This window comes from Silene latifolia, chromosome Y (genome assembly GCF_048544455.1).
Source record: "Silene latifolia isolate original U9 population chromosome Y, ASM4854445v1, whole genome shotgun sequence".
Classification (NCBI taxonomy): domain Eukaryota; kingdom Viridiplantae; phylum Streptophyta; class Magnoliopsida; order Caryophyllales; family Caryophyllaceae; genus Silene; species Silene latifolia.
The window spans coordinates 150,465,111-150,609,289 of NC_133538.1; the positions used below are offsets into that span (position 1 = coordinate 150,465,111).

Below are 144,179 nucleotides of genomic sequence, written 5' to 3' on the forward strand. Positions count from 1 at the left end.
TGCTAAGGAATATCACTCGATCGAGAGCCTTAAGTGCTCGATCGAGCAACAATCCTTGACGGGCTGGGCTTTTAAGCTTTATTTTCCGCAATTAGGTTAATAAATCCTATTTTCTTATAAATAGAAAAGTTAGGACGACATTTTTGCTCTCTCTTCTCTTCTCCTTTTATCATCTAACACTTTGTCACTGCTACTTTTGCTACTGTTCCTTTAATTTCCGGATTATTTTAGTAATTCTTTCTTCCCTTTTCTCTCTTTAATTTAATGTTTACTGTTCTTTCTTCTTCTTTATTTCTTGTTCTTCTTTATTCCATGTCTAGCTAAATTCCGTAGTATGTTAGGATTAGGGAAGCCGTGGTAGCGATGTTTTAATTGACTTATATACATTAGTCTTGCGATAGGAATTGTATTAGGCAATTTAATTGTTATCCGGTCGAATGAATGCATGCAGGAGACCATAAATTTAGTTAACCCCGACCTAGATCGAAAGATTGGAAGGGAAGGCTTGCTTAATTACAATAGGGTATTGCAGTGAGGGCGAAAGTTAAGCTGTTTACGCTCTAGGGCGGTTTAAGGACCGAAAGGTGACGACCATAGCTCTTCTTATCAATAGTCTAATCGCCTTAGTATTCCCGATAGTATAAGATCTGATAGCTGCCACGGTAAACCGACTCCTAACATACTTCCTTTCTCTTATTTTTAATTTCCTTTATTCCCTTCTCTTGCCTCTAGTTTCAGTAGTTTAGTTAGTTCACAATCAATTCAACCCCCATTTCTGTGACACCCTAACAGACCGAATTAAACAGATAGATAGCAACTTAGCCTCCCTGTGGAGATCGACCCTACTTACCGCTGACTTCTGTTAGTAGTAACTTAGGTATTTATTTTTGGTACAAAACGACAGTATCACCATGCACAATTGGCACCTACCAAATTGACAAAGCTTTATGCGATTTAGGTGCTAGTGTGAGTGTAATACCTTACTCTATTTGTGTTAAGCTTAATATGGGAGTCTTAAAATGCACTAGTGTCACATTGCAAATGGCGGACCGTTCTATAAAACACCCTTTGGGAGTTTTGGAGGATGTTCCCGTTAAAGTTGGTAAGTTTTTCATTCCGGTTAATTTTATTGTTCTTGATATGGCCGAGGATGCCCAAATCCCAATCATTTTGGGAAGACCATTTTTACACACCGCGGGTGCGTTAATTAATGTCAAGAACGGTAAAATTACATTGGAAGTGGGTGACGATAAGGTCACATATAATTTGAATAGTGCCATGAAGAGTCCAATGATAGAAGAGTCTTATTATTCTATTGACATTCTGGATGTTGTTGACATCGTTATATAAGACTCTACACCTCGATCTTTATCTAAAGATCCCTTGGAAGCACTCTTGCTTTTAGAATCATTTGCAGGTGATGATGAGATTTGAAATAAGGAGATTGATGCTTTGGAGCAAGAATTGGATGGAGAGGAGCTATCATTGGAAGAGAGCTCACATTTTATAGGCTTGGTTGCTACACCTCAAGATCTTTAGGTATAAAAACCCGAGCTTAAGCCCCTTCCTTCCAATTTGAGGTATGCTTTTCTAGATGATAAGGAGATGTGTCCGGTAATCGTTAGTGCTAAATTAGATGAGAGTCAATTGGCTAAATTGCTTCATGTCTTAAGGTCTCACAAGAAAGCCATTGGTTATAAACTTGATGATTTAAAAGGCATAAGTCCCGAATTTTGCATGCACCGAATTAATCTTGAGGAAGATCATAAACCATGTGTCCAAGGTCAAAGACGTCTAAATCCTAACATGCAAGAAGTGGTCAAAAGGGAAGTGCTTAAATTGTTAGATGCGGGAATTATCTATGTAATTTCTGATTCTAAATGGGTGAGTCCGGTCCAAGTGGTTCCTAAGAAAGGAGGAACCACCGTAGTCAAAAATGATAAAAATGAGCTAATTCCAACTAGAATTGTGACGGGTTGGAGAATGTGCATTGACTATAGGAGGCTAAATCTAGCCACCAAGAAAGACCACTACCCATTACCTTTTATTGACCAAATGTTGGAAAGGTTGGCATGCCACAATTATTTTTGCTACCTAGATGGTTATTCCGGGTTCTTTCAAATACTCATTCACCCGGATGACCAAGAGAAGACCACGTTTACATGTCCCTATGGTACATTTGCCAACCGTAGAATGCCTTTTGGTTTTTGTAATGCCCCCGCCATTTTCCAACGTTGCATGATAAGCATCTTTTTCGACTACATTGAGTCTATCATGGAGGTGTTTATGGATGATTTTAGTGTCTATAGTTCTTATTTTGATGCTTGTTTGACTAACTTGTCCAAAGTTTTGAAGCGTTGTGAAGAGGTTGATTTGGTGTTGAATTGGGAAAAGTGCCACTTCATGGTAAATGAAGGAGTGGTGCTTGGTCATATAGTTTCGGAAAGATAGAAATTGAAGTGGACCATGCTAAGGTCCAAGTTATTGAGCAACTACCCCCACCGGTAAATGTGAAGAGTATAAGGAGTTTCTTAGGCCATGTGGGTTTCTACCGCCGTTTTGTTAAAGATTTTTCTAACATTGCCAAACCCCTTACGGAGCTTCTTTTAAAAGATGTTCCCTTTGTGTTTACTAACGATTATCTTGAGTCTTTTAATAGGATCAAGAAGGCTTTGATTTTCGCACCTATCATCCAATCACCGGATTGGAACTTGCCATTCGAGCTCATGTGTGATGCAAGTGACTATGCGGTAGGTGTCGTGCTAGGACAAAGAAAGGATAAGGTTCTCCATGCTATCTACTACGCTAACAAAACCTTGGATGCGGCTCAAATTAACTATGCCACAACGGAGAAAGAGCTACTTGCCATTGTCTATGCCTTAGAAAAATTCCGCTCTTACTTGATCGGTTCCAAAGTCATTGTTCATACCGATCATGTCGTATTAAAGCATCTCCTAGCCAAACAAGAAGCTAAGCCAAGGTTGATAAGATGGATCTTTCTCTTGCAAGAATTTGATCTTGAGATTAAAGACAAGAAGGGGGCCAAAAATGTTGTTGCCGATCACCTATCCCGTTTGAAGTTCAATGATGGAGGTATTGAGTTACCTATCGATGATTCCTTCGCTGACGACGTTGTAATGATGTTGGAAGCCAATACTCCTTGGTATGGCGACATAGCCAACTACCTAGTTGGAAGAGAGTTGCCACCAAACCTTTCATACCAACAAAGGAAGAAGTTCTTGCATGATGCAAAGTTCTTCCTATGGGATGATCCACATTTGTTCAAACATTGCTCCGATGGGCTATTCTGGAGACGTATCCTATATTGGGATGTGAAAGGGGTGCTAGAAGGATGTCATTATTCTCCTTATGGTGGTCATCATGGACCATCCAAGACCGTTGCAAAGGTGTTGCAATCCGGCTTCTATTGGCCAACTATGTTCCAAGATGCTAAGAATTTCGTGATGGCTTATGATGCTTGCCAAAGGACGGGCTCCATATCAAGGAGGCACGAGATGCCTCTAAATGGTATCTTGGAAGTAGAGGTGTTCGATGTTTGGGGCATAGATTATCAAGGACCGTTTCCTTCCTCAAAAGGGAATCGGTATATTTTGGTTGTCGTTGATTATGTCTCTAAATGGGTAGAGGCAATTGCTACTCCTACCAATGATGCTCACACCGTGATTAACTTGTTCAAGAAGATCATTTTCCCAAGGTTCGGTGTTCCAAGAGCAATCATTAGTGATCGTGGTACTCATTTCGGTGAGAAACAACTTGATGTTTTGTTGGAAAAGTATGGAGTCTATCATAGAAGAGGCTTGGCTTCCCACCCATAAACTAGTGGCCAAGTGGAGGTTTCCAACCGTGAGATCAAGTCCATACTTGAAAAATTTGTTGCCAAATCACGAAAGGATTGGAGTATGAAGCTCGATGACGCCTTATGGGCCTACCGTACCGCGTTTAAGACACCTATTGGTACCTCACCATTTAGGTTGGTCTATGGAAAGGCGTGCCATCTTCCCGTTGAGATGGAGCAAAAGGCTTTTTGGGCAATTAAGGAGCTTAACATGGACCCGAAATTGAGTGGAGAGAAGCGGTTATTGCAACTCAATGAACTTGATGAATTTCGTTTGCAAGCTTATGAGAGCTCCCGTCTCTATAAGGAGAAAACAAAAAGATGGCATGACAAGAAGATCTTGAACAAGGAATTTCAAATTGGTGATAAGGTCTTGCTATTCAATTCCCGTTACAAGCTATTTCCGGGAAAGTTACGATCACGGTGGACCGGTCCATATACCGTCACAAATGTCAACAAGTTCGGTTCCGTTGAAGTGATGACCACCAAGGGCAAAAAATTCAAAGAAAACGATCATCGTTTGAAGCTCTACCATGAGAATGTGATCGTTGGTGTGATAGAGAAAATGACCGTTCAACCTCTACCAATGAAAGCTTAAACCGACTCAAGCTCTTTTGTCGTGCGGGACGTTAAACCAGCGCTTCTTGGGAGGCAGCCCAAGCTTTTATTGCTTTTATTTATTTTTATTTTTAATTTTCTGCAATTTATTGTTTTTCGTAGATTAGTAATAAAATACTCGACTTGACGATGTTTCTTTTTGTGATTTTTAAGTGAAAATGAAGAAACGACAATTTGGAGTGAATTTGACACGCTTCCCCATGCAAGAACCCCGTTCAGGGACGTGGTTTTCGAAAAAAAAAATTCACTTCCGTATGCAAGCAAGTCAATACGGGAAGAGGCAGTCAACCCTGATCGGGGTTGGGGGCCCCGATCGGGGTCGTGGTTCTGTGACTTTTGTGGTGCTATTTGACGGGTAAGTAAAAAAAAATAAAAATTTTCTCTCACTCACAAACCCGACGGTACCTTGTTCTCCTCTATCTCCATTATTTTCTTCACTACTTCACATAAAATCACAAGGAAACATTAATTTCTTCATTGATTTAAAATATTCATTCACCCATTAACATCAATTGGTAAGTTTCCTTCTCTTTTCTCTTTTCATTCATCCATTTCAATCAATTAATTGGATTATGCAAACCCTAACTCAATTTGGAGGAATTCGATTTTGTGCTTTTTAGTGCTAGAAATTGATTGTAGAATGCCTATTACATGTTTGTCGTGTGAATTAGTTCACTAATTCATACTATTATGCCTATTAGGATGAATTTTGGTTTGCCTTAAGATGAATTTTTGTCTTCAATTTCAGAAAAATGGCACCAAGAAGACCTCCTACCCAAGGTGCTTCTAAGAGAAGGAGAGGTGAGGCAAAATCCTCCCATGCTGCGGAGAATGTGCAAATGGAAGAAGTCCCGGAGTGGCAAGACCCGGATTTTTCGGGTGTGATCTTCAATTCACAAGCTCATTACAACAATTGGGTCATCTTTGTAACACCCCAAGTTATTGAGAGTAAGGTTGTCCTACATCGGGGAATAATTGTAACTCCCCAAGTTATTGAGAGTAAGGTTGTACCACATCGAGGAATTGAGAAGGTTGTGATATGTTTATAAGGGATTCCACCCACCACTTAGTAACAAGGCCTTGTGCTTTTGGGCTTAAGTGAGGACAAGTAATGGGCCCAAAGGTACATATCCCTTCTTATTGGGTGTGTTACGACTGTGGTGGGTGGGGTTGTTATAAACATATCACAACCTCCTCAATTCCCTGATGTGGGACAACCTTACTCTCAATAACTTGGGGTGTTACAATGGTATCCGAGCGACCCTGCGACCGTGTGGAGAGCCCGTGGTCGGGAGTACCCGATCACACACCTAGCGGGGGAGGATTCTGGGCTTGGCTGCGGTCAAGTTGGAGGCACAACGAGGACGTTGTGTTCTTTAAGTGGGGGAGATTGTAACATCCCAAGTTATTGAGAGTAATGTTGTCCCACATCGGGGAATTGAAGAGGTTGTGATATGTTTATAAGGGATTCCACCCACCACTTAGTAATAAGGCCTTGTGCTTTTGGGCTTAAGTAAGGACAAGTAATGGGCCCAAAGGTACATATCCCATCTTATTGGGTTGTGCTACGACTGTGGTGGGTGGGGTTGTTATAATCTTGAAGAGCAAAGGTATGAAACCCACAAAATTTATCAACCAAGCTTCTTTAAACAACATTGGAATTGAGAAAAATGTGAAAGATTTGTTTAAAAATCTTGGTATGAAGCATTGCCGCTATCTTTCAATTGCCTCACAAGGACTTACCCATCGAATCACCCGATGATTATAACCCCATTTTGACATGGAATGCAATCTCTTACTTGCCTTTTCCGGGCTGGGATCATAACCCTCATCAATTTATTCATTATCCCGACATAAGGATTTGGTAAAGGTTTATGGGATGGACCTTTTTTGGGAGAAATGAACCTCACTCGGTGAGCAAGATTGAGATAGAAATTTTGGGTGCTTTTTTGAATGTTAATGGTGATGAGAAATGGGGAATCAATATCCCCTACCATTTTGCGGTCCACTTGACCAAACAATATAATGTCAAGAATAGTTGTATTGTCTTAGGAGGTTTGGTCACTAAGATTGCACACCACTTATGTAGGTTTAACCAAGAGAATACCAATTTGAGACCATTGCTTGAGTCTAGGGAAAAGGGAATTGGGCTTGATTATGAATATTTTTTTTCTTGTAATTGGTTTAGGGATGCTTACCCTAACATGGTTTGGAAAATAGGTAGGCAAGACTCCATTCATCTACCCGAAGGAAAGAAAGAAATTAAGGCTTTTGTTCACACTAAGCCTCATCGTGGAAGTGACCCCTTTACTAGACCTACCTACCATTTAGACCTAAGAGGTGAGCCGCCTACCACGGTTGAGAGGCGTGCGGGAGGTCAACCCTCTCAAGCACGTCACTCCACCTCTAGCATTGAGTCACCATCTAGCATAGAAATGATGAATATGATGCGGGAAATGAACTTAGGTGTAAATTAAATTCGTGATGACCAACGACTTGCATTACATCCTATTTATGATCATTTTGCTAGGCAAGGAGTTGTCCAACCCAAGGGGCCACACCCTTCATTCTATACTTATCCTCCGGGTGGATTTCCTCCTCCTTCCCCTATTCCCCCTCCCCCTCCTAACAATGATGCAGGTACATTTGCTACATATGAACCCGGTCCGGATTTTTGTGGCCTGGTTTGGATTATGGTGTTGAGGCATTATATGGAGGATATGGTGGCTATGGTGGGTATGGTGGGATTAGTAGCTATGGTGATGGTCTTGGTAGTGGCTAAGATATTGGTGAGTATGTCACTCCTCTTCAAGAGGATGATTCAATTGGAAGTGGCCACCAAGGTGAATCAAGTGGTAGTGGTAAGAAGAAGAAGAAGAAAGGGAGGAAGGGGTTTAATTTTTGGCCCTTTTCTTAGTTGATTGATGAAGAAATTCCCCGAATTTATGCTAGCTTGGGGGGGGGGGGGGGCGCTAGTAAGTTGAGTAAGTTTTTAATTGCTTTGCATATTAGTTTAGATCTTGCAACCCATTAAACATAACCTCTAGTCCTTCTTATTTTGTGCTTTGAGCCATTTTTATGGTTTGATTGGGTAATTTGAATAGTTGGCACATTGAGGACAATGTGATGTTTAGCTTGGGGAGGGATTGCATTTGCATATAGTGTAGTTTGCATGTAGTGTAGAAAATTTGAAAATTTTTGAGAGAAATTTTTGCTTTGTGCTTGATTGTAGCCTAATTTCCTCTTTGCTTATCCTAATAATGGCTTGTTGCTAATGATTTATGCTTTCATGATGGGATATTAGCTACATGGGGATGTCTTGACATAGTAGGTGGGAGATGGAGAATGAACCGAATAGGCTTGATCTTGACTTGTGGCAAGCTACAAAATGGTAAGGTAGAGCCTCTTTTTGACCGATGCATCCATATCCGGTCTCTCTTAGGTGAGTGTAGGTGTCTCCTTATAATGTGTGTTTCATCAAAACGCACAAGTATGGTTCTCATGTCATTTCTTGGTAAGCATGTGTTCATTTGTTATAGTATTTTGGAGCCATTCACATGATATTTTAGCCTTTTTGACCCCTTCACAAAATTTATCCCTAGCTACATCATTGAAATTGCCTACCCTTGTTGAGCTAGTAGCTTAGTTGGACAGTGTTTGGGTGCTCATTGGGATATGGTTTATTGTTTGAAGTCATGTGAACTTGGTCTTAATGCTCAAAAAGAAAAAAAATGAAAAAAGTTGAAAAATGAGAATGAAAAAAAGGGAGAAAAAAATGAAGAAAAGAAAAAATGAATGAATGAGAAAAAGCATGAAAAAAAAAAGTATGCATTGAAAAGAAAAGAAGAAGAAAAGATGTGAGAAATTCTCAAGCATTATTCATTTTACTTTGGAGAATTTTCTAATGGTTTGAATTGCAAAATTGGGTTAGAATTGGGATTGAGCATCCTTGCATTTTGGTAGTTGCTAGCTTGACTTAGCTCCACATTACCATAACTCTTTTGTTCCCCTTCTTACCCATGTTTATTTGTCTTCTTCCTACCCATTTGGCTTCTTTATCATGCTTACATTTGATTATCTTTGCTTGCTAGTTTTGACATGTTTACTATATTAGATTGCGGGCACATTGTTATAAGTTGAGGATAGTTGAGTGTTCATTCACAAAATTGTCCTATTCACATATAAAAAGTTTGAGTGTCCCGTGAGAGTCCATAGGTCAAAAGATCATGCAAGAGCTTAAAGGTTCATTCAAAGTTTTCTCTGCTACGCCGTCGTGTAAATCTCATCCATATTTTGCTTTATTCCTTGCCCATGTTGTTTCGGGTTTTTAAATCATTATGCTTATCTTGTTTGGGATATTGCAATTGATGGGATTTGGTCTCTTGCTTGAAGACAAGCAGGGATTTAGCTTGGGGGAGTTCGATAAGTGCATATTTTATACATTTTAACCCCCTATATTATCTTGATTTTACATGTCTTTAGCACTTATCTTAAGTGTTTTATAGCTAATATTTGCATTTCTAGTTGTTTTGGATATATGTTTTGACATATTTTGTAGGAAACAAGCTTTTTGGAGCTAAAATACTACAAGGATGCTAGAAATTGCAAGCTAAGTGGAAAGAAGACCAAATGGACTAAGAATTGAATGTTGCATGGACTTTGTTACTTCAAGTTGAATGGGTTTGTTTGCATGAGGAAAATGTTGGATCAAAATAAAAATGCAAGAGAAGTCAACAATCAAAGTCAAGCCCAAATGTTCAAGTCCAAATCAAAGAGGAAAGAATAGGATTTCAAGCTACCTAGGATGCCAAGAGATAGGTCTTAAACCGCGTGATTAATCGCTAATTAATCACCCATATAGGATACTCTTGCTAATTAAGATGAGATTTAATGGAAACGGTAGAGAAACACACGACCCCGATCGGGGCTGCATGCATCATGAAAGCTTACGTTTCTTTCACCTCTCCTATAAATAGAAGAGGTATTCCAAGGTTTAGGGCATCTCATTTTCACGTCTAAGTTTACTTACAATAGCCTCAAGCATTATATTTTCTCTCATTAGTTTTCTCATTTTAATTTACAAGTTGTTAAGCATTCCATTAGTTAATCTTTCAACATTTGTACTACAAACTATTGTTCAAGCATTTGATATTCGAGCATTTGGTTATTGTTATTTGTTCTTCCATATAAGTTCTCTTCCATTAAGGTATTTCTAATTCTAAGTTTGCAATTTCACATTACTAATTTAGTTACCACATAATTTATAATTGAGTACTTCATTTTACATTAACATTATTCATTTTACATGTTATATCATCTAATCCATATAAATCATACAACCATGTTTAGCATTTCTTATAATTTAGTTTGCAATTTACATTTTAGTATGAGTAGCTAAATTTCCTAGTCTAAAGGCTAGGGGAGCCATGCAAAATCAAATATATAACATGTTTAAATAGGTTGATAATAATATTGTTCAATTGTTTCCATCACATGTACGCATTGTTACGTTTAATCTTTGGTTATCGGCCGTAACCGTAGATTAAGTTTGTTCATTCGTTCTAAAGTCGAGAGGTACAGAATTGAATTAGACTAAGCATGTGTGGTAGGACGTCCTAGTCATGGACGAGAGTTTCTCTAGGACTAAGCATGTATGGGAGATTTGGGAATGAATGAAATATACGCCTTTGTGTTAAGGTAATAATGTAATATGCGTTGCAGTAATTTCTAAAAAGCAATATATGAGGCAGATGGTGAGGTGAGTTACTAACTTGGTTGATGGGAGTCTTAGGGTTTTAGACCATGTGTTTGTGGGTAATGCAGTAGTAAGTTGTGGTATGTGGGACTGCGGAAACCCGATTTGAGTGAATGTATCATAGCCCCAAAAATTAATATTACTAATTATAGAATAAAGCATTTTTATATCATAAGACGGTCCATTTTTGTAAAAAAATTATCCATTTATTACTACTAATTACTGAGTTGTCTTTTTAGATAATGGGATCGTCTCACAGTATTAGACCGTCTAACACAATAATTACTCAGTTAGCATAATGACCTAATGTTATAAAGGGTTTATTAAGTATTATAGACCGTTTACGTATAATGTATACAAACTTAAAGATACAAACCAAGTGGTGTTAGTCCAGTGGTAGTCGGGTTAAACCTTGAAACTTGCAGAAATGCAGGAGTTGAGAGGTTCCGGGTTCGACTACCAGCTGGGGCGATGATCACTTGACCACTGCAGCTCCCGAAGGGGTGGCTTACGTGGTTCATGTGATGGTGCAGGAATGTATGAGCCCGGGGGGATTCAACCCCCTCGTCAATAAAAAAAAAAAAAAATTAACAATTTTAAATTAGATGGGATAAATACAATGAACATTCAATAAATTAATGTATCAAAGAAATATTAATACTCCCTCCTATTCACTATTTTCTTCCCTATTTCCTTAAACAGATTATTCAGGTTTTCTTCCCCTTTCTTATTTTGGAAACTTTTACTCTTATTTTATTCATTTCTCTCTCATATATATTATCAAACCCACCCAACTTTTACTCTTATTTTATTCATCCCCCTCTCTTATCACCAAACCTCACCTAACTCACAATTCCTTATTTAATTCCTAATTATTCATTCTTCTCTCCAATTCACAAACCCCATCATCTTCCTTTATTCATTCTTTAATCATCTCCTAAAATCTTGTGCACACATCAAAGGGGAAGAAAACCCAGAATAGGAGGGAGTGGGATCTTTGAGATAGTTATTTAGTTGGACGATATGGGCTTAGTTTGGCTTAGTTAAAAGATATATATCCGTCTTAACCTTAAGACGGTAAATAGCATACCACTTGTACACATAAGCCAACAATAAAATGCATTAAAATTATCAAAAGCTTTGTTTCATCTATGTAAGTGAGGTGTTATTTGACCCCTTTATTTTAATTAGTATTCCAAAATTTAGTTTTATATTCTGATTTCAATATTTTTTAATTTAGCCGAACATTTTTTAAAAACAAGTTTAATAAGCAAACCCGTGCAATTATGCACGGGTTTAAAACTTGTAGTTATTTATTTCCTTTTATGAGTGTATTAGTTAATAGTTTATCTATTTCTATTTTTGGCATATTTGTGTGGTTCTCTCATGCGCAAGTGGGAGATGGTTGATTTGTATGGTCTAAAAGCATTCTCATATATTTCCTTAATCTTCGTAGCAAAAGGAATAAATAACTATTAATCGGGATTCGGACGAAGGGGTATTTAGAATAGTAAATGGAAAAAAAAAGTAACGTAAAATAAAACAAAAAGAAGAAAAAAAATGAGGAAGGGAATGACGCAAGTGAAGAGGTAGGATGCGTGAGTCACATAAATGAGTTAACGGCGTTGAGCAAAGGGTCCGACTCGAGCTTATGAGTAATTTTTTGAGCTTTTTTATAATTAATTTTTTTTATGTTTAAGTGAGTGAGTTCAGAAATTTTACGGTATAGCTCGCCTTCTTTAATACAAAACTTGAAAACTTTATTGTATAACTCGGGTTCTAGAGCATACAACTTGATACAACTGATTGTAAAATCTATTAACTGCCTCCCACTCCCACTCCCACTCCCACTCCCACTCCCAAATCCCAATCCCACCTTAAATTCCAGAATTTGACATAATAAAAAAGAAAAAAGGAAAAAGAAATGCAGGGGGCGTTGAAATGTTGAATGTTTTGGTGTAGGTGTGTAGTCTGGAGAACCACCCACTCTTACCTACCCCCTCTTCTCCTTCCTAACGCCCGTGTCACACCAACCCACTCTTACCTACCCCTCTTCTCCTTCCTAACGCCAGTGTCACAACCACCCCCCCCTCCCCTCCTCTATTGAATTCCCTTTTCCTATATGTTTTGGTAATCTAAATGTAACACTCTCCCTTATAAATACATAATAACGTAACCTCATTCTTACCAATCAAACCAACAACCACCATTTTCATATTATTCATATTCACACATGATGGATCTCCTTCTCCTGCAGAAGGCTCTCTTCGCAATCTTCTTTGCTATTATTCTAGCCATTACTCTTTCTAAATTCCGTGGTAAGAAGCTCAAGCTCCCCCCCGGTCCTTTACCTGTTCCCATTTTCGGTAATTGGCTTCAGGTTGGGGATGATCTCAACCACCGTAACCTTACCGATCTCGCTAAGAGGTTCGGTGACATCCTTATGCTTAGGATGGGTCAGAGGAACCTTGTTGTTGTATCCTCCCCTGACTTAGCCAAGGAGGTGCTTCACACTCAGGGTGTTGAGTTCGGTTCCAGGACCAGGAACGTTGTTTTCGACATCTTCACTGGTAAGGGTCAGGATATGGTTTTCACTGTCTATGGTGAGCATTGGAGGAAGATGAGGAGGATTATGACTGTTCCCTTCTTTACCAACAAGGTTGTTCAGCAGTATCGTGGTAGTTGGGAGGAGGAGGCTGCCAGTGTCGTTGCGGATGTTAAGAACATGCCGGAATCATCCACCACTGGCATCGTCCTCCGAAAACGTCTCCAGCTCATGATGTACAACAACATGTACCGCATCATGTTCGACCGTCGCTTTGAAAGCCAGGATGATCCGCTTTTTAACAAACTCAAGGCTCTTAATGGTGAGAGAAGCCGATTGGCTCAGAGCTTTGAGTATAACTACGGCGATTTCATCCCAATTCTTCGCCCGTTTCTCAGGGGTTATCTCAATATTTGTAGACAGGTTAAGGACACCCGTTTGAAGCTGTTTAAGGACTACTTTGTCGACGAGCGCAAGTATGGTTCTTTCCTGTTTTTTTCCTCATACGGAGTACATACATGCATATATTTAGAGCTAGCAAAAGCTGACCCGACCCAAGGAACCCGACCCGATTCAACCCAAAATTGGGTGACCCGAAACTGAACCGACCCGATCCGATAATGATAACATCCTTATTTTTTCCAACCCGAACCCGACTTAAACCGACTCGACCCGACCCGTGACCCGATATTGACTCAACCCCATAGATAACCCGATAATGAATTAGCTTAATAATTGTGTAAATAAGACAAATTGACATTAATCTTAATTATTTTCAATTAAAAACTACAATTAATACAATTAGGGGTGTTTGGTTCACGCGTGGGTATGAGTTTGGAATCGGGAATCATACCCCCAGCCAGATCGGGTTCAACTGATCACTCATACCTTGTGTTTGGTTCAATTTTGGGGATATGAGGTTAGAAATCAATCAAAGCTAAAAAAATCTTCAAAATACAATTTTTTTTAATAATAATTTTTATACTATTAAATCATGTAGATAAAATTTAATCAAATGAAAATATAAAAATATTTTTTTTACAATTTTTTTTATCACTTTTTATTATCTCTAATTTGATACCATAGGTATCAATCTCATACCACCCCCTCCATGGGTATGAGAAACCCATACCTCATGGGTTTGAGGTATGGGTATGAAACCTTCATTTTCGTCAAACAAACACATGGTATGGGTTTGGTTCATTCCAAACCCATACCTCATACCTATATTGGGTGAACCAAACACCCCCTTAATACGCCTACACGTTGTCTAAACATAGAATTACCCATCTAAGCCCGATATATGCTGACCCGACTTGCCTAATGACCCGACATGAATCGTAACCAACCCGACCCAACCCACCGCTAACCGGATACAACCCGAACCCGATATGACCCGACCCGCTTTGACCCGACCCGTAACCGACCCGAGTGACCTGATTGCCACCCCTACATATATTCCATTACTTTCACTAATTAGGATTTTGTTTCCTTAGAGCAAGTTCAATGATAAGCTATTTCCTACTAGCTTGATAAATCCACATCACATTTTAACCCACAACAATTTAAAGCCAACATATTATTCCAATGGTTTAGCTAGCTTTCATAAATTTTATTTAATTAATTAAAACATGTAACTAATTTTCCTATTGGTTGATTTTAAGGTGTGGGCCACTTTAAGCTACTAGCTTCATGAGGCTAGTTGCTAGTAGCTTAAATCAAGCCATTCTACATGGCTATCTCCAATGGTTTAGCCACTAGCTTGCAATTTTATGAAATTGCATGCAAGTCCCTATGCTAAACCATTGGACTTGCTCTTACTGTCCTATGCTTTCACCATCTTATTCTTTACTTGTTTGATTTGATCGTATTTAGAAATTTATCAAAGATACACTATCCAGTGCGCACCGAAGGTAGCGCCTAAAAAAAAAAAAAAAACATTTGGAAATAATTGAACCATATATAGATCAAATCCAAATCCAAATCCTAACCTATTGGGATGTGTTTTCACTCATGACTATGATTCCCCTGTTTCAAGTGGATTTTGTAATTTATAGGGTTATTTCATGAGAATAATCCAAACTAAGTCTCCTCTTCTCATATTAATTCATCCTATTGTTTATTGTTTAACTTAGAAAAATCTATCTTTGACGTCATTTAACTTGCACTGATCTCTTGGAAGGGATACCTAATAAACCGGTTACCTTTTCTCTTGAACTCTTTCATTTTAATGAGAAATAAAAACATCAATCAACATCTTCATCCCCTTAATCAATCAAAAACCGTAAATTATTTTCCCCCAAATTGATTTCCTCACCTCTAAATTATTTTCCCCCAAATTGATTTTCTCCCAAATTGATTTCTTTACAAATCTAAATATTTCACCTATCCTCTAAAAACATCTATCTTAATCACTAGAAATCTCTAAAAACGGCGTCCTTATTTTTTTTTTTTTTTTTTTTACTGTAACAAAGTTTCATCTTCATCTCTCACTCTAAAAACATCATCTTCAACCCTACAACAAACATTCATTGTCAAATCTGATATGATTCAAATTAGAAAAGAACAAAAACTCAGAAATGTTAATGTAGTTCAATTAACCACACATTCTATCTCAAAATGCTACGTTCTGTCTACTGAATCAAATGAGCCGAATACATATCCAGCTTGAAAATCGAAACTCAATCCTTCAGTAACACCACCACCCTACCAATCATTCAAAATCCCACTCACATATTTTATTAAACATACGGAGTGCATAGTAAGTGTTATAACAGAAGCAAGAAAGAAGCAAGAAAGAACTGATAAAAACAATAAAGAGACAAATGCACAGATTTACGTGGTTCACTAACGGTGTGTTAGCTACGTCCACAGGGCAGAAGGGAGAGAGTTTTATTGATATGTGAGGAGTTTTCGGATTCTGATTCGACGGTATGATCATAGGTAGAGGTTTAGAGAGTTTATATAATACTCTCTAAACCTACTACAGAATGACCTAATAAAGGCCCAAGACAGACCTAGCCCAATAACAGATACGGATACCGTTTAAGTTTTGGGGGTGTTGCCCCCGAACCCCTAAACCAGGGCGCTTCGCCTGACGGACCCGGACTTCGTGGCCCGAGACCCCGCATAGTTATTCGAGCGGCGGTTAACGAATCAAGGCACAAACCCAACAAATCTCCACCTTGACTTGAATTCTCTCACAAAAAGACAGATATACGGATGCATTCCCATAAATGCCGATGTACCGTAAAAGCTCTTCTCCCTTCCTCGGATATTGCCCCCAAGAGGGCAATTACAGATCATAGATATTTAGAAGTCCAAACAATGTTGAACTTCTTTATGCGGGAATCGGCTTAGTGAACATGTCGGTGGGTTATCAGATACCCACTTTGTTCACCTTAATCCTCTTCTCATTTCTCATAAAGTGATATCTCACATCTATATGCTTAGTCCTCTCATGATGGACTTGATCTTTAGTGACCGAGTCCTTTTAACCGATTCCCTCTTTACCGCTCATGTCAACGCCATATACTGCTTCAAGAGTGTATTAAAGTAATCGTAGGCTTAAATGTAGCCTTCCAATCGACGATCGAACCACCAAGAGTGAAAACATAACGATCATTGATTCATCACAACATCTCCCGCATAATCGAATCGAACTGAGTACTCGACACAAGGCACTCTCTATCACCTCCATAAATGAGACCAACATCAGATGTACCCTTAAGGTACCGAAAAATTCTCTTCACAAACCGCCAATGCTCTTTACCTCGGATCACCCATAAACCGGCCACCACACCGATCGACTATGCTAAATCGTGTCTAGTGCGCACATAAAGATACATCAAACTACCCACCGCACCAGAGTACGGAACTCGGGACACGTACTCCCTTTCTTCAATGGGACTTAAAGAGAAAAAGATGATGTGCATTCGACGACTAGAGTATCTATGGATTTAGCAAAGTAGACATGCCAAACCTTGCAAGACCTTTCGAATATAGCCTTTCCGAGATAAGAAAAGCTTCTTCTTGCTCCTATCCCTGTAGATCTCCATTCCCGTAATTTTTCTTCCGCACCCAAATCTTTCATCTCAAATTCAAAGACCGAGAAGACCCTTCAATTTTTCGAACATCGACTTGCTCTCTGCAGCCTATCAACATATCGTCTACATATAGGATCGGATAAATGAAAGACTCATTCTTGACTTGTTGTAATAAACACAACAATCATACGGACTCTAGTGTAGCCAATCTCTAACATGTAGTCACAAACCTTTTATACCACTCGCCTCGGAGATTGTTTTAGCCCATATAAGGACTTCTTGACTTTGCAAACATAGTCTTCTTTACCCGTAACTGGAAACCGTCTGGTCGAGTCATGTATATCTCTTCTTCCAACTCTCCACGTAGGAAAGTTGTCTTCACATCTATTTGTTCTAGTTCTAAATCGACGATGTGCAACTATTCTAGCAACACTCACGATGGAAGTATGTCGACCACCGGCGAAAATATTTCATTGTAGTCTACCCCCTCTTTCGATCGAACCCACGAGCCGCCAATGAGCTTTATACCTTATACCCTCAGTTAGTCTCTCCCTCTTTTCTTCAAGACCCATTTACAAGTAACAATCTTTCTCCTCGAGGCTTCTTAGATAATTCCTGTGTCCGATTCTTTTGAAGGGACTCCATCTCATCTCCCATGGCAAAGAAGCCATCGCGTATCGTAACATGTTCTTTGCTTCTTTGAAAGTGGATGGCTCGTAAGTCGGGATCCACCTCTCAAAGAACCGAAGCGCATAACCCACCATATCTTTAAAACCAAGTCTATTCGGAGGCTTCCCAAAATTAGGCCTGATTGACCGTTCACGGGCCAAACTCGATTCGGAATCGGTAATGAAGAATCGATGGAACAGATTCGGATTCGGACTATAGTGGTTGATCTTCTTCCTGTGGTACACTCTCATCAAGAGTGTCTTCGCTTCCACCGTTTATCAACACTACTACTACTACTATCCGACAACATATAAGACTTCACAAAGTAGGATTAACCATAGAATTTTCATCAAAGACAACATTTCTACTCAAAATAACCCTACCCTCATATGGAGACCAGATACGGTATCCTCGACACCATCCCCATAGCCCATGAATACTCCCTTTTTAGCTCGTGGCTCAAACTTACCTTCACTAACATGATAATAAGCAAGATCTACCAAAAGCTCTTAAAATAGAATAGTCGGCAGACTTACCAAACCATATCTCAAATTGAGTTTTGAGATTCGGACTCAAATGTGAGGTCCCCGATTTATCGATAGCATGTCGTACTAATCGCTTCGCCCGAATCTTCTTGTTAGTCCAAAGATTAGAGAGCATGCACCTTGCCCTCTCCGTAGTGTCCGGTTCATTCGCTCGCTACACCATTTTCTCGAGGTGTATCTCTGACCGTACGATGTCTAAGAATCCCTTCATTCTTCGCGTAACTCGTCGAACTCGTAACAACAAAACTCTAGCCGTTATCGGTTCGCCTCTTCGACCTTCTTCCCAGTTTGATTCTCCATTAATGCCTTCCACTGCTTAAAGTGAGTGAAGGCTTCGTTTTTGTGCTTCATCAAATAAATCCAAGTCTTCCTGGAATAATCATCGATAATAGACACAAAATACCTCCGACCTCCCAAAGACTCCACCTTGAAGGACCCCAACAATCGAATGGATGTAATCAAGTGTGCCCTTGGTCCTATGACCGCTTTAGGAAACTCTGCGATGTAGCTTCCCAAAAACTCCAGGATTCTTGACCTTGTGACCCACGGAAGATCTTCTTTTGCAGTCCGCATCCCCCTATCACTCATATGACCAAGTCTCATATGCCACAACTTAGTCAAATCTTCTTTATCAACATCCGAGGATGCACAACAAAGTAACCCGACAGAGTAGATCCTCGAAGATAATATAGAGTACCATGCTTGATACCCCTCGAACTACATTCGAACCTTTCGCAGACGTTCGAACTCCACCTACACTCTTGAAAGTTGAAACCCCATCGTCTAACATACTTAAAGAGATCGATTCTTTGTCATCAGTGGAACATGTCTAACTTCGTTCAATGTACAGAATTTACCATCATGTGTCCTTACCCTGACTGAGTCGATTCCAATTATCCTGCAAACAGCACTGTTAGCCATAGAAATAGTGCCTCCATCTACCTGTTCATAAGTTGTAAACCACTCTCTACACGGACATATATGGTAAGATGCTCCAGAATCCAGAATCCACACATCAGTGTGATGCGTGACGCTATCTGTAACCAGAGCATAATCATCTTCTCTTTCTTGGGACAATCGAATTTCCAATGTCCCTTCCCTTTACAGTAATTACAGACATAAGTAGGTTTAGGACCCCTAGAAACATAAGAACCGAGTAATTACTGTATATCCGAAGTACAAAGCAGTAACTAGAAGAACTCGAATAAGAAGGCTTCTTATACTTTTTCTTCCCCGAATTTCCCCGTCCATAACCCTGGCGCGGCTACGGCTAACCCCGACTCGATTGTCCGGACTGTACAGTACCGCCTTATAGCGCAGATTCTCTAGTATGAAGAGACGACCTAACATCTTCTAGAGTAAAAAGTATCTTTACCCACAATAAAAGATCGTACAAAGTTCTCATACGACGGTGGTAAAGAAACTAACAGAATTAATGCGGCATCCTCATCTTCTACCTTAACATCAATATTACGTAATTCTAGTAAAATTGTGTTTAATTGATCTAAATGATCTCGAAGAGGCATACCTTCCCGCATTCTCGACTAAAAGACGTTGCGTTCTTGAAGCAACTTATTGGTCAAAGACTTGGTCATATAAAGACTCTCAAGCTTTTTCCGCAGGCCGGTTCATGTAGTTTCCTCCGCGACCGGTGATGATATCATCGAAGACACAACATAATCGTTGAATGTGCCTTCTCCTCCGCATCGCCATCTCGCGGTAGAAGAAGCGCAGAGAGCAGATTGCGCTTTCCGTCTTCTTATCCAAAGCGGCGCCACAACCTTTCGCTTTAACAAAGCCCGCATCTTGACCGCCACAGACTAAAACTATTCCTCCCGTGAAAGCGATCGATCTTTATGTTCATCGCCGACATCTTTTCTGGTTAGGAACCCGAAGGCTCGATACCGACTTGTTATAATGACAAGAAAGAACTGATAAAAACAATAAAGAGACAAACGCACAAATTTACGTGGTTCACTAACGGTGTGTTAGCTACGTCCACAGGGCACAAGGGAGAGAGTTTTATTGATATGTGAGGAATTTTCAGATTACAGATTCAGACGGTATGACTGCTAGGTAGAGGTTTAGAGAGTTTATATAATACTCTCTAAACCTAATACAGAATGACCTAATAAAGGCCCAAGACAGACCTAGCCCAATAACAGATACGGATACCGTTTAAGTTTCGGGGGCGTTGCCCCCGAACCCCTAAACCAGGGCGCTTCGCCTCTGGACCCAGACTCGCTGACCGGTCAGCGAGACCCCCGCATAGTTATTCGAAGCGGCGGTTAACAGAATCAAGGCACAAACCCAACAGTAAGCATGATTACCTAGCAATGTAGTCCGATTAACTACACATTTTCTCTTGACATGCCACATTCTACTAAATCAATTAAAACAAATTCAACACAAATTATAGGATAATAATTTATTATAGAGTTGTTTGATTTGATGAGAAAAATGAAGAACAGATAAACAATATTTAAGAAGAATTTAAGAATTAAGAGAGAGAATGAAAGATCAAGAAATAATAGAGAAGAAAGAAAGGACAAAGGAGGAACCACCAAAAAAAAAAAAAAATAATGACCCGTTGGAAACCGGCATTAGGATTTTTTTTTGAAAGAAAAGATCAATTCATTAATAAATCGCTAAATGGCATTTACAAGAGATAGGTATAATCGAAAACAACAAATCTAATAGAAGCCAAAAGACAAATTCCTCTCGTAACTAGTGATTTCAAAATATGATATGACAATTCGGCTCGTCCTTATATCGCTCTCTTCATGTAGCTTTTAAGGGGATCCTTCGTTTGATTCATTGATGGAGAAAATTTACCTTTTATCGGTACCATAGAACGTCGGCGAATAACGCGTATCAATTGTAGAGTCGTATGATAAATCATCAACAAATCGCTCTTATGTATATTTCCAATAAAACAAAACCCTAAAATAATATAAAGGACAGAAAAAACTCCGAAATTGGAGACAGACAAACGGATCTCACCCAAAAGGGGGACTTTTATTAATGGATTCATAAATTTTCTAACTAATAATTGATAAATAAAACTTTTATGGGGCTTACCATCGATTAATGGTCGATGGAAGCCCCGAATTTGATTGTTAGAGACTAAGGTTTTTAGAGAGAAAAAGAGGGTGAGAGAAAGTAGAGAGAGAAGAGGGAGTAATATCCGCTATTTCTGGAAACCGGCATTAGGACTTAGGAGTTCAATTATGGGCTATGGCCTGAGTCTAATACAAGTTAAATGACGTCAAAGATGAGATTTTTCTCAGTTAAATACTAGGATTTAACTAGGATGAATATGAGAAGAGGGGGCTTAGGTAACCCTAATTTATAAACGAATAAACAATTATATACTGCCTATTCTATTCCAACAAATACTCCGTATTAAAGAGCAGATGACTCTAACAATTATAAACGAATATGTTAGGAAATCGTATTGCACGAAACAGAATTGACAATTGTTAACCACACTGAATTGACTCCGCTTTCGTAATAGAATAATTCGACCCTTATTAGTGCCTGGGTGAAACCGAATTTCCTATTGAGATAAGACGGTGCCTTCTGATTTTTGGCACAAAAAAAAAAAAAAAAAAAAATCAGAGACGTAATATAGAAATGTTTTGTGTAAAATATTAATATTGTTTTTTTTTTTTTTTTTTTAAACCCAAAAAGGGTAACTTATTATTCAACCAAATCTGCCTCAACTAAAGCAGTAATAGTATGTTGGAACGGAACTATCCATCTACGTCTACCTGGTAACCAAGGAACAACATGAGCGAACTCATGCGCTACCCTATTAAAGTCTACGAACAAAAGAAAACTCCACACTATTAAACTTATTACATAAAGCAAAAATATCCTCGTAAATAAGAAAAATATCACTTCGTCCTTTTCCGCAAATCATTTATAACAAGCTCACAATCTCCTTCCATCACTACTCGTCCAAATCCACTAGCCTCTGCTTCTTGAAGCCCGTACAAGACCGCCCTTGCCTCCGCCATCGAAGGGTGCATTACCTCCTGTGACTGTATCGTCATACCCCCACATCAAACACCCAGCTGCATTTCTAGATGCCAGCCCCCATCCCGGACCCAACCCTTCCACAATCCCCGCATCAACATTGATTTTTATCGTTCCTTCAACCGGCTTAACCCACTTTACCTCTTGCCGCACTACATCCCTTACCGAGCCATCAATTCTAACCTCCCCCATCTCCCAAAAAAGCTCCTGCGTTCTCCGCACCACCAAGTCTACTTGCCACTCTCCATCTTCAAAAATAGCTTTATTCCTCCGTTCCTATATCGCCCACACCCCGTCATAAAAATCATCCACTCGCTACCACTTAAGCACCTCATTGTTTCCTCCATCCAGTCCCTTATCGCACATATCCGTCAACCTCCGGCACCTCCAAACGCAGTCCATCCCATACTTCCTCCACCCACCCACACCCACACCCACGAACCACATGGAGACAATTTTCGGTCGTAAAATGAGAGCGAGGGTAGCTCTCATCAATCGTGTTAACTCGGCTAGCCAGGCTCCTCTTGGTTGTTATGGCATCGTTACATAGCTCCAACAAAACACCTTAATCCTTGGTAATACAGGTTAATTCCAAATACGATTCCATAGAAGTTTATCCCGTGCATCGTCGGAAGAACTAGCAATGTCCATACCTTCAGTTAATAACTTGTATGCAGACCGAACCGAATACTCGCCATCCCATCTCTTTCAGCATCCCAGCACTATTCATCAGGAGGCCTCAACGAACTTATCCGTACTCCCATTATGCGAGCTTGCTCAGACGGAAGAAACAAGGATCCGACTTTCTCCGCATCCCATGCTCCCTCGGCAATCAGCTACTCCGCCCCACACATCCCTTCCGAGGCATCCCCCTTTGGTGACAGAATCCTTCTTGTTTGTGTCCCCTGCACCCATGGATCAATCCACACTCGGGTCGAAAGCCCATCTCCAATCCTCTTCCTTATTCCGAGATGTAAAACCGCTCTAGCCTCCCAAATACTCCGCCACGTATAGCTAGGATTAACCCTTATATTTGCCTCTAAAAAGGACGTATTAGGAAAATATTTCCCCTTCAAGACTCGCACCATAAGGCTTTCGGTGTCAGTCATCAGTCTCCAAGCTTGCTTCTTGCTTCGCCAACAGAGCCCTATTAAACTGTTCAAAATCTCGCATACCAAGTCCTCCCCTACACTTTGACCGGCACATCTTTGACCATGCTACCCATGAAATCTTCCGCTTTCCATTCTCATTGCCCCCACCAAAATTTCGAGACCAACGAGCGTAATTCATCACAAAAATTAGTTGGGAGTCTAAAAACACTCATCGCATATGTAGGAATTGATTGAGCCACAGCCTTTATCAATACATTTTTCCCCGCCTTACTGAGTAACTTCCCATGCCAACACTGTAATTTTTTGCTCATTTTATCTCGAATAATTGAAGTAATAGCTCTCTTTGATCGGCCCACCACCGTCGGTAGCCCCAAGTACCGTTCCTTCCTGCTCATTAACCTCCTTCACCCCCAGCACACCTACCACATCATTCCTTCGCCCTACAGTAGTGCCATGACTAAACGACACCGTTGTTTTATCTAGATTAACTAATTGCCCAGAAGCCATCTCATAATTTTTCAAGATATCCCGTACCACTGTAGCTTCCTTCCAATTAGCTTTAACAAAGAACATCTGCGAATAAAAGGTGAGACACACACGGAGACGCTGGCGCCACCCTAATACCGTGTATAGACCCATTCTCTACCGCTCGTCTCATAAGGCTAGATAAAACTTCAGCGCAAAGAATAAATAAACAGGGAGAAAGCGGATCACCTTGTCGAATTCCACGCTGCGGTACAAACACATTTGAGTTCGAACCATTCACCACCACGGAATATTGGACTGTTCTAACACACTTCATTACACAATTTGTCCATCTCGCCTCAAATCCGATCTTCCTCAAAACAGCCTCCAAAAAATCCCATTCAACACGGTCGTATGCTTTTGCCATATCTAGTTTTAGAGCCATATGACCTCCTCCGCTCCTTGCATTCTTCATATAATGAAACATCTCAAATGCCACCAATATATTATGAGTAACATCCTACCGGGAGTAAAAGCACTCTGATTTTCCGACACAATCTCACCTAGGAATTTCTTTATTCTATTAGCCAAAACTTTAGATACTAGCTTATAAACTACATTACATAAGCTAATTGGTCTAAATTCTGTCATCTTGTCAGGAGCCTTTTTTTTTGGGATTAAAACAATATTAGTTAAATTTAAATTATCCGGAAACGGCTCACCATTAAGTATATATTCAGCACCGATCTTATTACAGCCAGACCAACTATGTGCCAGTAAGTTTTGTTCTTTTGATGCATAAGAAAGTGTGTGTTTTTCTTTTAACTTGTTCTTCTTATCCTTTGTCTATTTATACAGACAAGGAATTGTGAAAACAGGGAACAAGGAGTGTAACTCTTTAGAAATACCGGTTTAGAGTTAATTAAAATCCGCGTAATTTAACGCGTGGTTGTTATTCGAACGAAAACTATACCGTAATCCCGTAATAATTATGCAAGCGTACATTCCGTATTTCCCTAACTCTCATTATATTATTTAGAAATTACCCATCTACGAACCAATGAACCGGTAGTTACACTTAAATCACCAACAGAATAAACAAGTGTATCGTAACTCTAGTATTAATTAAACGCTTTTCCCCGTGTTAGATTTTACGGCAAACTTACCGTCGCAATTATTAAAGGAGATGAACACTTTCTAGTGGTAGCTTTTTCTGAGTTTCTTTCAAATATTTTAGGAAACTAATCAGTTTTATGTATGTTCACAAAAAAAATAAGGAAACGAATCAATGCTATTATGTCATCACGCATCACTAGCTTGGACTCGACATATTTGTTACTGGAGTAGACTCTGTTCATCCCGGGACATATAAATATGCTACCAAAAACTTGTGTATCACTCACTTTAGCTTACTCTTTTTTGTCTGGTTATCTTCTATTTTTGCCTGTTTTTATTTTGTTTTGAAATTGACAATTAATCATAATACATACAGGAAATTAGCGACTACAAAACCATCAACCAACAACGAACTCAAATGTGCTATTGATCACATTTTGGACGCACAACAGAAGGGAGAAATTAATGAAGACAATGTGCTCTACATTGTTGAAAACATCAACGTCGCTGGTGAGTTAAATTCCTTTTCTTTTTTTTTGCTCCAGCTCATCCGTAAGCATCATAGTACTTTAAAAACAAATAGGACATGGCATTTGGCTACTAATTAAATTTTTCATTGGGTTTTATCCATAGTGTTTCTCCTGTTTGGTATAAAATAGAGAGGAATATCTGTAAACATTAGTGGATATATCGACTGCAGACCTGTTTCGATGAAACTAATGAACTTATACATGTTTTTCCTAAAAGACTCATTATTTAGGATGGGTACCTTTCAAACATTAAACCGACAGATTTGATCAAGATAAAGGGATTACTAATGTCATAGGATGGTAGTTTGCAAACATTATCGAAGAAAGTTGAACTTAAATTTACATGCTGGCATAATGATACAGGTTTCTATCATTATTGCCAGTAATCATTACCCTTTTTCATTTTCGGTGGAGTAAAAGAACAGTCACTATACTTTGGATTTGAGATATAATGAAATAAAGTAATAAACCACCCTTATATTTCCCTTGTATGTAACATAACTGATATCGAACTAAATCGAATGTTAACAGCAATTGAAACAACATTATGGTCAATCGAATGGGGAATAGCTGAGTTAGTGAACCATCCTGAGATTCAGAAGAAGCTGTGGGAAGAGATGGACAGCGTGCTAGGGAAGGGGCACCAAATAACAGAGCCGGACACACATAAATTACCGTATCTGCAAGCAGTGATCAAGGAGACATTGAGGCTGCGGATGGCCATCCCATTACTGGTACCTCACATGAATCTGCACGATGCCAAGTTGAACGGATATGACATCCCTGCTGAGAGCAAGATATTAGTGAACGCGTGGTGGCTAGCCAACAATCCAGCCCACTGGAAAAATCCAGAGGAGTTTAGGCCGGAGAGGTTCATAGAGGAGGAGTCCAAGGTTGAAGCTAATGGAAATGATTTCAGGTACCTTCCTTTTGGAGTCGGAAGAAGGAGTTGCCCTGGCATCATCCTTGCCCTCCCCATCCTCGGCATTACCATCGGCCGTTTAGTCCAAAATTTTGAACTCTTGCCCCCTCCTGGCACATCCAATCTTGATACCTCTGAAAAGGGTGGTCAGTTCAGTTTACACATCCTCAACCACTCCACCATCGTCCTCAAGCCCAGGGACTGAATACTATAGTACGTTGTAAAATGAGACCCCGTGTATGACGTATCGCTTCTTTCTACTCTGTCTGGTTCTAGTATGTGTTAAATTGCACTTGTTTGTTTCCTGAAATTTGAAAGAGTTTATTACGCAATTATGTTGGCCAAATCTGGTGTGCGAGTTAGTAAGATGAACAACTACCAATTTGACATTCATATATTCATACTGGCGTACTGCGTATATAAATTGACAACCGATTGAGTGTTAAAATCATACTACTGAGTCCTGTCTTCTAGGTTAAGGAGAGGTAAGGAGAAATAGGAACATACATCGGATGTAATACCTCAGAACCTCATTAGTTTTTGAGCTTACGTGTATTTTTTCTGAGCTTTTTAAAGTTTATAAGTTACATTTTAATTTTTTGCCTTCAAAACTTAAATTTAACTGAGCTTATATAGTTATATGTAATGTTTTTGAGTTATTGTAATTTTTTGAGCTTAATGTCTAACTGAATGAACTCAAAAACTTTATAGTAAAACTCAGAAACTTTAAAACAAAACTCGAAAACTTTATCGTAATGCTCAAAAAATAAGCAATTGGTGGTAATACATCAGATGTATAATCCACTTACTGGGAGGTAAGTGACACGCCTAAAACGTCGCTATTCAAGATGGTCAAATTAACAATTTATATACCACAATACGTACTAATCAATACTAATTCTAAACTAGCAAGCAATGGGATCGAACCCAAGAGAAGCGGGTTTTGCAATGGTGAATTTAAAAGAGCAACTAGAACAATTGTGACAAATTAACAAGTATGTAAAAAGGAGGGGAGGGTTGGTTTGGTTTTCAAGACAACAAAAGGAAATTCAAACAAGAGTGTGTAACAAGTAATCAAACAAACAAGTTCTAAGATGGAAATTTATCAAGTTTAAGAGAGACTTAATCCGACTCAATAAAGTGAGACAATTTGGTTAGTAAACCACAAGATCAATCCTTTGATTAAATATTATCACCTTATTGTGGAGATTATTCTCCTAAATCTCCTTAATAATGGTTAAATGACAAGGAAATCACACTTAATCAAATAACCCAACTTATCAATCCTACCAAGTAGAAATCACATACATTGGTTCGATTAATAAGAAGATAAAAGCATTAGAGATTCAATAAGGGTAATTAGACACAATGAAAACACGATTAATGCCTAATTACAAGTTAACCCTTTACTTGCTAATTAAGCCAAGAAGAAATCACATTCATTAGCATAATAACAAGGTGTTGCAAAGATGAGATTACAAGGAAATCACACTTAATAATCCCAACAACAATAAATTAAGGAACTTGATTAATTAAACAACAAGGAAATCACACTTAATTACTCAATTTAAACAAGGTTTCCAAAATTCAATCAATAAACACAAAGGATTAACAATGATAATGAAAATTAAGGAAAAATTAAGTAGTCTTACAACCAAAGATTACACCTTTGAGCCGGATTAAGAAGAGGAGATTAGTTCTCCATAGTCGATCTAAACCCAATCAAAAGATGAATAATTCCCAAAATTACAACTTGATTAATTAAAGTAAGCATAACATGTGTTAACCTAGAGGAAAACACACTATATATAGTCTAACATAACCTAATAACCGTGGGCTTAACATGGGAGAAGCCCGTAATACAAAACGGAGTAGAACCCAGAAAACTCGCACGGTGCGAGAAATGGGAGCAGGAAACTCGCACCGTGCGAGAAAGCTGCTGGAGTGCGTTTTTCAATCGTTGCTTGCTTGATCCTTGGAAGGCTTTTTCATGATGTTTCTTCAATGCTTGTTCTTCACCCTTCCTTTGATGCTCCTCTTGGTCTCTTGGCACCTCATTCTTCACTAGAAAACCTTGCTAAATGATAAAGCACTCGAAATTGGTCAAATAATGCTAGAATTGCCTAAAACCGTTACCAAATGCTACCAAATGAGCTCCAAATGATGCCAATTATATGTAAAAATAGGAGCTCATCAGTAAGCGTGTTGATTTGAGTTTGAGCCTGAATGGTCTCGGTCTCTCGGGCTTGACTTACAAGTTACAAATGTACGGCTCTGCTCAAAGTCTGCAAAGCATTTAAAAACTAGCACTCGTATATAGCTTGGTTGACTCAAAATATGGGCAAATTCTCGTTTAAGACGGGTATATTCATCTTAAATTTAAGATGGGTCAAATATATTCATATTGAAAGAATAAGATGACCCATTTTAATATTAAGACAAATACCTCTGTTTTAATGAAGGTAGCAAAAAATGAAGGATCATTTTCATATTGAGACACTGTTGATTTATTGCTGTCATTGACTCCTCTATAATCCAAAGTGGTACTTTTTGAAAGTACACAAATTCTCACTTTAGACGGACACTATCTGTCTAAAGTTGTAGATATCAGAGTTCCTCTCATAAAATGAGAGTGGATAGTGCGAGTGGACGGGAAATGGATACCCCGCTTGCCCTCCTCGCACTTACATTTTGTGAGAGGATTACTATCCGTCTACAGATTTAGACGAATAGTGTCCGTCTACAATAGAACAGTTGAAAGTAATCCATAATTATTAGTAATATGTAACTGATTAAAGGATGTTAAATATCACCCACTCAATTCAAAGTTCACAAAACATCTTAGTTGACTTATATTTATCTTATAAATCGTCTTGCTTGTGACGGACAATATCCGTCACAAGCTGAAAATCTCTCATAATAAAGCAAGTGGGTTGGCAAGTGGGAGGGAAAATGGAGCACCCATGGATATTGCCACTTGCATCTTGTGAGAGTGACACTATCCGTCTTCAGCTTGTGACGGATAGTGCCCGTCTTCCATAGGATTTTATGTTTATCTTTTGCATGTCAATTTTCACGACCAATTTGTGCAATAAGTGTTAGACCCAACTTTATACTTCGTAGATCATTAGAACCTAAGTTGTGCCATTAAGGCACTAATACTGACATAAGTGTTCCAACTTCCAAACAATGTTGTTAAACCCGTGATCCGGATAGTAAGATCGTTCGACTCTATGATTAAATGTAATTTTCCGTTGTTTTGAATCATTACGTGATAATGTAACATTTATTTGTTTATTTTAAAATGAAAATAATTATGAATGTCAAACAAAACTTTAAAAGTTTGTAGATTTTTAAAATTAATGTAATATTGAAAAATTGAAAAACATTTGTAAAACTTTAAAATTAGAATTAGTTTGCTCTAATTTTAAGAAAACATTTCTTATTGATGGGGCATATTCTGCACCCGCTGACCGAGTCAACATATTGAGCAAGGTCAAAGATATCCACAGCAAGTCAACGTATTAGACCCTAACCCTACGCGCACTGTCGGCTGTCACTGGGTCTCGGCAGGCAACTAGCCACCGGGATACACATCCGCGTACTCACATCCAAGACCCCTCGGCATGGAGTCAACAGGGCCCGCCGGCCTGCCATGGGTCCCCCGTCCGAGGGTAGAACAGTCTTTCCACCTGCTAGCCGCTTGGCCACTTGGCCACTACGTGACAAAAGGTGAAAGTCTATAAATACTCCTCAACCCTCATTGAGGAAAGGGGCCGAAAATAATCAATTAAACACACTAATCTGGTATAAACTCCCTTATCTCTCTACAATATACTTTGCCAAGTAACACACAACTTAATCCCTTTTAAGTTTACTGACTTGAGCGTCGGAGTGAGTTCGCTCGGTACCAAGCCGAGCCCTCAGTTTGTTCATTGTTTCAGGAGAGGCCGAAAGGAAGAGTCAAGCAAAGTCATCATTCTACAAGCTTACGTGGTAACAAACCTGCTCCGGAATTACACCCGGAACAATTGGCGCCGTCTGTGGGGTAACATACTAAAAGCTAGTCAAAATCCCTTACAAAAAAAAAAACAACACAAAACAAAACCCACCCAGCAAGCTAAGAAGATGTCAAAGCAACAAGAAGTAATTGTGATTTTACTTAAGCGCATTCAATCGGATGACACGATCCATATTCGAGATTGGGCGATCCCCACCGGCCGAGTCATTCAACCGGCGTACGGGATGCCCATACTACCAGAAACACCGCCGCCTACGGCCAAGTCACTTTGTCATGGGACATGTGGTCGATGCGCAAGCCAAATCAAGTTGTTCCTGGACCGATGGGTAATACGCCGATCACCCCCGCCGCAACGACGGGCGGTGGCAGCAAAGACACCCGCAGTGACCAGGGCCCATAAAGTGACTCCGATCAACTTGACCGAAGCAATACAAGGAGCTGAGCATGCAAGGACGCCGGCGGTGCCCGTGGTGTCGATGGCAAGGACCAAAGTCCTTCCCCACCTCGCGGGAGGACAGCGTCGCCGCGGCAACAACGAGGCCACCCCCGAAGAAATGAAGAAAGAAGTCCGACTCTCCAAAGTCAGACAACAAGAAGCCCTTCCCGCCACGGGGAGAGAAGCCGGACAAGGGTTGCGAGGAGCCGATCGCCGCGTGTCATTTGACACATGGTCAGACAGCTCCTCAGTGCCTATGTCCTCGGAGTCTCCGTGCCGACCAAACTGAAGCTGCCGTCCCTATCATACAAAGGGGACAGTGACCCTACCGACCACGCCGAGGCTTTCGAGTCTTACATGTCGGTATGGGAACAGCCTGATGAGGTATGGTGCCGAGTCTTCCCAACAACCCTGCACGGGATGGCCCAGAGTTGGTACAAGGGGATGCCTAACGGTTCGCTATACTGCTACGCCAACCTAAGGGATAACTTCATAGCCCAGTACGCCTGCAACAGGAGAAGGGTCGTGGAGACATCGGATCTGCTCACTATCCGACAGGGGGAGGACGAGTCTCTACGAAGCTATGTGAAGAGGTTCGATGCAAAAGCTCAGCAGATCCGCGAGCTGAACACCGAACTGGCGGCCTTCTCACTGATGAAAGGCCTCCCGAAAGGCGAGCTCAAAAATGAGCTGATCAAGTGCGAGGTCCTCAACCTGGACTCCGCCAGAAAGATGGCGGACCAAGCCGTAAAGGTGGAGGATTACCACAAGACCTGGGTAGGCCACAGTGAAGCTGGGCACCAGGAAAAGAGGAGCCACCGGGAGAATACTGATAAAGGTCGCCGTGACATGAATAGGTCACGACCTGAAAGATCTAACAGGAAACAGAGCTCGGCGGGCGCCGAGGGGGGTTTCGGGACCATACACCCAGAAGAGGTATCACGGTCTCACCCCTCTGGTCAAATCACCGGCCGAGGTCTATGCCCTGAGCAAGAATGAAGGGCAGAAGTGGGCAAGACCCCCCAAGACGAGGGCGGAGGGCGACGCAAACCAATTTTGCGATTACCACGGCCAGCCCGGCCATAAGACCGATGACTGTCGGCATCTGAAGAACGCCATCGAGGAGCTGATCCGGAAGGGGGCCCTCAGCAAGTACGTAGCTGGGCCCCCGGAAACGAGCTCCGACGGGGCGAACAGGAAATCAGTATTCCAGAGGATGGGAGTGATCCGGGTGGTTATCGGAGGAAACGAGAACGGAGGATCGGCTAATGGGCACAAACGGCACCTAAATGAGCTTTACCAAGCCATCAACTTTGTGCCCACCACAGCAGTCCCCGCTTCCACCGTCCCCGATATAACCATCGGAAAGAAAGACTACGAAGGAGTCGTAGCCCCGCACAGCGACCCGCTGGTAGTCCACCTGGACATATCCAACCACTTGGTTAAGAGGTGCCTGAGTGATACAGCGCCTACACAAACATCATGTTCGGGGAATGCTTCCTCAACCTCGGTCAAGATTGAGGACCGAGTCCCCGCATCAACCCACCGTACGGCTTCTCTGGGCCGCCTGGTACCCCTGGGGTCAATCAGGTTGCCGGTGATGTTCGGCGAGGCGGATGCGGCCAAGAACGTTTTATCTGAGTTCGTGGTCATTGATGGTTCGTCCGCCTACAATGTTCTGATAGGCCGGGTTACTTTGAGCGAGGCCGATGCTGTAATGTCCATCCGGGCCCTGACACTGATGTATGTCTCGGACCGGGGGGAAGCACAAAAGCTCGTCTCAAAGGACGAGAGAGACGAAGTTATCAATGTCCAAATATCTGCCATAGGGTGTAACATGCAATCCCTCAAAGTGGCGAAGAAATCAAAGAAGGGGAAGAACCCATCCTTACGACAGGAGGGTGATCCGATGAGCACCAACAACGTCAGCATGGTCGAGGGAGCCGAGACCGAGCAAGTGGAGATTGACCCAGACGCACCGTGCAGAATCGCTTGGTGTCGGCACGGAGCCAAAGTTCGAGCCGACCTCCTAGACCCGCCGAGAAAGAACAAAAACGTCTTCGCGTACTCAGCCGCCGAGATGCCAGGCGTGAGCCGAGAGGTGATCGTTCACAAGCTGAACGTACTCTCCAACGCTCGCCCTGTCAAGCAGAAGATGAGGAACTCCTCGGCCGAAAAGGATGACGCCATCAAGGCCGAGGTATATAAACTATTAGAGGCGGGCTTTATCATGCCTTGTACTTACCCTGAGTGGCTAGCAAATGTTGTAATGGTGAAGAAGTCATCAGGGGGGTGGAGGATGTGTGTTGATTTTATAAATCTTAATAAAGCATGCCCTAAAGATTGCTATCCCTTGCCTCGAATAGATAGTTTAATAGATGCAACGGCAGGCTACACTATGCTGAGCCTGCTCGACGCCTTCTCGGGTACCATCAGGTATTCATGGTCAAGAAGACATGCCTAAGTGCGCATTCATCACCATACACGGCACATACATGTATAAAATGATGCCGTTCGGTTTGAAAAACGCTGGCGCAACTTACACTAGGCTGGTGGACAAAGTGTTTCAAGATAAAAAAGGGCGAAACATCGAGGCTTACGTCGATGATGCTATTGTAAAAAACAAGTCCGACAATGAGCACTTGGCCGACTTGAGCGAAACATTTTGTTCACTAAGGAAATACAAGATGAAACTTAACCCAATGAAATGCAACTTCGGTGTCCGGCCAGGTAAGTTCCTCGGCGTACTTGTCGGCGCTGGGGAATTGATGCCAATCCAGAGAAAGTCCAAGCAATACTGGACCTACCGGAGCCGAGGAATCGAAAAGAGGTTATGATGTTGACCGGGAGGATGGCGGCTCTCGCCCGTTTCATCTCTCGGTCAGCCGAAAAAAGCACCCCATTCTTCAAAGTGTTGAAGGGGAATAAAGACTTGGTGGGGGAGGAACAGAGCACAGCTTTCAGTGCAATCGAAAGCTCATCTTCAAACTCTCCCGACCCTGTCTGGGCCGATCCGGGGAGACGCTATATCTATACATAGCGATTACCTCGGCCACGGTCGGCCGTAATCATCGAGAAGAAGACAAGCAAAGCAACACCCAATCTACTTTGTCACCATACATCGCTACCCGCCGAGAGAAATTACCCATCGATTGAAAAAGCGCCTTTCTTTGTCATCGTCGTTGCCGCAAGGAAATGAAACCTTACTTCGACGCAAGCATCCCGTGACGGTCTTAACCGACCAACCATTGGAGAAAACATTAAAAAAATTTGAACAATCCGGCAGGCTCATCAAATGGGCAGTAGAGCTATCCGGCTTCGGCATTCAATACAGGCCGAGGCCCTCGATAAAGGGGCAGGCACTTGCAGACTTCATGGCCGAGTGCACATACCAAGAAGAATCCGGCCGGCGTATGGGATGTATATACCGACGGGTCATCTACAAACAGCTCAGGAGCGGCATCCTTATCATCCCCAAACGGGACGAGTTTGAGTATACCTTGAAATTTACCTTCTCGGCCTCAAACAACGAATCCGAATACGAGGCGGTGATAATCGGAGTCGAGCTAGCTAGAGTGCGGGGCGGAACACATTGTGTTGAAGTCGGACTCACTATTGGTGACTAACCAAATCGAGGAGAGTATGAGGCTCGAGACGATGGGATGGTAAGATACCTGGAAAGAGTAAAAGCTGACACTGCAAAATTAAAATATTTCCAAATCCAATGCATCCCCAGGTTTGAGAACAACCGAGCCGACGCTCTCTCAAATCGGCCAGTTCAACCATCAAGAATGTCACCAACCGTCTTTGGTGGATATCGGGAATGCTAAAAGCATCACTGAGACCATCGGCATGGTGGGCGACATAGAAGCCGAGATGACGTGGATGACTCCGATAATGAAATACAAACTAACAAAAGAGTTACCGGGGGACCGCAGTCTCTCTCAGAAGATAAAGAGGATCGCCGCAAGATACTTGGTGTTCGAAGGAGAACTATACAGAAGGTCTGTGATAAGACCACTTTTGAAATGTGTCGGCCCCGGACGCGGAACTCATCTCGACTGAGAGATTCACGAAGGCATCTGTGGACATCACATGGGGGCAAGAACGCTAGCCCACAAAGCTCTCCGAGCCGGCTACTTCTGGCCTACCATGCTTGAAGATTCCAGAACTAAGACCAAGAAGTGCAAGAATTGTCAGATGCATGCTCCGGTGATACATGCACCTTCCCGAGACTTGCAGCCAGTACTTAGCCCCCTACCATTTGCACAGTGGGGGATGGATTTATTAGGGCCATTTCCGACGGCCTCTGGAGGAAGGAAGTACCTGATCGTCGCCGTTGATTACTTCACCAAATGGGTCGGCGTCGCAGCATGCACGCCAAGACCACAGCGGCCGTAAGAAAGGTGATTTGGGAGAACGTCATAACTCGTTTTGGGTTACCCCAAGTCATGGTATTTGACCACGGCCTTGAGTTTTGGAGTGACACGGTGATGAACTGGCTAGAAGAACTCGGTATCAAGTTTGCATACTCCTCCGTCTGCCACCCTCAGAGCAACGGGCAGGCGGAGGCAGCTAATAAAACAATCCTAAACGGGCTGAAAAAGAAGGTTGAAGATCTAAAGGGAAGGTGGGCTGATGAACTACCCGGCGTCCTGTGGTCCCTTAGAACCACGGAAAAAGAAGCAACGGGATACAGTCCATTCCACCTTGTCTATGGGTCTGAAGCCGTCCTACCAATTGAAGCATCGATGCCGACATTCAGAACGCAAACCTTTAACCTTGATCGAAAATGAGGAGGGCCGAAAGCCTCCTAGACTGGTCGAAGAAAGTCGAGACACGGCACGGCTCAACTTAGCCGTCTACCAAAACAGAATGAGAAGAGCCTACAGCCGAAGGGTCCACAAAAGGGACTTAAGAGTAGGAGATCTAGTCCTAAGAAAGTCGGCCGCCACCAACAAAGGAAACATCCATGGCAAGATGACGGCCAACTGGGAAGGACCCTACAAAGTGGTTGAAGAAATGAGGCCGGGTACATACCGGCTGACAGACATGGAGGATGTGCCTCTAATGAGCCACTGGAACACCGACAACCTTAGAAAATACTTCATATAGCGGCAGAGGTGTCTGAGACCGTTGTGGGCACCCCAACGCATGATTATATCTAATGAAAAGTGTTCCAAGTTTTCCATCAAAATGAAGAATCCCCCTCCATAGTCCTACCAAAGTAGACGCCGCGGCCAAAGCCAGGCAGTCACTCCCGAAGTACAAAAGCGTATAAGCACTGTTGAGACGCAACTGACTGCCCCGGCCAATCCGGGGGTGGCAGAGGAAGCGATCAATATGTCTATAGATACGGAAAGCAGTCAAAACGTAAACTCGGTTGCCTCGGCCAAAGCCGGGAGTGACGAGGGAAACGCGACTTGCCCACAGCAGTTGTTACTCGCCACAACGACCAACATGCTTAGGAACGTATAAGTACGGTTGAGAAACGCAAATCGGATGCCTCGGCCGGACCGAGAGTGAAAGAGGAAGCGATCAACACGTCTACAGATACGAACATTTGTCGCCAGAACCCCGATTGCCTCGGCCAGACCGAGAGTGACGGGGACACAACGACCGATACGCTAACATGTTCACAACGGCGGTTGGGAACCGCAAATCTGACCGCCTCGGGCGGTGGAGGAAGCGACCGACACGCCAACATGTTTAAAAACGTTAAGTACAGTTGAGATACGCATTCTAACTGCCTCGGCCAAGCCGAAGGTAGAAACGGGAAAAAGCGCTCAATTAATAACGAAAGAAGACAACTCAGAAGAAAATGAGATAAAGACCTCGCCAAGCCGGGAGGCAAAATAAACAAACTCTTATTAAAGTATTTGGTGTAATACAAGAAAGAAGTCGACGGCCGTCCCTATTGGGATAGCCTAAACACAACCTACCAAGAGTTTACAAAAAGAGAAGGAACAAAGAAAAGGTTACGGACATAAGACATTAAGTGCCAAAAGATGGCAGGGAGGAAAGGCTCAATAGTTGGCCCCGACAGTGAAGCTATCCGAGATGCGGGTGAATCGATGACGACCGCCGTCTCCCTATGCCTGCTTCGCTCGCCATCAGCAGCAGATAGCAGCATCACCATCGGTGGGCGACCCGAGCCGACTTGGCGGCTTCACCTGCCTTTGCCCTCTCGGCTTCCTCCCTCGGCCGCCTTCACCTTTTCAAAGATGGGCCGCCTTCTTTGACCTCCTCGGCGGCTTTCTTCGCCTCTGCCTCCCCATGACCTTTTGCTCAGCAGCCCGCGCCTTATCATCAAGCAGCTGGTCAAATTTTTGCCACGGGAAGGAGCCGTCAGGAAAGAGCTCTCTGATTACTTCCCTGGTAGCTTCTTCGGCCTGGTCCCAGTATTGGGCGCACATGTTAGGGATGATGTCAGTTTGGAGCGTCTCAATGTCCTCCTCCCTCTGGGCGAGGATAGACCTTGTGTTCCTGTGTGCCTTCGACTGAGCCAAATACAGAGACTTCCATTCTTCCCTCTTCTTAATAGCAAAGTTGAAAGCAGGCTGAAGCTTGTCCCGCTCCTCCCGCAGCTTAGCGGCGTCAGCCTCCGCAGCCTCAACCTTGGCCCTCTCGGCTAGGACCGCCTTCTCAGCATCGTCCCTGAGCTTTCGCTCAGCGAGGAAATCATTTTCGGCGGCCTGAAAGTCCTTCTTCGCCTTCTCGGCCTCTTGCTTAGAAGCATCAAGCTCAAGCCTAAGCCGTTCAAGCGCAGGAGCAGCTTCAGCCATGACCTTTTCTTGCTCCATAATGTGAGCACCGGCCACGTCAGCCCACTTCGCCAGCATCTTCCTAATCTGGGTGGGGGAAGGCTTCGGGGAGGAGGAGACGACGGCAGCATTCTTATCACCCGTCTGCACAAACTTCTTCAACACGCTCCTTGACAGAATGCCAATCGACGTATCTTCTTCAACACGATCCTTGGTATCTACTTGCCAAACGGCCCGCTGTTCAACCGAGCGTGGCAGCACCGGCACGGCACTCACAACCTCGGTCTCGGCCATCGCCATTTTCTTTTCCACATTTGATACCCTTTACACATCCATGCCCACAGAGGATACGGTACGGCCTGAGCAGAACCAAGCCGAGGAAGAAGAAGCCGGGGAAGAAATTTTTACTTACGCAGAATACGCTCAACACTCATCGAAGGTCCATACCACGACATAGACTACGCTGGGGGCAAATTGATGGGGCATATTCTGCACCCGCTGACCGAGTCAACATATTGAGCAAGATCAAAGATATCCACAGCAAGTCAACGTATTAGGCTTCTCTAATAGCCATTCAGAGGGACCGGTAGACGGCGGCGGTTGATCTACAAAAAATTCGGACAAAGCATCCATGTCAACATTTATTGACATACCAGATAGCCTGTCATCAGGAACGCCTAATGAACCAGCTAAATCTGAGCCACAGGTTAGATCTGTACCAGGCTTGGCCTTCTTGGTTGGAGGACCCATTTCTTTGCCGGCCTCGGTAGCAGTAGCAGCGACAGCAGCAGACGCTGTCTCTTTTCTCTTACGTAAAAGAGGAGATTCCTCTGCAACGGTGACCTCATCTTCGACATCAACAACGACCACCACCTTCTCCTTTTGGACTGCAGGGATTGAAGGTTGAACTGAAGTTGACGCCGTCGCCGCCGTAGACATTGCTCTTGGCTTTCGGCGCGGCACGTTACCGGCGATCTTCCTCTCGAGCCGCCCCCGCATCCAAAACCTTCAACTGCTGATCCATAAGGTCGTTTGGGGCCGGTCTGCGATCACGTGTCGCGGCCTTAGGATGCAAATCAACAACTTTTCCGTCCTTGTCAAGTCCTAACCTCTTGAGGGTCTCGGCAGACAGTTCCGGGCCAAATCGGTCTGCAAAAGAGACAAAGCAGGAGTTAAGCAAAAGAAATGACACAAGTTCAAAAACAGAAGCATAAAAAGCAAAGATGGGCCTCACACCGACCCCACTCACCCCGTTCGAGGGCCGGTATGAGGCCGACGTGGCAGAGCAGCTCATCCTGAAGAACGATCTGCGTCGGGGGCATCCATCCCTTCGGCGTCCCATCCCTCTCGGCCTCAAACAGCCTCATTGCCCGTTTTTCGTCCTCATTAAGAAGGACCCTGTTGGCATTCATCTTAAGCTTTATCCGAGAGACGTATTTATCATACTCCCCTTTGCTCTCGCACCGCAAATTAACGCGGTGCTGGAAGGATCGAGGCAGCGGATAATCCTCCGGAACCTCAACGTACACCCACTGCCCCCTCCAGTCCTTGCAAGACGTCAGCTTGGTCACGGTGACGAAGCCCGGCTCGGTTTGTATGCTATACCATCCATGGCCGCCTAGGGTAGTTGGTTTGAGATGGTAGAGCCGGCGGAAGAGGTTCACCGTTGGGGCCTCCCCTTTGAAAAGATACAACCATACAAAACCAATAATCGTCCTAATGGCCAACGGATGCAGTTGGGCCACGACGACGTTCATCGCTTTAATAATGGCAACGACGTAGTCATTCAGAGGAAACCGGAGCCCATACTCCAGGTGTCTGATATATACGCCGATACAACCCGGTAGGGGTAGGGCAGAGACGGCCCGACCCTCTTTAGGAATAACAATCTTATACTCCCCGCCGAAGGAGAAATGATGTTCAAAAAGTTCGTAACTGAACAATCGCGAACTTGTTCGTCCAAGCACGGTCAGGACCGATCTTACAGGCGTCGCCGTGATCCAAGAGATGCGGCCTCTCTTCATCGGAATGAGCCCTTTCCTCATCATCACCATCATCATCAACATCATCACCGTCATCATCAACATCATCACCATCATCCTCGAAATCCTCCAAATATTTTGGATCAATCTCAGGAGAAAGCGGCCTGGGACCCCCAATGGTTAACGGGGTGACAACCAGTGCCTCCTCTTCATCAGGGCGCGACGGGGAGCCCCCCGGCGCAGGATTACTAGGTCCGGCATCAGCAGAAGACATGACAACAAATACTTAATAAATAAAAGTTGAAAAATTTGTTTGTTTACCTTAGAAAAGTGTTACGCCGAGTAACGCTTTGAAGACTAGAGAGAAGATTCGTCAAAGAAGGCTAGAGAGAAGAAATTTTTTTTGAGAAAGTGAATTTTTGGCGGCCAAAATCAGGGGCTAACTGCTATATTTATAGAGCAAAGCCCATGAAACGGACCAATCAGGGCAAAGCCCATGAAGCGTCAACCAATCAACGCCGAGCCACGTGTCAAGCATGCAGCCATGGAATTTCAATCGACAAACAGTTACAAAACTTCTTCAACACGCTCCTTGACAGAATGCCAATCGACGTATCTTCTTCAACACGATCCTTGGTATCTACTTGCCAAACGGCCCATTGCTCAACCGAGCTTGGCAAAGACCGGGCCGGGGGCAATCAAAAGTACACGGCACTCACAACCTCGGTCTCGGCCAGCGCCATTTTCTTTTCCACATTTGATGCCCTTTACACATCCATGTGGAGGGGGATACGATACGGCCGAGCAGTAACCAAGCCGAGGAAGAAGAAGCTGGGGAAGAAATTTTTACTTACGCAGAATACGCTCAACACTCATCGAAGGTCCATACCACGGCATAGACTACGCTGGGGCAAATTGATGGGGCATATTCTGCACCCGCTGACCGAGTCAACATATTGAGCAAGGTCAAAGATATCCACAGAAAGTCAACGTATTAGATGCCTTTAACCGACGCGACTGTCGGCTGTCACTTGGGTCTCGGCTAGGCAACTAGCCAGCCAGGATACACATCCGCGTACTCACATCCAAGACCCCTCGGCATGGAGTCAACAGGGCCCGCCGGCCTGCCATGGGTCCCCCGGCCGAGGGTAGAACAGTCTTTCCACCTGCTAGCCACTTGGCCACTTGGCCACTACGTGACAAAAGGTGAAAGTATATAAATACTCCTCAACCCTCATTGAGGAAAGGGGCCGAAAATAATCAATTAAACACACTAATCTGGTATAAACTCCCTTATCTCTCTACAATATACTTTGCCAAGTAACACACAACTTAATCCCTTTTAAGTTTACTGACTTGAGCGTCGGAGTGAGTTCGCTCGGTACCAAGCCAAGCCCTCAGTTTGTTCATTGTTTCAGGAGAGGCCGAAAGGAAGAGTCAAGCAAAGTCATCATTCTACAAGCTTACGTGGTAACAAACCTGCTCCGGAATTACACCCGGAACACTTATTTTAACAAGGAGCTTTTTTAGTTATTTCTAGTTAGTCTAAGCGTAACTCTAAGAAAACTATTTTTTTTTCTACAATTACTTTGACGATGAACTAGGAAAATCGAAAAAATGAAAATTACTTTAGAAAAAAAGATTAAAAAGATTAATATAATACTTCCTCCAATTTCATTGTTCCCCTTTCTTTTTCGCATAAGAAATAAGGAAATCAATTTGGACCACACAATACACATGACCCCACATCAAATTAATTTTGGACCACACAAAGTTGTCCAAAAAAGAAAAAAATGAACAATAAGGAAAAGAAAAAGAGAAACCATAAATGAAATTGGAGGGAGTATAATATATAATATAATACTCCCTCCAATTCTGTCTATAGTTCCCTCTTTCCTTTTCGATAATAGTCACGTTTTGTTCCCTCTTTCCTTATTTAGTAAATTTTCTTGTGGTGAATGACCATAGTGTCCTTATTGCATTTTGTTACTTACTCATTGTGCCATCCACTTGACCCACATCTTTTACACTAACCCAACCCAATTAACCCCTCCCAATTCTATTTTGGATCCCCTAATTAACCCAGCCCAACTCTAACTCCCTAATTAACCTAATCACTCCCGCCTATTTCTACGACACTCTAGAGCCTTCTCATAGAAACCCTAACAATGTTCATCTCATACTGATTAACCCAGCCGTTCCCTCTTTCCTTTCTCCCTCAATTTCTCCGCCTATATTCTTCATAATCTTCATCCTCTTCATCTTCACACACAAAATCTGAGACTCTTTCCCTCAATCTCTTCATCGCCTATTGATGGTATCAAGCTATACCTCGCAAGTGCACGATTTTATCGTTGTACACTATTAAGGGTCGATCCCACAAGGAGCTAGGAAGACTACTAATCGTTTTAACTCTATGGTTTAGCTAAGTCGACAATAAAGGGAGAAGGTTATGCTAGAACTACTAACAACAAGGTAAAGCAAGCTAAATAGAAATAGGAGAAAAAGCAAGATAGAATAAAAGGTTGTAAATCAAATATATTAAAAACCTAAGACTCGGTTCTTCCCAAATAATTCGTAATTCCACGCAATCAAATCTCTAGGCTAATCACAAGGGTAGCAAGGTGAGGAGGTGACGACTCTAATTCGCCTAAGACCCCCCTCTCGGGTTCGAAATAGGACACTAGTACTACCCACCAACCCCCCTCTCGGGTTCGAAGGTCGGAATCCCTAACTCAATACCCGACTACCCCAAAATCATGCATTTTCCCAAGGTAGTCCGGTTATTTGCTAAGGTCAATAAGCCCCGTCAATTCCCGGGTCATCCCACTCCCTCTCTCGAGGGTCGATTTCAAACGCTAGATTAGAGGTGTCCTACCCCGGTTCTCCCTTTCGGTCTCAACCAAGGTTAACACTAGGGTCAAATCTCGGGTATCCAAATCACAACCTAACCAACTCTCGTTGGTGGTCAAGGGTCGTAAGTCAACACTACCCAAAAGTCAACCCATAAACCAAGTCATTCCTCTAACCTACCCTCACCAATTTCCCCAAATAATTAGCCTTTATGAAATTCAATTAGTGAAATTACTCATGTTGGGTCAAACCGAGCCCTAGTGGAGGACTACTCACTAATCATGGTCCTAATTGCAAAATAGACAATAAAGATGCAAACTTTGGTCATGAACATGGTGAGAAGATGAATCTTACTACTAAACATGCAACAATCCAACAATAGTTGTAAAGAAAGATGATTTAATCTAATAACTAGGTTGATTAAACCTAAAGACACAATCTTTAACCAAATCAACTCAAAGATTAAGTCTTTGAGGACAACTATCCAAGGAAGAACAAATGAAAGAGAAGCAAAGGAAAGATGAACAATAAAAAGATGAACAATGATGAAAATAACAACAACAAACAAACAACAACAACAATTTTAACATAAACAATCAACAAACATGAAAGAAGAACAAAATGTAAACAAATGAAAATAGGGAGAGAATTAATACCAACACAATAGTGAAAGAGGAATTTGGATAGAAATAATAAAGAAGGAAATCCTTCAATCTTCTTACAAACCCAAATTCAATCACTAATTGATTGAAGAACTTCTCTAATTAAGGAAAGATTAACAAAGAGATTAACAAAGTTTTAAGCTTGAAAGGGTAAATATTCTGGATATAGGGTTGTGTGTACAAAAGGGTTTAAGAGGGGGTATTTATAGGCTTGTACAAGATTAGGAAGAAAAGAGGAAGAAAAGCCCAAATCTCGTCTGCTGCGTTTTTTGCGGGTGCACCGGCAATGGTGCTCCTACCGCAAAACGTGCAAAGATTTAAAATGTCCGGCATCTCTGTTTTTTTGCGGTGGGCGGTTCTTGGCTGTCGGCAAAACACCTTCTTCAGGACTTCTTCTTCTTCTTTATGGTGCGTAATGCCGGTTGACCGGCTGCCGGTGCTCCTACCGGCAGCGAGGTCAAGCTTGTTTTTCACCAAATTCTTCAATTAATTCCACTTGCTGTGCTTTACCGGTGGGCGGTTCCGGCTGTGCCCGGCAAAACACGATCTTCAACTTTTCTTCAAAAACTTGAGTGATTCTCTGGGGTGTGTTTTGCCGGTGGCTAGACCGGCTGCCGGTCTGCCGGCAAAACACACTCTTCACCATTTCTTCACCTCTTCTTCATGTAAAGGCAATGGGGTGCCTTTCTTGCCCCGATTTCTCCATACTTGGGTCGTTTCCTACAAAAGGAAGCACAAGGTAACAAGTACGGGCATTGGGCACAAAATGCAAGGAAAAACACCCGAAACCGACTCGATATGAGTCGGTATGCATAAAAGAAAGAGGGAATTAGAAGTGAATTAATCGTATATCAAACCTCCCCACACTTAAGCCTTACTCGTCCCCGAGTAAGTCACAAAACCAAATGTACAAAGCATTATTATGATAGATAGAGAGAGTGGATGCACAATATAAGCATCACTCAACTAAACTACTATTTAAGCCGATCGAGTATTAGCGCACTCAACGCCCCTTCAACTCGCAATTTGACACCCATGAGGGGAGAGTGCCCTATTGCAAGGCAAGTTGGGTCTTGCTACAAAACTTTCGACACATTCATCATGAAAGCACGTAATCAACAAATAGAATGCATCTAACAAAATGATCCACTTTCCTCATCTAAGTGGTCGGATTTTTCAAACAACAAAACATGGTCTCGGTCGGGAGTACCGTCTCAGAAGTGCCAATCGAGGTGCCGACCCCCTAAATGTGACAAAAGCAACCCTTGTGTGACCAATGCTCAAGAAACAAATTCAAGAGCGGGGAAAGGGAAGAAAGGGCAAGTCCGCCGAGAATTACAAGGCCGACACAAGATTCGACCAAAGGACCCATGACTAAGGGGACCAAGGCAACGACATCCTCACGGTTTTCACTCGTCACTCAATGAAAGAACAAGGTGATTTTTGTGACAAATAGTAACCAAAATCACTCAACTAACTCAACTAGCGAAAACGTGCCCGCAATCTAATGTGTAAAATCGTCCTATGTCCAATGAAATGCAAACAATGGGAAAATGCACAAAACATGAAGCAAGGGTTACAACGGGGCTAAGGAGAAGGTCGAAACGGGATTGGTGCAAGCACCGTTTGGACATGTGGGGCTCAAATCAAGAATCGTCGACACATCACTTCCCATCTCTTATTGCAACACATGAGACACGTCTATGCCCTAACATAGCAATGATGACCAAAACTATGCAAAAATTGCATAAACCCAACTCAAGTAGGAAAAATTTGATAAAACTCCTTTTATTTCAACAAACGGTAACGTCTACACCGTAACAACGACTCGGTTTCCCAAGCCATGCAAAAAATGTGCAAACCCGACTCATCTTTGGAAAAACATCAATTTGCCCCTTTTATTTGGCAACGGCTTTTTCTACCCTTTTAAATGATGAGTAGGGGTGTTGCTTGCCTTTTTTTCTTTTTCTTGACAACAAACGAATATATACAACTCATTTTTTGATTTTTCATGACTTTTTCACTTTTCTATTTTGTTTTTCGTTTTTTTTTTTTTTTTTTTTTTTTTTTTTTTTTTTTTAAACCTCTTATTTATATATATAATGCCAAATCATACCAAGTTCCGACCCAAATGGATATGTGTACTATCCATCACTATGCCCCAAATCACCTCCTACAACACAACTACAAAACCGACCAATTCTTGATTAAGGAAGGGTGGTTATGGGAATGTAGCTATTTAGGTGGGTTTGCCAAATGAAAAGGGCTAAGCTCAAGGGGGTGAATCAAAAAGGGAAACAATGTAGGGAATAAAACAAGGCTATTTGGCTATGTGAGATTCATATAAACTGATTTTGCTTCAAATCATATGCACAAAAATGTAATGCAATTTCATGATCTAAGGACGATGCGACACACTTATGCGTAATGATGTGACACGCCTCGCGAGGAGACCTACTCTCGAACCTAGATGAGGGCGGGGTATGAATGTACCCGCCCTAGGAGGCTCTACCCTTACCTTTGAGTGGCTAAGTCGAGCCAAAGGTCTAGTCTACGGCCCTAGGTCTCACAAGATCGGTCCAAACTCATTGGTCAGGCCCTCCTTCCTCGGCTAACTAAGAGGCCACGGGCGCGAGTTACGAGGAGGGGAAAGGCACAACCGGGCACATTAGTTCATCATGGGGGTACTTGGTTCCCTTCCTTTGACCATGTTCTTCCTTAAAAACTTATTTACAAACTCAATGCAAAAAGAAAGAAATGCAACAAGTATTTACATGTGAACAAATGCATGCGGAAATTTAAACAAACATGAAATGAAACGTGCAACAAATTGGCTAAACCTAGCAGCACATCAACACCAAAATTCCAAACGGTCTCCCAAGGAGACACCCAAAGCAACAAAATTCCCATTCTCCTTCAAAATATCCAAGATACCAAAAAGAGAGAATAGTAAAAAGGAGCAAGAGGTAGGAAGGATTATACCAAGCGGTCTTCTAGCTCCTTTTTGCCTCAAGTGGTCAATGCGCCAAGCCAAAAGGTTAGACAAAACATATATATACAATGCAATTTTTTTTGAATTTTTCAGAAATTTTTCAATTTTTAGGCATTTTATCTAGTTTATAAATATTTACAATTATAAACAAATATTCACAAGAGTGATATTTCCCTCCCCACACTTGAGATGTACATTGTCCTCAATGGACAAAAGCATAGGGAGTGAATAAGAAAAAGAAAGGAACATTTTTTTGATTTTTTTGATTTTTCAAAGGGAAAATAACATATTTTTGTGATAATTGGTTTTGAAGAATTAAAAAAACATATTTTTGGGTTTTTGATATGAGAACTCCCTCCCCACACTTATTTATTTACATTACTTCCAAATGGAAATAAATGTGTGGAGGGAGTACAAATTAAAAGACATGTTTTTGTTTTTTTTTAGGCCCTCCCCACACTTATTTATAGACATGGGAGGGCATATTAGTGAAATAAATTAACATGTTTTTGGTGGTTTTTGTCATTTTTCAATTTTTAGTTGGTTTTTATTTTGAAAATGCAATGCATGCTCTATTCTATATGCAAAATTGAAATGACAATGCAAATTATGCTAAGTGAATGCAATTACTAAATGTGACAATATATTACAAAATTGAAATCTAATGCAATCCTATATGATGCAACTAAATGATTTATCAACTAAATGCATGCGAAAAATTAAACGTGAAGGAGATAATTTGGATAAAGAGGAGAGATCGTACTTGTCATTTGGATTGAATGTAAGGAGCATACCAAAGGCTTTGGATCGAAAAGGGAGTAATAATAGGCCATCAACTCGGCCTCTTGGGACTAAGACCCCATCACATCATCATCATCTTCATCATTGTTGTCTCCGGTATTAAAGTCGGAGCCTTGAATCAAATCTTCGGGGTTGAAGATAAAATTACCTCCACTACCGCCAACACCCGGGAAACCACCCGTGAAATCACTACTCATATTCATCACGCCGCTATCTCCTCCCGTGAAACAACCACCGGAACCCGACGCACCCGCATCACTAGCAAAATAAGGCCGGACTCCCAACCATTGGGCATCATGGCCCTCTGGACGTTGCTCGGCCCTAGGGGAAAAACAGGGGCCGCAAAGTATTCCGGTTGGAGGTTAAGACCTCCGCGGACCATACTCCCATCCTCTCTCGAGTAGTTCCCATCGGGCCAAGTGAAGTAGGAGGGGTGAGGGTGCTCATAACCCACGTATTCCCGCCGACAAAAATCATCGTAGATGGGATAAGTACCGGTAGCTTGATCATAATAAATCCGGTCCAACTTTCTCCCCATAATGTCCCTCTCACTAGCGGCTTTCGCCGTGGCAATGTCCATCCTCTCCATCCATTCGGTGAGAGATGGTGGTAAAGGAGGATAAGAAGGAGGGGTCGAGGAGGACCCCTCACCTTGTTGAAATTGCCACGGTGGAGGTTGATGAGTTTGCGGCATTTGGTATTGAAGGGAGGATGGGGTGTTCACTCGACGGTCTCGTGAATAGACACGAGTAGGATTAGGGGGAGGTTGGTCGGTGGGTGCCTCCGCTTGAATTGGGAGGAGGTAATCATCTTTATCTTGCTCAATTTTAACGGCGGTTACATTTGGAAGCCGGATGGAGTTCTTGTGATTGATTTGCCAATATTCAAGGCCGTCGTCGGGGTTTTCTTTGAGCCACTCAAGCTTTGTAGTCAAGTAGTGCTTTGTCAAGTATGTGTCCCCGGGTATCCAATTCATCGTGGAAAGGTCAACCGGACGGTCCATGTTGCGGGCAATTCGGGTGATCATGCCACCCACATGTATCGGGGTTCTATGCCCCGGAGAACTTGCAATCTTGGATAGGTTAAGGGCTAGGTAGTGATCCACATTAATTCGGAAGGGGGTGGATTTAGTGAACAAGTAGGAGCCCAATATTTCAAGCTGGTGGGTCCTAAACACCCATGGCTCATCCACCGCAAGAACGGTACACCCCATACATCTATGCCAAACCCGAATGACGGGATTGTGGCAACTTGTCGCGGGCCTTTTCACCCCAACTTGATCATCAATGCCCGAAATTGCCTTCCATACACGGGAATAGTGAAAATCAGCGGGCGGGGTATACGACGTCGCATTTTCCAGCCCAAAAATTTGAGCCAACCGACCCAAAGTGATGTTGTGTTCCCGGTTCATGAGTCTAAAGCTAAGGGTAGCCACCATGTTTGATTGCCGGTGCTTGGTAATCTTAAGACTACTCAAAAATTCCCATGTGATCCGAGGGTAAGTATACTCATGCATGGTAAATATCCCCCTCATACCACACCCCGTAAATAAAGCTTCCGTCTCCCTAGCAATCCCAAGGGTAGACAAAGACGGATGATGAAGAAACTTAGTAGGGGTGAGGGGGCGATTTTTAAAGAGAATAAACTTACCCTTCTGAGTTGGTGTGGCAAACTCGACTGTAGGAAAGTCCGGATCGGGGTATGTATCGGTTGTCGCTTGAGCAATCAATGTCGCTTGGTCCCTTGCTATATCGGCTCTTGTTCTTCTTCCGGCCATGTTGATGATTGGAGGAGATTGGTGAAGGTAGGAGGAAGTTTGATTGAGTTTTGAGGGAGTTAGGGTTAGAAAGGGGGAAAAAATAAGGAGGAAAGATGAAGGAGAAATGAAGAAATGAGTTGGGAAAAAGGGGGACTCGTGCTTTAATTTGTGTTCTGCGGGTGTGTTTTGCCGGTTGGTGAACCGGCAGCCGGTCTGCCGGTAAAACACACTTTCCCTTTTTCCAATTTTTCGAATTTTCTCCCCAAAATTTTGACCTCGCTGCCGGTGGACCAACCGCTGCCGGTCCACCGGCAAAACACTCTTCTCAATTGATTTTCCCAAATACCAGGTGTGTTATGCCGGTGAGCCGGCTGCCGGCCTACCGGCAAAACACACTCCTCACTCAAAATCCAACTTCCCAGTTTCAATACATGAGTGTCTTGCCGGTGAGCCGGCTGCCGGCCTACCGGCAAAACACTCCTCTTCACCAATTTTTAAAATTTTCCAAGTCTTCAGGTGTGTCATGCCGGTGGGCCGGCTGCCGTCCTGCCGGCAAAACACACTCCTCATCATCAGTTCTTCGTGTTTTCATCTTGCCAGGTGTGTTATGCCGGTGAGCCGGCTGCCGGCCTACCGGCAAAACACACCATTACTTCAATTTTCCAACATTTTGGCTTGGCCTCGCTGCCGGTGGACCAACCGGCTGCCGGTCCACCGGCAAAACACAACACACAGCTATTTTTTGTTGTGTTCCTCCAATTTGCTCAATTTTCCTTCAACTCGGGATTCGAGCTTTTTCATTGACCCCGGGATTCACGTTTTCCACAACTACTCCGACGCATGATGTCGGGATTTCGGGTCAACGAAAATAATGCTTGTGTTCTTCAAAAGTGACCTCCGTCACTAATCCAAATAGACAAAAATACGACTCCAAATCTCTCACTACTAGTCTAGAATGCAAGTTATTTACAAAGATGCATGGGTTGCCTCCCATGAAGCGCCCTTGTTTTATGTCGTAGGCTCGACGGAGTTATGAATAACAATCAATAATTTGGAAGAAAGGTGGCGATGGAGCTCACATTCTTGATTATGGGGGTTCCGGAAACATAGTGCTTGAGCCTTTGCCCGTTCACCTTGAAGGATTGATCTCCATCGGATATTTCAACGGCGCCATGTGGAAAGACGCGGACCACGGTGAAGGGCCCCGACCACTTAGACTTGAGCTTCCCCGCAAACAACTTGAACCTCGAGTTAAAGAGGAGAACCAACTCTCCCTCCTTGAACTCTCTCCGAATGATGGCCTTGTCATGGAATCTCTTGGTCCTCTCCTTATACAATCTAGAGCTCTCATAAGCCTCTAGCCTAAATTCTTCAAGCTCATTGAGGTCAAGTAGTCGCTTCTCTCCGGCGCTCTTCAAGTCAAAGTTAAGGAGGCGGATTGCCCAATGCGCCTTATGCTCCAACTCAACCGGCAAATGACAAGGCTTCCCATACACCAACCGGAACGGTGAAGTTCCTATTGGTGTTTTGAAAGCGGTCCGGTAAGCCCACAATGCGTCATTGAGCTTGGTTGACCAATCTTTCCTTGACCGGCTCACGGTCTTTTCAAGGATCATCTTGATCTCGCGGTTAGAGATTTCGGCTTGGCCGTTAGCTTGTGGGTGATAGGCAAGACTCCGCCTATGTTGCACCCCATGTTTCTTAAGTAGAGCATCAAGAGTCCTTTCTCGAAAATGAGTTCCACGGTCAATAATCACAATTCGTGGAACTCCAAACCGTGGGAATATGATCGTCTCCATGAGTTTGGTCACCGATTTTGCGTCACAAGTCTTTGTTGGGATAGCTTCAACCCATTTGCTCACGTAGTCCACCGCTACAAGGATATACTCATTCCCATTTGATGAAGGGAAAGGGCCTTGATAGTCAATGCCCCATACATCGAATACCTCCACTTCAAGTATGTAGTTCATTGGCATTTCATGCCTCTTTGAAATGTTACCACTTCTTTGGCATTTGTCACACCCCTTGACATAGCTTGCCACATCATGGAATAAAGAAGGCCAATAAAAGCCACATTGAAGTACCCTTGCGGCCGTTTTTCGTGAACTACCATGCCCTCCACTTGGCATGTCATGGCAATGAGAGATTATGGGTTTTACCTCTTCATTCGGGATGCATCTTCTAATGATCCCATCCGCACAAGACTTGTAAAGGCATGGTTCCTCCCAAAAATATTGCTTTAGATCGTGAAAGAATTTCTTCTTCTTATGGGAGTCATAACCATGTGGGATGACCCCGGATACCAAGTAATTGACATAATCCGCGTACCAAGGGACATCCATCAAAGCAAGTGCAAATAATTGATCATCCGGCAAGGAGTCATCAATTGGCAATCCATCCTTACCCTTCACATGTAATAGCCGAGAAAGATGATCGGCTACCACATTTTCTACACCTTTCTTGTCTCGAATTTCAATATCAAACTCTTGTAGCAAAAGTATCCACCGAATCAAGCGTGGTTTTGACTCCTTCTTGATTAGCAAGTGCCTCAACGCCGTGTGATCGGTGTGCACAATTACCTTAGAGCCCACCAAATAAGAACGAAACTTGTTCATGGCATATATGACCGCCAAAAGCTCCTTTTCGGTGGTTGTGTAGTGTGATTGAGCTTCATCCAAGGTCTTGCTTGCATAATATATGGCATGAAGTTTACCATTCTTCTTTTGTCCAAGCACCGCTCCCACCGCTACATCACTAGCATCGCACATCAACTCAAAAGGTTCTCCCCAAGTGGGAGGTTGCATAATTGGAGCGGTGATGAGAGCTTCCTTCAACCTATTGAAAGCATCCAAACACTCATTAGTAAATTCAAATGGCACATCCTTTCCAAGCAACAATGTTAAAGGTCGGGCAATCAAAGAAAAATCCTTGATAAATCTCCGGTAAAAACCGGCATGCCCAAGAAAACTTCTTACTCCTTTGACATTAGTGGGAGGGGGTAAAGTTTTAATCACTTCTATCTTGGCTTGATCGACTTCCAAGCCTTTACTTGACACTACATGACCCAAAACAACCCCGGATGTCACCATGAAGTGACATTTCTCCCAATTTAAGACTAGACCACTCTCTTGACATCTTTTCAAGATCTTACCCAAATTAGCTAGACATCCATCAAATGAGGTGCCTACGACGGAGAAATCGTCCATAAACACCTCCATGATATTCTCAACATATTCGGAAAATATAGCTAGCATGCATCTTTGAAACGTGGCCGGCGCATTGCAAAGCCCAAAGGGCATGCGCCTATAGGCAAAGGTGCCAAATGGGCACGTGAAGGTGGTCTTTTCTTGGTCATTAGGGTGAATCGGGATTTGGAAAAATCCCGAAAACCCATCAAGGTAGCAAAAATGAGAATGTTGGGCAAGTCTTTCCAACATTTGGTCAAGGAAAGGGAGGGGGAAATGGTCTTTCCTAGTTGCCTTGTTGAGGCGCTTATAGTCTATACACATTCTCCACCCGGTTGTGACTCTTGTTGGAATTAGTTCATTCTTATCATTGGTGACTACCGTGACTCCGCCCTTCTTCAGCACAACATGCACCGGGCTCACCCAAGCACTATCGGAGATAGGGTAAATTATGCTTGCATCATAGAGCTTCAACACCTCCTTCCTAACCACTTCTTTCATAGCGGGGTTAAGGCGTTGAGGCTCAATGGAAGATGAACTCTCATCCTCCAAATGAATACGATGGGTGCAAAAAGAAGGGCTAATCCCCTTAATATCATCAATTGAGTACCCAATGACATCCTTGTACTTTCTCACAACATCAAGTAACTTTTGAAGTTCGGTGTCATTGAGTGCACTATTGACAATAATAGGGTAGGTGTCATTAGGGCCAAGGAAAGCATGTTTAAGAGTAGAGGGAAGAGGTTTCAACTCCACTTGAGGAGGCGTAGATCTCTCCTCCTTTTTACCATCTCCTCTCAAGCTTTCAAATCCTTTGTCCGGGTCTTCTTCAACCGTTGCTTCCATAGCTAAAGCATACTCCCGGTGTTCCTTGCAATCTTTTACCTTGCCCTCAAGGAACCCTTGTAAACCCTTGTCTTCATCAAACTTATTCATATCAACCCTTTCTTCTACCACATCAATCATATAACAAGACTTTTCTTCCGAAGGCTCTTTCATAGCCTTGTTCAAGGAGAATTCAACCTTATCTTCACCCACTTGCAAAGAAAGCTTCCCATTCTTCACATCAATCATGGCACCCCCCGTAGCAAGGCATGGGCGCCCCAATATGATGGGAATATTTGAGTCTTCGGGGATGTCCATAACATAGAAATCACATGGGAATGCAAGTTTCCCCACCTTGAGCGGGACATCCTCCACAAGACCAATTGGGTATCTTACCGACCTATCCGCAAGTTGGAGAGAAACCCTTGTTGGCGAAAGCTCATACCCTTTCAACTTCTTGAAAATTTTGAGGGGCATAAGACTAATGCTTGCCCCCAAATCACACAAAGCCCTCTCAATGTGCACGGTCCCAATCTTACAAGGTATGGAGAAGCTCCCCGGGTCTTCAAGCTTTTGAGGAGCCTCATTCATGAGAATTGCACTACACTCCTTGGATAAGTTCACCGTGGTTGTCGGGCTCAAGGAGTTTTTGTTTGAGATAAGCTCCTTCAAGAACTTTCCATAGCTTGGAATCTCCTTTACGGCATCAATGAAAGGCATGGTAATGTTGATACCCTTCATCATGTCCATGAACTTCCCATACTTTTGTTCAAGTTTGGCTCTTGCCAACCTTTGTGGAAAAGGAATTGGTGGCACATAAGTTCTTACAACTTGTTGTTGAGGCTCTTCAACCACCTTTGTTGGTTCATCAATCACTCTTGGAGTTTCCACAACAATTTCCACGAGTTCATCTTCTCCCTCCTTTTCTTCAATTACCTTAGGAGGTTCAACCACAACTTGAGGTTCAATGACATTGGCCGGTCTACTACTCTTCCTCTTCTTGACAAATTCCCGGTCTTCCAAATCCCTACCACTCCTCAAGTGGATAGCATTCATGGTTTTCGGATTTTCCTCGGTTTTACCCGGGAATTTCCCTTGGGAGGCTTGTAGTTGGCTCATTTGGGTAGCCAATTGGGAGATTTGGTTGTCCGTCATCTGTTGAGAAGCTTGCATTTGGGTCCTAAGTTGGTTGATGGATGAGGTTGTCTCGTCATGTTTTTGAGTGGAATGGTTGATGAATTGTGTTTGAGTATTGACAAGTTGGTTTTGGGAAGTCATCAATTGTTCCATCATGAGTTCCAAGCTTGACTTTGGTTGGGTGTTTTGTTGGAAAGGTTGGGTGGTTTGTTGGAAAGGTTGGGTGGTTTGTTGGAAAGGTTGGGTGGTTGGTGGGTTGAGTGGTTGAAATTGTTGTTGTCTTGGTTGGAAGCTTCTTCCTTGGAAACCCGGTGGACCTTGATTGAATGTTGTGTTTTGTTTTTGAGTTTGAAAGTTTGGTTGTTGTGACTTTTGTTGGAAGGTTGGGTTTTGGACATTTTGAGAGCCATTGGAGAAGTTTGGGTGGGCTCTCAATCCGGGGTGATATTGGTTGTTGTTAAATTCTTGCTTGGCCGGACTAGACTCCCATATCCCGTTCACTTGCTCCATACAACTTCCATCTCCAACCACCAAAGGACACTCATTGGGTGGGTGTCCTTGGTCTCCACAAAGCTCACAACTATAGACTTGGTTCCTCATAGAAGAATTGCTAGATGTTTTGCTTGAGCTCATCAAAGCAACTTGTTGCTTAAGCTCTTCTATCATCTCTTTCACTTCCACATTGTTTGCCGATTCGACCGTTGACTTCCCTTTCCTCTTGTGCCTATCATTGTTCCAATCAAAGGTACGAGAAGCCATTTCTTCAATAAGCTCTTTCGCCGTCTTGTGGTCTATCTTATCCAAAGCTCCCTTCCCCGAGCCGGAATCAAGGTTCATCTTCATCTCATTGTTTAACCCTTCATAGAAATTGTTGATTAGCTCATCATCCCCAATACCGTGGTGAGGACATAGCCTTTGGAGGCCCTTGTACCTCTCCCATGCTTCATAAAGGGTCTCATCTTCTTGTTGGGTGAACCCTTGGAGCTCACTCTTGATTCTTGCGGTTCGTTGGGGTGGGAAATACTTGTTGAGAAAAGCCTTAGAGACATCGTCCCAAGTCCGAAGAGAGTCGGGTTCACAACTTTTAAGCCATTCCTTGGCACTTCCCCTCAAAGAGTAAGGGAAAAGCCTAAGGCGTACGGCATCTTCCGTGACTCCATTGGCCTTGAACATGTCACAACTATCCAAGAACTCGTTGAGATGCTCGTTGGGGTTTTCGGTGGCTCCCCCTCCGAATTGGTTCCCTTGGACAAGTTGTAGCAAGATGGCTTTCACATCAAAATTGTTGGCTTGAATAGGTGGCTTCACAATACTCGGATTCACCACCTTTTTCGGAGCCAAGTTATCTCTCATAGGAACCGCGGCCATTGTTACTTCCGTTTCCGGTGTTGCAAAAGGATTTTCGAAAGTTTCAAAGACCCGTGGTTCTTCTTGAAGGTTCTCAATTACTGGATTTTCTTGAGGAATCGGTGTTTCTATAAGCCCTCTTCTATGGAGTGAATTTAGTCTTCTCGCGGTTGCTTCGATCTCGTGGTCAATCGGGCGTATTGGTTGACCTCTTCGAGCTTTCCTAACCATGCAAAAAGTCCTACACACTTAAGAGAGGGATTAGTAACAAAAGACTTAGTCTAAACAAGAACGAAAACAATTAATATCTAGCCGAACTCCTCGGCAACGGCGCCAAAAACTTGATGGTATCAAGCTATACCTCGCAAGTGCACGATTTTATCGTTGTACACTATTAAGGGTCGATCCCACAAGGAGCTAGGAAGACTACTAATCGTTTTAACTCTATGGTTTAGCTAAGTCGACAATAAAGGGAAAAGGTTATGCTAGAACTACTAACAACAAGGTAAAGCAAACTAAATAGAAATAGGAGAAAAAGCAAGATAGAATAAAAGGTTGTAAATCAAATATATTAAAAACCTAAGACTCGGTTCTTCCCAAACAATTCGTAATTCCACGCAATCAAATCTCTAGGCTAATCACAAGGGTAGCAAGGTGAGGAGGTGACGACTCTAATTCGCCTAAGACCCCCCTCTCGGGTTCGAAATAGGACACTAGTACTACCCACCAACCCCCCTCTCGGGTTCGAAGGTCGGAATCCCTAACTCAATACCCGACTACCCCAAAATCATGCATTTTCCCAAGGTAGTCCGGTTATTTGCTAAGGTCAATAAGCCCCGTCAATTCCCGGGTCATCCCACTCCCTCTCTCGAGGGTCGATTTCAAACGCTAGATTAGAGGTGTCCTACCCCGGTTCTCCCTTTCGGTCTCAACCAAGGTTAACACTAGGGTCAAATCTCGAGTATCCAAATCACAACCTAACCAACTCTCGTTGGTGGTCAAGGGTCGTAAGTCAACACTACCCAAAAGTCAACCCATAAACCAAGTCATTCCTCTAACCTACCCTCACCAATTTCCCCAAATAATTAGCCTTTATGAAATTCAATTAGTGAAATTACTCATGTTGGGTCAAACCGAGCCCTAGTGGAGGACTACTCACTAATCATGGTCCTAATTGCAAAATAGACAATAAAGATGCAAACTTTGGTCATGAACATGGTGAGAAGATGAATCTTACTACTAAACATGCAACAATCCAACAATAGTTGTAAAGAAAGATGATTTAATCTAATAACTAGGTTGATTAAACCTAAAGACACAATCTTTAACCAAATCAACTCAAAGATTAAGTCTTTGAGGACAACTATCCAAGGAAGAACAAATGAAAGAGAAGCAAAGGAAAGATGAACAATAAAAAGATGAACAATGATGAAAATAACAACAACAAACAAACAACAACAACAATTTTAACATAAACAATCAACAAACATGAAAGAAGAACAAAATGTAAACAAATGAAAATAGGGAGAGAATTAATACCAACACAATAGTGAAAGAGGAATTTGGATAGAAATAATAAAGAAGGAAATCCTTCAATCTTCTTACAAACCCAAATTCAATCACTAATTGATTGAAGAACTTCTCTAATTAAGGAAAGATTAACAAAGAGATTAACAAAGTTTTAAGCTTGAAAGGGTAAATATTCTGGATCTAGGGTTGTGTGTACAAAAGGGTTTAAGAGGGGGTATTTATAGGCTTGTACAAGATTAGGAAGAAAAGAGGAAGAAAAGCCCAAATCTCGTCTCGTTTTTAGTTTGCCGGTGCACCGGCAATGGTGCTCCTACCGCAAAAACCGCAAAGATTTAAAATGTCCGGCATCCGTGTTTTTGCCGGTGGGCGGTTCTTGTCACTTCTGTCGGCAAAACACCTTCTTCAGACTTCTTCTTCTTCTTTATGGTGCGTAATGCTGGTTGGGTTGACCATTTCACGGTCTCTACCCAGCGAGGTCAAGCTTGTTTTTCACCAAATTCTTCAATTAATTCCACTTGCTGTGCTTTACCGGTGGGCGGTTGCCCCGCCAAGCAAAACACGATCTTCAACTTTTCTTCAAAAACTTGAGTGATTCTCGGGGTGTGTTTTTGCGGTGGCTAGACCAGGCCACGGCCTCGCCAAGAAACACACTCTTCACCATTTCTTCACCTCTTCTTCATGTAAAGGCAATGGGGTGCCTTTCTTTCCCCGATTTCTCCATACTTGGGTCGTTTCCTACAAAAGGAAGCACAAGGTAACAAGTACGGGCATTGGGCACAAAATGCAAGGAAAAACACCCGAAACCAACTCGATATGAGTCGGTATGCATAAAAGAAAGAGGGAATTAGAAGTGAATTAATCGTATATCACCTATTCTTCAAACATAATCTCATACCCATTTCTGTCAAGTTTCTCATGTCTGATAATATGAGATACGATTATGAAGATGAGTGTTCATCTTCAGATCTGGTTTTTGAAGAAGATCCGTGTACATTTAACATGTTTACTGTTGATGTTCCAGAAGTTGTGTATGAATCTGACATTGAAGAAGTGATGGCCTCTGAATCTGGGATTTTGGAGGGGTCAGTGATGATTTCTAAACAAAAAAATGAGCCTGAATCATCTGATCTTCCATCCTCTGAGTTTGTTCCTGATTCTATGGGTGATGTTGACACTGTTGTGCCAGAAACCTGTCCTGAGTTTTTGGCATTTGATAAGAGGATGGAGGAACTTGATCGTGAAGCTAACAGAAGAATCATCGCGGTTGAGGAGCGAAGGAAGAGGGTATTGGCGATGCAAGATACTCCTGAACATAAGAGATGGTTTATTTTGGAGATCTCTAAATATTTTCCAGCATTTAAAGTTGCACTTGAAGATCTTTAGAGGTTGATCTCAATTGAACTTTTTTTCAATTTATTTTTCAGTTTATTTAAATTAACTAATGATGAAATTGCATGCATAATTAATTAAAGCCCAATGATAATTATTTGAGGGCCTGATAATTGTTTGCATGCATAATGCCACCATTTTCTTAGATTTTGACGAGGCTATGCATGCATTCAATCATCATTTATTGTTATTATCATTATTGTAATCAAGTTGTATGCCAGGGGGAGATTTAAATAAACAGCGTCACCAACATCATCAACATCAAAATGTGCAAACTTAATACAGACTTAAAATGAACCTAGAATTAACAAAATAATACAGCTTGTTCTTGAGTTTGACTGTCTGCTGCTTTTTGGTTGTGAACATGCTGTTTTCTGGTTCTTTTACTTGCCGAGTCTATTCTTGACTGTTGTTACTGGTTGGTTGTTGTACTGTTTTCTTCTGGTTGCACAAAATGAGTACATCAACCAACCAAAGTTGATGGTTGGCGTCTTAACTGTCTACTCTATCAAATACGGTGAATCGACATTTACAAAGATCTACCAACTCAGTAATATTTTCTGCATTACCTGCATTAGCAACATCAACACTATCAACATTGTTAATATACCTGATGCTGTCTTTTACCAAGCTTTTTTCTGCCTCTAAATACTATGGGAGTAATCCTTCCTTTGCTAATTTGCTTTTATGCATGTGTGGTATTTTGTAATCATTATGTCCTCTTCGTTTTAACACTTCTAGCATACAACCCTGCATTGTGATGAACACATAATTTAGCTTAATCACTTCTAAATTTTCGAAGGCAGTTGTTACTGCTACCACTAGCTCATCCAATTTGTATGAATTGGTGAGTGTTTGGAGAGACTGGATGGCCCTAAAAAACCCCAAATCCAACACATTAAGGTCTGGTGAATTTGGGGGTTACTGAACTAATTGTATGTTTCACCCATCACTGCTTGCTGCCTCTCTGAAATCTGGATCATTGTTGCTGATGTGTGGCCTTGCATTATCTTGCTGGATGAATATGTTTTTAGTTGCATTTGCAGGCCATTTTCTCTTGATTTCTGGTAGCACCACCCTTAGCATCATACTTTTGATAACTGGTTTGGTAATGCTTTCAATTGGTTTTGTCTCTAGTGTGCCTGCAACCCTATTCTTTGAGTTTCTTTGGGCTGGCTCCAAAGAAACAAGGGGCCAAATTCCTATCTTTCCATCAAACACACATTCATTGTTAGCATCAAATTTTGGTCTCGCAACAGCACACATAAACATGATTTTGCCTATGTAAGATTTTGATTGAACGCTTCTGAATGGTTCTTCTTCTGGGTCTGGTTCTGTCTGACTTAAGTAGTACCTTTGCCTATCTTTAGTGATGTAAAACCATTTTTCATCTATGTGTATAAGATTACCTTGGTCTTTGAACATGATTTTACTTAGCATTTCATCATAATAAAGCTTTGAGAGACAGAAAATTAACCTAGCAAGCTTATTTTTGTCTGTCAAACTTGGTTTTAGAGCATTGGTATGACTCCTTATCACTTTACTTTTAACCCATCTACAGACAGTTGACTGACTTACAGCCATAGCAGCAGCCATCCTTTTTTGAGTAATCCTGAGTTTGTAGTGAATGCTTTTGAACCTTGCAGCATCAAATGTCACCTTGTTAGTTCCTTCCCTTCCCTTTAGTTTGCTATTCACGTTAATGAGTACCCCTGCATCTCTTTGTTGCTTTGCTTCATTCCATAAATTCGTGATGGCTTTCCTGGTTACACCATATTGTTGAGCCAACTCTAGCATGGTACCCCTGACTGGTTTCCCATTTATACATTTCAGAAGTATAATCTGAATAATTTTTGCTCTCTCTAAGTTACTCAAGTTTTTGATTTTCTTTGCCATGAATTTGTTTGTGTTTAAGGATAATTTATTTGGGTGTATTTAATGAGATTTTTTGTTTGTTTGCATATAAATGAGTTGCCTATAACAGTGACTTTCTATATATAGCTGTAACAAACCCTAATTATTTTAATTGCACATAATGTTGATTGATGTTGGCGCAAATTTGGAACTGCTCTGAAATGTTCTAATTGGCGCAATCCTGAAAATTTGGCCTAAATTTGATCTTAATTTAGTGCCAAATTTCAAATAATTTCTCCACTTGTGTGTCCTCTTGATGTTACAGTTTTGATTGACAATGAAGGAAGAAGTGAAGGAAAACCCATGCAAATCTGAAGTTAATCTCACTTTGTAGCTTTATGAATCTAGAAATTTGAATAAGTGTAAGTTTAATTTCAGAATTTTTATGAAGGGTTGTAATTTTATGAATCTAGAAATCTCAACATTGTAATTTAAGTAATGTAGAAATTGTAATAAATGTAGAAATTTCAGAAAAATTCTGAGATGTATGAAGTGTACAATTTTCTGAAATTGTATGAATATTATGGCCCACAGTTTATGTAATTTTGGAGGGAAGGATTAAGTTTAGGGTCCTGCTATACGTCGTCGACGTTTTACTAATTATCGTCAACAATTAATGTAAATTTCCAAGTTTGCCCTCCATAACATAACTCCATTTCCGTCTCACTAAAATGCAATTTCCGTCTCCGTCTCAATAAAATGCAATTTCCGACTCACTAAAACACAAGTCACCGTCTCACTAAAATTTTTCAAACCAAAAAAAATAAGGCGGCTTTTCAGAGAAAAAAAAAGGAGCGATTTTGTTTACAATATGAACGGGAACGATTTTTACAACGATTCCAACAATGAAGCTAGTAACGAGGTGAGTATACGATTTTGTTTTGTCAAATATTTATGTTTTATTATCGATTGAATCCCGAATTAGGATAGATGCCTTGATTGTAGACGGAATTATGATAGAAATTGTGACGGAATTATTTGAAAATGCAATTGAAAAAAAAAAAAAAATTACATGGACTGGGCCTGGACGAAGAACTTTTTCGTCCAGACCAGGTTTTGGACAAAAAAAATCCTTCGTCCATAATGGGCCTTGGATGAAAGAAAATTTCGTCCAAAACCAGGCCTGGACGAAAAAATCCTTCGTCCAAGGCCCATTATGGACGAAGGATTTTTTCGTCCATGCCTGGTTTTGGACGAAAATTCCTTTCGTCCAAGGCCCAGCCCGTGTATTTTTTTTTTTTTTTCCGACTCGTTTTGTATAAAACATTTAAAATAATTAATTTCCGTCTTTGCATTATATTTATTTTATTTTATATTTTTTCCGACAATTCAAATAATTAATTACCGTCTTTATATTATATTTTTATCTTTAATATTTCCGACTCGTTTTGTATAAAATAATTAAATACCGTCTTTGTATTATAAAACAATTGAAATAATTAATTACCGTCTTTATATTATATTTTTATCTTTAATATTTCCGACTCGTTTTGTATAAAATAACTAATTACCGTCTTTGTATTATTTTTATATTATTTTTTATTTACTCCGACTCGTTCCGTAGCAAATAATTAATTAATAACTAATTTATCGAAATGCGTGCGCAGGTGATTAACGATGGAGACGGTATTGATTACTCAGATCATTTTAAGACTAGCTTGTTCTTTGCATCTAGTATTCAAGCGTTTAATTGGGCATATGAGATCGGACTCCGACTCGGGTTTGGTATAAAAAGAGCAAGCAACAATAAAGTTGGTCGTAACACGAATTTGAGACAACATTATTTTGTTTGTCGGATGGGTGGAAAAGGTCCCGTAAATAAGGATGCCGATTCTTTAATGAGGGGTAACACGGCTACCGCGTGGTGCAATTGCAAATTTTCAATGAAAGTTGTTGAATTAGAAGAGAATAAGTGGCAGCTTGTGATGAGATCCGGGTTTCATAATCATGCTTTAACGTTGTATTGTGACGGCGACAGATACTTTGCAAAGTTTGATGACGAGGAGTTGGCTTATATCGATGCCTAAGTTAGAGCTCACGTTAGACCGACAATTATTAGTGCGGGTTTGCATCAGCGGAATCCGGAAAAGTCAAGACCTAATCGGCGACAAATCTACAATCATTCTCAGAAAGTAAGGGCCGAGGAAAGAGATGGGAGAAACCGGCAAGACAATGAGATGTTAGCACTTGCGGTTCAAAGATAAGTACGTTCATTATTGGGTCAGCGATCGGAGGAGACCGATGAGCTAACCCACGTGTTCATGGCTCATCCAGAAGCCGTTAAGATGTTTCGATCATACTATTATGTGGTATTGATCGATTCCACGTACAAGACAAATTTATACCGTCTTCCGCTTGTTGAGATTGTTGGAGTCACACCCGTCGGGAAGAGCTTTGTCATTGCGTATGCTCTTGTGAAGCATGAGTCCGAGGATGGATATTTGTGGGTCTTACGGAAACTGAAGGCCCTTCTCAATGATGTCGTTCAACCTAATGCTATTGTTACTGATTGCGAGGCAGGTTTGTTGAACGCGATTCCCATTGTTTTTCCGGATTCGTCTCACTTGCTATGTCTTTGGCATATATATTCTAACGTGGAGCCGAAAGCACTTGATATCACGGGTCAGGATAGTTGGGCTAAGCACATAACTTGTAACTTGTTTCAAGCGGTTGTCGAGGCGGAGACCGAATATAAGTTTAATGTTGCGTGGGGCAATTTGGCAAGGGAATGGGCGGGAGTGGCGGCTTATATTGAGAGGCAATGGTTCCCGCACTTGGAAAAATGGGCCAAGTATAGAACGAACAAGATAACTCATTTTGGGAATACTTCTACATCCCGGGTTGAGTCGGCTCATGCGAATCTGAAGAGATGGTTGAATAGCGTGAAACTGGCCGTTGATAGCATTTGGATTCGGTTTCATTCTTTGATGGAAGCGCAACATGTTGAGATCCGACACTCGTTGGAGTTATCTAGATCGAAACGGTTGACGGGGATTCAACGATTATTTTTCAGACTTTCTTTAAAAATATCAAAGAATGCAATCAGTGAATTGCGTGAAGAATTCGAAAGAGGTGCCAAGATGACGGAAGATGCCTTGATTATCGATTGCGGTTGTGTAAAGGCTACTACACTTGGTTTGTTATGTGCTTCTTCACTTCATCGCATTGCTATAAACGGATCTCGGGTCCCTATTGATGTGTTACATGCATTTTGGAGGAAGTTGGAGTACGATGGTTCGGAGGCAATGCCGACTTGTGACGATGATCGATTGGAGGAGTTATTCGATGAAATTCGGAATGCAGATCCAAGTATGAGATCATCCATGGTCGATGCCCTTTACTCTCAGATACATCCGGAACAGGAGGATGTAAACGAACCTCGGGTGAACGAGAACCCTAGAGGACGTCCGAGTAGGGGAACTCGTAGAGATCCGTCCGCCGTTGAGCATGCACGGGTTCGGGTTCGAGTAGGCAGTGCTACGCCCCAAAGAAACGCGTCTTCCCAACGTACTCCTTCTAGTACACCCCGTTCTACTCCGACGGTTCCTGTTACTCCGTCGTCTAATCCCCGTTCTACTCCGACGGTTCGTTTTACTCCGTCTAGTACCCCCCGATCCACTCAAACGGGCCCCGGTACACCGTCTACCACTGCTACCACGAGTACGGGGAGTTTCGGCACATCGTATTGCGCACCTCTTGAGGTAGACTACACCATTGGTCATTGGAGGTACTTTCCTTATCATCAATTTTTGCCTTCCTGGTTTCACGAGCATTTAGAAGCGTGGTTTAATCCTTTCGGAGACAGTCATTGTGGTTTTCGAGTTATCTCACATGCTGTTCGGGGTGACCAATCTCATTTCACGATGGCTAGAACAGATTTACTTAGGGAAATCTGTAGTCCCCTTTACCGTGAACATATTTATGGCCCAGGGAGATTTGATGCGGAGGTAGCTAAAATTACATTTATGGATCAGATACCGTTTGGCTCGGGTCATTGGATGGACGGTTTCGATCTATATGGTTATGTTACGATGTACAATTGGGTGATATGTTGTATTTCTGCATATGATGATCGAGAAGGTCAGCGACATTGGAATGGTAGTTATACTTATTTGCCTTTACGAGCCCCCCGGGAGTACGTACCCCATATAGTGTCTTATGGGTATTACATGCGGGAAACCACTATTTGAGGCTCCAGGTACGCCCCTTGTCACCTATGCCTCCAATAGCTCCTTGTTGGGTACATGATGCAAGCGTAGCTCATTATAATGGCCTGTATCGACATCAACTATCTGTATGGCGCAATTACGCGAGTTGATCTTAGCTTTTATTTGTCCGATTATTGTACCTTTTATTTTATATATCCGAATATTGTACCTTATATTTTATTTTATTTATCCGATTATTGTAGTTTATTATCCTCTGCATCCGATTAAATGACTTAAAACGTAATTTAATTAAAACATTCCTTAAAACACAATTTGACATATTTTAATTAAAACATTCCTTAAAACGCGTTTTGACATAATCAAAACATAAACCAATAAAAACATAATTAAAACATACCATACCCCAAATACCAAATCCTAAACCCTAAATACCAAACCCTAAACCCTAAACCCTAAACCCCAAACCCCAAACCCTAAACCCCAAACCCATACCATAAACGATTATTACTTAAAACATAACATAATTAAATAACTACCGAACTTAATTATCTTCCGATGATGAAGATGACGATTCCTTATCTTCTTCATGATCTTGAATCTCAATTTCTTCAGGTTGGGTAGACATATATTGAGTCAACAAATCATTCAAGTAGAGATAAAGAATCCCTTGGTTGGGCACTCTACCGGCACATAAGTCTGATAGTCTTGGGTAATCGATCACGGTGAGAATGCGCTCAAAATATGTAAAGATATCACTTTTTAACCTGCGAAACTCCCACATCTTCTCGTTTAGTACTTCATCAGAAACAACCTCATCTCTAACTGCTGGAGTTAGAACATGATCCGGGTTTCCTTGTAAAATTATACAAAGCGTACCAATTGGAGGCTCTTCAAGCATGTGCCATACAGTGTCACTGGGAACCACTGATTCAAGACGCTCAATTAGAATTGGTAAATTTTGAACAATTAGATCGATTCTTATTTGATAAACTCTGATTTTTTGAGCATTTGTGAGAACCATTTTAGGATTGGATGTCGTGAGTGAATAATTAGTATTGTAGTGAGTGAATATGATTGGATGTTGTGATTGAAATTGACATAGAATGGCCTATTTATAAGCTATTAATTGTAACGGCTATTTTTGAATTGTAACGGTTATTTTGAATTATAACGGTAACATTTGAATTGTAACGGTTATTTTGAATTATAACGGTAACATTTGAATTATAACGGCTATTTTGAATTATAACGGTAACATTTAAATTATAACGGCTATTTTGAATTACAACGGTAACATTTGAATTATAACGGCTATTTTGAATTACAACGGTAACATTTGAATTACAACGGTAACATTTGAATTACAACGGTAACATTTTTCCCTATATAAACATCTACATAATGTTGTATTTCTGCACTCATCTTCAACTTTTTCTATTTTCCAATCATCTTCATCTTCTTCCATTTTCTTCTTCAAATCTCTACTTATGTCAACATCATCCTCAATGTGGGGAAACCACCCAATTGAAGGCCTTGATTTTAAGAATCAAATTTGCAATCGTTGTCAAAGAAACGCTATCATCAAGATTTCCGGGCCAGTTACTAATCCGAAGAAAGCGTATTTTAAGTGTGTACCTTGCGATCATTTTGTGTCGTGGTTAACTGAAGATCATTTGACAATAACAAAAAAGTTGAATATAGCATGTGAAGATGAAGGTGATGATGCATCAAGTGGAAATGTCATGAAAGAGCAAGTGATAGGTATAAAAAAGGAGATTTCGGAAATGGTAAGGATGATGAAGTTTTATTTCAAGTGTATCTTGTATTTGTTTGTTTTCATTATGTTAGCCATTGTCATGAAGTAGTGAGTATTTCCAGAAATGTATGAATTTGCATCAGTTGCTATGTATTCAAGAAATTTAAGAAATTTCAGAATTAACCAAGGTTCAAATAGTTAACTAACGTAATCATCCAACATAAAAAAATGTCTTCAAAAACGTACAACATAAAAGAAATAAAAAAAAAAAAAACTAGTCTCCTGACTACTGATCATCCTCTTCCTCGCTATCAGTGTACACACCATCTGATCTACGCTGAACACGATCACCGGGTGTTTGACGAGGTCCTCGCTCACGTATGATCTCCCCAGCCCTCTCAACCAAAGGGTCGATGTTCTTCATCATCTTGCGGAAGAAGGAAAGCTGTTTCTTGTCATCGGTAATTCTTTTGGCCTCGGCAAACTGAAACAATAAAGCACGTGCAGTCTGCAAATTGACAAAAACAACTAAAACATTATAAACATTATCGACGAATAGTAAGAAAGTTAAACAATTATTACAACAACTGTAAGTAAAATTATTACCTCAGCGGGAATATCAAAATCATCCTGTGGCGCGGGGGCATCATGGTGGTCGGGATCAATGATGAACGGGTGAGAATTCCCATTATACCAAGCCTCATAATCTGGCGTCGTCTCACCCGGGAAACTAACTGGTCTCGATCTACGAGAAATGTGAACCACGTGATCCTGCCAGCAATCCCAAAGATGATCAGTCTCCGCAACCCCAACCCTAACCTCGTACCCAATCCCCGAAGTAGGACGATGCGCTACCAATCTCATAATGGGATTGGGTATGATCTGCACATACCCAAACTGTCGTAAACACCGATCAGGCTGGTACGGCTCGGCTATGTCCATGAAACGAACACAACCGGCATATAGAGTACGAGGATGATACTCCTCCTGACGCGGCCCGTACGGATCCCACCTAATGGAAGCACAAGTAAGCCCATCTAACAACCTCCGATACTCCAACAATTTCTCCGCATTTTGAGCGAAGGGACCAACGGATCTCCAAGAACACGACCGAGGCTGAGTAGGGTCAATCGCCGAAGGTGGACCGGGTCTGAACATAGGAAAATACTCATATATCCACGATTGCAACAAAGTCAAGCAACCACCAATAGTCTTCACACCAGCACGTAAAGCCACACCCAACTGTCGGTACATGAAGGCTAGTACACCGGCTCCCCAAGCGTAGTCGTGTACACCATCACTATCATACACTAAAGGAAACAACTGAGGACGTAACCTATCACCTGATTTGTCGACAAAAAGTGTCGACCCCAACACAGCAGCCAAAAACCCCTGAGCAAAAACAACATCACAATTAGCTCTCGCCGTTTCACAAACTGCATCTACCAATATACCCCCACTCTTGTAAATAGGGACCTTCTTACTAGAGTTTAACGGCAACCTCAACTGGTCTGATGAAATCCCAAAGAAGCCACAAACATACATAAGGGGATCCGCCAACGTCCCGTCATTACTCTCCACCTTACAACAGTTACCATCAACCCGAACACCTAAGATCTGCGCAACATCGTGAAGGAGTATGGACATCTCCCCAAAAGGCATGTGAAAACTGTTGGTGTCGGGTTGCCATCTCTCAACAAAAGCAGAAATAAGGGGCATGTTATAATGCTCGGCCATGGAATCTAATAGATGAGAAAGACCAGTACCGTCATAAATAGTCTGAACGGCCGGATGGAGTTGCCAACAACTCAACAACCTCGTCTTACCAAACCGGTGGTAACCCGTCAAAACTGGTCGACCGACCTCATTAGGAGTCGGCCATAAGGTGTTGGCAATGTGGCTCCAAAGCTAGGAATCACGTGGGGAAACATCGGACCACCCGGAACACGATGATCGATCAACCAAGAGACATCCTTACCCGACTTCTTCTTCTTCGGAGCCACCACACTACTAGAACTACCATCCGACATCCGCTGAAAACGCCCCTCCTCATTCCGTCTACGTGGCACCCTACGCACTCGCTCATAACCCGCCTCCTCCTCACCTATCACATCACCAGACCGAACCAGCTCCTCCTCCAACCGCTCCTCAGTCCACGAATCGCTACTACCACCTCCAACCTCAGATTCAAACTGGAGGCCCTTTCGAGCTCGAACGTGACGGTCATTTCCTCCACCGGCCATCTATTCAAAAAATAATAAAAACGCATTGATTACTTAAATTAATAAAACAAAGAATTTATAAATATAAGTTAAGTAAATTAAAAAATTAAAAAAAATAACAAAATAACAAAATTAAAAAAAAAACAAAATAACCCCGAACGGGGTTTATTAGTAATAATTAGTTTCCATGGTACCCCTGAAGTTTGCATTTTTTCCCCAAATGCCCCTACTTTTCTCGAAAATCACTTTAAATGCTCGTATCTCTTAGTCACGATTTCAGATAGCCGCGAATTTTTTTTCTAAACATGTAGATCTCGGAAAGACAATCATTTTGGCAAAAAAAAAAGTTTAATTTCTGTAAATGTGATCGAAAATAAAAGCCGGTCAAAGTTTCCCGAACAAATAAACTTTGACAAGTCGTAACTCCGTTCTAAGATAACATAAAAACACGATTTTTTTTTTCAAATCGAACATCTCGTAAAAACGATCAACTTAGGAAAAAAATCGCGCCTTTTCAATCTTGTAACTAAGAGATATGACCGGTCTAACGTTTTTTTGACAAAAGTATGGGTATTTGAGGAAAAAGTGCAAACTTGAGGGGTACCATGGGAATAATCCCTAATAATTAATATTTTACGTAAACAAAACGAGACGGAAAATAAATAAATTTATAAAGACTTCGCCACGGACGAGAATTATTATTAATAATTTATTAGTTTTTAACACTAACAAAAAAGACAGAAAAATAAGTTTTTAAAAATTTAGAAAATAAAATTAATAATTTTACAACGAGTTCGGCACGGACGAGGTTTATTATTATTAATTTATTAGTTTATAACGATAACAAAACAAGACGGAAAAAATTTTATTTATAAAAAAAAAAAAAAAAAACGAGAAATCTGGGCTGGACGAAGAACTTTTTCGTCCAGGACCAGGCCCAGACGAAAAAGTCCTTCGTCCAAGACCCATGATGGACGAAGAACTTTTTCGTCTGGGCCTGGTCCTGGACGAAGAAGCCCAGATTCGTGTTTTTTTTTTTTTTTTTTTCGATTTGTTTGTTCAACGATTCCGTTTGATTTTCGCATAACACGACTTAATCCGATTGAACTCAAAGCATCTATCCTAATTCCGTCACAAATTTGACATCTATCCTAATTCCGTCACAAATTTACAAACTAAGCAAAATACTACAAAATTTTTTTAATACAAATCACGTACCTTGTTGAATGTTTGAATTCGTGACGGAAATGATGCGGTGGATACGTTTGAGTCGGGTTTTTTTTCTTCAAAATCTGAGTCGGTTTTTTTTTTTTCAAAATTTGGAATGTGATAGATAGTTTTTGAATAAAAAGGAAAATATTAGGGGGAGTGTGAGGGAGGGGCAAACTTGGAAGTTCATTAAAATTGTCGACGATATTTAGTAATTTGTCGACGACCTTTAGCAGCTAGGTAAGTTTAATCCATATTGTTTTAGTTTAATTAATCTTCTCTTCTCTTTCCTACATACAAGTCAACTTGTCCTTTTTTTCCTTTCTTTATTCATTTTCCTTAAATGTTGTGCACAAAGGCTTGGGGAACTAGAGGCAGAATTGGAGCAATTCATGGACTATACAACCAGTTGTATATGTTGTACGGTGTAGAATCTGAGCTTTGTGAAAAAAGTATCCGAGCTTTATATTAAAGAATATGAGCTTTATTAAAAAGTATTGAACTCATCCATTTACACATTAAAAACATGAACTTTAAAGTAGCTCAGAAAGAATACATATAAGCTCGTATTCTTATACCTTTGGTTGTACCCATGCTTATGGTACAACTGGATGTATAATCCTATTGGAGTATTAATTAATATGGGCAGAATAGTTTGATCAAGTATCACGAGATCCGTTGGTTTGATGAGCGTGTCCACCTCTCTTGGTCTCTCTTTTTTTTCTCTCTCACATTACTCATTACTCATTCCTTCAGTTTGTGTTTCTGAATTTGAATGTCGCATCCGATGGATAAGCAAGTCGATGTGGATCCATCCAAGCAATGCGAGATGGCGGCGGCATTGAGAGGCCCACATCACCGTCGAGCTCATTCTGAAGTCAGCTTTCGTATACCCGACGACATGGATCTGTCTTCCGAGATCGGATCCGAAGACGACCTTTTCAGTACCTACATTGACGTCGATAAGCTTGGCGGATCTGCTTTCGATACCGCTAACAATGCCTCCATCATGGAAGCCAAGAAAGCCATGCCTCCTGATAAGCTTGCTGAGCTTTGGACTATTGACCCCAAGCGCGCTAAGAGGTTTCTTTTCTTCTTCTTAAACTTAAAGATTAAGCTGATGGTTGAGGTCCGATCAATTCAATGGTCTGTTTTGTTTCCTTTTAGAATTCTGGCTAATCGGCAGTCTGCTGCTCGGTCCAAGGAGAGAAAAGCTCGTTATATTATGGAGTTGGAGCGTAAAGTTCAAAACCTTCAAACGGAAGCCACCACTCTCTCTGCTCAACTCACGCTTTATCAGGTCAACTCCCCTTTTTCGATAACTAAACCGATTCCTGGATCATCATCCATGTCTTTCATTCTTATTTACTTTTCCATTTTCTACTGTTTCTTATGTAGAGAGACACAACTGGTCTGACCAGTGAAAATACAGAACTTAAGCTGAGATTACAATCTATGGAACAAGCAGCCCAATTGCGCGATGGTATGCACTTTATCTTTGCGTGTTGGTTGATGTCCTTTTTGAGTAGATCTGTAACTTGGGTGTGGGTGTTTTCCATTAGCACTCAACGGAGCACTCAAGCAGGAAGTAGAGAGGCTCAGAATTGCAATCGGAGAAGTCATGAATCCCACAGAATCATTTAACATGGGAATGTCGTATAATTCTGCAGCAATCTACACACTGCCTCACCAACATCAGCAACATCAGCAGAGTATGCAATTGCCACCGCCATTTCAACAGCATTCCCATTCGCATTCTTTGTCACCCAACAACCCCCACAATTCCTCTGAGTTTCATTCTAACGATCCTCTTGGAAGATTACAAGGGCTCGACATTGGCGTCAGGACTACTGTCAAATCTGAAGGAACCTGCTTGTCTGCCACTGAAAGCAGCTCTACCTTTTGATGACTTCCTAACTAATTCACTCACCACTATTTCTTCTGTAGATTGTCTGTACACTGATTTCATTCATTTAGCTAAGCCCTTCTGTTTCGTTTGTCGAGTCATCCTGCAAAACGGGCGCTCCTCAGTTGTTGCTTTCTTGATCACTTTATTGCTAGTCTGGAATGTATTTCCTGCACTTGTCAACCTGTCTCTCCTGTTCCACAACCACTGTATCTTTTTCATCTGCTTCATTACTTCAGGGTTTATTGTCTAGAAATAAACACTTGACACCTTTTTTTTATTGTTATGGTCATATTGTTTGCTCAATTTCAACTTCGGTAGCTTACTGAATATTAAGACCGTTGTTCGGATTGATTCAAGAGCTCTAGAGTAGAGTACGTATTTTTTTACAGAGTTTTAGTCTAAATTTTTTTCTTAATTTTATTCTCTCTTAAGACTGCTTGTAGAATGGTATAACATTGTTTTGAATTTGATTGAAAGTTTACAATTGAAGGATATTTATCAACATATTGAGATGAAGTATTGTTGTATTTTTGAACTTCTTAGTTCACCTTATTTATACTGTAGTTTAAACAAGACAAATGACCCTCTCGCTCGGTTTGAAATTGCAGAGGACTGTTTGAAATTAAAACAATGAGCTTAACAACAAATCATAATGATTAATTATGAACCACAACAAATCAACAATGCTCCAAACAATGATTTATAAATGACCTAGTTCCCAAATGCAGTCTAATTTTTTCCATTCTACTATAACTCCATCCCTTTCCTTCCAAATCCCTTTATACAAACAGAATGTTGAAGTCACTAATCAACTGCACAAATGTCGGCTGTGCTCTTGGGCCTTTGGGACAGATGCAGCAACCCCATACACCAACACTTCACTGCAGTACACTTACACTTGCAGCAAAATAATCATGAGCTCAAGATGTGAACATTAATTTCTAGGACACGTTACATTTGCTACACGCAGACACAGCAGATAATACAAGAAATATCAGGAGTAAGCACATCCCTAACGAATGTGACATTGCATAGTATAAACAAGCAACAGTAGGAGCTGAGCTCTCCAAACAATTCAGAGTAAATGTGTTATTCCTTGTTAAAGAGGCGCACCTAGCAAAATACCTACCTCAGTAGCAAAATCACCGTCAACGTCTTTCACTTCACTTCCAAATCAGTCACAATTATAGTTCTAACTAATGTACTTTCCATCTCAATCAAAAAAAAAAACTATAATAATTAACTAGATACAAATAAATACAATAATGGTACTTGAGATGATAATAAGTAGCACTGTAGCTAGTAGCTAGGGTGTTGTATTGGGACCTTGGAGGAGGTAGGGGGGAAGCGAGGGAGTAGGAGGAACATTAAAAGGATTCCAGCCATCAATGTCGATGTCATGCTTGTGGAGATGGTGGAACCTTTGCAACAGGTACACTATGAAGAATAATTGTGACATGAGATTAATCTCAAGGCCGAATATGTAGTTTATATAAGAACATCCACAGTCCATCCAGTATCAAAGGCTAGTATTATGAAGATATGAACAAGCTATCATAGACAAATCATTTATTCTTTGCTTGCACTTACTCTATCAAGGTTCTTCACTTCTGCTACTTGAAATGAGTAGGCCAAGAAGGCTTAGTCTTGCTCATGAGCTACAATGCCACAAAAGGAACAACATGGGAAGAAGCTGGCCAAAGCATTGGCTTAAGCGCACCCTTTTGACTGCAGTGTACAAGCTATGGATTGAAAGAAAGAGTTGGGTTTTCAATAATATTGTAAGTAATGTTGATTGGTTAGGAAAATCAAATACATTGCTAGCATTAGAGGTATAAATGAAGAAGATGTAGTAACAGCCTCCTTGGTTAGTGCATGATATCATCTTGCATTTGTATCTCCCTTTGCAATGAAGTATATACCTGAGTACTTCCAGGAAATTTTAAAAAAACCCCAAATTAATTCCATAATAAGATCACAAGTTGTTTTCCATCCTCAAAGCTGCTAATAACTATTGCTGATTTTGTACTTGTTGCTCCGGCACCGTTATCTGATGCTGGTTTTCCAATGGCGGTTGCTGCTTTTGATTTTGCTGTTCACCTTGCCATGCCCAAACAATATCTTGCAAGGCAGGTCTTATATCTTCTTTTAGCAACTTCTGATATTCTAGAGTGTCCCCATTGGCTTTTCTCAACTCCACCAAATAGAGTGACTGGGCGAGCTCAAATATTTCTGCATCAATTGACAACGGACCTTTCCTTCCTTCGTTGAGCCCTTCAAAGTTTAGCAGCCCTTTGTCCATCCTTTTCACTTTCAGCTGAAGGCTATTGGCGGTTTCCATTAACCGTGAGATTACAGTGGAAGCAGGCTCTCTAGAAGTGAACCTTGCCTCCTTCCTTTGTCCAGTGTCTTCAAATAATCCAGACAAGTCAAACCCGCATGAAAGAGAGATAATATCAAATGCATTTAACTCAGCTGGGAGTATGGGCTCCTGCCTGGATTCTGCAGTCGTAGCAATGCCACTCCCAGAAGGACCAGGATCAGCACTCCTCTCGGCACAAGCCACGTCTTTGGTCTCTAACTCAGATTGGATGGGCACGGGGGAAAGGTCCTTCCTAAGCCAAGAACTCTCCCTTATTTTAGCAATAGAGATTCTATTGTCGGGGTTTGGGTCCAGGATCTTCCCCAGTAGCCTGCGTACATCCTTAGGAAACCAGCTAGGGCATTTATATTCTGCTTTACCAATCTTTCGATACATCTCCATCAGATTTGAATCATGAAAGGGAAGATAACCAGCAAGGAGAACAAATAAAATGACCCCACAAGACCAAATATCAGCTTTAGCTCCATCATACCCCTTCCTGCCGATGATTTCAGGAGCAACATAAGCAGGGGTACCACAAGTAGTATGCAGCAAACCATCTTGGCGTTTTGACTCGGCCAGGGCACTCAAGCCAAAGTCAGTAACCTTGAGATTTTCATTTTCATCAAGCAGCAAGTTTTCAGGTTTAAGATCACGATGATAAACACCGCGGCTATGACAAAAATCAATAGCAGCGATCAACTGTCTAAAGTATTTCTGGGCAACATCCTCCTTGAGCCTACCTTTGGCGACCTTGTCAAAGAGTTCACCGCCTTTAGCATATTCCATAACAAAGTAAATCTTGGACTTGTTGGCCATGACTTCGTAAAGAAAGACAATGTTACGGTGCCTAACCATACCCATGACAGAAATTTCTCTTTTAATTTGTTCAATGAGGCCTACTCTCATAACCTTATCTTTGTCAATCATCTTGATGGCCACGCTTAAGCCGGTTTGGATACTCCTGGCGTAGTAGACTTTAGCAAAAGTACCTTGGCCTAATAATCTTCCAAGTTCATACCTTTGCATTACCACACCCGTTTTATGGTCCATGTCATACCAGCAAACTAAGAGGAGGCAATACTAGTAGACAAGTTTGGAATTTGGAGAGTGAAAGAAGATGATCAAGCATATATTTCCGAAAAAGGCACGCCCTAAGTTGTAGCAAGTCCTGGAACAAACATAGATACAAAAACTTATATAAGGCGGTACGCCCTAAGCTGTAGCAAGTCCTGGAACAAACATAAATACAAATACTTGTATAAGGCGGTACGCCCTAAGATGTAGCAAGTCCTGGAACAAACATAAATACAAATACTTATATAAGGCGGCCTCTAACTAACTAATCATATAGACGGGGTAACGATAAATGTATGTAAACAGGGGCGAAGCTACCTAGTAGCAAGGGGTGGTGGTCGCTACCCCAAACTTTAAAAAATTGGTTTAGAAGACGGATTTTTGCTATCCCAAATATTGCTGAATAGCTAATAAGTAAATGTTATCTCATTAAATGTACAATATACATTGTGGTTCAATGGCAAAGGCTTTAGTTTTCAACCTAATGCCTAAATTAAATCCTAGCTTTCGCCCCTCTATGTAAAACAAACTCACAAGACAGTTACTGTAATTGATTAGGATAGAATTGGAGAGTAAGAAATAAATAAAACGATAAGATCCAAAAAAAAAAAAAAAAAAAAAATGAGATTGAGATTGTGATCAGTCTTGAAAAGCAAAGATGAACATCAAGGCAAATATTTAAAGCTCCAAAAATGAATAAACATATAAAGTACAATTAATTAATTATAAGAAAAGAAAAGAAAAGAGGGATTTGATTGATTGATTGATTAATTAACCTTATTAAGGTGAAAACTGAAAATGGAGGGAGGAAGGAGACCTGAATATCAATCTGTCGGCTCTCCAGTTGACCGCCAATTTTCCCTTTTTTTTTTTCTTGATTCTCTCTCTAAATTAATTACGCTGCTACTGTTACGCTTACACCATGCGTTCCGTCCTCCTATAATCGGCCCCTCATTTTCCTTTTCCTTTCGAAAAGGTTACGCACACACATTATTTTTAAAATTTTTAGACACAAACCAATAGTTACGTGACACGTGGCAAATCCTAGTTATCTAGGGTGCTGTTTGGCCAAGCTTTAAAAGTGTTTTTGTAACTGAAAAAGTAGTAGCTTGGCCAAACAAGCTAAGGGGGTGTTTGGCCAAGCTTTTTAAGTGCTTTTCTAATTGTAAAAGTAGAAGTTGGGCCAAACACTATAATTTAGGGAGATAAAAAACTACTTTTGAAAAGTGAGAAGTTGATAAAAAGTTACTTGAAACAGAAGCACCAAATTGATGCTTCTGCTTCTACTTCTCCCAAAAACTCTTAGGATTATGGAAACTAAAAAAAAAAAAAAAAGCAGTAGTAGGTCAAACACATCAATTTGTTAAGAAACTACTTTTACAAAACTTAGGCCAAACAACCGCAACTTTTTCAAAAAGTAGTTTATGAAAAAACTCATTCTAGAAAGTAAAAGCTATTTCACATAAACTAGGCCAAACAGTATCTAAATTAGGAGTTTTAAAACTACTTTTAAAAAGTCAAAAACTAATTAATCACCCCCAAAAGTAGAAGTAGATATTTTCTACTTCTACTTCTACTTCTACTTTTCACATAAACAACCAAAAAAGAAAAACAAAAGTGGTATGAAAGTAGTTAGGCCAAACACATACATTTTCTATAAACCGCTTTTACAAAAGTATGGCCAAACAACCAAAACTTTTCCAAAAAGTAACTTGTGAATAAACCCCTTTTAAGAAGTAAAATCTATTTTACACAAACAAGGCCAAACAGCACCTAGGTTAGATTAATTTAGGGTTAAGTTAGTCATTTTGCATATATAGTTAATTAATTTATGGTTAGTTTTATTTCCTTATTTGATTTATTTTGTTTCCATTTAGTTTTAGTCAATTACTTAAAAATAAAATTATTTATTATTCAATTAAATCAATTTCGGCAAAATCTAATTATCATATTCAATTACATCTGACTAACTTTTGCATCAATCAAAGTTTTGCATCAAATTAACGAAACCCGAATTTTAAATAAGCTCGAGTAAATTAGGGTTCATTCAAAAATTGAATTAGGGATCATAATAATGAATTTCGTCAAACACTTCCCCCTAATTTAGTTCTATTAATAAAATGAAAAAAAAAAACTCCTAGTTTTCTCCTAGGGTTTCGTCTATTCCTTCTTAGTTTCTTCCTTCTTGCTCGAGGCTAATCTCGCTTTTCTTCTCGCGAGATTGTGGTTTCTTTGTTGTCTTTGTTTGTTTTTTGTTTTTCTATGCAGGGTCAGGGGGAAAGTGCGATGCGAGGCTTAATTCGAGATGGGAAGCGGCCGGTTGAAGAGGACAGTGAGGGGGACGAAAGGGTCTTTGAATGGGAAGAGGGAGTCGATGACGGGGTTGACAAGAATAAACTGATGCTCGTTGGCAAAATCTGGGCGACTAAATCTGTTAATGCGAAGGCTGCGATCGATTCAATGGTTCGAGTGTGGAACCCTACAAAGCCATTGAGTGGGAACGTCATTGATGTCAAGGAGAAAACTTTTGTGTTTCGATTCGGGTCGGAACGGGATAAAGCTAGGGTTTTGGAGGGACAACCATGGCATTTCGATAAATTTCTATGGTGCTTCAATGAACCAAATTGCGAAGGTAAACTCACTGACGTGCCCTTGTTCTTATTCCCAATATGGACTAGAATCTATGATTTACCTATCACTGGGCGTTCGTGTGAGACGAATGTCCGCAGAATTGGGGCGTCGTTGGGGTCATATATTGCAATGGATGGAGGACCAAACAATGATCTTGATCGTGCTATTCGTGTTCGAGTACTGCATGATGTTAGGGTGCCACTTAAAACAATGGTGCCAATTAAGATGAAAGGAGGACGAGTGGTCGAATTCGACGTTAAGTATGAACGGTTACCCTTGTACTGTTATGGGTGCGGAAAGATAGGACATGGGGAGAAGGACTGTGAGGACGGGCCATATGAAGACGGGGAATTACGCTTTGGAGAATGGCTTAGGGCATCTCCTATGAAAGTGGTTAAAACACCATCTGAGGGTCCAGGACGTGCTCGACGCGACCTGAATACGATCTTTGATACTGAGAAAGGTCGAGCTGAGGAATTAGATATTGCAAAGATGATCGATAAATTACAAGCAATTGCTATTGATTTGAAAATGAAGAAATCCGTGTCACCATTAAACACGGGATCAGATACTCGAACTGAGGTTGCTATGGGAGGAATTGGAGTTGATCAGACGGGGTGGGAAGGGGATAAGGAGGGGACTGCCTGTGAGGATGCTGGGGGGAGAAAAGGAGAGGGAAGCGGGGAGGAGGACAGGGGACTGATGACGGTCAGTTTTGAGGGAAGGGCGGAGATAGACTGTGAGGAGAGGGAAAGTGCTGTGGTGGACGAGTTGGGGGAGCAAGTTGTGGCACCGGGCTTGGCTCCTGGGATGTTGACGGTGACAATGGGGCCACGGAAGTGGACGAGGCTAGCAAGGGAGGTGATTGAGATGAATAGGGAAGGGTTGGGCTGTGAAGGTGGGAAAAGAAGTCGTGGTGATGAAGATGGGCAGGAGAGTAGCAAGAAATTTAAACTTATGACAGACGGGGACGTCTTAATATCTGAGGCGGAGGTTGAGGGCGCTCAACCCCGCTGGGCCCAATGAATCTCCTTAGTCTTAATTGTCGGGGATTGGGCAACCCCGACACTGTAAATAATTTACGTGCTCTGGTGCGTAAGGAAGCCCCGGCCATGCTATTTTTATGTGAAACCAAACTGTGTGGTCGTGAAATGCGAAAAGTGCGAGAGAAGCTGAAGGGATATTTCGGTATTGAGGTGGATTGTATGGGGAGAGCTGGTGGTCTTGCCTTTATGTGGAAGAAGGAGCTTGATTGTACTCTTTTGACGGCATCGGTTCATCACATCGACTTAATGGTTAAAGAGGGAGGAAGGGACTGGCGAGTTACGGGTTTCTACGGGTGGCCTGTGGTCTCGGATAGGCACTTGTCTTGGGAGTTGTTACGGCTTCTTAGTGGGCAATCTGATCTGCCGTGGCTTTGCATGGGGGACTTTAATGAGGTCCTTTTTTCGACTGAGATGAAGGGAGGAAGTAGACCGCAATGGCAAATGAACAATTTCCGAGCTGCTGTTGATGATTGTGGCCTGACCGATATTGGATGGGAGGGGTACCAATTCACTTGGGATAATGGGCAAGCAGGAGAAGCTAATAGGCAGAGTATGATTGATAGAGCTATGTGTACTAGCTCGTGGTTGGATATGTTCCTGTATGCTAAACTCATCCATTTAACTAGGGAATGGTCGGATCACGCGCCGATCAAGCTGCTTCTAGACAGGCGAGCTACGAATTTGATAGGGAAACGTGGCTTTAAATTCGAACAAATGTGGATTGGTGAGGAGGGGTGTGAGGAGGCGATCAGGCGCGGGGTCATGAAGGGGAATGGCGAATTAGGGGTGGCTATTGATGAGTGTGCTAAGGAGCTGCAGGCATGGAAGAAGTCTAGTATCCGAAAGATTGGGCATATGGTGGAGCGAAAATGTAAACAGCTAGAGCGGCTTAATGATGATACTAGAACTGAGGAGAATATTCGAAAGCGGAAGAAATTGGTCTCTGAGATTGCTAATCTTAGGCGACAAGAAGAGCAATATTGGAGGCAACGGTCTAGGGCTCTGTGGCTGCAGGATGGAGACCGTAATACCAAGTTTTTCCATACTAGAGCAGGAGAGCGGAGAAGGAAGAACTACATTGGCATGCTTATTGATAATCATGGGGTTGAGAGGACGGGTCAAGAGGCGGTTGCGGGAGTCGTGTCTGACTACTTTCAGGGTCTTTTTGCTACGTCCCAGCCACGGAATTTTGATGAGGTGCTCATGGGCTTAGAGGGAAGAGTGTCGAACAGGATGAATGACCATTTACGGCTGGACTACCGTGAAGAAGAAGAAGTTGTGGAGGCTTTGAACCAGATGCATCCGCTTAAAGCGCCTGGTCCCGACGGTATGAATGCTCTTTTCTTCCAGTCTTACTGGCACATAATTGGACCGGAGGTTATTTCGACTGTTCTGGGCATTTTACGAGGGGAGCTGGACCCGAATGAGTTCAATAACACTAATATAGTGTTGATACCAAAGAAGAAAGCGCCGGACAAAGTTAGAGATTTTCGACCGATAAGCCTTTGCAATGTGGTGTATAAGCTGGTCTCCAAGGTACTTGCTAATAGACTGAAGCCTTTCCTCGGAGAAATTGTGTCTGAAAACCAGAGTGCGTTTACTCCGGGCCGTTTGATAACTGATAATGTGCTTATTGCCTTTGAAATGTTTCATCATATGAAGTGCTCGAGCAACACGGAGGGTGCTATGGCTATTAAATTGGATATGGCTAAAGCGTATGATAGAGTGGAATGGGCTTTTCTGAAACGAGTCCTAGAGGTGATGGGTTTTGATAGGCGTTGGGTTTCGCGTGTTATGGCCTGTGTATCGTCTGTATCGTTCTCAATTCTCATAAATGGTGCCCCAACGGAAAGTTTCTGCCCCCAACGAGGCCTTCGCCAGGGAGACCCATTATCCCCGTACTTGTTTATCCTCTGCGCCGAAGCTTTATCCAACCTCATCCGAAGAGCTGTGGAACGAGGGGCTCTCAATGGGCTACGAATTTCACACAACGCGCCGACCATTTCTCATTTATTCTTTGCGGATGATAGCATCTTCTTTGTGAAGGCAACCGAGCAGGAAGCTGAGGTGGTGAATGATATTTTGCGACAGTATGAAGCAGCCTCAGGTCAGTTAGTAAGCTTGGACAAAACCACTGTCTCTTTTAGTAAGGGGGTCCGGAGGGGTGTGCGGGATCGTGTAGTGGCGAGGCTGGGGGTGAGGGAGGTGGATGTCCAGGAGAGATACTTGGGCTTACCGACGGTTGTGGGACATTCTAAAAAAGTTCTCACGGACATCCTTCGAGATAAGCTGAGTAAGAGGTTACAAGGTTGGCGAGGGAAATTATTGTCTAGGGCTGGTAGGGAGGTTCTTATAAAGGCTGTGGCCAATTCACTTCCTACCTATGTGATGAGTGTTTTCAAACTCCCGGCAAACTTTTGTAACGTTTTAAGATCGATGGTGACGCGGTTTTGGTGGGGACATGAGGAGGGTAAGAGAGGTATATCTTGGGTTTCGTGGAAGCGTTTATGCCGACCAAAGAGCAATGGTGGGGTGGGGTTTAGAGATTTCGAACTGTTCAACGATGCACTACTTGGCAAACAGGCGTGGCGCCTAGTGACTGCTCCTGAGTGTTTATGGGCGCGGGTCATGAAAGCTCGCTATTTCAGGACGGGTGATTTTATGTCTGCGGAGGTGGGATATAGACCGAGCTATACGTGGAGAAGCATTCTTGGTGCCCGCGCGGTTCTGGAACGGGGGTTGAGACGGAGGATAGGTGATGGGCGAGGTACTAGGGTGTGGGGGCAAGCGTGGATTGAAGGGAACGAGAGGGGCATGGTGATTTCGCCATGCGGGCCAGGGAATGAGGTCATGACTGTTGCCGACCTCCTTATGCCGCATGGGAGGGGTTGGGATAAGGAGTTGGTGGAGCATATGTTTTTGCCTTTTGAAGCGAACCGGATCCTTAACATTCGAACCAGCCCGAACCTACCGAATGATGACTGGTACTGGAGTCTCGACAAGGAAGGGGAGTATACTGTTAAGTCGGCTTATGCCTGCCTGGTAGGGGATCTAAATGACGCGGGGGGTCCGTCGAACTGGGAGAAGGAAAGATGGTTGTGGAATCGGCTTTGGAAAACTCGGGTTTGGCCTCGCATTAAACTTTTCTTCTGGCAGCTGTGTAGCGGAGCATTGGCAACCTTGGACAACATTGCAGCTCGAGTAAGACGTGAGTCTTCTTTTTGTTATTTTTGTACTTCTTCCTCTGAATCGTCCTTACATTTATTTAGAGATTGCAATGTCGCGAAGTGGGTGTGGAGCTCTCTCAATCTGGATGGGGCCGAGGAGGGGGATATGGTTGAGGGGACGGAGGAGATTCGTGACTGGGTAGAGGGAATCTGGCGAGCTGGAGATGCGCGGGACATGGAGAAATACATGGTAGGATGTTGGGCTATATGGGAGCATAGGAATAAGGTTGCTTTTGACGGGATTGCGATAGGTCCGGATAGAATAGTGAACCGTGTGAAGGATATTCTGTCGGAATTGGAATCTGGGAGTGAGGGGGGTCAAGGCTGCCGGAGGAATAGGATTGGGAGGACGGAGGAGAGGGGATTTGATGGATGGAAGCCAGCGACGAATGGGTTTGTCAAGATTAATGTGGATGCGGGAATTAAGGAAGGAGAAGGTGTTAGTTCGGGAGTGGTTTGTCGAGATAGTAGAGGAGGTGTGTTATGGGGTATGACGATAGCACGGAATGCGGAGTGGGAGCCTCGTTTTGCTGAAGCGGTTGCGGTTTATGATGGGTTGCTGGAAGCACAGCTACGTGGCCATCGAGATGTCGAGGTGGAGAGTGACTGTATGCAGGTGATTGAAGCGCTGCAAGCACGACGTAACGGGAGGAGTTTGTTTTTATTACTTGTTGAAGACATTTTATTGCTTTCCAATAGTTTTAATTCTGTAATTTGGTCGTTTACGGGTCGTATTAACAACTCGGTAGCTCACGCTTTAGCTCATATTTTTCCTAGGGTAGTTGGTAAAACGGTTTGGTCGATTGTGCTACCTCCTGTTGCGGAATCTGCGGCGGCATATGATTTATCTTTAATATAATTACACCCTTTGGGGTGCTTTCAAAAAAAAAAAAAAAAAATAAAATAAAATAAAATAAAATAAAATTGATGATCCCTTATACAATTAATTTAAATCGCTCAACATTTTCCTCCTAATTTAAGTTTTCCAAGTGTAGCCGTAATTTAGCCATAATTCAATTAAACAGAAAAATCGATCATTCAATTGATGATGAACCCTAATTGAATTTCTGTGTGAATTGCATTAGTGTGGAATTAGGGGGAAAAAGGAAGAAGAAGAATTTAAAATCAAAAACAGTGTTAGTAAGGTTCGAACACGCTTTGCATTAGAAGGGTGTTAATGTTTGTAAGTATAATCGTAACCAGTTAAGCAAGGGGTATCAGCGCGTATACTAGCCAATTTAATTTCATTATATAATGTTAAATAATCGTTATTTATAAAAAAAAGTCAAACTTTTCTATTTTGAATCCCTAATTTTCGTCCATTATTTTTTCCTTTATGGTTTATGATTTGATTTTAAGGAAATATGGATCAAATTATTTAAGGAATCTACATTCTAAATATTTCAAAATTATTCTGTTTTAAAATCTCTTATTTTTATTTTGAGTAATTCATTATATAGTTTATAACTTAGTTTAGTATTATTAAATTGTTCTATAATTTTTTATTGAAATAAATTTAATAGTTATTTCCCCAATATGTTTTTAATTATTGTATTTCATTTGTTTGAATTAAAAATAGGGCAAAAGCAATTAAACGAATTATGGTCAATCATAAACTCTAAACGGATATTCGTAGGTGAAAATAAAAATATTGTTGTTAGTAGGGTTCGAACCCATGATGCATCAGAAGATAGTTAGTGTTTGCAAATAAACTCATAACCAATTACGCTAGGGGGATCAACCGACTACTTACTGATTGCATATCATTATATTGTAAATGGAAATAAATGGAATTAATAAAATAAAAATAAGATCTCTCAAAATATGATTTTTGAAACTGTAATTTTAAGTAAGCCCTAAATTTCGGCCAAAATATAGTTTCCTAATTGAGTATGAAGAATATAGTATAGCAAGATAGAATATAAATTGAATAAAATTTAAAACGAAAAAGATATCCAATAAAAATAAAAAAATAAAAAGTCTTAACCAAAGTTGAAAATCTTAAACCCTAAACGGATATTCTTAGGAGGACAAAAAAACTTCTTGTTAGTACCGGTCGAACCCGGGATGTATAAGAAGAGAGTTAGTGTTTGCAAAATATAGTTTCCTAATTGAATATGAATATAGTATAGGAAGACAGAATATATTGAATAAAATCGTAAACCCTAAAAGGAAAGTATTAGGTTAAAAAGAAAAAGAAAATGTTGTTAGTAGGGTTCGTACCCTTGATGCATCAGAAGAGGGTTAGTGTTTCTAAATAGACTCGTAACCAATTAAGCTAGGGGGATCAACCGAACTCTAACTAATTTCATTTCAATATATAACTCACACAGAAAAATTTATGAAAAGTCAAAGTTTCCTAATTGGAAGTCCTATTTTTCAGACATAACTGTTGCCTTAATGGTTTATGATTTCAGACATAACTGTTACCTCTAATAGTTTTTAAAACTAGAGATCATTAGCCACTATTGACGAATTAGGGTTCATTATTAATTAATAATAAAAAAATCAAATTAAACACTAGGGTTCATCCAATTTCACTAATTGAATTAGGGTTCATCATCAATTAATTGATCGATTTTGCTGATTAATTGAATTAGGCCTCTATTGACGAATTAGGGTTCATCATTAATTAATGATTAAAAAAAATCGAACTAAACACTAGATCAAACCAATTTTAGGAATTGAATTAGGGTTCATCATCAATTGATTGAACGATTTGCTGATTAATTGAATTAAGGTTCATCAATTTTATTAATAGAACTAGTTGAAAAGCCCGTGCGATGCACGAGGCTCCCATTAGGATCATCTATATAAATATATTCTATAGTTGATAAAAGAAGTTCAATAATGTTTAAATCATTGATAAACAAAAGTTTGTGGTTGGTGTAGTTGATCATCAATGAACTATTAGTGCTTTTAGCATAGAAGTTTTGTCCATTTAGTAGTTATAATTTCAGTTGTGGAACAACAAGTAATATAGTAGGAGTATGTAATTAGTTTTCCCATTATTGTTATAGGTATTACTGGTTTTAATTAAATACAATAGTTATCTCCATAAACATAGTGCAACTCACCAAATGAACCGCGCCCTTAATAACTGAGACAGACCTTAATGAGTTTTGCAAATTATTTTAACCTATAACAACTACGTAAAACTAAATAGTGTTACGTAAAGCAACAAGTATCATAATTATCTATATTTAGTATGTTTATAGAAAATGTTAGATCTCCTAAAGCATAAGTTTATCTTGACTGTCTACAATTAAGAGAGTATTTTGCTCTTTATATACTTCTCATAAAATCAAATCAATACCGAATTCCAATAAAATTAAGGGAAATTCCCACTTGTACCCCTCTGTTTTGGACTAATCCCACTTGTACCTCTACTTTTCAGGAAAGCACACTTATACCCTCTAACTTCCTATTCATTCTCACTTATACCTCTTAAGTATAGTAAATGATGAATGTTGATGATGAAATTTAGAAGAAGGGTAAAAGATGAATGTTGAAGATAAAGTGCAGTCATATAAAATGAATTTAAAGGGAAAAATGATGTTTGTTGGAGAGAAAACAAATATTTCAATTATGGTATTCATCTTCATATTGTTTACATAGGTTTTAACATCTTACTTAACGATATTTAACACTTCTTCCGCACTTCATAATGACAAGCGAGAATTCTTAATTTCGAGTATAGTAATGCATGAGGCTCCCATTAGGATCATCTTTAAGAATGCATGTTGAATGTTCTAAGAATTCAAATGTTGGTTTACATTGTCATGGTTTGGTAGTAGAAGTCAACTAAGTTGATAAAAAAAAAAGTCCAACTATGTTGAAAATCGGAACACAGAAAACTTTTGGATTGATTTAGTTGGTTGTTGATGGATCATCAGTCCTTTTAACATAAAAGCTACTTTTTTTTTTTGTATTAATTATATCAGTTGTATAGCATCCGAAGACACAGTTGTATAATGTAATTACCTAATTTTATTGTTGTATGCAAAGCTACCGATTTTAGTTAATTTAAAACGTCATTCCCAAAAATGTTGTTTAATTCCATAAAATGAACACGTGATAACTGAGACTGGTTTTATAAGATTCACAAATTAGATTAACATACAACATCTAGCAATATTCCATTTTGTAAGCATACGACGGTGTAAATGGTGAATGGTGGTATGCAAAACAACATGTATCTCAATTATATATGTAGCCTGTTTGGAGGATTTTTGTTAGATCTCTAAACAATAAAAAATTGTTTTTCCCTTTCTACAATTAAGACTGATTGTTCCCTTTGAATTTCATGTGAAATATATAATACGAAATCTAATTTTTTAGATGTGAAATATATTTTTGAATGAATTTGATGGGGCATATTCTGCACCCCCTGACCGAGTCAACATATTGAGCAAGGTCAAGGATCAAGAGACAGCAAGTCAACATGTTAGACCGCCTAACCGACGCAGCCTGTCGGCCTGTCCCTTGGGTCTCGGCCAGGCAACTAGCCAGCCGGGAGACATATCCGCGTACTCATATCCAAGACCCCTCGGCATGGAGTCAACAGGGCCCGCCGGCCTGCCATGGGTCCCTCGGCCGAGGATAGAACAGACTTTCCACCTGCTAGCCACTTGGCCACTACGTGACAAAAGGTGAAAGTCTATAAATACTCCACTTCTCTCATTGAAAAGGGGATCCACAATCTAACCTAAAACTCACTATTCATCTGGTATAAACTCCCTTATCTCTCTACAATATACTTTGTCAAGTAACACACAACTTAATCCCTTTAAGTTCACTGACTTGAGCGTCGGAGTGAGTACGCTCGGTGCAAAACCGAGCCCTCAGTTTGTTCATCGTTTCAGGAGAGACCGAGAGGAAGAGTCAAAGCAAGGAAAGACATCCATTCACCAAGCTTACGTGGTAAAACAATACTGCTCTGGAATTACACCCGGAACAATTGGCGCCGTCTGTGGGAATAGATACTAGAAGCTAGTCAAATCCCTTACAAAGAAAAAAAAACACAAAACCCACCCGACAAGCTAAGAAAATGTCAAAGCAACAAGAAATAGTTGTGACTGACGAAACCGAATTCTGCCAGGATGATACAGTCCACATTTCTGGGATTGGGCAGTCCCCCACCGGCCGAGTAATTCAACCGGCGTACGGGATGCCAATAATACCAGAAACACCGCTGCCCACCGACCAAGTCACTATCATGGGACATGTGGTTGATGCAGCTAAACTAAAGCTACTCCTGGACCTAATGGGTAGCACGCCGACTCACACTATCACGACGACAAGAGCGGCGGCACCCTCACAGGAGACCAGGGCCCAAAAAGTGACTCCGAGAAACTTGAACGGAGTATTGGAGGAAGCTGACCATGTCAAGACGCCGGGGGAGCCCAGAGTGCCAGTGGTAGACCTGAGTCCTTCCCGCACTCGCGGGAGGACATCGTCGCCGCAGCACCAACGAGGCCTGCCCCAGAGGAGTGAAAGAAGTCCAACTCACCAGAGTCGGAGAAGAAGTCCGACTCACCAGAGTCGGAGAAGAAGCCCTTCCCGCCACGGGGAGGGGAGCCGGATGTAACACCCCCATACTCCAAGTGCCTTACCAGGACCACTCAGGTATAAGAATGCCACCATCTCGGTTACCCGAGGCATGATAATCATAAGACAATGAAGAAACATACTTTGTTAAATAAGTTTAAGTGATTACATTACAAAACCAAATGTAAGCAAATTACAACTGTTCTCAAACTATAACCAACTGAAAGGAACTGTCCTAACAAACACAGCGGAAGACTAAAGACCCTGATATGTGATGACTCCATCCCCAACTAGATCCCACGCGTATCCAAGATATACCTGCCAAGCAACTGCTCACCACCCCCGAATGGATCACCACGAGTTTTTAAAACATTTAAACGGGTCGATACTAATCACACAATTAACATACATGTCACAATAAGATAAGCAGACATGACTTAAGCGTCACACATACACAACCAACCCAACTCCAATCATCTCAATCATCGATCGTCCCTTTGGACCATTACCGCGATGGGGACCGCAGCCGTTCCCACCTAAGCCCCGCTCATCATACCGAGCGATAACCCTGTCCATTAATGTGCACATCCCCTTCCGTGGCGGGTTCCACGAAGGGCGAAACTAGGGCGTGAAGTCACTCCCGCAAGTGACCCCACTCAGCCGAGAACGCATCTCGAGAACCAATCAACAACAATCACAACCACAATCACAATACAATTATTATATCAAACATCCAATTACAACACATCACCAATATCCCATTATGGGACTAATACTGAGTAGGAAATCCTACCCGGAAAGCAACACAATCATCGACGATCTAAAAATTGTCTCAAAACCTCTCCTTTACAAATCCTTCTCCTATCACATAATCACATAATCACAATCTAACCATAACAAATCATAAAAACCCCCAATCCCAAAATTAGGGTTTAACCAAATCAAAGGAAAGACAATAAAAAGGGTACATAGGTCTTACCCTCGACGCAAGGAACTCAACGGTATAAACAACGACAAGAACCGACCGTCGAACTCGGGAATTGCTAAGAATGCGACTAAGAAGATGAACTTGTTTGCTTTATCTCTTAAACAGAAATTTAGGTTTTGGAAAAGTGATTTGGAAACAATGACGGAAGTGTTTTATACTTTAATCGCATTATTAACAAAACCCGACAAAACGGCCCCAGAAACCGGAAGCTACTCGATCGAGTAGCTAAGGTACTCGATCGAGTGCCCCCTTACTCGATCGAGTACCCTAGTTACTCGATCGAGTACCCAACAGTCGAAACTATTTTATTTCGCAAAACACCCTTACTCGACAGAGTAAGGCCTACTCGATAGAGTACCCCAAGACTCATAAATACGGAGTATTACAGTCTTCCCTCCATAAAAAGAACTTCGTCCCCGAAGTTCAACCCATACATGAAAACAAACATACTAACTCGATCAAGACACAACAACGTGACTAAGAACTCAAAACAAAACTCCAACCCAAACATGAACTCGTAACACCAACTCCACTAACTATTCCTACCTCCACAACATGGCTCACGATATCGTATCCACTCCATTATATCTCTCTCAACACTAACTCCATACACTACCAAAATACTCATAACATCAAACGGAATGTTACATTCTACCACCCTTAAAAGGAACTTCGTCCTCGAAGTTTACTCACACTCATAATCTCATCATCCAACTGTCAACACTATCGAAGTATTCTCGCATTCCTAACATCAAACTACTACAAGCACGTCCGTGACCTTTTAACACTATCAACCACAACATATACAAATCAATATCTTATGCTACACCAACACTCTACTTCCAAATAAACTACCATATGAACAACCATCAAAATCTCTTTTATCACATCCTCCTCCTCTTAAGATAAATGTTACGTCCTCGTAACCTACTAATACTATATCCTTAGTTATATCTTCTCGTTATTCTCATCATCATCACATGTCATAGATAACCACCTATACTCTAAACACTCGCCATGCATGCATCCAAGGCTCTCTTACTTAAACAATTCTCATACTTCAATTCGCTCGTCACACCACCTAACCTATACCTCAAAATCTTTATCTTAACCCAAAACTTCAACTTTCCACATTACCGCAACATGACATACCTCTCTATATAAACTATATGAAACTCCCATCATCAAAAGCATAACTCGCGATCCCCACTTCTTATGTGCACTCATTCCAGATCCTTAAGTTCTTTCCTTCATTACCGCAAAACTCATACATAACCTAATATGACACTAATTCCCCCAACACCCTACACTCTTTGTCCCACGGAAGATTATGAACCACCTGCAACTTTCAGATCATTACCACACATGTTCTACGGACCACTTGTCATTACCATGTCTACTAAAGCCTTATCTAGAACAAGATCAAAATTACTGTAACAACCTCTCACAACCGTGTCCCATCAATAGAACATCACTATACCATGACAACAACGAAAACATGTACGACTCTATTTCATATCATACTATACCCTCATTCCCAACTTAACCTGGCAAAGAAAACATCAATAAACAAGACAATCGTCTATCTCTCAGAAACCGAAACTCGCAGGGAGCAACATCAAACAAAACAACAAACTATGAATAACTGGTATGCACTTTCAAAACTCGAATCATAATCATCCCGCCTATTCCACCACAACCGGTGACGGCATCACAACACCGCCACCAACAGCCACACCGTAGTGCGAAAATACCCGCATCACAACATTATGTACCGTGCCTGGATCACCACCCGAGGCACCACAACCACACCGATAGACATCACAACTGCATACGATTCCCATAAACACTGACTGAGCATAACTTCTCAGACAAGAAAACTTACTCAAATCCACTTTATTAAATCACCACGCAACATATTATATGGATAAACAGATAAGCATCTCATGAACATCATCTCTACCATTTCACGGAATACACATGTGTTATTAATACACATAAAATTATAACTAGCCATGTCAAATTAATCAAGTTATTACCCTTTTGGATATTATTCAATTAAATTACCATGTCCAACCTATATATTCGTAACATTCATAAAACAACTTTATAATTATCACACCATACCACTTCTTGTGAGGTCGGAACCTCACACAAACATTTACACATATCATAGATCCGTAATCACAACCAACTAGTCAATCCCGATCACGTAAGTTACCACTCAACATAGGTTACCATCGCCCGAGCTTAACTCGTATACACCTCATAACATATTCTCCCTTTCGCATATCCATCACCCTCTGCCAAATGTAGCCACACCATTAATACTCAACTACTAACAACCGCCTCATATAACCACATCTTATACTCTTTCATAATCTTGTACTTACCAACGGTCTCTGCAAAATCAACCTCTTTAGAATTGTTACCTTTCTAATATACCATTACCCTTAACCACTAGTCACAAACCATAACACTACCGCTGTCCGGGCATCAAACCTCTTACACTCATCTCTAAACATCATGATTTGTTTCCTATCTTTGGTTGACATCCCAAATAACGAACATCCAATCCATTAACAAAATTACCTCAACATTGTTCCCAATACTATCCTTAATTGTATCATCATCTAACTCTCCACCAAAAATCTCGTATCGTGCAAATACTCCACCAACTTCATACTCCCTTAATTCCTCGAAACTCATGATTAATCATGTTGTCCTGAAACTTCTGTATAACTATTAACTTACTTACCCTTGATAGTATCATACATCTCGACGATTCCTTACTTTATGTCACATAACTCCGGTGAACTTTCTCTCAACTTACTTTTATCCTTCTTTTCTCGTTATACTCAAAAATACCATTAATAGCTCAGCTCCTTATTACTTCTATCTAACTCTTTAGTGCTCCGATTATCTTTTCATTGCTCCAAAACTCAAATCCCATTATTTCATATCGATATCATCTCACTCTTTCTTACCATAAATATTATATTATTATGCCATTAATCACCCTTGCCTCTAGTTTATCCATAAAATCAACGTTCATTGTTCTAACAATTGCATCTCCTTTGTACCTCTCTAGAAATCAGAATTCCTTTTGTACCATTAATTGCCCAAGGAAATCACACAGTAGTTTCGTCTCTTAATAAACCAAATCTCCCAAATCCACCTCGCGACATGTCTCCACAAAGTTCACTATATACTACTCTTCTCAACCCCTTTAAAACGCACTTTCACTACATATATCCTTACTCAACTCTATTTCTAACCATCTCCCTCCATAATTCTTTACACATCTCAAGCTGCCACTATCCGCATCCTTACTTTCAATCTTTTTATTCTCACGTTCATTATACTCACATCATCCCTTGCCCATATTCTCTTACTTTTACATTACTCAACACACAATCATATCACTCATCCCGTCTCGCAAAATGTGCTCTATGCCTCAATAAACTATACCAATCTTCCTTTTCTTTTTCCACCATCTATCATAATCACATATAACTCATGTCCTCCCCACCGAACTCATATTCATCATAAGTGCCACTCTTTACATCATAAGATTGGGTAACTTAGGCTTCAGGACCAACACATACGTAAAACAATGCATAAAGAAGTAATACAACACCTTTGGATTAAACGTAATATGCAACGAATGTCAAAAAAAATAAAATAAACATATGACCCGAAACACGCATATGACCTGCACAGACCCCACTCGATCGAGTACCAGAACCTACTCGATCGAGTTGAGGCTACTCGATCGAGTGCCCAACATACTCGATCGAGTGCCCCGACTCGAACCCAAACGGACCTTCGATCTCGACTTACTCGACCGAGTAGCCAGGCTACTCGATCGAGTGACCCCATACTCGATCGAGTGCCCGAGGTACTCGATCGAGTGCCCAAAAACACGATTCTGGTCAAAATAACGACAAATACCCACTCGATCGAATCATGTAGACTCGTGAATACTACCCGCATGTTATCTCACATACCCCCAACGTACTATGCATTCATTATTATTTCAACATTATGATTACAACTATGCATTCAAATCTGCGCGACTCCTCATACAATCAACATAATAATCTACTTCCTGTTATCAAGTGCCACGTTATAAACAACCATCATGCTTTTCATCCAATTTGTTATACAAAACACATATCATTGAACCTCTATTCTTCATGTTACTACTTACCAAAAGCCAAACATTACCATCTATCATGCTCATATAACATTCAACTTTCAATCATGTATTACCCGCATGTTTTTAATTTTCATAACTTTTCATGACACAAACCACACCCTTACACTACAAATCCTATTTCCATGTTGCTAATGCAACAACATTACAAATCCACTTCATCACATAAACACTTCCATAATCAAGAAATTCATATCCTTACGAAATTGCCACTTCATCTTTTCCAATCAATTCATCTAGTTCAATCACATACTTCAGCTAACAAGCGCATATGATACGATAGTAGACAATTATACGAACTTAATATATAGCTTTACGTAAACAAAACTATGAAAACAAATCTTATCACACCTCCTATCCACATGTTATTAGGATTGCCTCATTATAAATCATTCATCCTACACATCATTATTCATCACATATAAACTATTTCCTTTTTCCACCACATCATTCGTCATTCTCACATACTTTTCCAACTATTCCAATCAACATGGTAAACCAAGTATCATCCAACATGCTTTCAACCAACAAAATACAAAATCACCCTTATACATGCCACACATCACCATATTGTTACACAATTCACAAAATAAACACATAGCGATCCCGACTCATATCCCATGGTGACCGGTTCAAAATCGTAGGGCGAGTTCGCGACTTTAAGACGTCTCCCAAGCCTTTGCATTAGCTCCTACAACCTTTACCCCGGGTTCATTTTAATTGACTCCCTAGATTCATTAGATTCATTGGTTACAGGTTTCAGGATCGTCTCTCTGATACCATTTGTAACACCCCCATACTCCAAGTGCCTTACCAGGACCACTCAGGTATAAGAATGCCACCATCTCGGTTACCCGAGGCATGATAATCATAAGACAATGAAGAAACATACTTTGTTAAATAAGTTTAAGTGATTACATTACAAAACCAACGTAAGCAAATTACAACTGTTCTCAAACTATAACCAATCGAAAAGGAACTGTCCTAACAAACACAGCGGAAGACTAAAAGACACGATATGTGATGACTCCATCCCCGACTAGATCCCACGCGTATCAAGATATACCTTAAGCAAATCGCTCACCACCCCGAATGGATCACCACAGTTTTTAAAACATTTAAACGGGGTCAATACTAATCACACAATTAACATACATGTCACAATAAGATAAGCGAGATGCCTTAAGCGTCACACATACACAACCAACCCAACTCAATCATCTCAATCACGATCGTCCTTTGGACCCGCCACGCGATGGGGGACGCGGCCGTTCCCACCTAAGCCCCGCTCATCATACCGAGCGATAACCCTGTCCATTAATGTGCACATCCCCTTCCGTGGCGGGTTCCACGAAGGGCGAAACTAGGGCGTGAAGTCACTCCCCATGAAGTGACCCCACTCACCGAGAACGCATCTCGAGAACCAATCAACAACAATCACAACCACAATCACAATACAATTATTATATCAAACATCCAATTACAACACATCACTAATATCCCATTATGGGACTAATGCGAGTAGGAAATCCCCCGGAAAGCAACACAATCATCGACGATCTAGAAATTGTCTCAAAACCTCTCCTTTACAAATCCTTCTCCTATCACATAATCACATAATCACAATCTAACCATAACAAATCATAAAAACCCCCAATCCCAAAATTAGGGTTTAACCAAATCAAAGGAAAGACAATAAAAGGGTACATAGATCTTACCCTCGACGCAAGGAACTCAACGGTATAAACAACGACAAGAATCGACCGTCGAACTCCGGAATTGCTAAGAATGCGACTAAGAAGATGAACTTGTTTGCTTTCTCTCTTAAACAGAAATTTAGGTTTTGGAAAAGTGATTTGGAAACAATGACGGAAGTGTTTTATACTTTAATCGCATTATTAACAAAACCCGACAAAAAAAGCCCCAGTAAACCGGCTTACTCGATCGAGTAGCTAAGGTACTCGATTGAGTGCCCCCTTACTCGATCGAGTACCCTAGTTACTCGATCGAGTACCCAACAGGTCAGAAACTATTTTATTTCGCAAAACTCCCTTACTCGACAGAGTAAGGCCTACTCGATAGAGTACCCCAAGACTCATAAATACGGAGTATTACAGTCTTCCCTCCTTAAAAAGAACTTCGTCCCCGAAGTTCAACCCATACATGAAAACAAACATACTAACTCGATCAAGACACAACAACGTGACTAAGAACTCAAAACAAAACTCCAACCCAAACATGAACTCGTAACACCAACTCCACTAACTATTCCTACCTCCACAACATGGCTCACGATATCGTATCCACTCCATTATATCTCTCTCAACACTAACTCCATACACTACCAAAATACTCATAACATCAAACGGAATGTTACACCGGACAAGGGATGCGAGGAGCCGATCTCCGCGTGTCATTCGACACGTGGTCAGACAGCCCCTCAGCGCCTATGTCCTAGAGGTCCCGGTGCCGACTAAACTAAAGTTGCCGCCCATATCATACAAATGAGAAAGCGACCCAACCGACCATGCCGAGGCTTTCGAGTCTTACATGTCGGTCTGGGAGCAGCCTGATGAGGTTTGGTGCCGAGTCTTCCCAACGACCCTGCATGGAATGGCACAAAGTTGGTACAAAGGGCTACCCAATGGGTCGATATACTGTTATGGCGACCTAAGGGACATATTTTTGGCCCAGTATTCGTGCAATAAGAGAAGGGCCGTCGAGACATCGGATCTCCTGACTATCAAACAGAAGGGAGGCGAGTCTCTCCGAAGTTATGTGAAGAGGTTCGACGCCAAGGTTCAGCAGATTCGTGAGCTGAACAGCGAACTGGCGGCCTTCGCACTGATGAAAGGCCTCCCAAGAGGGGACTTAAAAAATGAGCTCATCAAGTGCGGAGGCCTGAACCTAGACTCCGCCAGGAAGATGGCCGACCAAGCCATAAAGGTGGAGGACTATCACAAAACCTGGGTAGGCCACAGCGAGGCCGGGCACTCAAAGAGTAAGTGCCGCCGGGAGGACAACCCGGATGAAGGACGCCGTGACAATAATAGGTCACGGTCTGACAAGTCCGCCAGGAAACAGAACTCGGCGGGCGCCGGGGGGGAGTTCGGGACCGTACTACCAAAAGCGGTACAATGGTCACACCCCCCTGGTCGTATCTGCTATCGAGGTCTTCTCCCTCAGCAAGAACGAGGGTCAGAAGTGGGAAAGGCCTCCCAAGGCGAGGGGGGACGGTGACACGAGCCAGTACTGTGAGTACCACGGCCACACCGGTCACTTAATCGACAAGCTAGGCATCGAAGAATGCCATTGAAGAGCTGATCCGGAAGGGGAGCCTCAGCAAATATGTTGCCGGAGGCCAAAAGACTAATACCGGCGGCTCAAATAAAAATCCGTCTTTGAACGGATAGGAGTAATCCATGTTGTCATCGGGGACAACGAGAACGGTGGGTCCGCTCATGGGCACAAACGGCACCTGAACGAGCTATATCAGGCCATCAACTTTGTGCCCAAAACAGCGATCCCCGCTTCCAACATCCCCGATATGACTATTGGGAAGAAGGACTACGAGGGAGTCATCGCCCCACACAGCGACCCACTTGTAGTCCACTTGGACATAGCCAACCACCTGGTCAAGAGGTGCCTGATTGACACAGGCGCCTACACGAACATGTTCAGGGAGTGCTTTCTCAATCTCGGCCGAAGGTTGAGGACTTGAGCCCCGCACCAATCCGTTGTACTGATTTTTCCGGCCGGCCTGGTACCCCGGGGTCAATCGGGACTGCCGGTGATGTTCGGCGAGGGGAATGCGGCTAAGAATGTCCTATCTGAGTTCGTGGTCATTGACGGCTCGTCCGCCTACAACGTTCTCATAGCCGAGTCACTCTGAGCGAGGCCGATGCGATAATGTCCATCGGGCCCCCGACGATGTATGTCTTGGACCGGGGAAGCGCATAAGCTCGTCTCAAAGGACGAAAAAGACGAAGTAGTCAACGTCCGGATATCGCCGGAGGGTGCAACATGCAATCCCTCAAAGTGGCGAAGAAGTCGAAGAAGGGGAAAAGCCCATCCTTACAACAGGAGGGCGACCTCATGGATGCCACTTTCGGCATGGTCGAAGGAGCCGAGACCGAAGAAGTGGAAATTGACCCGGGCGCACCGTGAATCGCGCGGTGTCAACCTGGAGCCAAAATTCGGGGCCGCTCTCCTAGACCTGCTGAGGAAGAACAAAGACGTCTTCGCTTACTCGGCGGCCGAGATGCCGGGCGTGAGTCGGGAGGTAATTGTTCACAAGCCGAACGTACTCTCCACCGCCGCCCTGTCAAGCGTAAGATGAGGAACTCCTCAGAGAAGGATGAGGCCATCAAAGCCGAGGTAGATAAATTACTAGCGGCGGGCTTTATCATGCCTTGTACTTATCCGGAGTGGTTAGCTAATGTTGTAATGGTGAAGAAATCATCGGGGCGTGGAGGATGTGTGTAGATTTTACCAATCTTAATAAAGCGTGCCCCAAAGATTGCTATCCCTTGCCTCGAATAGATAGTTTAATCGACGCCACGGCAGCTACACTATCCGAGCCTGCTGGACGCCTTCTCGTGGTATCATCAGGTATTCATGGCCGAAGAAGACATGCCTAAATGCGCATTCATCACCGGTAACGGCACATACATGTATAAAATGATGCCGTTCGGTTTGAAGAATGCCGGCGCAACTTACACAAGACTGGTGGACAAAGTGTTCCAAAATCAAAAAGGGCGAAACATTGAGGCTTACGTCGACGATGCTATTGTAAAAAGCAAGTCGACAAATGAGCACTTAGCCGATTTACACGAGACATTTTGTTCACTAAGGAAATACAAGATGAAACTTAACCCAATGAAATGCAACTTCGGTGTCCGGTTAGGTAAGTTCCTCGGCGTGCTTGTCGGTGCGGGGGAATTGATGCCAATCCGAGAAAAAGTCCAAGCAACACTTTGGACTGCGGAGCCGAGGAATCGAAAAGAGGTTATGATGTTGGCCGGGAGGATGGCGGCTCTCGCCCGTTTCATCTCTCGGTCAGCCGACAAGAGCACCCCATTCTTCAAAGTGTTGAAGGGAAATAAAGACTTGGTGGGGGAGGAACAGAGCACGCCTTTCGTGCAATCGAAAGCTCATCTTCAAACTCTCCCAACTCTGTCCAGGCCGATCGGGGAGACGCTATATCTATACATAGCGATTACCTCGGCCACGGTCGATCCGTGATCATCGAGAAGAAGACAAACAAAGAACACCCAATCTACTTTGTCACCATACATTGTTGCCCGCCGAAAGAAATTACCCGCGATTGAAAAAGCGCCTTTCTTTGTCGTCGTTGCCGCAAGGAAACTGAAACCTTACTTCGACGCACATCCTGTGACGGTCTTAACCGACCAACCATTGGAGAAAGCATTGGAAAAATTTGAGCAATCCGGCAGGCTCATCAAATGGGCAGTAAAGCTATCCGATTTCGGCATTCAATACAAGCCGAGGCCCTCGATAAAGGGACAGGCACTTACAGACTTCCTGGCCGAGTGCACATATCAAGAAGAGCCAAACCCCGGAGTATGGGAAGTATTCACCGACGGGTCCTCCACGGCGAACAGCTCAGAGCTAAGCATACTTATCATCAGCCCAAACGGGGATGAGTTTGAGTACGCCTTGAAATTTACCTTCTCGGCCTCAAACAACGAATCCGAATACGAGGCGGTGATAACTGGAGTCGAGCTAGCTAGAGCTGCCGGAGCGGAACACATCATTTTGAAAACAGATTCACTTTTAGTGGCTAATCAAATCAGAGGAGAGTACGAGACTCGAGACGACGGGATGGTAAGATACCTGGAAAGGGTAAAAGCTGACACTTCAAAATTGAAATCTTTCCAGATACAATGCATTCCCGGGTCTGAGAACAACCGAGCCGACGTTCTCTCAAAGCTTGCCAGTTCAACCATCAAGAATGTCAGTCGAACCGTGCTGGTGGACATCAGGAATGCCAAAAGCATTACTGAGACCGTCGGCATGGTGAGCGACATAAAGGCCGAGACAACGTGGATGACTCCGATAATGAAGTACAAACTGATGAATGAGTTACGGAGGACCGCAGATCTCTCACGAGAAGATAAAAAGGATCGCAGCAAGGTACTTGGTGTTTGAAGGAGAATTATACAGGAGGTCCGTGATAAGGCCACTCTTGAAATGTGTCGGCCCGGCCCGACGCGGAGCTAATCTTGACGAAATTCACGAAGGCATTTGTGGTCATCACATGGGGGCAAGAACACTAGCCCACAAAGCTCTCCGAGCCGGCTACTTCTGGCCCACCATGCTTGAGGATTCCAGAGCCAAAACCAAAAAGTGCAACAATTGTCAAATGCATGCTCCGGTGATACATGCACTTTCGCGAGACTGCGCCAGGTACTTAGTCCCCTTCCTTTTGCACGGTGGGGGATGGATCTACTAGGGCCATTTCCAACGGCATCCGGAGGAAGAAAGTACTTGATTGTCGCCGTTGACTACTTCACCAAATGGGTTGAAGTCGAGCGGTACTGCGAAGACGACGACGGCGGCCTGTAAGAAAGGTAATCGGGAAAATGTCATAACTCGTTTTGGGTTACCCCAAGTCATGGTATTTGACCACGGCCGAGAGTTTTGGAATGACACAATAATGAACTGGTTGGAAGAACTTGGTATCAAATTTGCATACTCCTCCGTCCGCCACCCACGAGCAACGACGGAAGCGGAGGCGACCAATAAAACAATCCTCAACGGTTTGAAGAAGAAAGTTGAAGACCTAAAGGGAAGATGGGCCGATGAACTACCCGGCGTCCTGTGGTCCCTTCGAACTACGGAGAAAGAAGCAACGGGGTACAGTCCATTCCACTTAGTCTACGGGTCCGAAGCGATCCGCTAATTGAAGCGGCGGTGCCGAGCATTCGAACGGCCATCTTTAACCCGGTTGAAAATGAGGAAGGTCTGAGAACTTCCCTAGACCTGGTCGAAGAAAGCCGAGATACAGCACGCCTCAACTTGGCAGTATACCAAAACCGAATGAGAAGAGCCTACAACCGAAGAGTCCACAAAAGGGACTTAAAAGTAGGGGATCTAGTCCTAAGAAAGTCGGCCGCCACCAACAAAGGAAACATTCATGGTAAATTGACGGCCAACTGGGAGGGTCCTTACAAAGTGGTTGAAGAAATGAGGCCGGGTACATACCGGCTGACAGACATGGAGGGTGTGCCTTTGATGAGCCATTGGAACACTGACAACCTCAGGAAATACTTTGTATAGCGGCGGAGGTGTCCAAAACTGTTGTTGGCACCCCAACGCGTGTTTATATCTAATGAAGAATCATCCAAGTTTTCCATCAAAGTGTTTATTCCCCCCCGTAGTCATATCGAGGTAGACGCCACGGTGCAAGCCGGGCAGTCACCCCAAGAAGTAGACGCCACGGCAGTCACTACCAGCGCAGTTGATACTCGCGAAAGCGACCAACATGCCTTAGGAACGTATAAGTACAGTTGAGACGCAATTCTAGCCGCCTCGGCCAACCGAAGGCCTGGCAGAGGAAGCGATCAATATGTCTACAGATCTTTAACGCTGTCGAGCCGTAACCTCTAGCCGCCTCGGCCAACCGAAGGCCTGGCAGGGGACACAACGGTCGATACGCTAACATGTTCACATGTTTAAAAAAAAAACGTTAAGCACAGTTGAGATACGCATTCTAACTGCCTCGGCCAGGCCGAAGGTAAAAACGAAAAAGCGCTCAATTAATAACGTAAGAAGACAAGTGAAGAATTGTGATCAAAGCCCCGGCAAAGCCGAGGGCCAATAAATAAGCTTTATTGAAAATGATTACAAGTAAGGAGAATGCAGACGACGGCCGTCCCCATTGGGATAGCCTAAACACTACCTACCAAAGTTTACAAAAAAGAAGTAACAGCAAAAAGGTACAGACATAAAACTTTGATGTGCCAAAAGATGGCAGGGAGGAAAGGCTCAATAGTTGGCCCCCGAACAGCTAAAGCTATCCGAGATGCCGGGTGAGTCTGGTAACGGCCGCCCATCTCCCTATGCCAGTTGCTGCTCACCACTGGTAGCCGCAGCAACATCATCTTTGATAGGCGACCCAGAAGGAGATCCGGCAGCTTCACGTGCCCTTGCCTTCTCGGCCTCTTCTTTGGCCTCCTTCGCCTTGGCATCCCGGGCCGCTTTCTCCGCAGCCTCCTCCTCCTCCTTCTTCACCTTTGCCTCCTCAGCGGCCTTCGCCTCCGCGGCCTTCTCCTTAGCATCAAGCTTGTCATCAAGCAGCTCGTCAAATCTCTCCCACGGGAAGGAGCCTTCAGGAAAGAGCTCCCCGATCACTTCCCTGGCGGCTTCTTCGGCCAGGTCCTGGTATTGGGCGCACATATTAGGAAGAATCTTGCTTTGGAGCGTCTCAATGTCCAACTCCCTCTGGGCGATGATAGCCCTCGTATTCCGAACCACCTTCCCCTGGGCCTTAAACATATACTTCCATTCGTCCCTCTTCTTAGCAGTGAAGTCGACGACGGCCTGAAGATTTTCACGCTCCTCCAGCAGCTTAGCAGCTTCAGCCCCCGCAGCCTCAACCTTAGCTCTCTCAGCAAGGACCGCCTTTTCAGCGTCCTCCCTAAGTTTTCGATCAGCACGGACCGCCTTTTCAGCCTCAGCCTTGGCCCTCTCAGCTTCCTTCTTCGCAGCAGCGAGCTCAAGCCTGAGCCGATCAAGCTGTGGGGCAACTTCAGCCATGACCTTTTCTTGCTCTATAATATGAGCAAGCCACATCAGCCCACTTCGCCAAAGATCCTCGGACAAACTTAGGCCCTCCGACCTAATCTGGGCGGGGGTAGGCTTCGGGAAGGAGGAGACGACGGTGGCATCTTTACCACCCGTCTGCGCAGGTCGCTTCTCAGGACGCCGTTCAACAGTGTGTCCGGTAGACGGCGGTGGTTGATCTACAAAAAATTCAATCAAAGCATCCATGTCAACATTCATGGACATACCAGAGAGCCTGTCATCAGGAACGCCTAATGAACCGGCTAAGTCTGAGCCAAAGGATAGATCTATACCAGGCTTGGCCTTCTTGGCCGGAGGACCCATTTCTTTATCGGCCTCGGCAAGGTAGCAAATAATAGCAGCAGCGGCAAATGAGCGATCTCTTTTCTCTTGCGTAAGAGAGGAGATTCCTCTCGCCAAGGTGACCTCTTCCTCGGTAATATCAACAATCTCCACCGTCTCCTTTTTTGACCGAAAGGATTGGAGGTGGAACGATGTTGACGCGTCGCCGCCGAAGACTTTGTTTTTCGCGTTCGGCGCGGAATGTTACCGCAACCTTCGCCGAGCCGCCGTCGTATCTAGGCCCTTCAACTGCTGGTCCATAAGGTCGTTTGGCGCCGGTCTGCGATCACGTGCATCGGCCTTCGGATGCATCTCAACAACGTTCTTGTCTTTATCAAGTTCCATCTTCAAGAGGATTTCCTCAGACAGATCCGGGCCAAAACGGTCTGTAAAGGAAACGAAGCAAGAGTTAAACAAAAGAAATAAATCAAAGTTCAAAAAACAGAAACATTAAAAGCAGAGATGGGCCTCACACCGACCCCACTCACCCTGCGCTAGGGCCGGTATGAGGCCGACGTGGCAGAGCGGCACATCTTGAAGAATGATCTGCGTCGGGGGCATCCATCCCTTCGGCGACCCATCCTTCTCCGTCTCAAACAGCTTCATTGCCCGCCGTTCGTCCGGGTTAAGAGAGACCTTCAAGGCGTCCATCTTAAGCTTACCCCGGGAGACATATTTCTCACGCTCCACTTTGCTCTTGCACCGCAAATTGACTTGGTGCTGGAAGGACCGAGGCAGTGGATAATCCCCTGGAACCTCAACATATACCCATCGTTTCTTCTAGTCCTTGCAGGAAGTGAGCTTGGGGACGGTAAGATAACCTGGCTCGGTCTGTATGCTATATCACCCCCTGCCACCTTGGACATTCAGTCGAAGGTGATGAAGCCGGCGGAATAGGTTCACCGTTGGGGCCTCCCCCTTAAACTGACATAGCCACACAAAGCCAACAAGCGTCCTGATGGCCAACGGATGCAGCTGCGCCACAGCGACGTTCATTGCCTTAATTATGGCAGCAACGTATGCATTGAGAGGAAACCGGAGCCCATACTCCAGGTGTCTCATGTATACACCGATACAACCCGGGGGAGGGCAACAGACGGCCTGACCCTCTCTAGGAATAACAATCTTATACTCCCTGCCGAAGGAGAAATGATGTTCGAAAAAGTCAGGACCAGAACAACTGGCGAACTTATGGGTCCAAGCACGATCAGGGCCGATCTTACAGGCGTCGCCGTGGTCCAGGATTTGCGGCCTCTCCTCATCAGGATGAGTCCTTTCCTCATCATCACCGTCCTCATCACCGTCATCATCACCATCGTCATCATCCGAGAAACCACCCAAATACTGGTCATCAACCTCAGGAGAAGGAGACCTAGGGCCCCCAGACCTTATCGGGATGGCGGCCAGTGCCTCCTCCTCATCAAGGCGCGACGGGGAACCCCCCAACGCAGGATTACTAGGTCCGGCATCAGCAGACATGTTCACAACAAAAACTTAAACAATTAAAAGTTGAAAAATTTGTTTGTTTACCTTGGGAAGAGTGTTACGCCGAGTAACGCTTCGAAGACTAGAGAGAAGTTTCGTCAAAGAAAACTAAGCGAGAAGAAGAAAATTTTTGAGAGAATGAATTTGGAAGGCCAAATTCAGGGGCTAACTCTCCTATTTATAGGGCAAAGCCCACTCAATCCGACCAATCAGGGCAAAGCCCATGAAGCGTCAACCAATCAACAACGAGACACATGTCAAGCATGCAGCCACGGAATGTCAATCGTCACAACAGTTACCAATCTTCTTTGACACGCTACTTGGCAGAATGCCAATCGACGTATCTTCTTCAACACGCTCCTTGTTATCTACTTGCCAAGCGGCACCGATCAACCAAGCTTGGCGGCCGGCCGGGGCAATCAACGATCCAAGCACTCTTAACCTTGGACCCGCCGGCCAACGACATCTTCTTTTCCACATTTGATGTCCATTACACATCCATGTGGAGGGGGGATATGGTACGGCCCGAACGACCGTTAATCAAGCCGAGGAAGAGGAAGCCGGGGAAGAAAATTCAACTTGCGCAGAATACGCTCAACACTCATCGAAGGTCCATACCACGGCATAGACTACGCTGGGGGCAAATTGATGGGGCATATTCTGCACCCCCTGACCGAGTCAACATATTGAGCAAGGTCAAGGATCAAGAGACAGCAAGTCAACATGTTAGACCGCCTAACCGACGCAGCCTGTCAGCCTGTCCCTTGGGTCTCGACCAGGCAACTAGCCAGCCGGGAGACATATCCGTGTACTCATATCCAAGACCCCTCGGCATGGAGTCAACAGGGCCCGCCGGCCTGCCATGGGTCCCTCGGCCGAGGGTAGAACAGACTTTCCACCTGCTAGCCACTTGGCCACTACGTGACAAAAGGTGAAAGTCTATAAATACTCCACTTCTCTCATTGAGAAGGGGATCCACAATCTAACCTAAAACTCACTATTCATCTGGTATAAACTCCCTTATCTCTCTACAATATACTTTGTCAAGTAACACACAACTTAATCCCTTTAAGTTCACTGACTTGAGCGTCGGAGTGCGTACGCTCGGTGCAAAACCGAGCCCTCAGTTTGTTCATCGTTTCAGGAGAGACCGAGAGGAAGAGTCAAAGCAAGGAAAGACATCCATTCACCAAGCTTACGTGGTAAAACAATACTGCTCTGGAATTACACCCGGAACAGAATTAACGGTCAAACTTTTCGAAGTTTGACCTCCAAAAAATAAATTAAGAGTTTTGTGTGGATGAGAGGGAGTAGGATATTAGGATACTACTCTTAAACTGGATTAGTTTTAGATTAAATCTATTAAAATTATAACTCATTTTTGTTTATTTGAAATGTTATCTATTAACAAAATCAAGTCTCATTATCTGACATTTTTATTCTACTCTTTATTTATAATAACAAAATGAACAAATTTTCAGAAAAGAGTTTCAATTTTAAGAAAATGGCTTCAAATTATTAAATATATATGTACAATCGTTCATTTCTTAACCAATATATATGAGTTTGACCTAATTTATTACACTAAGGAATACTTTATATTCAACAAAACCCATATTAGAATATCTCATACTTAACCATTAACAAAAAAAAGGGACTATTTTCACTTTGCTGCCCTGAGGTTTGGCCTAGTTTCACTTTAGTGCCCTGACGTTTGCATAATTCTACTTTGGTGCCTTGAGGTTTGACTAGTTCCCACTTTAGTGGCCTATACGGCTATATATAACATTTTTTTGTATTTTATGCTCCCTCCATTCATCTTTTATCTTCCCACTTCTCTAATATATGTGGGGAATATTTTATTGAAATGGGAATATAAAAACTAAATGGAGGGAGTACTAAAAAAATATTTTGAATATAAAGCCATTTTTTTTTGCAATATTATGTTGATTATACTATTTTGTATGCAGTTTAATATCCAATTTTGCACTTTATTTTACTTAAAATGTAATTAAATGTTTTAGTTCTGAAATTTTATTCAAAACTCAGGTTACCAAAGTGGGAAGTAGTCGAAACCTCAAGACACCAAAGTGCAATTATGCAAAACTCAGGGCACTAAAGTGGAAATAACCTAAACCTCAGGGACCAAATATTTTGGGTTTAATTTTGCCGAGCGACCAACTAAATGTTTGTTATTTGACTAAAAGCCTTGTCGAACTCTTGAGACCGGTTTTTGGTATTTAGAAGCTTAACTTTTAAATGTATCCTTAATTCTGAAGGAGCATAATCCTAATCGCGCTCTTTAGGATTTTGTGAATTGTGAGTTAGATTCATTTTTTATTTCTGTGTCATTCATGGTTTTAAATCTCGGTATCGGTCGTAGTCGCAGTATCGGTATAATCGGTCCTTAATCGGTCGTCACGGACGGATCGCGGAGAATCTTGGTGATTTCTCGGGCGATATCTCGTATCTGTAGAGTGAAAATCCGATACAACTCGGCCTATACGATACAACTCGGCCGAGATTTAGAACCCTGGTGTCATCTAAGGAATTTCTTTCCTTTGCATGCCGAGGTAATTGGTTATAATAAGTTTAATGTGAATTGCTTCTCCTAGTCCCAAATTTTTTTTTTGTCTCTTAGTCTTGTGGACTCCTATAATCTCCATGGAATTATTAAGGGGGTAAGTTTTATTGGGCGATAATTACTGGGGAAATTAATTAGTGGGGTAATGAGTTCCTTGGTGATATGTTTGGCATAAGAGTAATGATTACTGAGTGGATCTTTTACTCCCTTAATCATTACCCAGGGGGAGGGTGGGTAATGTATTACCCCTTCACAAGGGTAATAATTCCAGGAGGTGAATAATTACCCTCATACCAAACATGGGAAATACACCTCACATATTACTCCCCTATTCATTCCCCTCCTATTACCCTCAATCCAAGCAATCTATAATTACCCTATCCTTTGAACTCGTTGGAATCTATTTCTTTCTCTTCGGATCCTACCTATCTCGTACGGAGTATAAGATAGTGATTTCCTTATCAGGAGGCTGAATTTGAGTGGCTAAGTTTAGAGAGCTTTTTGGATATTGATTTAGTGGTGTTTGAGCTTTGGGCTTAATTTATGGTTTTGAGCTAACCGAGTAAGTTTAAGGTTGCATTGAGTATAATTTAGTAGTTGTAGTCTACCCTATTAGTAACGATAAGTTTACATGTTGAGACATTGAGTGTTATTTTGAGGTTGGAGGTGAATGTGAGACCTCATTTGCTTTTTGGATATTGATTTAGTGGTGTTTGAGCTTTGGGCTTAATTTATGGTTTTGAGCTAACCGAGTAAGTTTAAGGTTGCATTGAGTATAATTTAGTAGTTGTAGTCTACCCTATTAGTAACGATAAGTTTACATGTTGAGACATTGAGTGTTATTTTGAGGTTGGAGGTGAATGTGAGACCTCATTTGCTATTGTTAATCTATGTGTGCACCTAAGAGCCGAATTGAGAGAAGCACATTCTAAAATTTGTGTTGCTTAGATAAATTTATGTTTTGTGGAAGTGGTGCTCCAGTAGTGTGTGATTGTGAATAGTCGTCCAGTTTTTAACTAACGAAATTTTGAGTTGTCTCCGAACTTGAATGTAAAATTCCGTTTGATGTTTATGAGTGTCTTGATATTGGATTTTCTAGTGGATAATATGTAGTAAGACGAAGCTCGCGACGTTGGTGGATGGTATTTGGAAATGTATGGAGTTAGTGTCGACATACTATAATGTGGTGGATACGAAGTGAGTCATGTTGTGGAGGTAGGCATAGTTGGTGGAGTTGGTGTTAAGAATTCATGTTTTATAGGTTGGGGTTTCGTTTTGAGATCTTAGTTGCGTTGTTGTGTTTTGGTCGAGTTAGTATGTTTGTTTTGAGTATGGGTTGAACTTCGGGGACGAAGTTCTTTTTAAGGAGGGAAGACTGTAATACTACGGTTTTATGTGTCTTTGAGTACTCTATCGAGTGGGACTTACTCTATCGAGTAAGTAGCTTTTTACGCAAAACAGTAGTCTGCCTGTAGGGTACTCGATCGAGTAAGTTGAGGACTCGATCGAGTAAGGGGCACTCAATCGAGTAAGTCACTTACTCGATCGAGTAAGTGTGTCTTACGAGATTGTTTAGCCGGGTTTTGTTAATAATGTGAGAGTAATATAAAAAGGATTCCGTCACTTTGCTTAATCACCTTTAACATTCTAAAACCTTTCAAAGAGAAGAATAACAGTTACGTACATCGCATTGTTAACAAATCCCAAGGCTTGGTTTGTCGGATTGGCTTGTTCTTTACGCCGTTGTGATCGTCGTGTCGAGAGTAAGCTTCTTATATAATTTTTATAATGTTTTTATAAGTTTTCTTAAACTTTAATTGGGTAGATATGGGGGATTTGGGTGTATTATGATGAGTAGATGGTAATTATGTGATTATGTGCTTTAGGAGGAGGATTCGTAGAGGAAAAGTTCTGATTAGCTGCTGTGACGGTCTCGCGTGATTGCTATTCCAGGTAGGGTTTCCCTACTCAGTATTGATTACATGGTCTTGTTGTTGTTGATTCATATCGTATTGGAATTGGTGATTGATAATTGTTGTTGTATAATGTGGTTGGTTGTGATTGTTTGTCTGTGGTTCTCGAGGTGCGTCCTCGGCTGAGTGGAGTCACTGGGAGTGGCGTCACGCCCTTGATTCGCCTTTTGTGGAACCCGTCACAGAAGGGATGTGCACATTTATGAACATGACTTTATCGCTCGGATGAGATGAGCGGGGTTTAGGTGGGAACGGTTGCGGTTCCCCACTGGTGGTATGGAGTACTTGTTGCGATGGGTACTCTGGCAGGACTACACACTTCAGTGTGTAGTCAGGTGTGTGGAGATGAGATGGAGTTGTGCTGATTAAGTTGTTTGTTGTATTGTCTTATTGCAGCTGTTTGTTTTATGTAATCAGTACTGACCCCGTTTAAATGCTTTAAAAACTGTGGTGATCCATTCGGGGGTGGTGAGCATTTATTGAGCATGTATGAGTTGATGCGCATGGGATAGCTGGGTTGAGTCATCACGATGCTGTTTTAGAAGTCTTCCGCTGTGTCGAACATTCTCTTATTTTTTTTAGTCGTTTGACAGTTTTGAGAACTTTTGTATTTTCATTTATCCGTTTCGGAGTTGGTTGTATCGCTTTAAACTTTATTATTATTAAAGTACGTTTTGTTATTGTCCATTTGATTATCATTGCCTCGGGTAACCGAGATGGTAGCACTTCTATACCTTAAGTGGTCCTGGTAAGGCACTTGGAGTATAGGGGTGTTACAAAGTGGTATCCGAGCGATGATTTTGGAACCTTTAACTAATGAACCCAATGAACTTAGGGAGTCAAAATAAAATGAACCCGGGTAGGAGTTGTTAGGAGCTAATGCAAAGATTTGGAAGACGTCCTAAAGTCGCAAACTCGCCCTACAACTTTAAACCGGTCACTATGGGGTGTCATGGGATCGCTATGTGTTTACTAATGTTCTAATGTATATGATGAATGATCTGTTGTTTGGAATTGTTGGAAAAGTATATGAGAAGGATGAATGATGTGGTGGAAAAAAGAAGTAGTTCATATATGATAATATGTGATGAATAATGATGTTGTAGGATGGATGATTTATAATGTGGCTATAGTAGTAACATGTGATTAGGGGATGTGATATGATTATACATAATTTTGTTTGCGTAAAGTTATATAATAGGTTCATATACTTGGCTACTGTTGTATCATATGCACTTGTTAGATGAAGAATGTGGCTGAAATGGATGAATTGATTGGAAAAGATGGAGTGCCAATTGCATGAGAATATGAATTTCGTGATTAAGAATATGTTTAGGTGATGAATTGGATTTGTATTATTGTTGTATTAGTAACATGGAAATAGGATTTGTAATGTATGAGTATGTTTTGTTTTACGAAAAGTTATAAAATTAATGCATACGGTAATACATGATTGATAAGTTGAATGTTGTATGAGCATGATAGATTTTATTGTTTGGCTTTTGGTAGACAGTAACATGTGGTTAGGGATAGTGGTTTTACAACTATTGAGTCGCTTTTGTTCACTTTGTTGATGTTTATATTGTTTGAAAGAGAAAATCAAATAGTTATGTTGTTCGATTATAGAGAGGTTATCTTTAAACTGTTATAACTTGAGATGTATATATGATTTTGATGTAATTCCAATTGGATGTGGTATCTTGTTTTGTTACGATTCCAACGATAGGTCACACGCCCAAAATGACCAAGAAACCAGTGAGATATGATCGTTTTACGAAAATTGAACAGTATTGAGAAATGCGTAGGGTACTCGACCGAGTGACCCTTACTCGATCGAGTGCACCTCTTGTTACTCGATCGAGTAACCCTTATGATACGTACATTTTATATAGTCTTTTTAGGCCTTTTTATGCACGTATTTCTATGCTATTATCGTAGTTTATGCTACGAAATGCCCCGAATATGCTACTTTGGTTTGTTTTGTCTTATTTGCAGGAATGAACCAGAAAGTAGTGAAATCAAGCCTTTTATCGTCCGTTTAGCATGCATTTGGAGGAAGAGTGAATTTGGAGCGGGAATGTAGCTATTTTGAGATGCGCAAAGAAGAAAGATAGCTAGGCGAGCAAAGGAAGAACTTCAAATTACGAGTGCCTACTTTGAAGAGCTATATCTAGAGTTCTACAATAGATATTCAGGTTATTCCAATTGGATATGAAAGCTTGTTCTCTTAGCTTTCCAACACCACTGGAATCGCCCTATTTTCCCAAGTAACGAAGAAATGGCAGCCGTTTGAAGTTCAGTGCGCGAAGCAGGAAATTGTGCGATGGAAAGTACTCGATCGAGTACAATTATGCTCGATCGAGTCCTTTTTCTACTCGATCGAGTAGTTGCATTTTAGGATTTACTCGATCGAGTAGATTTTCTACTCGATCGAGTGGTTTAAGCTTTAGTTACTCGATCGAGTGGTTTTAAATCACTCGATCGAGTGGATTCTCTTATGGGCTTTGATCCCGTGACACTTTAGGTTTAATTTCGTATTAGCTTTAGTATAAAGAAGAGATTAGCTTCGCTAATCAGGGGAGGGGCGATTATTGGTGGACTGTTATTCATTCATTCACATATTACGACATTCGTTATGGCTTTCTTTCCTCTATTCTCTGGATCTTAAATCTCTGTAACTTCTCCTTCTTCTTCTCTTTTAATTTATGTTATTTCTTGCATCCTTAAATCTCTTTTCCTTTAATTCCTTTTCATGAATAGCTAATTTGCATGCTAGGATTAGGGAATCTATAGCATAGTGTGGGAAATAATCTGTATACTTCCTCTTAATATAGAAGGATTATAACGATTTAATAAAGATGATCTAAGGTCATAAAATAAAATACATAAACATAAGAAAAAGATTTAGAATTAACCTTTGGTCCTAGCAAAATTGGCCTAAGAACAATACCAAAGTAGGTATTCACCTATTAGTTGCACCCAAAACGATCTGAGATATGCCCTTTGATTATGCTAGAAATCAATCTAAAATTTTCTGTAAAATTTAATTGTCTTTGTGTTCTTGTGATGAGAGAAAGAGAGGCTAGGTCAGAAAAAGCATTAGGGTAGAAAATAATTCTCTACCTTTCTTTTATACAGACCGAAATACCAAGTTAATTAGGAAAGATATATATCTCCTAATTTTCGGCCAATGTGAACCGAAATAAGGAATTAAATTTCCTTATTTTTGGTCTTTCCAAAAATATATAAAGTGTGTTAAATTGTCATCTAGTGAGGATCGAACCCATGACCTCTTGGCTTGTGTACCCTCACTATTACCACTATGACACATTCAACTTGTTGATATTAAATACAACTGATTATATTTAACTACAAATTAACAGATTAATTCGTCCAAACTAACCTTATATATATTTAATTAAATATAACTTATTATATTTAATTTACGAATTGACAGTTAATTCGTCTCAACTTAATATTATTTAATTTTCATTAAATAATTATCTCATCAACACATTGACTAACTTTTTAGTCATTTTGGGCATCAATGTGATTATATTTCTATGACCACATTTCTCAAACATGTCCTATAGGTGTGACCTTTAGGGACCAGTTGATCACCGCCATCTGTATGATAATAACGTCAAACTTTCTAGCAAGCCAACCGTTATTAGGTAAACGTTAATCAACTGATTAAATATACGAAGTATACCCTTGTGAACCTGTAAGAGATTTACAAATATTATCACACTAATTTGTAGAGGACACCAGCTCCAACAAACTCCCACTTGTCCTCACAAGTGTATGTGCGATAACCGATTCTCATATCCTTTAAAATTTCTCCCACTCAATGTAAAACAATTTGCAAATCCGAATTCACAAAGGTCGTATTTTACAAGCGATCAGTATCAAGAGTGGTTTTCCCGACTAGAGAGTAACTTAACTGATAAACGAATCAACATTCGAGCATAGCCATGCATTTCAGTTACAACTCCTCGAGTGGCCCTGAGAAATAACTATACCTGATAAGGGATGGATATTTTCCTCAACTCAAATCTTGCAGACGTAAGCACAGTATGAAATGACCCAGAAAAAATCTACTTAGCCCCGATTACGGTAGAGACCGTGAGAAAGAAACCAAAGTCACCCAAAGACTGCCTTAATCTCGAGAGACAGTTGATAGTCAAAAGAATCGACTCTAGGTACACAATAGATGTCCTATCCACGACCTGGCACCGAATGTTATAAAACATTTAGGACTCCATTACGTTGTCACAAAAAGTTGTCCTACGAGGTATCGTCATAATCTCGTATCTGTGATCGATTAGTCAACCGTTTAACTTATGGCTCGTTGAACCCACCATCAATTTCGCACAATATAATAGCCGGAGTTATCAGCTCACATTGGCGATTACGGACCAAAACAAATATAATGTAATTCAGTTCACTTTGTGGCGTTCAATGTTGTCAGTACAATCCACATGAAAAAATAAAATATTATATTTAAAACGATGAAATTATAGTATATGAAAAAGATAACGTATCGAATTCATAAGCAACTACTATAACTCAGGTACACGTTTAATTCTCATGGAGAAAACGTGCCCTCCTTGCTTATCATATTTCTATGGCTCAGTAGTAGAATCTGCTACAACTTCCTGTTTGGAACTATTCCAGCTGACCGCAGCACCATTAAGAGTAAGAACGAATCTAGAATGAGATTTCTAATCATCTCGGTCCGTTTGGAAGCTAGCCTCTGCGTAACCGATTGCGCATAGCTTAGTATCTCCTCTATAAGTCAATACCCAATCCTTAGTCCTCCGTAGGTACTTGAGGATGTTTTTAACAGCTATCCAGTGTGTTTCACCTGGAGTATTTTGGTACCGACTCGTCATACTCAATGCATATGCCACCTCTGGACGTTTGCATATCATGGCATACATGATCGATCCTATTGCAGATGCATAAGGAACACGACTCATGTGCTCAATCCCTTCAGGCGTCGTGGGTGACTGAGACTTGCTCAACTTCATCCCTGTCGTCATAGGAAGGTTCCCCTTCTTGGAGTTGGTCATGCTGAACCTCTCAAGAACCTTATCCAAATAAGACTCCTGACTAAGTGATAACGTCCGTCGTGATCTATCTCGGTAGATACGGATTCCTAAAATGCGCTGTGCCTCACCCAGATCTTTCATCTGGAAATGGTTCTTCAACCATTCTTTAACCGAAGATAGGAGAGGAATGTCATTCCCAATCAAGAGTATGTCATCGACATACAATATTAAGAACACAATCTTGCTCCCACTCGACTTGATATATAAGCATGGTTCTTCGACCGATCGAGTGAAACCATACTCTTTTATCACTTGGTCGAAACGATGATTCCAACTCCGAGAAGCTTGCTTAAGTTCATAAATGGAACGCTTAAGCTTGCATACCTTCTTAGGATGTTTAGGATCTATGAAACCTTCGGGTTGCACCATGTACAACTCTTCCTCCAAATAACCGTTTAAGAAGGCGGTTTTCACATCCATTTGCCAAATCTCATAATCATGAAATGCGACAATCGCTAAGATTATCCGAATGGAACGTAGCATGACTACAGGTGCAAAAATCTCATCATAATGCAATCCTTGCACTTGAGTGAAACCTTTTGCCACAAGTCGTTGAGGGGTAATATCCGTATAAAACCCATAATTTGAAGGATTATAACGCAAATTTAATACGTGATTTATAGTCATAAACGAAAACAACAATGAAACGATAAAGATAAGAATTAACCTTCGGTCCTAGTGCAAATTGGCAATGAGAGATCAAAGTAGATCTCCTCCTAAATGATGCACCCAAGATTGTCCGAGAAATGCCCTTGTGCTAGAATGAATCCCCTAATTGCCATGCAATATCGAGAGGATTATTTTGTGAGTTTTGTTTAGATGTGAGATCTAAAGTTTTGAGAGATAATATTTCTCAAAACCTTAATTCTTTCCTCAAAATGAATGATTAGGGCAAATAGGAGAGGAAGCTCTTCTTTTGAGCTTGGTTCGGCCGTGAGCTTTAGATGGGGAGAGTGGGCCTTCCACTTTCTCTTATTTTTAACTCATGGTACGACCCGAAATGCGCTAAATGTATATGACACGGTTTTATCATAAATCGTCATCGGTTATCGGTTATTAAAGCATCAACTAATAATACGGATTAGTTGAAATATTAATACATGTCCGACAAAGACGATATTGTATAATTATATTCAATATACATTAATCAAATATAAATCGCTTTATATTTAATTTACGAATTAACTGCTTAATCCGCCTTAGCCATTATTATTTAATCCGTATTAAATAAAATATATCAACATCACATTTTGACTAATTATTAGTCAAATAACTCGACTTTTTGGTTAGTCAAATTTGGCATCTACATGATTGTATTTTCATACCGTCACATCTCTCAAACGTATCCTATAGGTGTGACTTTTAGGGACAGTTGATCACCGCCATCTGTATGACAATAACGTCAAACTTATCTAGCAAGCCAACCGTTATTGATAAACGTGGACAAGCGATTATGATACAAAAGTATACCCTTTGATCCTTTTAGAGATTTATAAGTCCTTGCACTAATGTAAAGGACACCGGCCTAACAAGCTCCCACTTGTCCGTACAAGTGTATGTGCAATGACGTTATCCGCACTAAGTGGAGGACACCAGCTCCAACAAACTCCCACTTGTCCGTACAAGTGTATGTGCGATAACCGATTCTCATATTCATTTAAAATTTCTCCCACTCAATGTAAAACAATTTGCGGATCCGGATCCGCAAAGGTCGTATCTAGATCGTATCTAGAGTGGTTTCCCGACTAGAGAGTAACTTAAGCGATAAAACGACCGCATTCGAGCATGGCCATGCATTTCGATTCTGACTCCTCGAGTGGCCCCGAGAAATATCGAGTACACGATAAAGGCTGAATATTTCCTTCAACTCGAACTCCTTCCGATCTAAGCACAGCATGAAATGACCCAGAAACAATCTACTTGGCCCCCTGTTACGGATGACCGTGAGAAAGAAACCAAAGTCACCCAAAATCTGCCTTAGTCTCAAGAGACAGTCGATAGTCAAAAGAATCGACTCTTAGGATCACCATGGAGGTCCTATCCACGACCGGGCACCGAATGTTATAAAACATTTAGGACTCCACGTTGATGTCACAATTGTGTCCTACGAGATATCCGTATAAATCGCCTCTGTGATTGGTCAGTCAATCTGTTGACTTATGGCTCGTTGAACCCACCATCAACCAACGTCACAAAATAATTACCTTGAGTTATCAGCTCACGTGGGTAATTAAGGACCATAAAATATAATGTTTGTTGATTCACTTTGTGGTGTTCAAAAATGTCGTACAAAAACCACATGAAAAACAAAATATATATAAATGTCAAAACGATGATGTCGTATAGAGTACAAAAGAGAATGAATCTAATCCATAAAAGAGTACTACAACTTAGGAACACGTTTAATTCCCATGGAATTAACACGCCCTTCATGCTTATCTTGTCGTAATGGTTTAGTGAGAGGATCTGCTATGTTATCATCTGTAGCAATCTTTTCTATCACTACTTCCTTTTGCTCCACGTAATCTCGGATTAGATGAGCTTTCCGTTATACATGTCTAGACTTGTTGCTAGACTTTGGCTCCTTAGCTTGGAAGATGGCACCTCTATTGTCGCAATAGATGGTGATCGGGTCATTCGAACTAGGCACTACAGATAGTCCATGTAAGAATTGACGCATCCATATCGCTTCCTTTGTAGCTTCAGACGCGGCATAGTACTCGGACTCGGTCGTAGAATCTTTGTAACAGTTTGTTTGGAACTCTTCCAGCTGACTGCAGCGCCATTAAGAGTAAAAACGAATCCAGATTGAGATTTCGAGTCATCACGATCCGTTTGGAAGCTAGCGTCTGCGTAACCGGTTGCGCATAGCTTTTGTTCGCCTCCATAAGTCAATGCCCAATCTTTAGTCCTCCGTAGGTACTTAAGAATGTTCTTGATGACCATCCAATGTGATTCACCTGGATGCTGTTGGAATCGACTTGTCATACTCAATGCATATGCCACGTCCGGACGTGTGCATATCATGGCATACATGATTGATCCTATAGCCGAGGCATAAGGAACCCGTGTCATGCGCTCTTTCTCTTCCGGTGTCTCTGGTGACTGAGACTTGCTCAAATGCACCCCTGGAGCCATAGGAAGAAACCCCTTCTTGGAGTTAGTCATGCTGAATCTCTCTAGGACTTTGTCTATGTAAGACTCCTGACTGAGAGATAACATCCGTCGTGATCTATCTCGATAGATACGGATGCCTAGAATTCTTTGTGCCTCTCCCAGATCTTTCATCTGGAAATGGTTTTTCAACCATACTTTCACCGAAGTTAAGAGAGGTATGTCATTCCCAATCAGGAGTATGTCGTCGACATACAATATTAGGAAGACAATCTTGCTCCCACTCGACTTGATATAAAGACATGGTTCCTCGACCGATCGAGTAAATCCATTTTCTTTAATCACTTGGTCGAAGCGATGATTCCAACTCCGAGATGCTTGCTTAAGTCCATAAATGGAACGCTTAAGCTTGCACACTTTCTTAGGATGTTGTGGATCGATGAAACCTTCGGGTTGTACCATGTACAACTCTTCCTCCAAAAAGCCGTTTAAGAAGGCGGTTTTCACATCCATCTGCCAAATTTCATAGTCATGAAAAGCGGCAATCGCTAAGATAATCCGAATGGAACGCAGCATGACTACGGGTGCGAAAATTTCATCGTAGTGCAAACCTGGCACTTGGGTGAAACCTTTAGCAACTAGTCGTGCTTTATAGATATCTTGTTGACCTTCCACAGAATGCTTTATCTTGTAAAGCCATTTGCATTGAAGAGGACGAACCTTAGCAGGTAAGTCAACGAGATCCCATACGTTGTTCTCATACATAGAGTCCATCTCGGATTGCATGGCCTCAAGCCATAGCTTTGAGTCGGAACTAGTCATGGCACCTTTATAGGTTGCGGGTTCACTACTCGTTAAGAGTAGAACGTCATCTATGTCATGTTCCTCGACCATACCAATGTATGCATCGGAGGAATAGAGACTCTTCCCGACCTTCTAGGTTCCTCGGGAATATTCACGCATGGCCGGGATTGAAGGAATTGGTTCCTCCAATGGTTGCTCGGTATTTGGTTCTGGAATCTCCGACAGGTCGAAGGTTCTATCACTCTTTGCATTCTCGAGAAATTCCTTCTCCAAGAATGTCGCACTAGCCGCAACAAAAACACGTTGTTCGGTTGACGAATAGAAGTAATGACCAAGTGTTCCTTTAGGATAACCTATAAAGTATGTCTTGACCGATCGCGGGCCGAGCTTATCCTCGTGTCTCCACTTGACATAAGCCTCGCAGCCCCAAACCCGTATAAAGGACAAGTTAGGGACCGTTCCCTTCCATAGTTCATATGGAGTCTTGTCAATGACTTTAGACGGACTTCGGTTAAGTATTAGAGCGGTTGATGAAGAGCATAACCCCACAATGAGTCGGGCAACACGGTGTGACTCATCATGGATCGAACCATATCAAGTAATGTTCGATTTCTCCGTTCGGACACACCATTCGGTGAGGTGTTCCGGTGGAGTTAAGCGTAGGGCAATCCCACGTCTTTAAGGTGTTGATCAAACTCGTGAGAAAGATACTCGCCACCACGATCCGAACGCAGTGTTTTAATCTTTCTACCCAATAGGTTCTGTACCCTATTCTGGTATTCCTTGAATTTCTCAAAGGATTCACTTTTGTGCTTCATTAAGTAGACATAGCCATATCTACTTAAATCGTCCGTGAAAGTGATGAAATACTTATAGCCTTCTCGTGCGGTGATTGACATAGGACCACATACATCCGTGTGTATGAGTCCTAATAGGCCAGCAGCGCGCATTCCAACACCTTTGAAGGAAATTCGAGTCATCTTACCGATGAGACATGATTCACACGTGCCAAATGATTGAAAATCAAAGGCCGAGATAGCTCCATTCTTTATGAGCTGTTTTACGCGTTTCTCATTAATGTGTCCCATACGGCAGTGCCATAGATACGTTTGATCTTTGTCACCAACCTTTAACTTTTTATTCATTACGTGTAATATTTCGGTGGTCTGATCTAAAACATAAATTCCGTTCATGGAGACTGCCTTGCCATAAATCATATCGTGTAAAGAGAAAATGCAAGTATTATTCTCTATTACAAATGAAAAACCAAGTTTGTCAAGTGCGTAAACCGAAATAATGTTTTTCGAAAGACTGGGGTACGTAATAGTTATATAAAAATAACTCAAATCCGCTAGGAAAGCTGGATCACGTATGTTCCCCTTGAGACGGCGACCACTCGTGCTCCATTCCCAACACGCAGTCCACCTCACCCTTTACGAGGGTTCGATGTTTGAGCCCCCGCACATGATTACACAGAGATGAGAACCACAACCAGTATCAAGTACCCAAGTTCCGTAACTTGCGTGGTTAATCTCAATCATATGAATAAAAGTAGAAGAAGAAGACATACCAACAGGTTTAACACGACCTGCCTTTAAGTCCTCATGATAAACAGGACATGTACGCCTCCAATGCCAAGTCTTGTGGCAATGATGGCATTCCATGTTTTCATTCTTGCTCTTTGTCGCGCTTGATGAGTTGCTCGACTCACCAGGCCCACTCTTACACGAACCCGACTTCTTAAACTTCGGTTTGCCTCTTGCTAGGCCTGGTGAACTTTGCCCTTACCCTTGCCCTTGTTTGACACGACGAGAATATCCTGTTTCATGCTCCCACTGAACTTCATGTCCTTCTCGTGCCATGTACGAGAAGGGAGTGCGGTTCATGGGGACTTTTCTTCAAATCATTCATATAGTAATTCGCTCTAAATTGCGAAAAACCATCGTGGAGTGAATGAAGCATGCGGTCAATCACGATGTTCTCGCTGATTTTACAATCAAGCGTCTCCAGGTTCTCGACATTCTCAATCATCTTTGAGAATGTGTGGGCTAACGGTTGGCCCTTCGGAGTCTCGCATCAAAGAAACGAGTGGTATGCTCATAGGTCACGATTCTCGGTGCTTTCGAGAATTCCTTGGTGAGCGTGGTGAAAATCTTGTTTGCACCTTGGGCTATGAAGCGTTTCAGCAAATTGGGTTCCATTGCAAAAATGAGTACGTTTTTAATCGCACCCGCTTCCAAGGCGAAATCGTTATACTTGTCGATCTCGTTAATTCCGGACGTGGGGCACTGGGTTTGACGGCATGGGCTCAAGCGAAATTTGAGCTTCCGTCGCCAGCGCGAGCATTCCGTAATCTTTGCCTCCCGATCCATGAAGTTTGATCCATCATTCTTGATCGAGTTGATCGATTCATCCGATTCATGAAGATCAGAAGCCGGGACTCACGGTCCAATGTGGCACTTGGCATTGGGTCGTTCAAATGACTTGACCATATTGTTATTAGCGAGTTTATGTGAACGTGATCTACACTGAAAAGGAAAGAAAAACAAAACGAAATAAGCAACTCATCGAGGTGATTTAAGTCTATTAAAATTCATTTTAATCGTGTAGACTCATTGCACTTGTATAATTGATCTCCCTTAAGAATAATACAAGTGATCCCAAGACTCAATTTCCGTAAATTGATAAGCCAACTGTTTAGCTAGTTCTTCCGTAAAAACTCTTGGTCGATAGATTTCCGTAAATCCTATCTATGGTCCACCATGATCACAGGATCGTACGAGTGACCATAGTGTTGAGATAAAATAAGTCAATCGGTTCCAACTTACCTGACGTAGAAGGGGTCATATTATGCCTACCGACGAAGAAGGGATTCACTGGAGTTTGACCTATAAAGACCGTTCTCAATTTTTGTTTATACGAGGAAGATCCCATCAACTAAGTTTCAATTCATTTTAAGTGAACGAATAACTAGCAACTGCGTGAATGAATTAATTTAGATGATGGCTTAAAACGTGTGACATACGAATGTCATAGAAAACTAACGCGTGACCTCTATATGAGTCAGTTTTCACGCAATTATTAGGTGGTTTGGTTTTTAGGCGGAATATGATGCATACTATCGTTACGATAAAATAAATAAATGAATGCAATACGTAAATAAAATTCCTAGTGTGGCCTATCCTAGTAAAAAGAACATAATACAACTTTGGAATCCACCGTTGGACCCGAAAAGCTTGTCTTGATGTTCCATCTTTGTCCATGTAGCGGGAGTGAGCATCCGGTCTCCTTCTTCGGTCTTCTTAAAATTACAATTAAAATTTACAAAATATAAACCTATTTACATTCTAAATAAAAACTGTAATTAAAAGAAATAAAGGGAGATACGAGATCTCAAAATACAACCAAGACCGTGTTCCATCATTACGGTAACACGTTCTACTAAGGCCACACTAAGTTACAACCGTTTGCAAAAATAAATAAATACGTAATTAAAAGCATTCAAAATAAACAAGAACGATAATTAAAATGCATCAACTAAATTAAATTTATTCGTGACATAATTCCGTAATTATGTTAAATTATCCAAACCACCTTTTAACAATTAAAATTATGTGACAAGACCGCTTCATCAACTTAATTTTAATTCATGATAATCCGTTACTTTAAATCGTTTTAAAGTAACTAAATTGTTCGTGGGTGAACCGTTTCACTATCAAGCGAGTGCATAAATCAGTATTATGCAATAATGGCCGAAAAAAAAACAAAACAAAATTTTTTTTTTTTTTTTTCAACTGTGACGTGAACGATGCAGAAATTTTTTTTTTTTTTTTTTTTTTAAGATTGCTCATAGCCGTGAGCAAAAAAAGGAAAAAAAAAATTCAGCCGCTCTAACCGAGAGAAAAAAACATCCAATACCGAATCGATTTGACAAAACTCAATTGCAATTTGAACATAATCCGGATTAAAACAAAATTACAATTGACATGATCTTCACATATTGTTGTAATTATCGTTTAAAACAACAATTCGCAAAGAACAAATCGAAAACAAAACAAAACAAAAGATCGACAATGCAACCGTGTAAACTGGACACGGTTCCCAAAGCAAAACAGGCCGAGACACAAAAAGCCACACGGTTTGATAAAAACCAATTGTTATATCACTTAATCCGTATAGAAATGAAATAGCAATTGATAGATCTTTAACATATTACAATGAATATCGATTACAAAATAATATGCATAGATCAAAATCGAAAACAAAAGGCACGGAATACAAGAAAACAGCCGTGTAAAAAATTAGACACGGTTTCCAAGAAAGATCAGCCGTGCAAAAAAAAAATTTTTAGCCGTGAAAAATTTTCAGCCGTGTGGATTTAAGCAACAAAAAAATTATCGATCCATTTCGTTTGATGAAAATCACATAAAAAAATTTACGTGGCCTCGCTCTGATACCACTTGAGGGGTAATATCCGTATAAAACCCATAATTTGAAGGATTATAACGCAAATTTAATACGTGATTTATAGTCATAAACGAAAACAACAATGAAACGATAAAGATAAGAATTAACCTTCGGTCCTAGTGCAAATTGGCAATGAGAGATCAAAGTAGATCTCCTCCTAAATGATGCACCCAAGATTGTCCGAGAAATGCCCTTGTGCTAGAATGAATCCCCTAATTGCCTTGCAATATCGAGAGGATTATTTTGTGAGTTTTGTTTAGATGTGAGATCTAAAGTTTTGAGAGATAATATTTCTCAAAACCCTAATTCTTTCCTCAAAATGAATGATTAGGGCAAATAGGAGAGGAAGCTCTCCTTTTGAGCTTGGTTCGGCCGTGAGCTTTAGATGGGGAGAGTGGTCTTTCCACTTTCTCTTATTTTTAACTCATGGTACGACCCGAAATGCGCTAAATGTATATGACACGGTTTTATCATAAATCGTCATCGGTTATCGGTTATTAAAGCATCAACTAATAATACGGATTAGTTGAAATATTAATACATGTCCGACAAAGACGATATTGTATAATTATATTCAATATACATTAATCAAATATAAATCGCTTTATATTTAATTTACGAATTAATCGCTTAATCCGCCTTAGCCATTATTATTTAATCCGTATTAAATAAAATATCTCAACATCACATTTTGACTAATTATTAGTCAAATAACTCGGATTTCTTGGTTAGTAAAATTTGGCATCTACATGATTGTATTTTCATACCGTCACATCTCTCAAACGTATCCTATAGGTGTGACTTTTAGGGACCGTTGATCACCGCCATCAGAATGACAATAACGTCAAACTTATCTAGCAAGCCAACCGTTATTGATAAACGTGGACCAACCGATTATAATACAAAAGTATACCCTTTGATCCTTTTAGAGATTTATAAGTCCTTGCACTAATCGTAAAGGACACATTTCAATCGTGCCTTATAGATATCTCGTTTGCGTGTCTACGTAACGCTTTATTTTGTAAAGCCATTTCCACTGTAGAGGTTTTACCTTATTAGGTAAATCAACTAGATCCCATACGTTATTCTCATACATGGAGTCCATCTCGGATTGCATGGCTTCAAGCCATAACTTTGAGTCGGAACAGTCCATAACACCTTTATAGGTAGCGGGTTCATTACTTTCTAGAATTAAATTAAACGTCATTCTAATCGACCATACCAATGTATCTGTCCGGAGGATGAGAGACTCTACCCGACCTTCTAGGTTCCTCAGGAATATTAACCGTATCATCAGTTGGAGGTACAGCTTCCTCCATCTGTTCCTCGGTTGTTGGTTCTGGAATCTCCGACAGCTCGAAGGTTCTATTACTCGACTTGTTCTCGAGAAATTCTTTCTCTAAGAACGTCGCACTAGCCGCAACAAAAACTCGATGTTCGGTAGGCGAGTAGAAGTAATGACCAAATGTTCCTTTCGGATAACCTATAAAGTATGTCTTGACCGATCGCGGGCCGAGCTTATCCTCGTGTCTCCACTTGACATAAGCCTCGCAGCCCCAAACCCGAATAAAGGACAAGTTAGGTACAGTTCCCTTCCACATTTCATATGGAGTCTTGTCGACAGCTTTAGACAGACTTCGGTTAAGTATAAGAGCGGCTGACAATAGAGCATAACCCCATAATGAATCAGGCACTATGGTGTGACTCATCATGGATCGAACCATATCAAGTAAGGTTCGATTTCTCCGTTCGGACACACCATTCAATTAAGGTGTTCCAGGTGGAGTTAACTGTAAAACGATTCCACAGTCTTTTAGGTGTTGATCAAACTCATTTGAAAGATATTCGCCACCACGATCTGAACGGAGTGCTTTAATCTTTCTACCCAGTTGGTTCGTACCACTGCTTGCGGTATTCCTTGAATTTCTCAAAGGACTCACTTTTATGCTTCATTAAGTAGACATATCCGTATCTACTCAAATCGTCCGTGAAAGTGATAAAATATCTATAGCCATCTCTAGCGGTAATTGACATAGGTCCACATACGTCCGTATGTATGAGTCCTAATAGGTCACTAGCGCGCATTCCAACACCTTTGAAGGAAATTCGAGTCATCTTGCCAATGAGACATGATTCACACGTGCCATATGCAGAAAATCCGAATGAGGGAATAGTCCCATTATCGACGAGTTTCTTTACGTGTTTCTCATTTATGTGTCCCATTCGACAATGCCATAGATAGGTTTGATCTTTGTCACCAACCTTTAATTTCTTATTATTCATGTGTAATACTTCCGTGGTTTGATCTAAGATATAAATTTCATTCATGGAAACTGCTTTGCCATAAATCATTTCATTAAAAGAGAAAATACAACTATTATACTTTATTGAAAATGTAAAACCGTCTTTAGCAAGTACGGAAACAGAAATAATGTTCTTAGATAAACTGGGTACATAGTAACAGTTATTTAAAGATAACTCAAAACCACTAGGGAGTTGGATTACATATGTTCCCTTCGAGGCGGTGACTACTCGTTCTCCATTCCCGACTCATTTGGTCCACATCACCTTTTTCGAGAGGTATGATGTTCTTTAGGCCCTGCAAATGATTACACAGATGAGAACCACAACCAGTATCTAGGACCCAAGTTCCGAAACTTGCATGGTTAATCTCAATCATATGAATATAAGATGACATACCAACAGGAACGACGCGGCCTGCCTTGATCTCCTCACAGTAGACGGGACAGTTCCTCCTCCAATGTCCAGTCTTGTGACAATGGTGGCACTCTATTTCACCGCCCTTGCTCTTTGTCTTGCCCTGTGAGCCACTAGTCTCACCAGGCGCACTCTTACCGTTTCTTGGCTTCTTAAACTTTGGCTTACCTACAGCTAGGTCGCCATGAGCCTTGGCCTTACCTTTACCTTTGTTTTAAATCGTGAGAACATCCTGCTTCACGCTCCCACTCAATTTCATATCCTTCTCGGTCTGTACGAGAAGGGAGTGTAGCTCATGAGGACTCCTTTTCAAGTCATTCATATAGTAGTTCGTCCTGAAAAGGGCAAAACCATCGTGAAGAGAATGAAGCATTCGATCAATGACAATGCTCTCACTGATTTTACAATTCAGTGCCTCCAGCTTCTCGACATTCTCAATCATGTGAAGAATGTGTGGGCTAACCGGTTGGCCCTTCTGGAGTTTCGCATCAAAGAAGCGACAGGTATGCTCATATGTAATGATTCTCGGTGCCTTTGAGAACTCGTTAGTGAGCGTGGTGAAAATCTTGTTTGCACCTTGGGCAATGAAGCGTCTCTGCAAATTGGTTTCCAATTCAAAGATGAGTACGTTCTTTATCGCACCCGCTTCCATAACGAAATCACTATAAGCGAGTGACTCGTTGACTCCTGCATTTGGGCCTGGGTGACCGGTATTGGCTCAGTTAAATACCTGAGCTTACCGTCGGCAATGGCAGCATTCCGTAGTGCCGTCTCCCAGCCCGCAAAATTGGACCCATCATTCTTCAGTCGAGTGGACTGATTCATTTGGTCCATGAACATTTTGAGCTAGGACGAACGATCTAGTGTGGCACGAGGCATTGGGGTTGCGTTATTTCCAGCCATTTGTTGTAACAGTATTATTGATAATAAACGTGTTTTACACTACGAAAGAAGAATAAAATAATAAGCATGTGCATCGTTTTTATTTTAAGTCTAATGAACTAATGTCATAACGCAAAGACCCAAAACATTTATACAATTGACCTCCCTCAAGAATTATATAAATGACCCCAAAACTCAATTCTCTGTAAATTGATAAGCTAACCTTTTGCATGCTAGGATTAGGGAATCTATAGCATAGTGTGGGAAATAATCTGTATACTTCCTCTTAATATAGAAGGATTATAACGATTTAATAAAGATGATCTAAGGTCATAAAATAAAATACATAAACATAAGAAAAAGATTTAGAATTAACCTTTGGTCCTAGCAAAATTGGCCTAAGAACAATACCAAAGTAGGTATTCACCTATTAGTTGCACCCAAAACGATCTGAGATATGCCCTTTGATTATGCTAGAAATCAATCTAAAATTTTCTGTAAAATTTAATTGTCTTTGTGTTCTTGTGATGAGAGAAAGAGAGGCTAGGTCAGAAAAAGCATTAGGGTAGAAAATAATTCTCTACCTTTCTTTTATACAGACCGAAATACCAAGTTAATTAGGAAAGATATATATCTCCTAATTTTCGGCCAATGTGAACCGAAATAAGGAATTAAATTTCCTTATTTTTGGTCTTTCCAAAAATATATAAAGTGTGTTAAATTGTCATCTAGTGAGGATCGAACCCATGACCTCTTGGCTTGTGTACCCTCACTATTACCACTATGACACATTCAACTTGTTGATATTAAATACAACTGATTATATTTAACTACTTAATTAATGATTAATTCGTCCAAACTAACCTTATATATATTTAATTAAATATAACTTATTATATTTAATTTACGAATTGACAGTTAATTCGTCTCAACTTAATATAATTTAATTTTCATTAAATAATTATCTCATCAACACATTGACTAACTTTTTAGTCATTTTGGGCATCAATGTGATTATATTTCTATGACCACATTTCTCAAACACGTCCTATAGGTGTGACCTTTAGGGACCAGTTGATCACCGCCATCTGTATGATAATATAATAACGTCAAACTTTCTAGCAAGCCAACCGTTATTAGGTAAACGTTAATCAACTGATTAAATATACGAAGTATACCCTTGTGAACCTGTAAGAGATTTACAAATGTTATCACACTAATTTGTGGAGGACACCAGCTCCAACACATAGATGGACTAATATGTTTTAGATCTGGAATTGGTATTAGTAGAATTGCCTCATAGTTGTTTTAATTGTTACATCTAGCGAATCGACCGGCCGGAGACTAGCTAGATAACTTGGGAATTTCTGACCTAGATCGAAAGATTGGAAGGGAATAGACCTAATTATGAACAATAGACTACCCTAGTGGACCGAAAGGACCTAGAGTTATTTAGGCATTAGATTACTCTAATGAGGGCGAAAGTTAAGTTAGAAGTAACCTAGGGAGAATAGAGACCGAAAGGAGATATTCACTGCCCTTCTATGAGTACCCAGACCGGACCTTAGCTATTTTAGACCGTCATAGCTGTAGTGACCCGAAATCCTATTATCTTTCTCTCTTATTACTCTGCTCTTATTTTCTCGCACTCTTTCTCTCTTTGCTTTAGATTAGTTTTAGATTAATTACAATCAATCAACCCCCGTTACTCATAGACTAAAATTAGACAGATAAATCTCATTTTGCCTCCCTATGGAGATCGACCCTACTTACCGCTAGCTTCCATTAGTTGTACTTAGGTTTATTTTTGATACTGCGACGACCGGTATCAAATTTTGGTGCCGTTGCCGGGGAGGCAGCCATGATTTTATCTTTTTTTTTAGTTTATTTCTTGTCTCGGGGAACTTTGGTTCCTTGAGACCGTTCTTATGTCTTCCGTTCTCAGATTTCCGCAGGATGAGAACGAAAGCTTTGGTGCTTATATAGACAGGTTGGAGGAGTTTCTCGAACCAAGACGAGGAATTCTTTCGGGACTCCAAATATGCCAGTCTATCATCAAGGGAATGAATGTCCCTACGCGAGCATACCTCGAGGCTAAAGGTAGGGGGATTTTGATGGACTCCCCACAAAAGAGGTATTAGAATTTTTTGATTGGTTTTTCTTTGGCTGTTAAACCCAATTTCTCTCTTCATGTTGACTCAGATGTGGGGATGGGTGAGACTTTAGAGACCAATCTAGAGGATGCCATAATTTTTTACGGAGACATAGAGGAGACTTCTAGCGTGGTTGATAACCCCTTTTATAAGGATAATCTAGAACCCCTTTATGATTCTTTCACAGACAGTGAGGACGACTGGGAGGGTCTCTTTGAGAACTTCCCTACTGACGAGTCTAGAGATAAGGAGAGTGAGGAGGTAGATTTAGACAGTCTTGAGGTCAAATGGGATACTTATGATGACATAGATGATGAGCCTATTATAGAGGATCCGATTGACCCAATTGACTTTACAACCCCTTGCATCTGGGATGATTATCCACCTTCACCTTTAGCTGACCAGACTCCTTCACCTCACATTTTTTACCCGTCTGAGCATTTAAATTCTACTCGCGTTATTTTTAAGTTGAATGCTGTTGAGCTCCTTCATTTACCACCTGCGGTTAATTTAAGCTTCTATATTCCGCCCTTAGATGGAGGGAGGAATAATTTTGTGGATGTTTTTAGGAGCTGTAATAGGAAATTTGTTAGACTTAAATGCTATCTCATTTTATTTTCCTATGCTATTGCTATTTTATGGTGCTACTTACATTTTTGTGTAGCACATGCGCAGCTATTTGACAGGTTGCTGCGAGCTTTGAGCTGCTTTGATTGGGTTCAGTTAGAGTAGTTGGCTGAAAAAGAAGGTCGAGCTGGGACCTGTCTGAAACTAGCGCTACCAGGGAGGCAACCCGGAGATTTATTTTTAGTTGTTTTTCAAACATTGCATTTTATTTCAGTCGTGTGTAATAATTGGTCTTCGTACCATAGACTATATCAGTATGCTTGCTTTGTTAGTTTTGCGGGCTGTTTTTATTGCGTCTTTTGCAGGAATATACTAAGGATCACTCGATCGAGTACTTTTTGTACTCGATCGAGAGCTTTTGCTGCTGAAATCACTCGATCGAGTACTTATATTCTACTCGATCAAAAAAAAAAAAAAAGTTACTCGATCGACCACTATTCCTCTCGATCGAGCAGTTTTGGACGCCCATTGCTTGGATTAGCTTCTTGTGACGATGTTTCGGAGCTATTAGTGACCTCCCGTTCTTTGGCTGGTTTGGGGAGGTCCCTTATTCGCGCAATCTTGTGAGCTTTCCGTATTTACTCTCTTTCTCTTTTAGTTTGCATTTCCTTTCCATGTTTTGGTACAATGAGGGCATTGTACGGTTTGGTTTGGGGAGGTTATGCATCCATATCTGTGTCTGCATCTTGTTTTTATTGCATTTCTGTTATCACGTTTAATTTCAGTATGCATTGTTGTTTATTTTCATAAAATCAAAAATCTCATAAAATTTCGAAATTTCAAAAATTCAAAAAATATTCACGTTTATTTTTGCATATAGGTTGAGTCGGAACGGTAGATTTCTGTGATGAAATTGTACTTTAACTTGTCTTTTTACTTGAGCCTTGCACTTTATTGACAATTATTAGCTGAGTCTTGCGGATATCTACGAGTTTTTGTTCAAATATAGCTGACCGTGTAGACTTGACCTGATAAATTGGCAACCTACTCTACAATTTCTGAGTTTTAGAGTCTTATAACTGGTGACATTGATGACCGATTCATGTAGGAATTGAGAGTAGTACTCCTTGTATACCATGTTCATTATTTTTGCACATTTATGAAATTCGATTTCTTGTCAATTGCATACATTCGGGTTTGTGGTCGGTGTCACATGCAGGGAGGTGCTTGCAAATTTCCTTTTTCTTATATTTTTTCACCCATTTAGCTCCACTTAAGCCAAATCTTGCCTTTTTGACCCATTAGCTACATCCAAAACTGAGCCTGCCTAGTCAAGCTAGTTTAGTTTGTCTTTTGTGGTATATTTTTCCGTCTGCAGTTTGGCCCGTGTTACTTTGTTTGGAGTTGGTGTAAATAAAGGAGGGAGGAAAGAAAAGAAAAGAAGAAAAAAAAAGAGTTAAAAATTAAAAAAAAAGAAAGAGATTTACGTGAAAAGAAAAAAAAAGAAAAAAAATGAAAAGAAATCAAAAATCACGTTTTACAGCAGAAACCAGGGGAAGAAAAAGTTTGGAAATTTTGTTGCCTGGTTGTTTTTTCGAGACCGTATATGATTTACCCTTATCCTGTGACGGTCTCACTCCTCCGTCTTATTCCATATAATTTTGAGGAGATTGTGTATTGGGCAGTGAGTTGTGTGCCAATGAAGGGCACTTGTGTTTATTTTTCAGTCAGTTGAGATTCGGACGGTCTTATATGGTCTTGTTAGGAACTAGCTTGACGCTTTTACCTCCACATTACCATAATTTGTTTTGCCTTTTCTCACCTGAACCTCACTTTCCCATATCATTTGTAAGCCCTCAGCTGTGATGGACATTGTTGGTTGGAATGTATGTGTAGTACTTGAATCGTTTATCATTTTTGTTGCATGCATGTTATGTAGGTCGCAGTCTAGGTGAGTGACTGTTTTCTCTTTCTCTCTTATACATATACTTTCATCCTTTGCTTCATGAGAGAAGAGTGACCACGTGAGAGTCCGATTTTGTTGGTCTTGCAAGGTCGATAGGTCAGCTTTATTTATGGACATCTTATAATTCGTTTGCGTATTGACCATAGTAGCTGTAACTGTTAATTTTTGTTGCATTAAATTGGTTCGAGTAGACAAGTTATAGCTAGCTCTGAGCTTTCTTTTTCCGTTCCATTAGTTTGCATTTAGTTTACTCGGGGACGAGTAAAGGTTTGGTTTGGGGAGATTTGATACGTGCATTTTATATAGTCTTTTTAGGCCTTTTTATGCACGTATTTCTATGCTATTATCGTAGTTTATGCTACGAAATGCCCCGAATATGCTACTTTGGTTTGTTTTGTCTTATTTGCAGGAATGAACCAGAAAGCAGTGAAATCAAGCCTTTTATCGTCCGTTTAGCAAGCATTTGGAGGAACAGTGAATTTGGAGCGGGAATGTAGCTATTTTGAGATGCGTAAAGAAGAAAGATAGCTAGGCGAGCAAAGGAAGAACTTCAAATTACTAGTGCCTACTTTGAAGAGATATATCTCGAGTTATATAACAGATATTCAGGTAATTCTAATTGGAGATGAAATCTTGTCCTCTTAGCTTTCCAACACCACCGGAATCGCCCTGTTTGCCCAAGTAACGAAGAAATGGCAGCCGTTTGAAGTTCAGTGCGCGAAGCAGGAAATTGTGCGCTGGAAAGTACTCGATCGAGTACAATTATGCTCGATCGAGTCCTTTTTCTACTCGATCGAGTAGTTGCATTTTAGGATTTACTCGATCGAGTAGATTTTCTACTCGATCGAGTGGTTTTAAATCAGTCGATCAAGTGGATTCTCTTATGGGCTTTGATCCTGTGGCACTTTAGTTTTAATTTCGTATTAGCTTTAGTATAAAGAAGAGATTTGCTTCGCTAATCAGGGGAGGGGCGATTATTGGTGGACTGTTATTCATTCACATATTACGACATTTATTATGGCTTTCTTTCCTCTATTCTCTGGATCTTAAATCTCTGTAACTTCTCCTTCTTCTTCTCTTTTAATTTATGTTATTTCTTGCATCCTTAAATCTCTTTTCCTTTAATTCCTTTTCATGAATAGCTAATTTGCATGCTAGGATTAGGGAATCTATAGCATAGATGGACTAATATGTTTTTGATCTGGAATTGGTATTAGTAGAATTGCCGCATAGTTGTTTTAATTGTTACATCTAGCGAATTGACCGGCCGGAGAATAGCTAGATAACATGGGAATTTCTGACCTAGATCGAAAGATTGGAAGGGAATAGACCTAATTATGAACAATAGACTACCCTAGTGGACCGAAAGGACCTAGAGTTATTTAGGCATTAGATTACTCTAATGGGGGCGAAAGTTAAGTTAGAAGTAACCTAGGGCGAATAGAGACCGAAAGGAGATATTCACTGCCCTTCTATGAGTACCCAGACCGGACCTTAGCTATTTTAGACCGTCATAGCTGTAGTGACCCGAAATCCTAGTATCTTTCTCTCTTATTACTCTGCTCTTATTTTCTCGTACTCTTTCTCTCTTTGCTTTAGATTAGTTTTAGATTAATTACAATCAATCAACCCCCGTTACTCATAGACTAAAATTAGACAGATAAATCTCATTTTTCCTCCCTGTGGAGATCGGCCCTACTTACCGCTAGCTTCCGTTAGTTGTACTTAGGTTTATTTTTGATACTGCGACGACTGGTATCACCTTACTCGATCGAGTATCCCTGGTAATTTATTATACGTGCTTCTGACCTTCGCCTACTCGATCGAGTAGGCTGTACTCGATCTAGTGACCCCTGTTTTGGGTCATATGCTTATATTTTGACTTCGTCGCATATTATGTTTGATTCAAATGTGTTCTTTTGCTTCTTTATGCATTGTTTTACGTATGTGTTGGTCCTAATGCGTAAGTTACCCAATATTATGATGTAAGGAGTGGCACCTTATGGTGGGTATGAGTTCGATGGGGAGGACATGAGTTATATGTGGTTGTGATAGATAGTAGAAAAGGAAGAGGAAGATTGGTAAGGCTTATTGAGGCATGGAGCATGTTTTGTTAGATGAGATGAGTGATGTGATTGTGTATTGAGTAATGTAAAAGTAAGTGAATATGGACAAGGGATGATGTAAGTGTAAGGAACGTGAGAATGAAAAGGTTGAAAGAAGGGATGTGGATAGTAGCAACTTGAGATGTGTAAGGAATTATGGAGGGAGATGGTTAGATTGTGTTGGTTAAGAATATATGTAATGAAAGGTCATTGTAGAAGAATGGAGAAGAGTGGTATATAGTGAACTTAGATAGAGACATGTCGCGACGTGGATTTGTAGACAGTGAGTGAGTTTGGGAGATTTGGTTTATTAAGAGGTAAAACTAGTGTGTACTTTTCTTGGGCAATTAACGGTATGAAACGAGTTTTGGTTTGTGAGTGATAGCATGATGAGAGAAGATCCATGGTATGAAAGATTGAGATGGTACTGATATAAAATAGTGGAATTTGAGTTTTGGAGCAACGAAAAGGTAAATGGATTACTAGAGAATTAGGTACAAGGAGTAAGAGATGAACAATAATTGGTATTGTTGAGTGTAAAGAGAAAAGAAGGATAAAAGCAAGCTGAGAAAAATGTTGACCGGAGTTATGTGATATAGAAATAAGGTATCGTCGAGATGTATGATACTATCATGAGGAGGTGAGTATGGTTTTATAGGAGTCTCAGGACAACATGATTAGTTATGAGTTTTGAGGAATTATAGGAGTAAGAAGTTAGTAGAGTATCTGCACGATATGAGATTTTGGTGGAGAGTTAGATGACGATACAATTAAGGATAATATTGGGAAGAATGTTGAGGTAAATTTTGGTGGATTTGATGTCGTTATTTGGAATGCTAACCGAAGATAGGAAACGAACTGTTATATTTAGAGGTAAGTGTAAGAGATTTGTTATACGAGCAATGGTGGCATTGTGGTGTTGTCACTAGTGGTTAAGGGTGATGGTAGATTAGAAAGATAGCAATTCTAAAGAGGTTGATTTTGTAGAGGCCGGATTAATATGTACGGTTGTGAGGAAGTATAAGACGTGGTCTTAGGAGGCAGTTGCTAGTAGTTGAGTATTGGCTGTACGGTTATATTTGGTAGGGGGTGATGGTTATGTGAATGGGAGAATATGTTATGCGGGCATACGAGTTAAGCTCTGGCGAGAGGTAATCTTTATCATGTGGTAACTTACGTGTTCAGGATTGACTAGTTGGATGTGATTACGGGTCTATGATGTGTATAAATGTTTGTGTGAGGTTCTGACCTCACAGAAGTGGTATGGTGTGGTAGTTATAAAGTTGTTATCTGAATGTTCTGTAATATATGTTGGGTACGGTAACCTAATGGGATGATATTCAAAAAGTAATAATTGGAGCAATTTGGCATGGCTTGTTATACTTGTATGTGTATTCATGAAATATGTTTATTCCGTGAAAAGGTATGGCTGGATATTCATGAGGTTCTTATCTGTTTATTCCGTATGATTTATTGCATTGTGTTCTAGTAGAGCGGTTTTAATGAAGTTTTCTTGTCATGAAGTGGTATGGTGTGGTAGTTGAGATGACTATTGATGTGGCTGTTGTGCCTCGGGTGGTGATCCGGGCACGATATTTCGTGTTGTGATGCGGGTATTTTCGCGCTGCGGTGCGGCTGTTGGTGGCGGTGTTGCGATGCCGTCATCGGTTGTGGTGGAGTAGGTGGGATGAGTACGTTTTTGAATGATTATACCAGTCATATATATTGTTGTTTTGTTTACAGTTGTTTCTTGTGAGTTTCGTTTAGACATATAGACCGTTGTTTTGTTTATTGATGTTTTTTTTTGCTAGTTTCAGCTTGGGAGTGAGGGTAGAGTATGATATGAAAGAGAGTTGTGCATGTTTCCGTTGTTGTTATGATATAGTAACATTCTGTTGATGGGACACAGTTGCGTGAGGTTGTGGGAGTACTTGTGACCTTCTTTTAGACGAGGCATTAGTTGACATAGTAATGGTAAGTGATTTGTAGAACATCTGTTGTACTGATCTGGAAGCTGCAGGTGGTTCATAATCTTTTATTGGGACAGTGAGTGTAGGGTGTTGGGAATTAGTATCATGTTAAGCTATGGATGCGTTTTGCGGTAAGGGAAGAAAAGAACTGGAGGATTTAGTGTGAGTGTGTGTAATAATTGTGGATCGTGAGTTATGAGTATGGAGATAGGTGCATGTAAAAATGATTATGTCGTTTTGGCGGTAATAAGGAACAATTGAAGTATTGGTTATGCTAAGAGTTTTGTGGTATAGGTTAGGTGGTATGCCGAATGAATTGAGGTATGAGAACTGTTAGAGTACGAGAGCCTTGGAAATAGGAATGGTTATAGGTGTTGAGGTTACAGGCGATTATCTTTGACATGCGGTGGTGATGAGGATAATGAGAAAGTATAGCTAAGGATCTAGTATTAGTGAGTTACGAGGACGTAACTTCGATCTTAAGAGGAGTAGGATGCGACAAAGAGAACTTGATGGTTGTACATGTTGCGGTATAATTGGGAGTTTGAGCTTTGGTGTAGAATAAAGGATGGATTTGTATTGTGGTTGATATTGTTAAAAGGTCATGGTCGTGCTTGTAGTAGTGTGATGTCTAGGAGTGTGAGAATACTCCGATAGTGTTGACAATTGGGTGATGATGTTTATGAATTCGATAGTATTGACAGTTGGATGATGATGCTATGAGTGGGAGTAAACTTCGAGGACGAAGTTCCTTTTAAGGATGGTAGAATGTAACATTCCGTTTGATGTTTATGAGTGTCTTGATATTGGATTTTCTAGTCGATAATATGTAGTGAGACGAAGCTAGCGACGTTGGTGGATGGTATTTGGAAATGTATGGAGTTAGTGTCGACAGACTATAATGTGGTGGATACGATATCGTGAGTCATGTTGTGGAGGTAGGCATAGTTGGTGGAGTTGGTGTTAAGAGTTCATGTTTTATAGGTTGGGGTTTCGTTTTGAGTTCTTAGTTGCGTTGTTGTGTTTTGGTCGAGTTAGTATGTTTGTTTTGAGTATGGGTTGAACTTCGTGGACGAAGTTCTTTTTAAGGAGAGAAGACTGTAATACTACGGTTTTATATGTCTTTGGGTACTCTATCGAGTGAGACTTACTCTGTCGAGTAAGTAGCTTTTTATGCAAAACAGTAGTCTGCCTGTAGGGTACTCGATCGAGTAAGTTAGGGACTCGATCAAGTAAGGGGCACTCGATCGAGTAAGTCACTTACTCGATCGAGTAAGTGTGTCTTACAGGATTGTTTAGCCGGGTTTTGTTAATAATGCAAGAGTAATATAAAAAGGATTCCGTCACTTTGCTTAATCACTTTAACATTCTAAAACCTTTCAAATAGAAGAATAACAGTTACCTATATCGCATCCATCGCATTGTTAACAAATCCCAAGGCTTGGTTTGTCGGATTGGCTTGTTCTTTACGCCGTTGTGATCGTCGTGTCAAGGGTAAGCTTCTTATATAATTTTTATAATGTTTTGATAAGTTTGTTTAAACCTTAATTGGGTAGAATTGGGGGATTTGGGTGTATTATGATGAGTAGATGGTAATTATGTGATTATGTGCTATAGGAGGAGGATTCGTAAAGGAAAAGTTCTGATTAGCTGCTGTGACGGTCTCGTGTGATTGCTATTCCAGGTAGGGTTTCCCTACTCAGTATTGATTACATGGTTTTGTTGTTGTTGTTGATTCATATCGTATTGGAATTGGTGATTGATAATTGTTGTTGTATACTGTGGTTAGTTGTGATTGTTTGTCTGTGGTTCTCGAGGTGCGTCCTCGGCTGAGTGGAGTCACTTGCGGGAGTGGCTTCACGCCCTTGATCCGCCTTCTGTGGAACCCGCCACAGAAGGGATGTGCACATTTATGAACATGGGTTTATCGCTCGGATGAGATGAGCGGGGCTTAGGTGAAAACGGCCGCGGTCCCCCACTGGCGGCGTGGAGTACTTGTTGCGATGGGTACTCTGGCAGGACTACACATTTCAGTGTGTAGTCAGGTGCATGGAGATGAGATGGAGTTGTGCTGATTGAGTTGTGCTGATTGAGTTGTGCTGATTGTGTTGTTTGTTGTATTATCTTATTGCAGCTGTTTGTTTTATGTAATCAGTACTGACCCCGTTTAAATGTTATAAAAACTGTGGTGATCCATTCGGGGGTGGTGAGCAGTTATTGAGCAGGTATGAGTTGATGCTCATGGGATAGCTGGGTTGAGTCATCACGATGCTGTTTTAGAAGTCTTCCGTTGTGTCGAACATTCTCTTTATTTAGTCGTTTGACAGTTTTGAGAACCTTTGTATTTTCATTTATCAGTTTCGGAGTTGGTTGTATCGCTTTAAACTTTATTATTATCAAAGTACGTTTCATTATTGTCCATTTGATTATCATTGCCTCGGGTAACTGAGATGGTAGCACTTACATGGCTTAAGTGGTCCTGGTAAGGCACTTGAAGTATGGGGGTGTTACATTGAAGGCTTGATTAGTATTATCGTTAAATCATGGGTGAAAGGTTTGAGGACGCGAGATATTGGCTTGTGAAATATTAGGTGATTGGTGTTGATCTTACAGGAGTGAATAGTAATTTGTCGTGGCACTTAATGGTGTCAATAATTTGATTTTGAAACAGTAGTGCTTATCGAAAACTTTTGGTTTTAAGCTTCTGGTTTTAATTGAGGTTGTGGTATCACAGAAACAACGGAATGCTATTAGTACTATAAGTCAACTTTAAAGTTCTAATTGGGAGTTATTTATGAGGGGTTAAAATTCTGAAGATATGATTCATTGCTTGAAGAATTTGTTGAGTTTTGAGACTCTCAATTGCTAGTAGAAGATGTGGATGAACTTATTAGGGTCTGTGTTAGTAAATCTAGTCTCCAAATGGATAAGAAATGCCTTGAAGGAAATTAACAATTCAGAATTTGTTGAATTACTGAATTGTCGAGGATATCGGTATTCGTTGGGTTGATTGTGTATGTCAAGTTTGACAATTTTTGATTTTTAGAATGTTCAATTGAGCCATGTCATTTACAGAATTGGGATATGAGAGAAACACAAGGAGTCGTTTCAGTCTATTTTTTTAATTATCGCAGGATTAGAGTGCGCAACATTTCTGTCCGTGATGAGTTTCATTAGGTATACCTCTGTTCTCTGTTCACCCTTATTGTTTCTTACTTTAAATTTTATAAATTTCTGCCCTTAAAATATACTCCCCGCCTTCCAAGGACACCCCTTCTTCGCAATCCGCTTATTCTCTCAAACTCAACTATCTATTTATAGAAGGTCGAGTTTTCCCATTTATCTATTTCGTTTATACGTTTGTTCTCAGTGATCACTGAATTGTTCAGTGCTCTTTTATTATATTATCATTAATTCTTTTTCCTTATAGTAAAAGTTTCAAATTACCTTAAATTAACACTGTTGTACTTTAACTATTTTAAAAATGTGCTTCCTATTTGGCATTTTACTGCAAGCTTGTAAATAAGCTCATTCATTTTGTTTTGCGTATAGTATGATACTCGAAATTGAAATTGGAGACGTCTAATTACCAATTTTGCTCTTACTAACGCCTATTTAAAAATTTTGAAATTTTTATTCCGTCCATGTTTTTTTTGATATGTGGATTCGTAAGTGTTCCTGACTGCAGCGAGAATCCGTGCCGTCCATTATCAAACTATAGTTTCTTATTTTTGCAAACATATTTTGTTGAATCTTCTTTTAATTTCATGTTGTTAAGAAATAGCTCTTGGCTATTGTCACGTCCGCTGAATTTTATTTCTATTTTCGAGTTTCGAGGACGAAACTTTTTAAAAGGAGGGGATAATGTAACACCCGCGATTTTTCGTCACAATAATTATTGTTTTTGAGCTTTATTTAAATAAGACAATTATAAAATTTTCTATAAAATAGTCGTATTTAGTTAGGTCGTAAAGTTATTTTGTAAAGAGTATAGTTATTTAATTATTATCATCTCATATTTTTTTTTTTATCGTAGCTCTTATTTTATCATCGTGTTAGGTAGTCTTGAGATGGAAGAATCTAAGCACAAATTCCCAACTAACTAGACCAAGTCAAATCTCGTAAAATATGGGTGTGGCGGGTGAAGCCCATGATTCTCGTGTTAGATTGTGGACACGGGGGGCCCGCGGGGGCGCTTGGGAAAACAAGCATTTGCATTTGTGGAGTCGCCACCAATTTATTGTGGAAAATTGGAAACCGTTCGAATACTTCGCGTCATGTCAAGACACAAAGTGATGACATAGACACTAAGAACTCGTTACCCTTAGGATTCTATGTCTAGAATGACTCTCGTGGATGCCAATGAACACGGATGTTCACTAGGATCTGGAGTAAGGGGTGAGGGTACGTATTAGGAAGCTCTTTTGATCGAACACCTAATCCCGCCCGCCTCGATAGCGGCCTCTACTAATGATTAGGAAAATCATCTATACTCGATATGTTGTTGATTATATGCATGCAATGCAACATCCATCGTTTCAATCCTAGCATGTGAGAATTAACTCAGTCGGTGAACATGTATTTAAGCATACATTAGATCGAAGTAAGGATTTAAGGTTGATTACATGTGAGAACAAACAAACTATAATAAAGTGCACAATAAATAAAAATAAAATAAACAATAATTACAATGGCTCAATGATTTACGTCGAAAATACGTTTAAAACGGATAATTTTAGAAAAGAAAAGGAAACTAATTAAGGTTAGAAAATGGACAGATTAGTGGTGATATTATGATTAATAGTCGATTAGTACATAAGCTAACAAACTAGGTCAAAGCAAGAACGGAAGTTCAGGGACATAAATCACCCCGGAACAAGCGCAGCAGTGCTGCGTCCCTTGGAAGAGGCGCAGTGGTCACTGCGTCTGTTCTTGAAGTGAGTTCTGGCTGTGAAGCTGGAACTGCATATTGTTAATGTTCGTTGGTGAATTTAATGATCGATTATTAATGTTCGACTCAAGTAGAAGTGATTTAACGGATTAGTTACAAGTGAATTGGCATAAAAGTGATAAAGAAAGAACTTAAACGAATGAGAATTAGTTAGAACAATTAAAGTGAATTATAGACTAATCACAAATTAGATTTATTAATATAAATTAATTAGGTTTGCTATATTAAACTATTGATGAGGATGGAGATAAACAGATGAAAGATATACAAAAGGCGAATTCCAGAGACTTGATATGAACAAATCGAATCTCTAAAACCCGGGTTTGATTTTAATGACAAAAACCCGCAAATATTGATTAGTTGGGATTTAAGTCGGATTTAAAGGGTGATAAATAATATGAATTATGTATTATAATTATACGAGTGGAAATATGAAGAAAATAAGACAAAACGAAATAAAAGAGACGAATCAACAAAGAACAAAGGAAGAAGAAGAAACACAGAAACTGTGGCAGCCTCAGGAAGAGGCGCAACAGATGCTGCGTTTCTTCTCGACGTCTGTCTTTTGTTAATCCGTGAAAATAGGTTTGATAAAAGGTTTTACAAATCGGTTTTAAACATGTTTTCGACGTAAATCTTACAATAAGTTATACAATAAAAAGTACAATAATAAAACATGGGATTTACACTCTCAGACTTACATGTTTAACGAAACGAGATTAAATAAGTTAACGATTAGTGATTGCTCGACTCGAATGTATGATGAAAGTGCCCTCGTAAGAGGAATTAAATTAAATTGATTTGATTAATTAAGTGGAGTTGGTCAAATTGGTCGGTCATGCAAAACGAGACTGATACTCAGAAGGATCCGAGCTTACGTGGTCGAAAGTTCAAGCACGTAGACGTCAATAAGCAAAGAGCGCGGTCTTAGAATGCAAAGGGAGAAGAGAAGGGCGGACACTCGTGTGAGAAATATGAGGACAAAGGTCCCTATTTATACTAATAACACGGAGGAATTAGGGTTACGGTAAAACTTTGGAAACAAATCAGGAAAAGATTTTAAAATACGCAAAAAAGAGCTGGGGAAGAGGCGCAGCAACCACTGCGACCCTTGGAAGAGGCGCAACGGGTGCTGCGTCCTTTCCCCAGAGGTTTCCTCCTCCGGAAGAAAGATTTTTCGCGTTTCTGTTATGGAATTGCGGTAGATCTCAACTTCCTTATTATTTAAAATATGATTTCGGGATATATTTTGCCAAAAGATGAAAAGATTAAAATTATGGAATAGAAATATCCGGAATATTCCAGAACGTTCCGACTCGACATTTTAAACGGTTTATTAGAAAATGAAGAAAGATTTTTGTCCCGGGCTCCAAATGAACTCTAATACTGTCAAAACGTCCGTAATGGCACGTAGATGACGACCAAGGGGTAGACACAAATATTTGAGCTATCACTTGACGATAAAATTATGAACTGTCATAAACCGTTCCGTGTACCAAACATGCGGCCCAATCATCACCGGGTGGTTTGCGAGAGGTGCAGAAATGAGGTATCTACATAGATCCGCATTATCTCCATTTAAAAAGGAACAGGCAATCAAGTACCTCCAACCTTCCTTGTTCCACGAACGACCATTATACATTCCTTGTTGCTCTCAAACACTCATCTTCGTTAACTTAGTTCTCTCTCGTTTCTCAGTGGTTTTTCTTGATTCTTGTGCCAATCTCTTCATCTTGGGGTAAGCTTCACATTCGTACTAGTTTCGTTCCACTTTATCTCAAGTATAGCGTTTCCCAGTGGCTGAAAATGTATATGTTTAATGTCATTCCATTCCAATTTCGATATAGGTTCAAACTTGGACGACCCAAATACCGACTCTTACATCATTGACGCCGCCATTGAATATTAAGCACTAAATGTAACGTAGACGATTGTTCTCGGTATTGCATCATGGTTTTACGGTCTTGTATTCTAGTTTGGTTGATAATTTTTGGTTGTTAATCCCATGTGTTTTTATGTTGTTTAGAAATTCTTGGTTAACAGCAACTGGTACGAAAGGTTTATTATCACTTATTTGTAATGAAGAATATGATGCGATCTGTTTCTTGAATAAAATCCAATGAGTATTTAATTGGTGTTTTAATTAGGTTGGTATTGGATAAATGGCGGTGATTAAACAACTTTTGGATTTATACTCTGATTATTGGTTATGGTTTATGTATGTCGTATCCTAAGTCTTATTTGTGATGCCAGTTTTCTAATGTGAATTATTATTTATGGGCATATAATTACATACCAGTAGTTCATATAACATATGAGTGGCTGAGATTTGTTTAATAATTATTTTAAATGTTTACGCAAATATTTGATGGAAATTACGGATTTTGAGTAATGACTGCATTGTATGCAGCTAGTATTGATGGTTGATTAACCATCGTAACTTTTATAAATTGTGAGTCGTATTAATTAGTTAACCAACTCAAGTAATAAAGAACCGTCTTATGATATCCGCTTCTCTTGTATTCTAGTATCCGGGGTGTAGCCGGTCTAGACAGGTTAGGGTCGTTCCGTTAGCCCGGTTGTTTATAGGCTAATTGTTGGGCGTCTATGGGGTCATCAGCTCGGATGTTTATAGGCTTGGTGATTGTCGAATTGGGGTATGTTTATCTCGAGAGTGTGGCCATAATTAGACTAGGACCGTATGTAGGATCATCGTCCTACCGTGGGGATAAGGTAACAGTGATGGGTTGCCTTGACGTTTTGCATTACTGAGTGGTAAATGAGTTAATATGTTTGTATAATAAGGTTATGATTGTTAAATGAGTTATTTGAGTTATCTAGTTTGAACCGTTAATAATTCAGAATGAGTTATATAGTTTAAAGTGCACAATAAACTAGTTGATATGTCACTTGTACATTGTTGATCCGTCTTAATTACTTGTTGTTTTATCGTGATGTAATATGGCTGGGAGGACGTCCGAGTTACTCACCACTGACTGTGGCTGTCATTCTTATGACTGAAAGGTTGTAGAAAGTTTGATGATGTTATTTGCTGCTTGGGTTGGTTTGGGCTAGCGAGCGAATTAGAAAAGGAATGAATCTATATCACTTGTTATTTTATAATTTTTTTCGAGTCTTGAAATTTGTAAATTTTACCTTGGTGATTCCGCCACCGAGGGCATTTGTATAAATGAAATTCACTTTACTTATCTCGTATTTTATTGTATGAAAATCCGGGTTGTTACGGTTGGTATCAGAGCAACCCTGCGATCGTGTGGTGATGGGAGGCAATGGTTATACGCTCCTGGAGGCAGTTGTTATACGCTCCATTGTGATCACCCACCTAGCGGGGGAGGATTTTGGGTTAGCGGTTATGCTCCCTGGTGCAACGAGGACGTTGCGTTTTTCAAGTGGAGGTGATTGTAACATCCCACGTTAATTGAGGCGTACAATCGACCGTTATGAACTCTCGCTGGGGAAATAATTGAGGCGTGTCGAAACACCGTCAGAGAAAATCCGCTCGGTCTTGTAACTGAAGTCTTGATAAAGTACTGCGACAATTCACAGTCTGCTCGAAAATACGGGTCCGGACAAAGAATAAATATCAAACGGACCAAATATACGATATATGGTTTTGGAGAAGAGGCGCACCAAAGATGGCCCCACGAATAACGAACTTGTAACGAATTTTTGAAAATTGAATTGGAGGGAAGCTGAGGAAGAGGCGCAGAACCTGCTGCGTCTTTTCCTGGGTTCGTCCCTGTCTGAGCAAAAACTCGACAGAACCCGTGTTTATTCATTATAACAAAACACAAATTCTCTTAAAACTCTCTCAAATTCCAACGACATTCCACCAAAACTTGATCAAAATTAATCATGACTAATCGAGGTATGTGTCTCATTCTCGCTTTAACATCCGCATTTTGCTTAATTTGAATCGAAAAAATTAGGGTTTTCAACCCTAATAACTCGAAAATTTGGGGCTTTTTCCCCAAATGGATTTGTCTTGTGAAATTGATATTAGAAATGGATAATTGGTAGTTTAAGGAACATAACCATGTATTCTTTTCGAATTTTCATTGAGTATTGAGCATTTGAGTAGAATTGAGACGGTTTCTCAACTGTTTTGTAAATTTGTTCGAAAATAGCCTTCGGATTGCCCATTTGTGTTGAAATTTGGTATTTGGGATCTTTGTGTGATGGGTAAACTTCCTACCATCTTGGATTTTTGATTTTTGACGGCCTTTTCAGGACACTTTTCTAGGGCATAATCATGGTTATAGCGAAATGCTGCCGAAATTTCAACTCAAACCTATTACTAGGCTCGAACTTAGACTTGACTTGACCCATTTTACCACATGAGCGGCCGGGTTTCGAAATAAATGGCCAAGGATGGCGGGAAAAGGCCATATTCGGAACTTGAAAGGCTTGGAAATCACTTTAACCGAGGCCCGCCGTCATTTGACGCGGCCTAATTTACTCAAATTTTGCAGGTGACATGGCTTCTACGTCGGGGAGGGCTCCCATGGACGTGGACACTGACTTTGACCCTTCTCTTACTTTTGAGGAGGTGTTAGAGGAGGCGGTTGCTGAACAGGCTGCTTAGGAGGAGGCCCCGAGGCGGGCCAACGTCGGACGAGGCGGTTGCCAGCTAGCGAGGGCACCTGAGTGGGCTGATAAATGGGATGGTCACCATCTCATTTGGGCAGCGGAGAGCCACCTGTCTTACAGGATGGTGAAGAGTTTGGTAAGCCTCGAGCTTGTCATTCTCCCATCATCTTTCTTTATTTGTTTGCCGTTTTATTTTTCCTTCACTTTGAGCTAAAGATAGCTTTGCGTCGAATCGATACAGGAGGCTGGGAACATGAGGTCCTTTTCTGGCTATACGACGATGATGGAGGCCTACGGGAGACTATTGGAGGAAGAGCAGGCCATCATCGAGCTAGGAGCTTTCAGAGCCTTGTTGGGAGCATGGAGGGAGATCAAGGAAAGGAAGCTTCGGGCTAACCTTTGCCTGGTTCGTGCCTTCCTTGATCGGTTTTGGGACACGACCTCGACCTTTCACATGCCTTTTGGTGAGGTCGGGGTCACGTTGGAGGACTACGACATGATTTCTGGTCTGTCGTGTGGAGAGGAGGCTGTGGTGTGGCCGTCGACGACAATGAGGGTGGACTCGACCAAGGCCAGGAGGCTGATCGGTTGGAACCTGGCGACGAGTTCTGCTGCGGTTCCCGGGTTAGTGCCGAGCACTTACGTCAGGGATTACTTTGCGGGTAAGACCCCGGCATTGGTGACGATGGATGGGAGGGATGTGGCTCCTCCTTCTTGTACTGCGGAGCAGAGGGCTCGTCTGTGGCTCTGGTGGTTCTTGTCTTCACTCTACCTTGGAGACAAGGGGGAGAGGCTGTCGACAAAGCTTCTTCCCTTCCTTTCTGACCTGAGTGACCTAGGTCGTTGGTACTCGGTCACTCCTGGCTTTGCGGTCCTCACACGCTACATGAGGGCCATGGTTCGTCCTGAGCTGCTGGAGAAGGGGACTTCTCCTGCTACTGTTGGCCCTGGACTGTTGTTGGAGGTATGATTCTTCATTTTATATTATGAAGATCATTGCTTCTTTTTATCAAATCGTGAAAGATCGTCATCAATTGTCTTGCTTTGCAGGCGTGGGTGTACTCCTACTTCCCGGGCTTCGCGCCCAAGAGGACGGAGCCTGGACCGAGAGCTTACCCCGTAGTGAGGGACTGGGTGATGTGTTGTAGGAATAACCAACGCTCTTCTTACGATGTCTGTTGACGGGGCGTGAATGCCCTGAAGCTGAGTGACGTAAGTATTTTTGATCACTTTTCCTTCATTTGTTTATTCATTATCCCTTAGAAGCGATCATAAGAATGATCCCTTGCTCGCTTGTCTTTGTGGGTGCGCAGGCCTTGGGTGGACTACCCCGATGCTCCTCCTTTCGTGGCTGAGGTCCTTCGACCTAGGAGCTCGAGTCGG

The 144,179-nt window shown here is 41.3% G+C and overlaps 4 protein-coding genes and 1 non-coding gene across 5 annotated transcripts; 3 read left to right on the forward strand and 2 right to left on the reverse strand.

Annotated features, from left to right (window-relative positions):
• Positions 1–12,125: 12,125 nt before the first annotated feature.
• LOC141633190 (trans-cinnamate 4-monooxygenase-like) lies at positions 12,126–26,566 on the forward strand. The gene is made up of 3 exons (XM_074445632.1): positions 12,126–13,250; positions 25,145–25,278; positions 25,830–26,566. Exons 1-3 carry the CDS (start codon positions 12,463–12,465, stop codon positions 26,423–26,425), a joined length of 1,518 nt encoding a protein of 505 aa, XP_074301733.1. The 5' UTR covers positions 12,126–12,462; the 3' UTR covers positions 26,426–26,566.
• A 27,963-nt stretch (positions 26,567–54,529) lies between these two features.
• Positions 54,530–54,636, forward strand: LOC141634844 (small nucleolar RNA R71). The gene has a single exon (XR_012539563.1). It is a non-coding gene; the product is annotated as a small nucleolar RNA R71 (small nucleolar RNA).
• Positions 54,637–58,395: 3,759 nt separating this feature from the next.
• On the reverse strand, positions 58,396–59,799 carry LOC141629171 (uncharacterized). The gene is made up of 3 exons (XM_074442215.1): positions 58,850–59,799; positions 58,650–58,777; positions 58,396–58,472 (listed from the first exon to the last, which is right to left on the reverse strand). Exons 1-3 carry the CDS (start codon positions 59,797–59,799, stop codon positions 58,396–58,398), a joined length of 1,155 nt encoding a protein of 384 aa, XP_074298316.1.
• A 10,024-nt stretch (positions 59,800–69,823) lies between these two features.
• LOC141633207 (transcription factor RF2b-like) lies at positions 69,824–71,585 on the forward strand. Its single transcript, XM_074445656.1, has 4 exons — positions 69,824–70,256; positions 70,341–70,473; positions 70,572–70,656; positions 70,736–71,585. The coding sequence occupies exons 1-4, from the start codon at positions 69,949–69,951 to the stop codon at positions 71,077–71,079; spliced, it is 870 nt and encodes a 289-aa protein (XP_074301757.1). The 5' UTR covers positions 69,824–69,948; the 3' UTR covers positions 71,080–71,585.
• Positions 71,586–72,831: 1,246 nt separating this feature from the next.
• LOC141633206 (CBL-interacting protein kinase 2-like) lies at positions 72,832–75,474 on the reverse strand. The gene is made up of 2 exons (XM_074445655.1): positions 75,339–75,474; positions 72,832–74,615 (listed from the first exon to the last, which is right to left on the reverse strand). The coding sequence occupies exon 2, from the start codon at positions 74,495–74,497 to the stop codon at positions 73,094–73,096; it is 1,404 nt and encodes a 467-aa protein (XP_074301756.1). The 5' UTR covers positions 74,498–74,615; positions 75,339–75,474; the 3' UTR covers positions 72,832–73,093.
• Positions 75,475–144,179: the final 68,705 nt, after the last annotated feature.

What these genes read in the sequence shown, in the direction of transcription:
- LOC141633190 (XM_074445632.1), top strand. Translation starts at nt 12,463, where the DNA reads ATGATGGATCTCCTTCTCCTGCAGAAGGCTCTCTTCGCAATCTTCTTT. An exon ending in TACTTTGTCGACGAGCGCAA is followed by an intron (nt 13,251 to 25,144) that starts GTATGGTTCTTT and finishes TAATACATACAG; the next exon opens with GAAATTAGCGACTACAAAAC. An exon ending in TGAAAACATCAACGTCGCTG is followed by an intron (nt 25,279 to 25,829) that starts GTGAGTTAAATT and finishes GAATGTTAACAG; the next exon opens with CAATTGAAACAACATTATGG.
- LOC141629171 (XM_074442215.1), bottom strand. Translation starts at nt 59,799, where the DNA reads ATGGCAAAGAAAATCAAAAACTTGAGTAACTTAGAGAGAGCAAAAATT. An exon ending in GAGGCAGCAAGCAGTGATGG is followed by an intron (nt 58,778 to 58,849) that starts GTGAAACATACA and finishes GGGGTTTTTTAG; the next exon opens with GGCCATCCAGTCTCTCCAAA. An exon ending in GTTCATCACAATGCAGGGTT is followed by an intron (nt 58,473 to 58,649) that starts GTATGCTAGAAG and finishes TTGCTAATGCAG; the next exon opens with GTAATGCAGAAAATATTACT.
- LOC141633207 (XM_074445656.1), top strand. Translation starts at nt 69,949, where the DNA reads ATGTCGCATCCGATGGATAAGCAAGTCGATGTGGATCCATCCAAGCAA. An exon ending in CTCAACTCACGCTTTATCAG is followed by an intron (nt 70,474 to 70,571) that starts GTCAACTCCCCT and finishes TTTCTTATGTAG; the next exon opens with AGAGACACAACTGGTCTGAC. An exon ending in AGCAGCCCAATTGCGCGATG is followed by an intron (nt 70,657 to 70,735) that starts GTATGCACTTTA and finishes GTTTTCCATTAG; the next exon opens with CACTCAACGGAGCACTCAAG.
- LOC141633206 (XM_074445655.1), bottom strand. Translation starts at nt 74,497, where the DNA reads ATGGACCATAAAACGGGTGTGGTAATGCAAAGGTATGAACTTGGAAGA.